Source organism: Electrona antarctica, assembly GCF_951216825.1.
Source record: "Electrona antarctica genome assembly, chromosome: 6".
In the NCBI taxonomy this organism is placed as follows: domain Eukaryota; kingdom Metazoa; phylum Chordata; class Actinopteri; order Myctophiformes; family Myctophidae; genus Electrona; species Electrona antarctica.
This window is the reverse complement of record NC_136811.1, coordinates 53,541,783-53,685,961: the sequence shown is the minus strand read 5'-3', so window position 1 is coordinate 53,685,961 and position 144,179 is coordinate 53,541,783. Positions and strand designations below refer to the sequence as shown.

The 144,179-nt window shown below is 39.9% G+C and overlaps 3 protein-coding genes and 1 long non-coding RNA gene across 6 annotated transcripts; 3 read left to right on the top strand and 1 right to left on the bottom strand.

Moving 5' to 3' along the window:
- Positions 1–60,835: 60,835 nt before the first annotated feature.
- LOC306925453 (uncharacterized protein) lies at positions 60,836–94,139 on the top strand. 2 transcript variants are annotated; one of them, XM_079504279.1, is made up of 22 exons: positions 60,836–60,947; positions 71,039–71,145; positions 71,932–72,165; positions 73,806–74,725; positions 75,177–75,254; positions 75,593–75,740; positions 76,281–76,372; positions 76,810–76,867; positions 77,164–77,317; positions 79,156–80,260; positions 81,099–81,176; positions 82,093–82,252; positions 82,462–82,553; positions 83,398–83,455; positions 85,643–85,796; positions 86,436–88,083; positions 88,290–88,367; positions 90,329–90,476; positions 91,100–91,191; positions 91,404–91,461; positions 91,770–91,923; positions 92,537–94,139. In XM_079504279.1, exons 2-22 carry the CDS (start codon positions 71,043–71,045, stop codon positions 92,661–92,663), a joined length of 5,739 nt encoding a protein of 1,912 aa, XP_079360405.1. In that variant the 5' UTR covers positions 60,836–60,947; positions 71,039–71,042; the 3' UTR covers positions 92,664–94,139. The 2 variants fall into 2 exon arrangements, with proteins under 2 accessions (XP_079360405.1, XP_079360404.1); XM_079504278.1 differs by lacking the exon at positions 60,836–60,947 and adding an exon at positions 69,733–69,792.
- A 2,359-nt stretch (positions 94,140–96,498) lies between these two features.
- On the bottom strand, positions 96,499–104,502 carry LOC306924750 (uncharacterized protein). 2 transcript variants are annotated; one of them, XM_079503381.1, is made up of 4 exons: positions 104,235–104,502; positions 101,405–101,538; positions 100,595–101,260; positions 96,499–98,105 (listed from the first exon to the last, which is right to left on the bottom strand). In XM_079503381.1, exons 2-4 carry the CDS (start codon positions 101,459–101,461, stop codon positions 97,581–97,583), a joined length of 1,248 nt encoding a protein of 415 aa, XP_079359507.1. In that variant the 5' UTR covers positions 101,462–101,538; positions 104,235–104,502; the 3' UTR covers positions 96,499–97,580. The 2 variants fall into 2 exon arrangements, with proteins under 2 accessions (XP_079359507.1, XP_079359508.1); XM_079503382.1 differs by lacking the exon at positions 101,405–101,538.
- A 689-nt stretch (positions 104,503–105,191) lies between these two features.
- Positions 105,192–117,430, top strand: LOC306925153 (uncharacterized protein; the record flags this gene model as incomplete). Its single annotated transcript, XM_079503835.1, has 8 exons — positions 105,192–105,303; positions 107,587–107,723; positions 109,901–110,497; positions 110,985–111,080; positions 111,721–111,792; positions 111,975–112,198; positions 112,322–114,161; positions 116,307–117,430. The coding sequence occupies exons 2-8, from the start codon at positions 107,615–107,617 to the stop codon at positions 117,428–117,430; spliced, it is 4,062 nt and encodes a 1,353-aa protein (XP_079359961.1). The 5' UTR covers positions 105,192–105,303; positions 107,587–107,614.
- A 20,989-nt stretch (positions 117,431–138,419) lies between these two features.
- On the top strand, positions 138,420–139,234 carry LOC306924599. Its single transcript, XR_013790187.1, has 3 exons — positions 138,420–138,453; positions 138,541–138,637; positions 138,723–139,234. It is a non-coding gene; the product is annotated as an uncharacterized lncRNA (long non-coding RNA).
- The last annotated feature ends 4,945 nt before the right edge of the window (positions 139,235–144,179 follow it).

The following is a 144,179-nucleotide window of genomic DNA, read 5'->3' as shown; positions in this document are numbered from 1 at the left end:
GTTTTTTTAGAACACTTGCATTAACATAGCATTTGCCACAAACATTAAGCTTGATTTGTATGAATGTGTGGCAGCTGTGTTTCTTTTTTTTTATTAGTTTGCATAGTTTTTCATGTTCCAGTTACAATGTAAAGTTCTGTTACATACTCCCATGTAACTGGGAGTATGATACATGGGATACAAGTATAATTTTGTTTTAATAAACGTTCAAAGACACTTTCTTGGTGGTTATTTATTTACCACACACACACACGCATTCCAAAAGTGGAACAATACAATCAAAACAACATTTATGTATATTTGAAAGTCAAAGTTGTGTCTCTGATGTCTTGGTACAACGGACAGATGGTTAGGAAATATGAAGTGTAGCTCAGTTTCCACTTCATTTGTGCAGTGGGTGCATACTTAGTATGTCTTCTCTCGGAAGACAGTTCAGCCTTTCTCGATCACAAGATTATGCTCACTGAGTCTGCACCTAAGTTAAGATTTTTCTTTGTTTAGGATCAGTCACAATGTTCAAGTATTCTGTCACAGTTTATTCTCTGTTTAGGGTCAGATAGCATCCTAGTTTACCCTGCTTTTGTGTTGCTTCTTTAAACACACTCACTCACACATTTAACCATAGGTCATACTGTTACAGGTAGATTCGTATGTTTGTAGAGCATTATTCATAGTTGCTGTAGTTTCAATAGGGCTGTTTGTCCATCCAAAATGTGATCATTAACATGAGATATATTGAATGCCACACACACACCCACTGGCCATTGACAAGTTGAACACTGCATATTCAATGTTTTGTTTTGTCAATTTCAATCATCAACCATTATCATTATTCAACCTATTTGTAATTCATCCCTGAGTGCTGCTCATTCCTTCAGAACAATAGAAGCTGCTGTTCTATGGAGGAACAACAGAACACTACACTATGTGCATACACTACTCTTTTTTTTCCTCACACAAATATATACAATTATACTGTATGTTTAAAAAGTCCCTACTCTTTGTCGATGTGTTTTATACACTATTTTAATTGTATCATGTTTACACAATTATACCTTTTAACCTGGGCCATGACACATATCCTGTAGGCTATTATAATAAAAACGATTGCTACACTATGTGAGGAGACTCCAATGAGTTTCACTCATTCTTTCAAAACATGTTCAGAGGAAAACATTACCTTTATTCTCACACAAATGTACACAATTATACTATTTAAAATGCAATTATATTCACCCTTGAACAATGAGGTGCCCTGTTAACATTTGCCTGGTCAGACAAAATAATTCCATAATCCAACTACAGTATTAACCTTGACCAAGCATTCTCTGGTTGGGTGTGTGGTCACAGTCACAACTATAACGTCCAAAATATTGAAAACAAGTCTTTACTACAAGATACAGAATCATAAAACATATGGGACGTGATGTTAAGACCAATATATGGTGTGCACTCGCATGAGATTTGCCTTGATGTTAAGAGTGGCATTGGGAGGTGTATTTCTTATAGGCTATGCTATGATATCAAACTTGGATCTTTACTACAATATACAAATTAACTGATCTAAAGTCAATACATTTTTTATTTACGTCATACGATTTGAAATGTTTTCAGTATTGTATTTCAGATCCTGCCCCTGACACTGCAGTTTCTATATTATAATAAACTTTTTGCCCACATCTCCAATAATAAGGTGATCAAACAGACAGTCGGTAAGATATCAAATTTAAATTCATGAATGGAATTCATTGGTACATATATTAATCACGTCATATGCTCATATGTCTATATATATGTATATGTCTATATGTATGTATATGTAATTTCTGAATTGGTTAGTGGTTTGATGTGTATATCCCTTTAATCCACCCGACACTGAAACATATCATCATTATGTCACCATCGTAAACCAATTATACCCTGGCATTGGTACATATCTACATCACGTCATGGGGTTGTCTGGGTTATGTACGGTAGTCTTATTTTATTTATTTATTTAATCTATAACTATTGTAACTATTTTGCTTTATATTTACAACTGATGTGTTCTTTTTTCTGTGTGACAGAGTCTTTACAACAAAGTCAAAACCAACCCAAGAACATAACCACATTTCTATGTGTGGTAGAATGGATAACATTTTACACTTAACCGTGTATGTGTATTAATAAGTATGTATACATATTTCAGCTTCTTGCCCTCACCGTACTACAGTGTAAAATAAAGCTAGCAAAAAAAAAGATCATAACTACATATCTTGTATATCTGCTATGTTTTCAATGTATTATTATTTTTCTTAAAGTGAAACCTATAGTGGTTATGTCTGTGTCTATCATGTTATAAACCAATGATAAGTATTAACAAGAGCTTGTGACTAAATCATAACTGCATTGCATCCATTGGAACACTTTCGCCTTTTTCCCCTTGAAAGGTAACTGTGTTGGAAATATAGTAAAAGGTTTCCTGGATGTGGAAAAACTCCATTACTCTGGAAATGAAATAAAGGCATCAAGGTACAACATGCAATCAGTCCTTATAATAGTGGTTCTACATTTACAGTAAGAAACAAATTGACCCATACACAGGTCTGTAAACTCTGAGTGTAAAAAATGAACTAAATTGATGTTAATAAAACAGTTTATTTGGAAGAAACATGAACAAAACCAGGGCAAATCACAACAAACTTCTATGATATCAAACTTGGATCTTTACTACAAGATACAAATTAACTGATCTAAAGTCAATACATTTTTTATTTACGTCATACGATTTGAAATGTTTTCAGTATTGTACTTCAGATCCTGCCCCTGACACTGCAGTTTCTATATTATAATAAACTTTTTGCCCACATCTCCAATAATAAGGTGATCAAACAGACAGTCGGTAAGATATCAAATTTAAATTCATGAATGAAATTCATTGGTACATATATTCATCACGTCATATGCTCATATGTCTAAATCACAACAAATTGAGTGCAAATCACAACAATTTGAGTGCAAATCACAGCAAATCCAGTGCAGTGCAAAATATATACAAATAAAAACAAAAATCACAGCAAACATATATATATAACTATATACAAGTGCTTAAGTCCTGGGAGAGATAAAATGCAGTCCTTACTTTGACCACGGCCAATCAGCATTACACATCACTGGACGCTCTGGAAACAGTGATAATTCTTCCGTTGTGGACAGGCTCCAGCAGATTTCCTCTATTTTATCTAGTTCTGCCAAGAATACTTTGTCTGAATGGTACAGCTGCTGGTACTCTGCCATGCTGCGGCCGTGGATCAGCAGGCCTGGAGCATCCGAGGCAACACTTATGAGTGTCTCCCGTCCAGGGGAAGAGATCCGGGGGCCGAGGCAGCATTCTGGCAGGATAGCAGCGTTCTGGGAGAATCGTGCCTCCAGAGGCTCATTGGAATCACCCAGAATCTCCTTCTCTGCATGCTTAGCTGGTGGTCCGTTCAGTCTGATCAGCAGACCTGGATCATCTGCACGTTCTGGGGCAACAGTTAAAGGTGTCTCTTGCTCGGGGGAAGAGATCTGGGGAAAGAGACAGAGGCAGCATTCTGGCTTCTTGAAGGCTCTCAGACGATCTTGATCTTCATCTCTCTTCCCTTTTTGCTTCTTTGTCAATTTAGCCTATACAAAACAAAGATTCAAGGTGAAAACAGGTCAACAACGGATACAAATATTATAATAGAAATATACATTTTTTAATAAGTTAATCCTGATTTATAATGTAAAATGTATGCTCTAATTCAACTCACCATGTTTCCGTTCACCAAAAGCTTAGCTGCTGGTTGCTTTTGGACTGGACGCTCTTCCCACAGTGATAATTCTGCCGTTGTGATTTCCTCTATTTTATCTTGTTCTGCCCAGAATACTTTCTCCATCTCTTGCACGCCACGCCACGCCACGCTCTTCCCACAGTGATAATTCTGCCGTTGTGATTTCCTCTATTTTATCTTGTTCTGCCCAGAATACTTTCTCCATCTCTTGCACGCCACGCCACGCCACGCTCTTCCCACCGTGATAATTCTGCCGTTGTGATTTCCTCTATTTTATCTAGTTCTGCCCAGAATACTTTCTCCATCTCTTGCACGCCACGCCACGCCACGCTCTTCCCACAGTGATAATTCTGCCGTTGTGATTTCCTCTATTTTATCTAGTTCTGCCCAGAATACTTTCTCCATCTCTTGCAGCTCCGGCATGACCGCTGACTTAGCCTTCTCAGCCTGGAGAAGATCCTCACACAAAACCATCACAGAAGATGTTTCCTCAGCAACCTGAATTATGAATAGAACATGGTTAGGTTGTGTGACATTGACATTAGATTAAAATGTAACACATGTAATGTACTACATTACAGAATGTAGTATTATGTAATTATCAACATTATTCCATAACAGAGTATATGTTCAAATGGTACCAAATTGACCCATAAGTGTATATTTGGTTCAGAGTTAAATAAATAAAAAAAATAGACAGAATCAGTGCAATTAAACTCACCCAACGCTTAGCTGGTGGTTGGTCTTCAGGGGCTGATGATGCTGAACGCTTTAGCCTCTGTGATGATGCTCTGGTTGTAGGTTTGCAGGAATCCATTATATCTCTGATGTTCATGATGACAATCTGTGAGATGTTCTCTGTCTGGATAACACACTGTAAGATATTCTCTGTCTGGATAACACACTGTAAGGTGTTCTCTGTGTGGATAACACACTGTAATATGTTCTCTGTCTGGATAACACACTGTAAGATGTCCTCTGGTGCTCTGTCCTCAGGTGTTGTGATACCTTGCAGATTGGTGGTCTACTTATAGCCCCCAATGGGTGGGACTTTTATATCACCCTCTATCAAGGAGCCAATTGGAGAAGATAATCATGCTGTGGCTAAAATGCAAATAGGTCACATGATGATGGCTGATGATTGATTAGACAAAACATACAACAATTCATAGATCACACTTGTTAATGGTCACTGATTGTCTGGCAAACTACCTTACACAAATATCACATGAAGACCAGTATTAGAGAAAATTGCCCTGAAAGTAAACAGGAATCAAATATAACAGTAACTGTACACACACGCATTCCAAAAGTGGAACAATACAATCAAAACAACATTTATGTATATTTGAAAGTCAAAGTTGTGTCTCTGATGTCTTGGTACAACGGACAGATGGTTAGGAAATATGAAGTGTAGCTCAGTTTCCACTTCATTTGTGCAGTGGGTGCATACTTAGTATGTCTTCTCTCGGAAGACAGTTCAGCCTTTCTCGATCACAAGATTATGCTCACTGAGTCTGCACCTAAGTTAAGATTTTTCTTTGTTTAGGATCAGTCACAATGTTCAAGTATTCTGTCACAGTTTATTCTCTGTTTAGGGTCAGATAGCATCCTAGTTTACCCTGCTTTTGTGTTGCTTCTTTAAACACACTCACTCACACATTTAACCATAGGTCATACTGTTACAGGTAGATTCGTATGTTTGTAGAGCATTATTCATAGTTGCTGTAGTTTCAATAGGGCTGTTTGTCCATCCAAAATGTGATCATTAACATGAGATATATTGAATGCCACACACACACCCACTGGCCATTGACAAGTTGAACACTGCATATTCAATGTTTTGTTTTGTCAATTTCAATCATCAACCATTATCATTATTCAACCTATTTGTAATTCATCCCTGAGTGCTGCTCATTCCTTCAGAACAATAGAAGCTGCTGTTCTATGGAGGAACAACAGAACACTACACTATGTGCATACACTACTCTTTTTTTTCCTCACACAAATATATACAATTATACTGTATGTTTAAAAAGTCCCTACTCTTTGTCGATGTGTTTTATACACTATTTTAATTGTATCATGTTTACACAATTATACCTTTTAACCTGGGCCATGACACATATCCTGTAGGCTATTATAATAAAAACGATTGCTACACTATGTGAGGAGACTCCAATGAGTTTCACTCATTCTTTCAAAACATGTTCAGAGGAAAACATTACCTTTATTCTCACACAAATGTACACAATTATACTATTTAAAATGCAATTATATTCACCCTTGAACAATGAGGTGCCCTGTTAACATTTGCCTGGTCAGACAAAATAATTCCATAATCCAACTACAGTATTAACCTTGACCAAGCATTCTCTGGTTGGGTGTGTGGTCACAGTCACAACTATAACGTCCAAAATATTGAAAACAAGTCTTTACTACAAGATACAGAATCATAAAACATATGGGACGTGATGTTAAGACCAATATATGGTGTGCACTCGCATGAGATTTGCCTTGATGTTAAGAGTGGCATTGGGAGGTGTATTTCTTATAGGCTATGCTATGATATCAAACTTGGATCTTTACTACAATATACAAATTAACTGATCTAAAGTCAATACATTTTTTATTTACGTCATACGATTTGAAATGTTTTCAGTATTGTATTTCAGATCCTGCCCCTGACACTGCAGTTTCTATATTATAATAAACTTTTTGCCCACATCTCCAATAATAAGGTGATCAAACAGACAGTCGGTAAGATATCAAATTTAAATTCATGAATGGAATTCATTGGTACATATATTAATCACGTCATATGCTCATATGTCTATATATATGTATATGTCTATATGTATGTATATGTAATTTCTGAATTGGTTAGTGGTTTGATGTGTATATCCCTTTAATCCACCCGACACTGAAACATATCATCATTATGTCACCATCGTAAACCAATTATACCCTGGCATTGGTACATATCTACATCACGTCATGGGGTTGTCTGGGTTATGTACGGTAGTCTTATTTTATTTATTTATTTAATCTATAACTATTGTAACTATTTTGCTTTATATTTACAACTGATGTGTTCTTTTTTCTGTGTGACAGAGTCTTTACAACAAAGTCAAAACCAACCCAAGAACATAACCACATTTCTATGTGTGGTAGAATGGATAACATTTTACACTTAACCGTGTATGTGTATTAATAAGTATGTATACATATTTCAGCTTCTTGCCCTCACCGTACTACAGTGTAAAATAAAGCTAGCAAAAAAAAAGATCATAACTACATATCTTGTATATCTGCTATGTTTTCAATGTATTATTATTTTTCTTAAAGTGAAACCTATAGTGGTTATGTCTGTGTCTATCATGTTATAAACCAATGATAAGTATTAACAAGAGCTTGTGACTAAATCATAACTGCATTGCATCCATTGGAACACTTTCGCCTTTTTCCCCTTGAAAGGTAACTGTGTTGGAAATATAGTAAAAGGTTTCCTGGATGTGGAAAAACTCCATTACTCTGGAAATGAAATAAAGGCATCAAGGTACAACATGCAATCAGTCCTTATAATAGTGGTTCTACATTTACAGTAAGAAACAAATTGACCCATACACAGGTCTGTAAACTCTGAGTGTAAAAAATGAACTAAATTGATGTTAATAAAACAGTTTATTTGGAAGAAACATGAACAAAACCAGGGCAAATCACAACAAACTTCTATGATATCAAACTTGGATCTTTACTACAAGATACAAATTAACTGATCTAAAGTCAATACATTTTTTATTTACGTCATACGATTTGAAATGTTTTCAGTATTGTACTTCAGATCCTGCCCCTGACACTGCAGTTTCTATATTATAATAAACTTTTTGCCCACATCTCCAATAATAAGGTGATCAAACAGACAGTCGGTAAGATATCAAATTTAAATTCATGAATGAAATTCATTGGTACATATATTCATCACGTCATATGCTCATATGTCTAAATCACAACAAATTGAGTGCAAATCACAACAATTTGAGTGCAAATCACAGCAAATCCAGTGCAGTGCAAAATATATACAAATAAAAACAAAAATCACAGCAAACATATATATATAACTATATACAAGTGCTTAAGTCCTGGGAGAGATAAAATGCAGTCCTTACTTTGACCACGGCCAATCAGCATTACACATCACTGGACGCTCTGGAAACAGTGATAATTCTTCCGTTGTGGACAGGCTCCAGCAGATTTCCTCTATTTTATCTAGTTCTGCCAAGAATACTTTGTCTGAATGGTACAGCTGCTGGTACTCTGCCATGCTGCGGCCGTGGATCAGCAGGCCTGGAGCATCCGAGGCAACACTTATGAGTGTCTCCCGTCCAGGGGAAGAGATCCGGGGGCCGAGGCAGCATTCTGGCAGGATAGCAGCGTTCTGGGAGAATCGTGCCTCCAGAGGCTCATTGGAATCACCCAGAATCTCCTTCTCTGCATGCTTAGCTGGTGGTCCGTTCAGTCTGATCAGCAGACCTGGATCATCTGCACGTTCTGGGGCAACAGTTAAAGGTGTCTCTTGCTCGGGGGAAGAGATCTGGGGAAAGAGACAGAGGCAGCATTCTGGCTTCTTGAAGGCTCTCAGACGATCTTGATCTTCATCTCTCTTCCCTTTTTGCTTCTTTGTCAATTTAGCCTATACAAAACAAAGATTCAAGGTGAAAACAGGTCAACAACGGATACAAATATTATAATAGAAATATACATTTTTTAATAAGTTAATCCTGATTTATAATGTAAAATGTATGCTCTAATTCAACTCACCATGTTTCCGTTCACCAAAAGCTTAGCTGCTGGTTGCTTTTGGACTGGACGCTCTTCCCACAGTGATAATTCTGCCGTTGTGATTTCCTCTATTTTATCTTGTTCTGCCCAGAATACTTTCTCCATCTCTTGCACGCCACGCCACGCCACGCTCTTCCCACAGTGATAATTCTGCCGTTGTGATTTCCTCTATTTTATCTTGTTCTGCCCAGAATACTTTCTCCATCTCTTGCACGCCACGCCACGCCACGCTCTTCCCACCGTGATAATTCTGCCGTTGTGATTTCCTCTATTTTATCTAGTTCTGCCCAGAATACTTTCTCCATCTCTTGCACGCCACGCCACGCCACGCCACGCTCTTCCCACAGTGATAATTCTGCCGTTGTGATTTCCTCTATTTTATCTAGTTCTGCCCAGAATACTTTCTCCATCTCTTGCAGCTCCGGCATGACCGCTGACTTAGCCTTCTCAGCCTGGAGAAGATCCTCACACAAAACCATCACAGAAGATGTTTCCTCAGCAACCTGAATTATGAATAGAACATGGTTAGGTTGTGTGACATTGACATTAGATTAAAATGTAACACATGTAATGTACTACATTACAGAATGTAGTATTATGTAATTATCAACATTATTCCATAACAGAGTATATGTTCAAATGGTACCAAATTGACCCATAAGTGTATATTTGGTTCAGAGTTAAATAAATAAAAAAAATAGACAGAATCAGTGCAATTAAACTCACCCAACGCTTAGCTGGTGGTTGGTCTTCAGGGGCTGATGATGCTGAACGCTTTAGCCTCTGTGATGATGCTCTGGTTGTAGGTTTGCAGGAATCCATTATATCTCTGATGTTCATGATGACAATCTGTGAGATGTTCTCTGTCTGGATAACACACTGTAAGATATTCTCTGTCTGGATAACACACTGTAAGGTGTTCTCTGTGTGGATAACACACTGTAATATGTTCTCTGTCTGGATAACACACTGTAAGATGTCCTCTGGTGCTCTGTCCTCAGGTGTTGTGATACCTTGCAGATTGGTGGTCTACTTATAGCCCCCAATGGGTGGGACTTTTATATCACCCTCTATCAAGGAGCCAATTGGAGAAGATAATCATGCTGTGGCTAAAATGCAAATAGGTCACATGATGATGGCTGATGATTGATTAGACAAAACATACAACAATTCATAGATCACACTTGTTAATGGTCACTGATTGTCTGGCAAACTACCTTACACAAATATCACATGAAGACCAGTATTAGAGAAAATTGCCCTGAAAGTAAACAGGAATCAAATATAACAGTAACTGTACAAGGTTAGTGGTGAACCCTCATATGTGTTTTTAAATTACGCGTGTTGACAAAGCCTTTGCCACAAACTGTACAAGTAAATGGCCTTTCACCTGTATGAGTCATCATGTGTAATTCTAGACCACACTGTTGACTACAGCCTTTACCACAAACTGTACAAGTAAAGGGCCATTCCCCTGTATGAGTCATCATGTGTTTTTTTAGAACACTTGCATTAACATAGCATTTGCCACAAACATTAAGCTTGATTTTTATGAATGTGTGGCAGCTGTGTTTCTTTTTTTTTATTAGTTTGCATAGTTTTTCATGTTCCAGTTACAATGTAAAGTTCTGTTACATACTCCCATGTAACTGGGAGTATGATACATGGGATACAAGTATAATTTTGTTTTAATAAACGTTCAAAGACACTTTCTTGGTGGTTATTTATTTACCACACACACACACGCATTCCAAAAGTGGAACAATACAATCAAAACAACATTTATGTATATTTGAAAGTCAAAGTTGTGTCTCTGATGTCTTGGTACAACGGACAGATGGTTAGGAAATATGAAGTGTAGCTCAGTTTCCACTTCATTTGTGCAGTGGGTGCATACTTAGTATGTCTTCTCTCGGAAGACAGTTCAGCCTTTCTCGATCACAAGATTATGCTCACTGAGTCTGCACCTAAGTTAAGATTTTTCTTTGTTTAGGATCAGTCACAATGTTCAAGTATTCTGTCACAGTTTATTCTCTGTTTAGGGTCAGATAGCATCCTAGTTTACCCTGCTTTTGTGTTGCTTCTTTAAACACACTCACTCACACATTTAACCATAGGTCATACTGTTACAGGTAGATTCGTATGTTTGTAGAGCATTATTCATAGTTGCTGTAGTTTCAATAGGGCTGTTTGTCCATCCAAAATGTGATCATTAACATGAGATATATTGAATGCCACACACACACCCACTGGCCATTGACAAGTTGAACACTGCATATTCAATGTTTTGTTTTGTCAATTTCAATCATCAACCATTATCATTATTCAACCTATTTGTAATTCATCCCTGAGTGCTGCTCATTCCTTCAGAACAATAGAAGCTGCTGTTCTATGGAGGAACAACAGAACACTACACTATGTGCATACACTACTCTTTTTTTTCCTCACACAAATATATACAATTATACTGTATGTTTAAAAAGTCCCTACTCTTTGTCGATGTGTTTTATACACTATTTTAATTGTATCATGTTTACACAATTATACCTTTTAACCTGGGCCATGACACATATCCTGTAGGCTATTATAATAAAAACGATTGCTACACTATGTGAGGAGACTCCAATGAGTTTCACTCATTCTTTCAAAACATGTTCAGAGGAAAACATTACCTTTATTCTCACACAAATGTACACAATTATACTATTTAAAATGCAATTATATTCACCCTTGAACAATGAGGTGCCCTGTTAACATTTGCCTGGTCAGACAAAATAATTCCATAATCCAACTACAGTATTAACCTTGACCAAGCATTCTCTGGTTGGGTGTGTGGTCACAGTCACAACTATAACGTCCAAAATATTGAAAACAAGTCTTTACTACAAGATACAGAATCATAAAACATATGGGACGTGATGTTAAGACCAATATATGGTGTGCACTCGCATGAGATTTGCCTTGATGTTAAGAGTGGCATTGGGAGGTGTATTTCTTATAGGCTATGCTATGATATCAAACTTGGATCTTTACTACAATATACAAATTAACTGATCTAAAGTCAATACATTTTTTATTTACGTCATACGATTTGAAATGTTTTCAGTATTGTATTTCAGATCCTGCCCCTGACACTGCAGTTTCTATATTATAATAAACTTTTTGCCCACATCTCCAATAATAAGGTGATCAAACAGACAGTCGGTAAGATATCAAATTTAAATTCATGAATGGAATTCATTGGTACATATATTAATCACGTCATATGCTCATATGTCTATATATATGTATATGTCTATATGTATGTATATGTAATTTCTGAATTGGTTAGTGGTTTGATGTGTATATCCCTTTAATCCACCCGACACTGAAACATATCATCATTATGTCACCATCGTAAACCAATTATACCCTGGCATTGGTACATATCTACATCACGTCATGGGGTTGTCTGGGTTATGTACGGTAGTCTTATTTTATTTATTTATTTAATCTATAACTATTGTAACTATTTTGCTTTATATTTACAACTGATGTGTTCTTTTTTCTGTGTGACAGAGTCTTTACAACAAAGTCAAAACCAACCCAAGAACATAACCACATTTCTATGTGTGGTAGAATGGATAACATTTTACACTTAACCGTGTATGTGTATTAATAAGTATGTATACATATTTCAGCTTCTTGCCCTCACCGTACTACAGTGTAAAATAAAGCTAGCAAAAAAAAAGATCATAACTACATATCTTGTATATCTGCTATGTTTTCAATGTATTCTTATTTTTCTTAAAGTGAAACCTATAGTGGTTATGTCTGTGTCTATCATGTTATAAACCAATGATAAGTATTAACAAGAGCTTGTGACTAAATCATAACTGCATTGCATCCATTGGAACACTTTCGCCTTTTTCCCCTTGAAAGGTAACTGTGTTGGAAATATAGTAAAAGGTTTCCTGGATGTGGAAAAACTCCATTACTCTGGAAATGAAATAAAGGCATCAAGGTACAACATGCAATCAGTCCTTATAATAGTGGTTCTACATTTACAGTAAGAAACAAATTGACCCATACACAGGTCTGTAAACTCTGAGTGTAAAAAATGAACTAAATTGATGTTAATAAAACAGTTTATTTGGAAGAAACATGAACAAAACCAGGGCAAATCACAACAAACTTCTATGATATCAAACTTGGATCTTTACTACAAGATACAAATTAACTGATCTAAAGTCAATACATTTTTTATTTACGTCATACGATTTGAAATGTTTTCAGTATTGTACTTCAGATCCTGCCCCTGACACTGCAGTTTCTATATTATAATAAACTTTTTGCCCACATCTCCAATAATAAGGTGATCAAACAGACAGTCGGTAAGATATCAAATTTAAATTCATGAATGAAATTCATTGGTACATATATTCATCACGTCATATGCTCATATGTCTAAATCACAACAAATTGAGTGCAAATCACAACAATTTGAGTGCAAATCACAGCAAATCCAGTGCAGTGCAAAATATATACAAATAAAAACAAAAATCACAGCAAACAAACTATATACAAGTGCTTAAGTCCTGGGAGAGATAAAATGCAGTCCTTACTTTGACCACGGCCAATCAGCATTACACATCACTGGACGCTCTGGAAACAGTGATAATTCTTCCGTTGTGGACAGGCTCCAGCAGATTTCCTCTATTTTATCTAGTTCTGCCAAGAATACTTTGTCTGAATGGTACAGCTGCTGGTACTCTGCCATGCTGCGGCCGTGGATCAGCAGGCCTGGAGCATCCGAGGCAACACTTATGAGTGTCTCCCGTCCAGGGGAAGAGATCCGGGGGCCGAGGCAGCATTCTGGCAGGATAGCAGCGTTCTGGGAGAATCGTGCCTCCAGAGGCTCATTGGAATCACCCAGAATCTCCTTCTCTGCATGCTTAGCTGGTGGTCCGTTCAGTCTGATCAGCAGACCTGGATCATCTGCACGTTCTGGGGCAACAGTTAAAGGTGTCTCTTGCTCGGGGGAAGAGATCTGGGGAAAGAGACAGAGGCAGCATTCTGGCTTCTTGAAGGCTCTCAGACGATCTTGATCTTCATCTCTCTTCCCTTTTTGCTTCTTTGTCAATTTAGCCTATACAAAACAAAGATTCAAGGTGAAAACAGGTCAACAACGGATACAAATATTATAATAGAAATATACATTTTTTAATAAGTTAATCCTGATTTATAATGTAAAATGTATGCTCTAATTCAACTCACCATGTTTCCGTTCACCAAAAGCTTAGCTGCTGGTTGCTTTTGGACTGGACGCTCTTCCCACAGTGATAATTCTGCCGTTGTGATTTCCTCTATTTTATCTTGTTCTGCCCAGAATACTTTCTCCATCTCTTGCACGCCACGCCACGCCACGCCACGCTCTTCCCACAGTGATAATTCTGCCGTTGTGATTTCCTCTATTTTATCTTGTTCTGCCCAGAATACTTTCTCCATCTCTTGCACGCCACGCCACGCCACGCTCTTCCCACCGTGATAATTCTGCCGTTGTGATTTCCTCTATTTTATCTAGTTCTGCCCAGAATACTTTCTCCATCTCTTGCACGCCACGCCACGCCACGCCACGCTCTTCCCACAGTGATAATTCTGCCGTTGTGATTTCCTCTATTTTATCTAGTTCTGCCCAGAATACTTTCTCCATCTCTTGCAGCTCCGGCATGACCGCTGACTTAGCCTTCTCAGCCTGGAGAAGATCCTCACACAAAACCATCACAGAAGATGTTTCCTCAGCAACCTGAATTATGAATAGAACATGGTTAGGTTGTGTGACATTGACATTAGATTAAAATGTAACACATGTAATGTACTACATTACAGAATGTAGTATTATGTAATTATCAACATTATTCCATAACAGAGTATATGTTCAAATGGTACCAAATTGACCCATAAGTGTATATTTGGTTCAGAGTTAAATAAATAAAAAAAATAGACAGAATCAGTGCAATTAAACTCACCCAACGCTTAGCTGGTGGTTGGTCTTCAGGGGCTGATGATGCTGAACGCTTTAGCCTCTGTGATGATGCTCTGGTTGTAGGTTTGCAGGAATCCATTATATCTCTGATGTTCATGATGACAATCTGTGAGATGTTCTCTGTGTGGATAACACACTGTAAGGTGTTCTCTGTGTGGATAACACACTGTAAGATGTTCTCTGTCTGGATAACACACTGTAAGATGTTCTCTGTCTGGATAACACACTGTAAGATATTCTCTGTCTGGATAACACACTGTAAGGTGTTCTCTGTGTGGATAACACACTGTAATATGTTCTCTGTCTGGATAACACACTGTAAGATGTCCTCTGGTGCTCTGTCCTCAGGTGTTGTGATACCTTGCAGATTGGTGGTCTACTTATAGCCCCCAATGGGTGGGACTTTTATATCACCCTCTATCAAGGAGCCAATTGGAGAAGATAATCATGCTGTGGCTAAAATGCAAATAGGTCACATGATGATGGCTGATGATTGATTAGACAAAACATACAACAATTCATAGATCACACTTGTTAATGGTCACTGATTGTCTGGCAAACTACCTTACACAAATATCACATGAAGACCAGTATTAGAGAAAATTGCCCTGAAAGTAAACAGGAATCAAATATAACAGTAACTGTACAAGGTTAGTGGTGAACCCTCATATGTGTTTTTAAATTACGCGTGTTGACAAAGCCTTTGCCACAAACTGTACAAGTAAATGGCCTTTCACCTGTATGAGTCATCATGTGTAATTCTAGACCACACTGTTGACTACAGCCTTTACCACAAACTGTACAAGTAAAGGGCCATTCCCCTGTATGAGTCATCATGTGTTTTTTTAGAACACTTGCATTAACATAGCATTTGCCACAAACATTAAGCTTGATTTTTATGAATGTGTGGCAGCTGTGTTTCTTTTTTTTATTAGTTTGCATAGTTTTTCATGTTCCAGTTACAATGTAAAGTTCTGTTACATACTCCCATGTAACTGGGAGTATGATACATGGGATACAAGTATAATTTTGTTTTAATAAACGTTCAAAGACACTTTCTTGGTGGTTATTTATTTACCACACACACACACGCATTCCAAAAGTGGAACAATACAATCAAAACAACATTTATGTATATTTGAAAGTCAAAGTTGTGTCTCTGATGTCTTGGTACAACGGACAGATGGTTAGGAAATATGAAGTGTAGCTCAGTTTCCACTTCATTTGTGCAGTGGGTGCATACTTAGTATGTCTTCTCTCGGAAGACAGTTCAGCCTTTCTCGATCACAAGATTATGCTCACTGAGTCTGCACCTAAGTTAAGATTTTTCTTTGTTTAGGATCAGTCACAATGTTCAAGTATTCTGTCACAGTTTATTCTCTGTTTAGGGTCAGATAGCATCCTAGTTTACCCTGCTTTTGTGTTGCTTCTTTAAACACACTCACTCACACATTTAACCATAGGTCATACTGTTACAGGTAGATTCGTATGTTTGTAGAGCATTATTCATAGTTGCTGTAGTTTCAATAGGGCTGTTTGTCCATCCAAAATGTGATCATTAACATGAGATATATTGAATGCCACACACACACCCACTGGCCATTGACAAGTTGAACACTGCATATTCAATGTTTTGTTTTGTCAATTTCAATCATCAACCATTATCATTATTCAACCTATTTGTAATTCATCCCTGAGTGCTGCTCATTCCTTCAGAACAATAGAAGCTGCTGTTCTATGGAGGAACAACAGAACACTACACTATGTGCATACACTACTCTTTTTTTTCCTCACACAAATATATACAATTATACTGTATGTTTAAAAAGTCCCTACTCTTTGTCGATGTGTTTTATACACTATTTTAATTGTATCATGTTTACACAATTATACCTTTTAACCTGGGCCATGACACATATCCTGTAGGCTATTATAATAAAAACGATTGCTACACTATGTGAGGAGACTCCAATGAGTTTCACTCATTCTTTCAAAACATGTTCAGAGGAAAACATTACCTTTATTCTCACACAAATGTACACAATTATACTATTTAAAATGCAATTATATTCACCCTTGAACAATGAGGTGCCCTGTTAACATTTGCCTGGTCAGACAAAATAATTCCATAATCCAACTACAGTATTAACCTTGACCAAGCATTCTCTGGTTGGGTGTGTGGTCACAGTCACAACTATAACGTCCAAAATATTGAAAACAAGTCTTTACTACAAGATACAGAATCATAAAACATATGGGACGTGATGTTAAGACCAATATATGGTGTGCACTCGCATGAGATTTGCCTTGATGTTAAGAGTGGCATTGGGAGGTGTATTTCTTATAGGCTATGCTATGATATCAAACTTGGATCTTTACTACAATATACAAATTAACTGATCTAAAGTCAATACATTTTTTATTTACGTCATACGATTTGAAATGTTTTCAGTATTGTATTTCAGATCCTGCCCCTGACACTGCAGTTTCTATATTATAATAAACTTTTTGCCCACATCTCCAATAATAAGGTGATCAAACAGACAGTCGGTAAGATATCAAATTTAAATTCATGAATGGAATTCATTGGTACATATATTAATCACGTCATATGCTCATATGTCTATATATATGTATATGTCTATATGTATGTATATGTAATTTCTGAATTGGTTAGTGGTTTGATGTGTATATCCCTTTAATCCACCCGACACTGAAACATATCATCATTATGTCACCATCGTAAACCAATTATACCCTGGCATTGGTACATATCTACATCACGTCATGGGGTTGTCTGGGTTATGTACGGTAGTCTTATTTTATTTATTTATTTAATCTATAACTATTGTAACTATTTTGCTTTATATTTACAACTGATGTGTTCTTTTTTCTGTGTGACAGAGTCTTTACAACAAAGTCAAAACCAACCCAAGAACATAACCACATTTCTATGTGTGGTAGAATGGATAACATTTTACACTTAACCGTGTATGTGTATTAATAAGTATGTATACATATTTCAGCTTCTTGCCCTCACCGTACTACAGTGTAAAATAAAGCTAGCAAAAAAAAAGATCATAACTACATATCTTGTATATCTGCTATGTTTTCAATGTATTATTATTTTTCTTAAAGTGAAACCTATAGTGGTTATGTCTGTGTCTATCATGTTATAAACCAATGATAAGTATTAACAAGAGCTTGTGACTAAATCATAACTGCATTGCATCCATTGGAACACTTTCGCCTTTTTCCCCTTGAAAGGTAACTGTGTTGGAAATATAGTAAAAGGTTTCCTGGATGTGGAAAAACTCCATTACTCTGGAAATGAAATAAAGGCATCAAGGTACAACATGCAATCAGTCCTTATAATAGTGGTTCTACATTTACAGTAAGAAACAAATTGACCCATACACAGGTCTGTAAACTCTGAGTGTAAAAAATGAACTAAATTGATGTTAATAAAACAGTTTATTTGGAAGAAACATGAACAAAACCAGGGCAAATCACAACAAACTTCTATGATATCAAACTTGGATCTTTACTACAAGATACAAATTAACTGATCTAAAGTCAATACATTTTTTATTTACGTCATACGATTTGAAATGTTTTCAGTATTGTACTTCAGATCCTGCCCCTGACACTGCAGTTTCTATATTATAATAAACTTTTTGCCCACATCTCCAATAATAAGGTGATCAAACAGACAGTCGGTAAGATATCAAATTTAAATTCATGAATGAAATTCATTGGTACATATATTCATCACGTCATATGCTCATATGTCTAAATCACAACAAATTGAGTGCAAATCACAACAATTTGAGTGCAAATCACAGCAAATCCAGTGCAGTGCAAAATATATACAAATAAAAACAAAAATCACAGCAAACAAACTATATACAAGTGCTTAAGTCCTGGGAGAGATAAAATGCAGTCCTTACTTTGACCACGGCCAATCAGCATTACACATCACTGGACGCTCTGGAAACAGTGATAATTCTTCCGTTGTGGACAGGCTCCAGCAGATTTCCTCTATTTTATCTAGTTCTGCCAAGAATACTTTGTCTGAATGGTACAGCTGCTGGTACTCTGCCATGCTGCGGCCGTGGATCAGCAGGCCTGGAGCATCCGAGGCAACACTTATGAGTGTCTCCCGTCCAGGGGAAGAGATCCGGGGGCCGAGGCAGCATTCTGGCAGGATAGCAGCGTTCTGGGAGAATCGTGCCTCCAGAGGCTCATTGGAATCACCCAGAATCTCCTTCTCTGCATGCTTAGCTGGTGGTCCGTTCAGTCTGATCAGCAGACCTGGATCATCTGCACGTTCTGGGGCAACAGTTAAAGGTGTCTCTTGCTCGGGGGAAGAGATCTGGGGAAAGAGACAGAGGCAGCATTCTGGCTTCTTGAAGGCTCTCAGACGATCTTGATCTTCATCTCTCTTCCCTTTTTGCTTCTTTGTCAATTTAGCCTATACAAAACAAAGATTCAAGGTGAAAACAGGTCAACAACGGATACAAATATTATAATAGAAATATACATTTTTTAATAAGTTAATCCTGATTTATAATGTAAAATGTATGCTCTAATTCAACTCACCATGTTTCCGTTCACCAAAAGCTTAGCTGCTGGTTGCTTTTGGACTGGACGCTCTTCCCACAGTGATAATTCTGCCGTTGTGATTTCCTCTATTTTATCTTGTTCTGCCCAGAATACTTTCTCCATCTCTTGCACGCCACGCCACGCCACGCCACGCTCTTCCCACAGTGATAATTCTGCCGTTGTGATTTCCTCTATTTTATCTTGTTCTGCCCAGAATACTTTCTCCATCTCTTGCACGCCACGCCACGCCACGCCACGCTCTTCCCACCGTGATAATTCTGCCGTTGTGATTTCCTCTATTTTATCTAGTTCTGCCCAGAATACTTTCTCCATCTCTTGCACGCCACGCCACGCCACGCCACGCTCTTCCCACAGTGATAATTCTGCCGTTGTGATTTCCTCTATTTTATCTAGTTCTGCCCAGAATACTTTCTCCATCTCTTGCAGCTCCGGCATGACCGCTGACTTAGCCTTCTCAGCCTGGAGAAGATCCTCACACAAAACCATCACAGAAGATGTTTCCTCAGCAACCTGAATTATGAATAGAACATGGTTAGGTTGTGTGACATTGACATTAGATTAAAATGTAACACATGTAATGTACTACATTACAGAATGTAGTATTATGTAATTATCAACATTATTCCATAACAGAGTATATGTTCAAATGGTACCAAATTGACCCATAAGTGTATATTTGGTTCAGAGTTAAATAAATAAAAAAAATAGACAGAATCAGTGCAATTAAACTCACCCAACGCTTAGCTGGTGGTTGGTCTTCAGGGGCTGATGATGCTGAACGCTTTAGCCTCTGTGATGATGCTCTGGTTGTAGGTTTGCAGGAATCCATTATATCTCTGATGTTCATGATGACAATCTGTGAGATGTTCTCTGTGTGGATAACACACTGTAAGGTGTTCTCTGTGTGGATAACACACTGTAAGATGTTCTCTGTCTGGATAACACACTGTAAGATGTTCTCTGTCTGGATAACACACTGTAAGATGTTCTCTGTCTGGATAACACACTGTAAGATATTCTCTGTCTGGATAACACACTGTAAGGTGTTCTCTGTGTGGATAACACACTGTAATATGTTCTCTGTCTGGATAACACACTGTAAGATGTCCTCTGGTGCTCTGTCCTCAGGTGTTGTGATACCTTGCAGATTGGTGGTCTACTTATAGCCCCCAATGGGTGGGACTTTTATATCACCCTCTATCAAGGAGCCAATTGGAGAAGATAATCATGCTGTGGCTAAAATGCAAATAGGTCACATGATGATGGCTGATGATTGATTAGACAAAACATACAACAATGCATAGATCACACTTGTTAATGGTCACTGATTGTCTGGCAAACTACCTTACACAAATATCACATGAAGACCAGTATTAGAGAAAATTGCCCTGAAAGTAAACAGGAATCAAATATAACAGTAACTGTACAAGGTTAGTGGTGAACCCTCATATGTGTTTTTAAATTACGCGTGTTGACAAAGCCTTTGCCACAAACTGTACAAGTAAATGGCCTTTCACCTGTATGAGTCATCATGTGTAATTCTAGACCACACTGTTGACTACAGCCTTTACCACAAACTGTACAAGTAAAGGGCCATTCCCCTGTATGAGTCATCATGTGTTTTTTTAGAACACTTGCATTAACATAGCATTTGCCACAAACATTAAGCTTGATTTTTATGAATGTGTGGCAGCTGTGTTTCTTTTTTTTATTAGTTTGCATAGTTTTTCATGTTCCAGTTACAATGTAAAGTTCTGTTACATACTCCCATGTAACTGGGAGTATGATACATGGGATACAAGTATAATTTTGTTTTAATAAACGTTCAAAGACACTTTCTTGGTGGTTATTTATTTACCACACACACACACGCATTCCAAAAGTGGAACAATACAATCAAAACAACATTTATGTATATTTGAAAGTCAAAGTTGTGTCTCTGATGTCTTGGTACAACGGACAGATGGTTAGGAAATATGAAGTGTAGCTCAGTTTCCACTTCATTTGTGCAGTGGGTGCATACTTAGTATGTCTTCTCTCGGAAGACAGTTCAGCCTTTCTCGATCACAAGATTATGCTCACTGAGTCTGCACCTAAGTTAAGATTTTTCTTTGTTTAGGATCAGTCACAATGTTCAAGTATTCTGTCACAGTTTATTCTCTGTTTAGGGTCAGATAGCATCCTAGTTTACCCTGCTTTTGTGTTGCTTCTTTAAACACACTCACTCACACATTTAACCATAGGTCATACTGTTACAGGTAGATTCGTATGTTTGTAGAGCATTATTCATAGTTGCTGTAGTTTCAATAGGGCTGTTTGTCCATCCAAAATGTGATCATTAACATGAGATATATTGAATGCCACACACACACCCACTGGCCATTGACAAGTTGAACACTGCATATTCAATGTTTTGTTTTGTCAATTTCAATCATCAACCATTATCATTATTCAACCTATTTGTAATTCATCCCTGAGTGCTGCTCATTCCTTCAGAACAATAGAAGCTGCTGTTCTATGGAGGAACAACAGAACACTACACTATGTGCATACACTACTCTTTTTTTTCCTCACACAAATATATACAATTATACTGTATGTTTAAAAAGTCCCTACTCTTTGTCGATGTGTTTTATACACTATTTTAATTGTATCATGTTTACACAATTATACCTTTTAACCTGGGCCATGACACATATCCTGTAGGCTATTATAATAAAAACGATTGCTACACTATGTGAGGAGACTCCAATGAGTTTCACTCATTCTTTCAAAACATGTTCAGAGGAAAACATTACCTTTATTCTCACACAAATGTACACAATTATACTATTTAAAATGCAATTATATTCACCCTTGAACAATGAGGTGCCCTGTTAACATTTGCCTGGTCAGACAAAATAATTCCATAATCCAACTACAGTATTAACCTTGACCAAGCATTCTCTGGTTGGGTGTGTGGTCACAGTCACAACTATAACGTCCAAAATATTGAAAACAAGTCTTTACTACAAGATACAGAATCATAAAACATATGGGACGTGATGTTAAGACCAATATATGGTGTGCACTCGCATGAGATTTGCCTTGATGTTAAGAGTGGCATTGGGAGGTGTATTTCTTATAGGCTATGCTATGATATCAAACTTGGATCTTTACTACAATATACAAATTAACTGATCTAAAGTCAATACATTTTTTATTTACGTCATACGATTTGAAATGTTTTCAGTATTGTATTTCAGATCCTGCCCCTGACACTGCAGTTTCTATATTATAATAAACTTTTTGCCCACATCTCCAATAATAAGGTGATCAAACAGACAGTCGGTAAGATATCAAATTTAAATTCATGAATGGAATTCATTGGTACATATATTAATCACGTCATATGCTCATATGTCTATATATATGTATATGTCTATATGTATGTATATGTAATTTCTGAATTGGTTAGTGGTTTGATGTGTATATCCCTTTAATCCACCCGACACTGAAACATATCATCATTATGTCACCATCGTAAACCAATTATACCCTGGCATTGGTACATATCTACATCACGTCATGGGGTTGTCTGGGTTATGTACGGTAGTCTTATTTTATTTATTTATTTAATCTATAACTATTGTAACTATTTTGCTTTATATTTACAACTGATGTGTTCTTTTTTCTGTGTGACAGAGTCTTTACAACAAAGTCAAAACCAACCCAAGAACATAACCACATTTCTATGTGTGGTAGAATGGATAACATTTTACACTTAACCGTGTATGTGTATTAATAAGTATGTATACATATTTCAGCTTCTTGCCCTCACCGTACTACAGTGTAAAATAAAGCTAGCAAAAAAAAAGATCATAACTACATATCTTGTATATCTGCTATGTTTTCAATGTATTATTATTTTTCTTAAAGTGAAACCTATAGTGGTTATGTCTGTGTCTATCATGTTATAAACCAATGATAAGTATTAACAAGAGCTTGTGACTAAATCATAACTGCATTGCATCCATTGGAACACTTTCGCCTTTTTCCCCTTGAAAGGTAACTGTGTTGGAAATATAGTAAAAGGTTTCCTGGATGTGGAAAAACTCCATTACTCTGGAAATGAAATAAAGGCATCAAGGTACAACATGCAATCAGTCCTTATAATAGTGGTTCTACATTTACAGTAAGAAACAAATTGACCCATACACAGGTCTGTAAACTCTGAGTGTAAAAAATGAACTAAATTGATGTTAATAAAACAGTTTATTTGGAAGAAACATGAACAAAACCAGGGCAAATCACAACAAACTTCTATGATATCAAACTTGGATCTTTACTACAAGATACAAATTAACTGATCTAAAGTCAATACATTTTTTATTTACGTCATACGATTTGAAATGTTTTCAGTATTGTACTTCAGATCCTGCCCCTGACACTGCAGTTTCTATATTATAATAAACTTTTTGCCCACATCTCCAATAATAAGGTGATCAAACAGACAGTCGGTAAGATATCAAATTTAAATTCATGAATGAAATTCATTGGTACATATATTCATCACGTCATATGCTCATATGTCTAAATCACAACAAATTGAGTGCAAATCACAACAATTTGAGTGCAAATCACAGCAAATCCAGTGCAGTGCAAAATATATACAAATAAAAACAAAAATCACAGCAAACAAACTATATACAAGTGCTTAAGTCCTGGGAGAGATAAAATGCAGTCCTTACTTTGACCACGGCCAATCAGCATTACACATCACTGGACGCTCTGGAAACAGTGATAATTCTTCCGTTGTGGACAGGCTCCAGCAGATTTCCTCTATTTTATCTAGTTCTGCCAAGAATACTTTGTCTGAATGGTACAGCTGCTGGTACTCTGCCATGCTGCGGCCGTGGATCAGCAGGCCTGGAGCATCCGAGGCAACACTTATGGGTGTCTCCCGTCCAGGGGAAGAGATCCGGGGGCCGAGGCAGCATTCTGGCAGGATAGCAGCGTTCTGGGAGAATCGTGCCTCCAGAGGCTCATTGGAATCACCCAGAATCTCCTTCTCTGCATGCTTAGCTGGTGGTCCGTTCAGTCTGATCAGCAGACCTGGATCATCTGCACGTTCTGGGGCAACAGTTAAAGGTGTCTCTTGCTCGGGGGAAGAGATCTGGGGAAAGAGACAGAGGCAGCATTCTGGCTTCTTGAAGGCTCTCAGACGATCTTGATCTTCATCTCTCTTCCCTTTTTGCTTCTTTGTCAATTTAGCCTATACAAAACAAAGATTCAAGGTGAAAACAGGTCAACAACGGATACAAATATTATAATAGAAATATACATTTTTTAATAAGTTAATCCTGATTTATAATGTAAAATGTATGCTCTAATTCAACTCACCATGTTTCCGTTCACCAAAAGCTTAGCTGCTGGTTGCTTTTGGACTGGACGCTCTTCCCACAGTGATAATTCTGCCGTTGTGATTTCCTCTATTTTATCTTGTTCTGCCCAGAATACTTTCTCCATCTCTTGCACGCCACGCCACGCCACGCCACGCTCTTCCCACAGTGATAATTCTGCCGTTGTGATTTCCTCTATTTTATCTTGTTCTGCCCAGAATACTTTCTCCATCTCTTGCACGCCACGCCACGCCACGCCACGCTCTTCCCACCGTGATAATTCTGACGTTGTGATTTCCTCTATTTTATCTAGTTCTGCCCAGAATACTTTCTCCATCTCTTGCACGCCACGCCACGCCACGCCACGCTCTTCCCACAGTGATAATTCTGCCGTTGTGATTTCCTCTATTTTATCTAGTTCTGCCCAGAATACTTTCTCCATCTCTTGCAGCTCCGGCATGACCGCTGACTTAGCCTTCTCAGCCTGGAGAAGATCCTCACACAAAACCATCACAGAAGATGTTTCCTCAGCAACCTGAATTATGAATAGAACATGGTTAGGTTGTGTGACATTGACATTAGATTAAAATGTAACACATGTAATGTACTACATTACAGAATGTAGTATTATGTAATTATCAACATTATTCCATAACAGAGTATATGTTCAAATGGTACCAAATTGACCCATAAGTGTATATTTGGTTCAGAGTTAAAAAAATAAAAAAAATAGACAGAATCAGTGCAATTAAACTCACCCAACGCTTAGCTGGTGGTTGGTCTTCAGGGGCTGATGATGCTGAACGCTTTAGCCTCTGTGATGATGCTCTGGTTGTAGGTTTGCAGGAATCCATTATATCTCTGATGTTCATGATGACAATCTGTGAGATGTTCTCTGTGTGGATAACACACTGTAAGGTGTTCTCTGTGTGGATAACACACTGTAAGATGTTCTCTGTCTGGATAACACACTGTAAGATGTTCTCTGTCTGGATAACACACTGTAAGATGTTCTCTGTCTGGATAACACACTGTAAGATATGCTCTGTCTGGATAACACACTGTAAGGTGTTCTCTGTGTGGATAACACACTGTAATATGTTCTCTGTCTGGATAACACACTGTAAGATGTCCTCTGGTGCTCTGTCCTCAGGTGTTGTGATACCTTGCAGATTGGTGGTCTACTTATAGCCCCCAATGGGTGGGACTTTTATATCACCCTCTATCAAGGAGCCAATTGGAGAAGATAATCATGCTGTGGCTAAAATGCAAATAGGTCACATGATGATGGCTGATGATTGATTAGACAAAACATACAACAATTCATAGATCACACTTGTTAATGGTCACTGATTGTCTGGCAAACTACCTTACACAAATATCACATGAAGACCAGTATTAGAGAAAATTGCCCTGAAAGTAAACAGGAATCAAATATAACAGTAACTGTACAAGGTTAGTGGTGAACCCTCATATGTGTTTTTAAATTACGCGTGTTGACAAAGCCTTTGCCACAAACTGTACAAGTAAATGGCCTTTCACCTGTATGAGTCATCATGTGTAATTCTAGACCACACTGTTGACTACAGCCTTTACCACAAACTGTACAAGTAAAGGGCCATTCCCCTGTATGAGTCATCATGTGTTTTTTTAGAACACTTGCATTAACATAGCATTTGCCACAAACATTAAGCTTGATTTTTATGAATGTGTGGCAGCTGTGTTTCTTTTTTTTATTAGTTTGCATAGTTTTTCATGTTCCAGTTACAATGTAAAGTTCTGTTACATACTCCCATGTAACTGGGAGTATGATACATGGGATACAAGTATAATTTTGTTTTAATAAACGTTCAAAGACACTTTCTTGGTGGTTATTTATTTACCACACACACACACGCATTCCAAAAGTGGAACAATACAATCAAAACAACATTTATGTATATTTGAAAGTCAAAGTTGTGTCTCTGATGTCTTGGTACAACGGACAGATGGTTAGGAAATATGAAGTGTAGCTCAGTTTCCACTTCATTTGTGCAGTGGGTGCATACTTAGTATGTCTTCTCTCGGAAGACAGTTCAGCCTTTCTCGATCACAAGATTATGCTCACTGAGTCTGCACCTAAGTTAAGATTTTTCTTTGTTTAGGATCAGTCACAATGTTCAAGTATTCTGTCACAGTTTATTCTCTGTTTAGGGTCAGATAGCATCCTAGTTTACCCTGCTTTTGTGTTGCTTCTTTAAACACACTCACTCACACATTTAACCATAGGTCATACTGTTACAGGTAGATTCGTATGTTTGTAGAGCATTATTCATAGTTGCTGTAGTTTCAATAGGGCTGTTTGTCCATCCAAAATGTGATCATTAACATGAGATATATTGAATGCCACACACACACCCACTGGCCATTGACAAGTTGAACACTGCATATTCAATGTTTTGTTTTGTCAATTTCAATCATCAACCATTATCATTATTCAACCTATTTGTAATTCATCCCTGAGTGCTGCTCATTCCTTCAGAACAATAGAAGCTGCTGTTCTATGGAGGAACAACAGAACACTACACTATGTGCATACACTACTCTTTTTTTTTCCTCACACAAATATATACAATTATACTGTATGTTTAAAAAGTCCCTACTCTTTGTCGATGTGTTTTATACACTATTTTAATTGTATCATGTTTACACAATTATACCTTTTAACCTGGGCCATGACACATATCCTGTAGGCTATTATAATAAAAACGATTGCTACACTATGTGAGGAGACTCCAATGAGTTTCACTCATTCTTTCAAAACATGTTCAGAGGAAAACATTACCTTTATTCTCACACAAATGTACACAATTATACTATTTAAAATGCAATTATATTCACCCTTGAACAATGAGGTGCCCTGTTAACATTTGCCTGGTCAGACAAAATAATTCCATAATCCAACTACAGTATTAACCTTGACCAAGCATTCTCTGGTTGGGTGTGTGGTCACAGTCACAACTATAACGTCCAAAATATTGAAAACAAGTCTTTACTACAAGATACAGAATCATAAAACATATGGGACGTGATGTTAAGACCAATATATGGTGTGCACTCGCATGAGATTTGCCTTGATGTTAAGAGTGGCATTGGGAGGTGTATTTCTTATAGGCTATGCTATGATATCAAACTTGGATCTTTACTACAATATACAAATTAACTGATCTAAAGTCAATACATTTTTTATTTACGTCATACGATTTGAAATGTTTTCAGTATTGTATTTCAGATCCTGCCCCTGACACTGCAGTTTCTATATTATAATAAACTTTTTGCCCACATCTCCAATAATAAGGTGATCAAACAGACAGTCGGTAAGATATCAAATTTAAATTCATGAATGGAATTCATTGGTACATATATTAATCACGTCATATGCTCATATGTCTATATATATGTATATGTCTATATGTATGTATATGTAATTTCTGAATTGGTTAGTGGTTTGATGTGTATATCCCTTTAATCCACCCGACACTGAAACATATCATCATTATGTCACCATCGTAAACCAATTATACCCTGGCATTGGTACATATCTACATCACGTCATGGGGTTGTCTGGGTTATGTACGGTAGTCTTATTTTATTTATTTATTTAATCTATAACTATTGTAACTATTTTGCTTTATATTTACAACTGATGTGTTCTTTTTTCTGTGTGACAGAGTCTTTACAACAAAGTCAAAACCAACCCAAGAACATAACCACATTTCTATGTGTGGTAGAATGGATAACATTTTACACTTAACCGTGTATGTGTATTAATAAGTATGTATACATATTTCAGCTTCTTGCCCTCACCGTACTACAGTGTAAAATAAAGCTAGCAAAAAAAAAGATCATAACTACATATCTTGTATATCTGCTATGTTTTCAATGTATTATTATTTTTCTTAAAGTGAAACCTATAGTGGTTATGTCTGTGTCTATCATGTTATAAACCAATGATAAGTATTAACAAGAGCTTGTGACTAAATCATAACTGCATTGCATCCATTGGAACACTTTCGCCTTTTTCCCCTTGAAAGGTAACTGTGTTGGAAATATAGTAAAAGGTTTCCTGGATGTGGAAAAACTCCATTACTCTGGAAATGAAATAAAGGCATCAAGGTACAACATGCAATCAGTCCTTATAATAGTGGTTCTACATTTACAGTAAGAAACAAATTGACCCATACACAGGTCTGTAAACTCTGAGTGTAAAAAATGAACTAAATTGATGTTAATAAAACAGTTTATTTGGAAGAAACATGAACAAAACCAGGGCAAATCACAACAAACTTCTATGATATCAAACTTGGATCTTTACTACAAGATACAAATTAACTGATCTAAAGTCAATACATTTTTTATTTACGTCATACGATTTGAAATGTTTTCAGTATTGTACTTCAGATCCTGCCCCTGACACTGCAGTTTCTATATTATAATAAACTTTTTGCCCACATCTCCAATAATAAGGTGATCAAACAGACAGTCGGTAAGATATCAAATTTAAATTCATGAATGAAATTCATTGGTACATATATTCATCACGTCATATGCTCATATGTCTAAATCACAACAAATTGAGTGCAAATCACAACAATTTGAGTGCAAATCACAGCAAATCCAGTGCAGTGCAAAATATATACAAATAAAAACAAAAATCACAGCAAACAAACTATATACAAGTGCTTAAGTCCTGGGAGAGATAAAATGCAGTCCTTACTTTGACCACGGCCAATCAGCATTACACATCACTGGACGCTCTGGAAACAGTGATAATTCTTCCGTTGTGGACAGGCTCCAGCAGATTTCCTCTATTTTATCTAGTTCTGCCAAGAATACTTTGTCTGAATGGTACAGCTGCTGGTACTCTGCCATGCTGCGGCCGTGGATCAGCAGGCCTGGAGCATCCGAGGCAACACTTATGAGTGTCTCCCGTCCAGGGGAAGAGATCCGGGGGCCGAGGCAGCATTCTGGCAGGATAGCAGCGTTCTGGGAGAATCGTGCCTCCAGAGGCTCATTGGAATCACCCAGAATCTCCTTCTCTGCATGCTTAGCTGGTGGTCCGTTCAGTCTGATCAGCAGACCTGGATCATCTGCACGTTCTGGGGCAACAGTTAAAGGTGTCTCTTGCTCGGGGGAAGAGATCTGGGGAAAGAGACAGAGGCAGCATTCTGGCTTCTTGAAGGCTCTCAGACGATCTTGATCTTCATCTCTCTTCCCTTTTTGCTTCTTTGTCAATTTAGCCTATACAAAACAAAGATTCAAGGTGAAAACAGGTCAACAACGGATACAAATATTATAATAGAAATATACATTTTTTAATAAGTTATAATTAAATCCTGATTTATAATGTAAAATGTATGCTCTAATTCAACTCACCATGTTTCCGTTCACCAAAAGCTTAGCTGCTGGTTGCTTTTGGACTGGACGCTCTTCCCACAGTGATAATTCTGCCGTTGTGATTTCCTCTATTTTATCTTGTTCTGCCCAGAATACTTTCTCCATCTCTTGCAGCTCCGGCATGACCGCCGACTTAGCCTTCTCAGCCTGGAGAAGATCCTCACACAAAACCATCACAGAAGATGTTTCCTCAGCAACCTGAATTATGAATAGAACATGGTTAGGTTGTGTGACATTGACATTAGATTAAAATGTAACACATGTAATGTACTACATTACAGAATGTAGTATTATGTAATTCTCAACATTATTCCATAACAGAGTATATGTTCAAATGGTACCAAATTGACCCATAAGTGTATATTTGGTTCAGAGTTAAATAAATAAAAAAAATAGACAGAATCAGTGCAATTAGATGAAAATTGCAAAAAATGATGAAAAAATGATGAAAAACGCGAAAGCCAGCACCAAACAATATGAATGCTACATCATATGCTAGCTAGCTGAAAAAAAGATGAAAAAAGACGAAAAGAAAAAAGATGAAAAAATGATGAAAAAACGCGAAAAGGGCTAGGTCAGCCAGCACCAAACAATATGAATGCTCATCGTATGCTAGCTAGCTGAAAAAAAGATGAAAAAAGACAGGGAAAAAAATGATGAAAAAATTATGAAAAAATGATGAAAAACGCGAAAGGGGCTAGGTCAGCCAGCACCAAACAATATGTATGTTAGCTAGCTGAAAAAATGATGAAAAAACGAGAAAGGGGCTAGGTCAGCCAGCACCAAACAATATGAATGCTACATCGTATGCTAGCGAGCTGAAAAAATGATGAAAAACAAATGATGAAAACAAATGATGAAAACAAATGATGAAAGAAAATGATGAAAAAATGATGAAAAAATGATGAGAAAATGATGAAAAGATTATGAAAAAAATGTGAAAAAACGCGAAAGGGGCTAGGTCAGCCAGCACCAAACAATATGAATGCTACATCGTATGCTAGCTAGCTGAAAAAATGATGAAAAAATGATGAAAAAATGATGAAAAAATGATGAAAAAATGATGAAAAAATGATGAAAAAATGATGAAAAAATGATGAAAAAATGATGAAAAAATGATGAAAAAATGATGAAAAAATGATGAAAAAATGATGAAAAAATGATGAAAAAATGATGAAAAAAGACGGGGGAAAAAATGATGAAAAAATGATGAAAAAACGCGAAAGGGGCTAGGTCAGCCAGCACCAAACAATATGAATGCTACATCGTATGCTAGCTAGCTGAAAAAATGATGAAAAAATGATGAAAAAATGATGAAAAAATGATGAAAAAATGATGAAAAAATGATGAAAAAATGATGAAAAAATGATGAAAAAATGATGAAAAAATGATGAAAAAATGATGAAAAAATGATGAAAAAATGATGAAAAAATGATGAAAAAATGATGAAAAAAGACGGGGGAAAAAATATGAAAAAATGATGAAAAAATGATGAAAAAACGCGAAAGGGGCTAGGTCAGCCAGCACCAAACAATATGAATGCTACATCGTATGCTAGCTAGCTGAAAAAATGATGAAAAAATGATGAAAAAATGATGAAAAAATGATGAAAAAATGATGAAAAAATGATGAAAAAATGATGAAAAAATGATGAAAAAATGATGAAAAAAGGATGAAAAAAGGATGAAAAAAGGATGAAAAAAGGATGAAAAACGCGAAAGCCAGCACCAAACAATATGAATGCTACATCGTATGCTAGCTAGCTAAAAAAAAGATGAAAAAAGACGAAAAGAAAAAAGATGAAAATAATGATGAAAAAATGATGAAAACATGATGAAAAACGCGAAAGGGGCTAGGTCAGCCAGCACCAAACAATATGTATGTTAGCTAGCTGAAAAATGATGAAAAAATGATGAAAAAATGATGAAAAAATGATGAGAAAATGATGAGAAAATGATGAAAAAATGATGAAGAAATGATGAAAAAACGCGAAAGGGGCTAGGTCAACCAGCACCAAACAATATGAATGCTACATCGTATGCTAGCTAGCTGAAAAAAATATGAAAAAATACGAAAAAAAAAAAAAAGATGAAAATAATGATGAAAAAATGATGAAAACATGATGAAAAACGCGAAAGGGGCTAGGTCAGCCAGCACCAAACAATATGTATGTTAGCTAGCTGAAAAATGATGAAAAAATGATGAAAAAATGATGAGAAAATGATGAGAAAATGATGAAAAAATGATGAAGAAATGATGAAAAAACGAGAAAGGGGCTAGGTCAGCCAGCACAAAACAATATGAATGCTACATCGTATGCTAGCTAGCTGAAAAAATGATGAAAAAATGATGAAAAACGCGAAAGCCAGCACCAAACAATATGAATGCTACATCGTATGCTAGCTAGCTGAAAAAAAGATGAAAAAAGACGAAAAGAAAAAAGATGAAAAAATGATGAAAAAACGCGAAAGGGGCTAGGTCAGCCAGCACCAAACAATATGGATGCTACATCGTATGCTAGCTAGCTGAAAAAAAGATGAAAAAAGACGGAGAAAAAATGATGAAAAAATGATGAAAAAATGATGAAAAAATGATGAAAAAATGATGAAAAAATGATGAAAAAATGATGAAAAAATGATGAAAAAATGATGAAAAAAGACGGGGGAAAAAAAGATGAAAAAATGATGAAAAAATGATGAAAAAACGCGAAAGGGGCTAGGTCAGCCAGCACCAAACAATATGAATGCTACATCGTATGCTAGCTAGCTGAAAAAATGATGAAAAAATGATGAAAAAATGATGAAAAAATGATGAAAAAATGATGAAAAAATGATGAAAAAATGATGAAAAAATGATGAAAAAATGATGAAAAAATGATGAAAAAATGATGAAATAATGATGAAAAACGCGAAAGCCAGCACCAAACAATATGAATGCTACATCGTATGCTAGCTAGCTAAAAAAAAGATGAAAAAAGACGAAAAGAAAAAAGATGAAAATAATGATGAAAAAATGATGAAAACATGATGAAAAACGCGAAAGGGGCTAGGTCAGCCAGCACCAAACAATATGTATGTTAGCTAGCTGAAAAATGATGAAAAAATGATGAAAAAATGATGAAAAAATGATGAGAAAATGATGAGAAAATGATGAAAAAATGATGAAGAAATGATGAAAAAACGCGAAAGGGGCTAGGTCAACCAGCACCAAACAATATGAATGCTACATCGTATGCTAGCTAGCTGAAAAAAAAATGAAAAAATACGAAAAAAAAAAAAAGATGAAAATAATGATGAAAAAATGATGAAAACATGATGAAAAACGCGAAAGGGGCTAGGTCAGCCAGCACCAAACAATATGTATGTTAGCTAGCTGAAAAATGATGAAAAAATGATGAGAAAATGATGAGAAAATGATGAGAAAATGATGAAAAAATGATGAAGAAATGATGAAAAAACGAGAAAGGGGCTAGGTCAGCCAGCACCAAACAATATGAATGCTACATCGTATGCTAGCTAGCTGAAAAAATGATGAAAAAATGATGAAAAACGCGAAAGCCAGCACCAAACAATATGAATGCTACATCGTATGCTAGCTAGCTGAAAAAAAGATGAAAAAAGACGAAAAGAAAAAAGATGAAAAAATGATGAAAAAACGCGAAAGGGGCTAGGTCAGCCAGCACCAAACAATATGGATGCTACATCGTATGCTAGCTAGATGAAAAAAAGATGAAAAAAGACGGAGAAAAAAAAGATGAAAAGAAATGATGAAAAAATGATGAAGAAATTATGAAAAACGCGAAAGGGGCTAGGTCAGCCAGCACCAAACAATATGTATGTTAGCTAGCTGAAAAAATGATGAAAAAATGATGAAAAAACGCGAAAGGGGCTAGGTCAGCCAGCACCAAACAATATGAATGCTACATCGTATGCTAGCTAGCTGATAAAATGATGAAAAAATTATGAAAAAACGCGAAAGGGGCTAGGTCAGCCAGCACCAAACAATATGAAAATGATGAAAAAATGATGAAATAATGATGAAAAACGCGAAAGCCAGCACCAAACAATATGAATGCTACATCGTATGCTAGCTAGCTAAAAAAAAGATGAAAAAAGACGAAAAGAAAAAAGATGAAAAAACGCGAAAGGGGCTAGGTCAGCCAGCACCAAACAATATGTATGTTAGCTAGCTGAAAAATGATGAAAAAATGATGAAAAAATGATGAGAAAATGATGAGAAAATGATGAAAAAATGATGAAGAAATGATGAAAAAACGAGAAAGGGGCTAGGTCAGCCAGCACCAAACAATATGAATGCTACATCGTATGCTAGCTAGCTGAAAAAATGATGAAAAAATGATGAAAAACGCGAAAGCCAGCACCAAACAATATGAATGCTACATCGTATGCTAGCTAGCTGAAAAAAAGATGAAAAAAGACGAAAAGAAAAAAGATGAAAAAATGATGAAAAAACGCGAAAGGGGCTAGGTCAGCCAGCACCAAACAATATGGATGCTACATCGTATGCTAGCTAGCTGAAAAAAAGATGAAAAAAGACGGAGAAAAAAAAGATGAAAAGAAATGATGAAAAAATGATGAAGAAATTATGAAAAACGCGAAAGGGGCTAGGTCAGCCAGCACCAAACAATATGTATGTTAGCTAGCTGAAAAAATGATGAAAAAATGATGAAAAAACGCGAAAGGGGCTAGGTCAGCCAGCACCAAACAATATGAATGCTACATCGTATGCTAGCTAGCTGATAAAATGATGAAAAAATTATGAAAAAACGCGAAAGGGGCTAGGTCAGCCAGCACCAAACAATATGAAAATGATGAAAAAATGATGAAATAATGATGAAAAACGCGAAAGCCAGCACCAAACAATATGAATGCTACATCGTATGCTAGCTAGCTAAAAAAAAGATGAAAAAAGACGAAAAGAAAAAAGATGAAAAAACGCGAAAGGGGCTAGGTCAACCAGCACCAAACAATATGAATGCTACATCGTATGCTAGCTAGCTGAAAAAGATATGAAAAAATACGAAAAAAAAAAAAAGATGAAAATAATGATGAAAAAATGATGAAAACATGATGAAAAACGCGAAAGGGGCTAGGTCAGCCAGCACCAAACAATATGTATGTTAGCTAGCTGAAAAATGATGAAAAAATGATGAAAAAATGATGAAAAAATGATGAGAAAATGATGAGAAAATGATGAAAAAATGATGAAGAAATGATGAAAAAACGAGAAAGGGGCTAGGTCAGCCAGCACCAAACAATATGAATGCTACATCGTATGCTAGCTAGCTGAAAAAATGATGAAAAAATGATGAAAAACGCGAAAGCCAGCACCAAACAATATGAATGCTACATCGTATGCTAGCTAGCTGAAAAAAAGATGAAAAAAGACGGAGAAAAAAAAGATGAAAAGAAATGATGAAAAAATGATGAAGAAATTATGAAAAACGCGAAAGGGGCTAGGTCAGCCAGCACCAAACAATATGTATGTTAGCTAGCTGAAAAAATGATGAAAAAATGATGAAAAAACGCGAAAGGGGCTAGGTCAGCCAGCACCAAACAATATGAATGCTACATCGTATGCTAGCTAGCTGATAAAATGATGAAAAAATTATGAAAAAACGCGAAAGGGGCTAGGTCAGCCAGCACCAAACAATATGAAAATGATGAAAAAATGATGAAATAATGATGAAAAACGCGAAAGCCAGCACCAAACAATATGAATGCTACATCGTATGCTAGCTAGCTAAAAAAAAGATGAAAAAAGACGAAAAGAAAAAAGATGAAAAAACGCGAAAGGGGCTAGGTCAGCCAGCACCAAACAATATGTATGTTAGCTAGCTGAAAAATGATGAAAAAATGATGAGAAAATGATGAGAAAATGATGAGAAAATGATGAAAAAATGATGAAGAAATGATGAAAAAACGAGAAAGGGGCTAGGTCAGCCAGCACCAAACAATATGAATGCTACATCGTATGCTAGCTAGCTGAAAAAATGATGAAAAAATGATGAAATAATGATGAAAAACGCGAAAGCCAGCACCAAACAATATGAATGCTACATCGTATGCTAGCTAGCTAAAAAAAAGATGAAAAAAGACGAAAAGAAAAAAGATGAAAAAACGCGAAAGGGGCTAGGTCAACCAGCACCAAACAATATGAATGCTACATCGTATGCTAGCTAGCTGAAAAAGATATGAAAAAATACGAAAAAAAAAAAAAGATGAAAATAATGATGAAAAAATGATGAAAACATGATGAAAAACGCGAAAGGGGCTAGGTCAGCCAGCACCAAACAATATGTATGTTAGCTAGCTGAAAAATGATGAAAAAATGATGAGAAAATGATGAGAAAATGATGAGAAAATGATGAAAAAATGATGAAGAAATGATGAAAAAACGAGAAAGGGGCTAGGTCAGCCAGCACCAAACAATATGAATGCTACATCGTATGCTAGCTAGCTGAAAAAAAGATGAAAAAAGACGAAAAGAAAAAAGATGAAAAAATGATGAAAAAACGCGAAAGGGGCTAGGTCAGCCAGCACCAAACAATATGGATGCTACATCGTATGCTAGCTAGCTGAAAAAAAGATGAAAAAAGACGGAGAAAAAAAAGATGAAAAGAAATGATGAAAAAATGATGAAGAAATTATGAAAAACGCGAAAGGGGCTAGGTCAGCCAGCACCAAACAATATGTATGTTAGCTAGCTGAAAAAATGATGAAAAAATGATGAAAAAACGCGAAAGGGGCTAGGTCAGCCAGCACCAAACAATATGAATGCTACATCGTATGCTAGCTAGCTGATAAAATGATGAAAAAATTATGAAAAAACGCGAAAGGGGCTAGGTCAGCCAGCACCAAACAATATGAAAATGATGAAAAAATGATGAAATAATGATGAAAAACGCGAAAGCCAGCACCAAACAATATGAATGCTACATCGTATGCTAGCTAGCTAAAAAAAAGATGAAAAAAGACGAAAAGAAAAAAGATGAAAAAACGCGAAAGGGGCTAGGTCAACCAGCACCAAACAATATGAATGCTACATCGTATGCTAGCTAGCTGAAAAAGATATGAAAAAATACGAAAAAAAAAAAAAGATGAAAATAATGATGAAAAAATGATGAAAACATGATGAAAAACGCGAAAGGGGCTAGGTCAGCCAGCACCAAACAATATGTATGTTAGCTAGCTGAAAAATGATGAAAAAATGATGAAAAAATGATGAGAAAATGATGAGAAAATGATGAAAAAATGATGAAGAAATGATGAAAAAACGAGAAAGGGGCTAGGTCAGCCAGCACCAAACAATATGAATGCTACATCGTATGCTAGCTAGCTGAAAAAATGATGAAAAAATGATGAAAAACGCGAAAGCCAGCACCAAACAATATGAATGCTACATCGTATGCTAGCTAGCTGAAAAAAAGATGAAAAAAGACGGAGAAAAAAAAGATGAAAAGAAATGATGAAAAAATGATGAAGAAATTATGAAAAACGCGAAAGGGGCTAGGTCAGCCAGCACCAAACAATATGTATGTTAGCTAGCTGAAAAAATGATGAAAAAATGATGAAAAAACGCGAAAGGGGCTAGGTCAGCCAGCACCAAACAATATGAATGCTACATCGTATGCTAGCTAGCTGATAAAATGATGAAAAAATTATGAAAAAACGCGAAAGGGGCTAGGTCAGCCAGCACCAAACAATATGAAAATGATGAAAAAATGATGAAATAATGATGAAAAACGCGAAAGCCAGCACCAAACAATATGAATGCTACATCGTATGCTAGCTAGCTAAAAAAAAGATGAAAAAAGACGAAAAGAAAAAAGATGAAAAAACGCGAAAGGGGCTAGGTCAGCCAGCACCAAACAATATGTATGTTAGCTAGCTAAAAAATGATGAAAAAATGATGAAAAAATGATGAGAAAATGATGAGAAAATGATGAAAAAATGATGAAGAAATGATTAAAAAACGAGAAAGGGGCTAGGTCAGCCAGCACCAAACAATATGAATGCTACATCGTATGCTAGCTAGCTGAAAAAATGATGAAAAAATGATGAAAAACGCGAAAGCCAGCACCAAACAATATGAATGCTACATCGTATGCTAGCTAGCTGAAAAAAAGATGAAAAAAGACGAAAAGAAAAAAGATGAAAAAATGATGAAAAAACGCGAAAGGGGCTAGGTCAGCCAGCACCAAACAATATGGATGCTACATCGTATGCTAGCTAGCTGAAAAAAAGATGAAAAAAGACGGAGAAAAAAAAGATGAAAAGAAATGATGAAAAAATGATGAAGAAATTATGAAAAACGCGAAAGGGGCTAGGTCAGCCAGCACCAAACAATATGTATGTTAGCTAGCTGAAAAAATGATGAAAAAATGATGAAAAAACGCGAAAGGGGCTAGGTCAGCCAGCACCAAACAATATGAATGCTACATCGTATGCTAGCTAGCTGATAAAATGATGAAAAAATTATGAAAAACCGCGAAAGGGGCTAGGTCAGCCAGCACCAAACAATATGAAAATGATGAAAAAATGATGAAATAATGATGAAAAACGCGAAAGCCAGCACCAAACAATATGAATGCTACATCGTATGCTAGCTAGCTAAAAAAAAGATGAAAAAAGACGAAAAGAAAAAAGATGAAAAAACGCGAAAGGGGCTAGGTCAACCAGCACCAAACAATATGAATGCTACATCGTATGCTAGCTAGCTGAAAAAGATATGAAAAAATACGAAAAAAAAAAAAAGATGAAAATAATGATGAAAAAATGATGAAAACATGATGAAAAACGCGAAAGGGGCTAGGTCAGCCAGCACCAAACAATATGTATGTTAGCTAGCTGAAAAATGATGAAAAAATGATGAAAAAATGATGAGAAAATGATGAGAAAATGATGAAAAAATGATGAAGAAATGATGAAAAAACGAGAAAGGGGCTAGGTCAGCCAGCACCAAACAATATGAATGCTACATCGTATGCTAGCTAGCTGAAAAAAAGATGAAAAAAGACGAAAAGAAAAAAGATGAAAAAATGATGAAAAAACGCGAAAGGGGCTAGGTCAGCCAGCACCAAACAATATGGATGCTACATCGTATGCTAGCTAGCTGAAAAAAAGATGAAAAAAGACGGAGAAAAAAAAGATGAAAAGAAATGATGAAAAAATGATGAAGAAATTATGAAAAACGCGAAAGGGGCTAGGTCAGCCAGCACCAAACAATATGTATGTTAGCTAGCTGAAAAAATGATGAAAAAATGATGAAAAAACGCGAAAGGGGCTAGGTCAGCCAGCACCAAACAATATGAATGCTACATCGTATGCTAGCTAGCTGATAAAATGATGAAAAAATTATGAAAAAACGCGAAAGGGGCTAGGTCAGCCAGCACCAAACAATATGAATGCTACATCGTATGCTAGCGAGCTGAAAAAATGATGAAAAAAAATGATGAAAACAAATGATGAAAACAAATGATGAAAGAAAATGATGAAAAAATGATGAAAAAATGATGAGAAAATGATGAAAAGATTATGAAAAAAATGTGAAAACGCGAAAGGGGCTAGGTCAGCCAGCACCAAACAATATGAATGCTACATCGTATGCTAGCTAGCTGAAAAAAAGATGAAAAAAGACGGGGAAAAAAAGATGAAAAAATTATTAAAAAACGCGAAAGGGGCTAGGTCAGCCAGCACCAAACAATATGAATGCTACATCGTATGCTAGCTAGCTGAAAAAAAGATGAAAAAAGACGAAAAAAAAAAAATGATGAAAAAATGATGAAAAGAATGTGAAAAAACGCGAAAGGGGCTAGGTCAGCCAGCACCAAACAATATGAATGCTACATCGTATGCTAGCTAGCTGAAAAAAAGATGAAAAAAAGATGAAAAAAAGATGAAAAAATTGTGAAAAAACGCGAAAGGGGCTAGGTCAGCCAGCACCAAACAATATGAATGCTACATCGTATGCTAGCTAGCTGAAAAAAAGATGAAAAAAAGATGAAAAAATGGTGAAAAAATGATGAAAAAATGATGAAAAAACGCGAAAGGGGCTAGGTCAGCCAGCACCAAACAATGTGAATGCTACATCGTATGCTATCTAGATGAAAAAATGATGAAAAAATGATGAAAAAATGATGATGAACGCGAAAGCCAGCACCAAACAATATGAATGCTACATCGTATGCTAGCTAGCTGAAAAAAAGATGAAAAAAGACGGGGAAAAAAAGATGAAAAAATGATGAAAAAATGATGAAAAAACGCGAAAGGGGCTAGGTCAGCCAGCACCAAACAATATGAATGCTACATCGTATGCTAGCTAGATGAAAAAATGATGAAAAAATGATGAAAAAATGATGAAAAAATGATGAAAAAATGATGAAAAAATGATGAAAAAATGATGAAAAAATGATGAAATAATGATGAAAAACGCGAAAGCCAGCACCAAACAATATGAATGCTACATCGTATGCTAGCTAGCTGAAAAAAAGATGAAAAAAGACGAAAAGAAAAAAGATGAAAAAACGCGAAAGGGGCTAGGTCAACCAGCACCAAACAATATGAATGCTACATCGTATGCTAGCTAGCTGAAAAAAAGATGAAAAAATACGAGAAAAAAAAAAAAGATGAAAATAATGATGAAAAAATGATGAAAACATGATGAAAAACGCGAAAGGGGCTAGGTCAGCCAGCACCAAACAATATGTATGTTAGCTAGCTGAAAAATGATGAAAAAATGATGAGAAAATGATGAAAAAATGATGAAGAAATGATGAAAAAACGAGAAAGGGGCTAGGTCAGCCAGCACCAAACAATATGAATGCTACATCGTATGCTAGCTAGCTGAAAAAATGATGAAAAAATGATGAAAAAATGATGAAAAAATGATGAAAAAATGATAAAAAAATGATGAAAAAATGATGAAAAAATGATGAAAAACGCGAAAGCCAGCACCAAACAATATGAATGCTACATCGTATGCTAGCTAGCTGAAAAAAAGATGAAAAAAGACGAAAAGAAAAAAGATGAAAAAATGATGAAAAAACGCGAAAGGGGCTAGGTCAGCCAGCACCAAACAATATGGATGCTACATCGTATGCTAGCTAGCTGAAAAAAAGATGAAAAAAGACGGAGAAAAAAAAGATGAAAAGAAATGATGAAAAAATGATGAAGAAATGATGAAAAACGCGAAAGGGGCTAGGTCAGCCAGCACCAAACAATATGTATGTTAGCTAGCTGAAAAAATGATGAAAAAAAGATGAAAAAATGATGAAAAAACGCGAAAGGGGCTAGGTCAGCCAGCACCAAACAATATGAATGCTACATCGTATGCTAGCTAGCTGATAAAATGATGAAAAAATTATGAAAAAACGCGAAAGGGGCTAGGTCAGCCAGCACCAAACAATGTGAATGCTACATCGTATGCTATCTAGATGAAAAAATGATGAAAAAATGATGAAAAAATGATATGAAAAAAAATGATTAAAAAATGATTAAAAAATGATTAAAAAATGATTAAAAAATGATTAAAAAATGATTAAAAAATGATTAAAAAATGATTAAAAGATTATGAAAAAATTATGAAAACATTATACAAAAATGCGAAAGGGGCTAGGTCAGCCAGCACCAAACAATATGAATGCTACATCGTATGCTAGCTAGCTGAAAAAATGATGAAAAAATGATGAAAAAATGATGAAAAAATGATGAAAAAATGATGAAAAAATGATGAAAAACGCGAAAGCCAGCACCAAACAATATGAATGCTACATCGTATGCTAGCTTGCTGAAAAAAAGATGAAAAAAGACGAAAAGAAAAAAGATGAAAAAATGATGAAAAAACGCGAAAGGGGCTAGGTCAGCCAGCACCAAACAATATGGATGCTACATCGTATGCTAGCTAGCTGAAAAAAAGATGAAAAAAGACGGGAAAAAAAAGATGAAAAGAAATGATGAAAAAATGATGAAAAAACGCGAAAGGGGCTAGGTCAGCCAGCACCAAACAATATGAATGCTACATCGTATGCTAGCTAGCTGATAAAATGATGAAAAAATTATGAAAAAACGCGAAAGGGGCTAGGTCAGCCAGCACCAAACAATGTGAATGCTACATCGTATGCTATCTAGATGAAAAAATGATGAAAAAATGATGAAAAAATGATGAAAGAATGATGAAAAAATGATGAAAAAATGATGAAAAAATGATGAAAAAATGATGAAAAAATGATGAAAAAATGATGAAAAAATGATGAAAAAATGATTAAAAGATTATGAAAAAATTATGAAAACATTATGAAAAAATGCGAAAGGGGCTAGGTCAGCCAGCACCAAACAATATGAATGCTACATCGTATGCTAGCTAGCTGAAAAAATGATGAAAAAATGATGAAAAAATGATGAAAAAATGATGAAAAAATGACGAAAAAATGATGAAAAAATGATGAAAAAATGATTAAAAGATTATGAAAAAAAGATGAAAAAATTGTGAAAAAACGCGAAAGGGGCTAGGTCAGCCAGCACCAAACAATATGAATGCTACATCGTATGCTAGCTAGCTGAAAAAAAGATGAAAAAAAGATGAAAAAATGGTGAAAAAATGATGAAAAAATTATGAAAAAACGCGAAAGGGGCTAGGTCAGCCAGCACCAAACAATGTGAATGCTACATCGTATGCTATCTAGATGAAAAAATGATGAAAAAATGATTAAAAAATGATTAAAAAATGATTAAAAGATTATGAAAAAATTATGAAAACATTATGAAAAAATGCGAAAGGGGCTAGGTCAGCCAGCACCAAACAATATGAATGCTACATCGTATGCTAGCTAGCTGAAAAAATGATGAAAAAATGATGAAAAAATGATGAAAAAATGATGAAAAAATGATGAAAAAATGATGAAAAAATGATGAAAAAATGATGAAAAACGCGAAAGCCAGCACCAAACAATATGAATGCTACATCGTATGCTAGCTTGCTGAAAAAAAGATGAAAAAAGACGAAAAGAAAAAAGATGAAAAAATGATGAAAAAACGCGAAAGGGGCTAGGTCAGCCAGCACCAAACAATATGGATGCTACATCGTATGCTAGCTAGCTGAAAAAAAGATGAAAAAAGACGGGAAAAAAAAGATGAAAAGAAATGATGAAAAAATGATGAAAAAACGCGAAAGGGGCTAGGTCAGCCAGCACCAAACAATATGAATGCTACATCGTATGCTAGCTAGCTGATAAAATGATGAAAAAATTATGAAAAAACGCGAAAGGGGCTAGGTCAGCCAGCACCAAACAATGTGAATGCTACATCGTATGCTATCTAGATGAAAAAATGATGAAAAAATGATGAAAAAATGATGAAAAAATGATGAAAAAATGATGAAAAAATGATGAAAAAATGATGAAAAAATGATATTAAAAAGAAATGATGAAAGAAAATGATGAAAAAATGATGAAAAAATGATGAAAAAATGATGAAAAAATGATGAAAAAATGATATTAATTTTTTTTTTTTAAATGATTAAAAAATGATTAAAAAATGATTAAAAAATGATTAAAAAATGATTAAGAAATGATTAAAAAATGATTAAAAAATGATTAAAAAATGATTAAAAGATTATGAAAAAATTATGAAAACATTATGAAAAAATGCGAAAGGGGCTAGGTCAGCCAGCACCAAACAATATGAATGCTACATCGTATGCTAGCTAGCTGAAAAAATGATGAAAAAATGATGAAAAAATGATGAAAAAATGATGAAAAAATGATGAAAAACGCGAAAGCCAGCACCAAACAATATGAATGCTACATCGTATGCTAGCTAGCTGAAAAAAAGATGAAAAAAGACGAAAAGAAAAAAGATGAAAAAATGATGAAAAAACGCGAAAGGGGCTAGGTCAGCCAGCACCAAACAATATGGATGCTACATCGTATGCTAGCTAGATGAAAAAAAGATGAAAAAAGACGGAGAAAAAAAAGATGAAAAGAAATGATGAAAAAATGATGAAGAAATTATGAAAAACGCGAAAGGGGCTAGGTCAGCCAGCACCAAACAATATGTATGTTAGCTAGCTGAAAAAATGATGAAAAAATGATGAAAAAACGCGAAAGGGGCTAGGTCAGCCAGCACCAAACAATATGAATGCTACATCGTATGCTAGCTAGCTGATAAAATGATGAAAAAATTATGAAAAAACGCGAAAGGGGCTAGGTCAGCCAGCACCAAACAATATGAAAATGATGAAAAAATGATGAAATAATGATGAAAAACGCGAAAGCCAGCACCAAACAATATGAATGCTACATCGTATGCTAGCTAGCTAAAAAAAAGATGAAAAAAGACGAAAAGAAAAAAGATGAAAAAACGCGAAAGGGGCTAGGTCAGCCAGCACCAAACAATATGTATGTTAGCTAGCTGAAAAATGATGAAAAAATGATGAAAAAATGATGAGAAAATGATGAGAAAATGATGAAAAAATGATGAAGAAATGATGAAAAAACGAGAAAGGGGCTAGGTCAGCCAGCACCAAACAATATGAATGCTACATCGTATGCTAGCTAGCTGAAAAAATGATGAAAAAATGATGAAAAACGCGAAAGCCAGCACCAAACAATATGAATGCTACATCGTATGCTAGCTAGCTGAAAAAAAGATGAAAAAAGACGAAAAGAAAAAAGATGAAAAAATGATGAAAAAACGCGAAAGGGGCTAGGTCAGCCAGCACCAAACAATATGGATGCTACATCGTATGCTAGCTAGCTGAAAAAAAGATGAAAAAAGACGGAGAAAAAAAAGATGAAAAGAAATGATGAAAAAATGATGAAGAAATTATGAAAAACGCGAAAGGGGCTAGGTCAGCCAGCACCAAACAATATGTATGTTAGCTAGCTGAAAAAATGATGAAAAAATGATGAAAAAACGCGAAAGGGGCTAGGTCAGCCAGCACCAAACAATATGAATGCTACATCGTATGCTAGCTAGCTGATAAAATGATGAAAAAATTATGAAAAAACGCGAAAGGGGCTAGGTCAGCCAGCACCAAACAATATGAAAATGATGAAAAAATGATGAAATAATGATGAAAAACGCGAAAGCCAGCACCAAACAATATGAATGCTACATCGTATGCTAGCTAGCTAAAAAAAAGATGAAAAAAGACGAAAAGAAAAAAGATGAAAAAACGCGAAAGGGGCTAGGTCAACCAGCACCAAACAATATGAATGCTACATCGTATGCTAGCTAGCTGAAAAAGATATGAAAAAATACGAAAAAAAAAAAAAGATGAAAATAATGATGAAAAAATGATGAAAACATGATGAAAAACGCGAAAGGGGCTAGGTCAGCCAGCACCAAACAATATGTATGTTAGCTAGCTGAAAAATGATGAAAAAATGATGAAAAAATGATGAAAAAATGATGAGAAAATGATGAGAAAATGATGAAAAAATGATGAAGAAATGATGAAAAAACGAGAAAGGGGCTAGGTCAGCCAGCACCAAACAATATGAATGCTACATCGTATGCTAGCTAGCTGAAAAAATGATGAAAAAATGATGAAAAACGCGAAAGCCAGCACCAAACAATATGAATGCTACATCGTATGCTAGCTAGCTGAAAAAAAGATGAAAAAAGACGGAGAAAAAAAAGATGAAAAGAAATGATGAAAAAATGATGAAGAAATTATGAAAAACGCGAAAGGGGCTAGGTCAGCCAGCACCAAACAATATGTATGTTAGCTAGCTGAAAAAATGATGAAAAAATGATGAAAAAATGATGAAAAAACGCGAAAGGGGCTAGGTCAGCCAGCACCAAACAATATGAATGCTACATCGTATGCTAGCTAGCTGATAAAATGATGAAAAAATTATGAAAAAACGCGAAAGGGGCTAGGTCAGCCAGCACCAAACAATATGAAAATGATGAAAAAATGATGAAATAATGATGAAAAACGCGAAAGCCAGCACCAAACAATATGAATGCTACATCGTATGCTAGCTAGCTAAAAAAAAGATGAAAAAAGACGAAAAGAAAAAAGATGAAAAAACGCGAAAGGGGCTAGGTCAGCCAGCACCAAACAATATGTATGTTAGCTAGCTGAAAAATGATGAAAAAATGATGAGAAAATGATGAGAAAATGATGAGAAAATGATGAAAAAATGATGAAGAAATGATGAAAAAACGAGAAAGGGGCTAGGTCAGCCAGCACCAAACAATATGAATGCTACATCGTATGCTAGCTAGCTGAAAAAATGATGAAAAAATGATGAAAAACGCGAAAGCCAGCACCAAACAATATGAATGCTACATCGTATGCTAGCTAGCTGAAAAAAAGATGAAAAAAGACGAAAAGAAAAAAGATGAAAAAATGATGAAAAAACGCGAAAGGGGCTAGGTCAGCCAGCACCAAACAATATGGATGCTACATCGTATGCTAGCTAGCTGAAAAAAAGATGAAAAAAGACGGAGAAAAAAAAGATGAAAAGAAATGATGAAAAAATGATGAAGAAATTATGAAAAACGCGAAAGGGGCTAGGTCAGCCAGCACCAAACAATATGTATGTTAGCTAGCTGAAAAAATGATGAAAAAATGATGAAAAAACGCGAAAGGGGCTAGGTCAGCCAGCACCAAACAATATGAATGCTACATCGTATGCTAGCTAGCTGATAAAATGATGAAAAAATTATGAAAAAACGCGAAAGGGGCTAGGTCAGCCAGCACCAAACAATATGAAAATGATGAAAAAATGATGAAATAATGATGAAAAACGCGAAAGCCAGCACCAAACAATATGAATGCTACATCGTATGCTAGCTAGCTAAAAAAAAGATGAAAAAAGACGAAAAGAAAAAAGATGAAAAAACGCGAAAGGGGCTAGGTCAACCAGCACCAAACAATATGAATGCTACATCGTATGCTAGCTAGCTGAAAAAGATATGAAAAAATACGAAAAAAAAAAAAAGATGAAAATAATGATGAAAAAATGATGAAAACATGATGAAAAACGCGAAAGGGGCTAGGTCAGCCAGCACCAAACAATATGTATGTTAGCTAGCTGAAAAATGATGAAAAAATGATGAGAAAATGATGAGAAAATGATGAGAAAATGATGAAAAAATGATGAAGAAATGATGAAAAAACGAGAAAGGGGCTAGGTCAGCCAGCACCAAACAATATGAATGCTACATCGTATGCTAGCTAGCTGAAAAAAAGATGAAAAAAGACGAAAAGAAAAAAGATGAAAAAATGATGAAAAAACGCGAAAGGGGCTAGGTCAGCCAGCACCAAACAATATGGATGCTACATCGTATGCTAGCTAGCTGAAAAAAAGATGAAAAAAGACGGAGAAAAAAAAGATGAAAAGAAATGATGAAAAAATGATGAAGAAATTATGAAAAACGCGAAAGGGGCTAGGTCAGCCAGCACCAAACAATATGTATGTTAGCTAGCTGAAAAAATGATGAAAAAATGATGAAAAAACGCGAAAGGGGCTAGGTCAGCCAGCACCAAACAATATGAATGCTACATCGTATGCTAGCTAGCTGATAAAATGATGAAAAAATTATGAAAAAACGCGAAAGGGGCTAGGTCAGCCAGCACCAAACAATATGAAAATGATGAAAAAATGATGAAATAATGATGAAAAACGCGAAAGCCAGCACCAAACAATATGAATGCTACATCGTATGCTAGCTAGCTAAAAAAAAGATGAAAAAAGACGAAAAGAAAAAAGATGAAAAAACGCGAAAGGGGCTAGGTCAACCAGCACCAAACAATATGAATGCTACATCGTATGCTAGCTAGCTGAAAAAGATATGAAAAAATACGAAAAAAAAAAAAAGATGAAAATAATGATGAAAAAATGATGAAAACATGATGAAAAACGCGAAAGGGGCTAGGTCAGCCAGCACCAAACAATATGTATGTTAGCTAGCTGAAAAATGATGAAAAAATGATGAAAAAATGATGAGAAAATGATGAGAAAATGATGAAAAAATGATGAAGAAATGATGAAAAAACGAGAAAGGGGCTAGGTCAGCCAGCACCAAACAATATGAATGCTACATCGTATGCTAGCTAGCTGAAAAAATGATGAAAAAATGATGAAAAACGCGAAAGCCAGCACCAAACAATATGAATGCTACATCGTATGCTAGCTAGCTGAAAAAAAGATGAAAAAAGACGGAGAAAAAAAAGATGAAAAGAAATGATGAAAAAATGATGAAGAAATTATGAAAAACGCGAAAGGGGCTAGGTCAGCCAGCACCAAACAATATGTATGTTAGCTAGCTGAAAAAATGATGAAAAAATGATGAAAAAACGCGAAAGGGGCTAGGTCAGCCAGCACCAAACAATATGAATGCTACATCGTATGCTAGCTAGCTGATAAAATGATGAAAAAATTATGAAAAAACGCGAAAGGGGCTAGGTCAGCCAGCACCAAACAATATGAAAATGATGAAAAAATGATGAAATAATGATGAAAAACGCGAAAGCCAGCACCAAACAATATGAATGCTACATCGTATGCTAGCTAGCTAAAAAAAAGATGAAAAAAGACGAAAAGAAAAAAGATGAAAAAACGCGAAAGGGGCTAGGTCAGCCAGCACCAAACAATATGTATGTTAGCTAGCTAAAAAATGATGAAAAAATGATGAAAAAATGATGAGAAAATGATGAGAAAATGATGAAAAAATGATGAAGAAATGATTAAAAAACGAGAAAGGGGCTAGGTCAGCCAGCACCAAACAATATGAATGCTACATCGTATGCTAGCTAGCTGAAAAAATGATGAAAAAATGATGAAAAACGCGAAAGCCAGCACCAAACAATATGAATGCTACATCGTATGCTAGCTAGCTGAAAAAAAGATGAAAAAAGACGAAAAGAAAAAAGATGAAAAAATGATGAAAAAACGCGAAAGGGGCTAGGTCAGCCAGCACCAAACAATATGGATGCTACATCGTATGCTAGCTAGCTGAAAAAAAGATGAAAAAAGACGGAGAAAAAAAAGATGAAAAGAAATGATGAAAAAATGATGAAGAAATTATGAAAAACGCGAAAGGGGCTAGGTCAGCCAGCACCAAACAATATGTATGTTAGCTAGCTGAAAAAATGATGAAAAAATGATGAAAAAACGCGAAAGGGGCTAGGTCAGCCAGCACCAAACAATATGAATGCTACATCGTATGCTAGCTAGCTGATAAAATGATGAAAAAATTATGAAAAAACGCGAAAGGGGCTAGGTCAGCCAGCACCAAACAATATGAAAATGATGAAAAAATGATGAAATAATGATGAAAAACGCGAAAGCCAGCACCAAACAATATGAATGCTACATCGTATGCTAGCTAGCTAAAAAAAAGATGAAAAAAGACGAAAAGAAAAAAGATGAAAAAACGCGAAAGGGGCTAGGTCAACCAGCACCAAACAATATGAATGCTACATCGTATGCTAGCTAGCTGAAAAAGATATGAAAAAATACGAAAAAAAAAAAAAGATGAAAATAATGATGAAAAAATGATGAAAACATGATGAAAAACGCGAAAGGGGCTAGGTCAGCCAGCACCAAACAATATGTATGTTAGCTAGCTGAAAAATGATGAAAAAATGATGAGAAAATGATGAGAAAATGATGAAAAAATGATGAAGAAATGATGAAAAAACGAGAAAGGGGCTAGGTCAGCCAGCACCAAACAATATGAATGCTACATCGTATGCTAGCTAGCTGAAAAAAAGATGAAAAAAGACGAAAAGAAAAAAGATGAAAAAATGATGAAAAAACGCGAAAGGGGCTAGGTCAGCCAGCACCAAACAATATGGATGCTACATCGTATGCTAGCTAGCTGAAAAAAAGATGAAAAAAGACGGAGAAAAAAAAGATGAAAAGAAATGATGAAAAAATGATGAAGAAATTATGAAAAACGCGAAAGGGGCTAGGTCAGCCAGCACCAAACAATATGTATGTTAGCTAGCTGAAAAAATGATGAAAAAATGATGAAAAAACGCGAAAGGGGCTAGGTCAGCCAGCACCAAACAATATGAATGCTACATCGTATGCTAGCTAGCTGATAAAATGATGAAAAAATTATGAAAAAACGCGAAAGGGGCTAGGTCAGCCAGCACCAAACAATATGAATGCTACATCGTATGCTAGCGAGCTGAAAAAATGATGAAAAAAAATGATGAAAACAAATGATGAAAACAAATGATGAAAGAAAATGATGAAAAAATGATGAAAAAATGATGAGAAAATGATGAAAAGATTATGAAAAAAATGTGAAAACGCGAAAGGGGCTAGGTCAGCCAGCACCAAACAATATGAATGCTACATCGTATGCTAGCTAGCTGAAAAAAAGATGAAAAAAGACGGGGAAAAAAAGATGAAAAAATTATTAAAAAACGCGAAAGGGGCTAGGTCAGCCAGCACCAAACAATATGAATGCTACATCGTATGCTAGCTAGCTGAAAAAAAGATGAAAAAAGACGAAAAAAAAAAAATGATGAAAAAATGATGAAAAGAATGTGAAAAAACGCGAAAGGGGCTAGGTCAGCCAGCACCAAACAATATGAATGCTACATCGTATGCTAGCTAGCTGAAAAAAAGATGAAAAAAAGATGAAAAAAAGATGAAAAAATTGTGAAAAAACGCGAAAGGGGCTAGGTCAGCCAGCACCAAACAATATGAATGCTACATCGTATGCTAGCTAGCTGAAAAAAAGATGAAAAAAAGATGAAAAAATGGTGAAAAAATGATGAAAAAATGATGAAAAAACGCGAAAGGGGCTAGGTCAGCCAGCACCAAACAATGTGAATGCTACATCGTATGCTATCTAGATGAAAAAATGATGAAAAAATGATGAAAAAATGATGATGAACGCGAAAGCCAGCACCAAACAATATGAATGCTACATCGTATGCTAGCTAGCTGAAAAAAAGATGAAAAAAGACGGGGAAAAAAAGATGAAAAAATGATGAAAAAATGATGAAAAAACGCGAAAGGGGCTAGGTCAGCCAGCACCAAACAATATGAATGCTACATCGTATGCTAGCTAGATGAAAAAATGATGAAAAAATGATGAAAAAATGATGAAAAAATGATGAAAAAATGATGAAAAAATGATGAAAAAATGATGAAAAAATGATGAAAAAATGATGAAAAAATGATGAAATAATGATGAAAAACGCGAAAGCCAGCACCAAACAATATGAATGCTACATCGTATGCTAGCTAGCTGAAAAAAAGATGAAAAAAGACGAAAAGAAAAAAGATGAAAAAACGCGAAAGGGGCTAGGTCAACCAGCACCAAACAATATGAATGCTACATCGTATGCTAGCTAGCTGAAAAAAAGATGAAAAAATACGAGAAAAAAAAAAAAGATGAAAATAATGATGAAAAAATGATGAAAACATGATGAAAAACGCGAAAGGGGCTAGGTCAGCCAGCACCAAACAATATGTATGTTAGCTAGCTGAAAAATGATGAAAAAATGATGAGAAAATGATGAAAAAATGATGAAGAAATGATGAAAAAACGAGAAAGGGGCTAGGTCAGCCAGCACCAAACAATATGAATGCTACATCGTATGCTAGCTAGCTGAAAAAATGATGAAAAAATGATGAAAAAATGATGAAAAAATGATGAAAAAATGATAAAAAAATGATGAAAAAATGATGAAAAAATGATGAAAAACGCGAAAGCCAGCACCAAACAATATGAATGCTACATCGTATGCTAGCTAGCTGAAAAAAAGATGAAAAAAGACGAAAAGAAAAAAGATGAAAAAATGATGAAAAAACGCGAAAGGGGCTAGGTCAGCCAGCACCAAACAATATGGATGCTACATCGTATGCTAGCTAGCTGAAAAAAAGATGAAAAAAGACGGAGAAAAAAAAGATGAAAAGAAATGATGAAAAAATGATGAAGAAATGATGAAAAACGCGAAAGGGGCTAGGTCAGCCAGCACCAAACAATATGTATGTTAGCTAGCTGAAAAAATGATGAAAAAAAGATGAAAAAATGATGAAAAAACGCGAAAGGGGCTAGGTCAGCCAGCACCAAACAATATGAATGCTACATCGTATGCTAGCTAGCTGATAAAATGATGAAAAAATTATGAAAAAACGCGAAAGGGGCTAGGTCAGCCAGCACCAAACAATGTGAATGCTACATCGTATGCTATCTAGATGAAAAAATGATGAAAAAATGATGAAAAAATGATATGAAAAAAAATGATTAAAAAATGATTAAAAAATGATTAAAAAATGATTAAAAAATGATTAAAAAATGATTAAAAGATTATGAAAAAATTATGAAAACATTATACAAAAATGCGAAAGGGGCTAGGTCAGCCAGCACCAAACAATATGAATGCTACATCGTATGCTAGCTAGCTGAAAAAATGATGAAAAAATGATGAAAAAATGATGAAAAAATGATGAAAAAATGATGAAAAAATGATGAAAAAATGATGAAAAACGCGAAAGCCAGCACCAAACAATATGAATGCTACATCGTATGCTAGCTTGCTGAAAAAAAGATGAAAAAAGACGAAAAGAAAAAAGATGAAAAAATGATGAAAAAACGCGAAAGGGGCTAGGTCAGCCAGCACCAAACAATATGGATGCTACATCGTATGCTAGCTAGCTGAAAAAAAGATGAAAAAAGACGGGAAAAAAAAGATGAAAAGAAATGATGAAAAAATGATGAAAAAACGCGAAAGGGGCTAGGTCAGCCAGCACCAAACAATATGAATGCTACATCGTATGCTAGCTAGCTGATAAAATGATGAAAAAATTATGAAAAAACGCGAAAGGGGCTAGGTCAGCCAGCACCAAACAATGTGAATGCTACATCGTATGCTATCTAGATGAAAAAATGATGAAAAAATGATGAAAAAATGATGAAAAAATGATGAAAAAATGATGAAAAAATGATGAAAAAATGATGAAAAAATGATGAAAAAATGATTAAAAGATTATGAAAAAATTATGAAAACATTATGAAAAAATGCGAAAGGGGCTAGGTCAGCCAGCACCAAACAATATGAATGCTACATCGTATGCTAGCTAGCTGAAAAAATGATGAAAAAATGATGAAAAAATGATGAAAAAATGATGAAAAAATGATGAAAAAATGACGAAAAAATGATGAAAAAATGATGAAAAAATGATGAAAAAATGATTAAAAGATTATGAAAAAAAGATGAAAAAATTGTGAAAAAACGCGAAAGGGGCTAGGTCAGCCAGCACCAAACAATATGAATGCTACATCGTATGCTAGCTAGCTGAAAAAAAGATGAAAAAAAGATGAAAAAATGGTGAAAAAATGATGAAAAAATTATGAAAAAACGCGAAAGGGGCTAGGTCAGCCAGCACCAAACAATGTGAATGCTACATCGTATGCTATCTAGATGAAAAAATGATGAAAAAATGATTAAAAAATGATTAAAAAATGATTAAAAAATGATTAAAAGATTATGAAAAAATTATGAAAACATTATGAAAAAATGCGAAAGGGGCTAGGTCAGCCAGCACCAAACAATATGAATGCTACATCGTATGCTAGCTAGCTGAAAAAATGATGAAAAAATGATGAAAAAATGATGAAAAAATGATGAAAAAATGATGAAAAAATGATGAAAAAATGATGAAAAAATGATGAAAAAATGATGAAAAAATGATGAAAAACGCGAAAGCCAGCACCAAACAATATGAATGCTACATCGTATGCTAGCTTGCTGAAAAAAAGATGAAAAAAGACGAAAAGAAAAAAGATGAAAAAATGATGAAAAAACGCGAAAGGGGCTAGGTCAGCCAGCACCAAACAATATGGATGCTACATCGTATGCTAGCTAGCTGAAAAAAAGATGAAAAAAGACGGGAAAAAAAAGATGAAAAGAAATGATGAAAAAATGATGAAAAAACGCGAAAGGGGCTAGGTCAGCCAGCACCAAACAATATGAATGCTACATCGTATGCTAGCTAGCTGATAAAATGATGAAAAAATTATGAAAAAACGCGAAAGGGGCTAGGTCAGCCAGCACCAAACAATGTGAATGCTACATCGTATGCTATCTAGATGAAAAAATGATGAAAAAATGATGAAAAAATGATGAAAAAATGATGAAAAAATGATGAAAAAATGATATTAAAAAGAAATGATGAAAGAAAATGATGAAAAAATGATGAAAAAATGATGAAAAAATGATGAAAAAATGATGAAAAAATGATGAAAAAATGATATTAATTTTTTTTTTTTAAATGATTAAAAAATGATTAAAAAATGATTAAAAAATGATTAAAAAATGATTAAGAAATGATTAAAAAATGATTAAAAAATGATTAAAAAATGATTAAAAGATTATGAAAAAATTATGAAAACATTATGAAAAAATGCGAAAGGGGCTAGGTCAGCCAGCACCAAACAATATGAATGCTACATCGTATGCTAGCTAGCTGAAAAAATGATGAAAAAATGATGAAAAAATGATGAAAAAATGATGAAAAAATGATGAAAAAATGATGAAAAAATGATGAAAAAATGATGAAAAAATGATGAAAAAATGATGAAAAAATGATGAAAAAATGATGAAAAACGCGAAAGCCAGCACCAAACAATATGAATGCTACATCGTATGCTAGCTTGCTGAAAAAAAGATGAAAAAAGACGAAAAGAAAAAAGATGAAAAAATGATGAAAAAACGCGAAAGGGGCTAGGTCAGCCAGCACCAAACAATATGGATGCTACATCGTATGCTAGCTAGCTGAAAAAAAGATGAAAAAATTATGAAAAAATTATGAAAAAATTATGAAAAAATTATGAAAAAATTATGAAAAAATTATGAAAAAATTATGAAAAAATTATGAAAAAATTGTGAAAAAATTGTGAAAAAATTATGAAAAAATTATGAAAAAATTATGAAAAACGCGAAAGGGGCTAGGTCAGCCGGCACTAAACAATATGTATGTTAGCTAGCTGAAAAAATGATGAAAAAATGATGAGAAAATGATGAAAAAAAAATGATGAAAAAATGATGAAAAAACGCGAAAGGGGCTAGGTCAGCCAGCACCAAACAATATGAATGCTACATCGTATGCTAGCTAGCTGATAAAATTATGAAAAAATGATGAAAAAACGCGAAAGGGGCTAGGTCAGCCAGCACCAAACAATGTGAATGCTACATCGTATGCTATCTAGATGAAAAAATGATGAAAAAATGATGAAAAAATGATGAAAAAATGATGAAAAAATGATATTAAAAAAAAAAAGATGAATAAATGATGAAAAAAAATGATGAAAAACGCGAAAGGGGCTAGGTCAGCCAGCACCAAACAATATGAATGCTACATCGTATGCTAGCTAGCTGAAAAAATAATGAAAAAATGATGACTCATACAGGTGAAAAGCCATTTACTTGTACGGTTTGTGGCAAGGGTTTTTAATCAAATGTGTAATCTAAAAGCACACATGATAACTCATATAGGTGAAAAGCCATTTACTTGTACAGTTTGTGGCAAGGGCTGTTATCAAAGTAGTATTCTAAAAAGACATGACTCATACAGGTGAAAAGCCATTTACTTGTACGGTTTGTGGCAAAGGTTTTAATCAAATGTGTAATCTAAAAGCACACATGATAACTCATACAGGTGAAAAGCCATTTACTTGTACAGTTTGTGGCAAAGGCTATATTCGACAGTCTGATCTAAAAACACACATGAGGACTCATACAAATGTATGACCATTATTTGTCCAGGATGGCAATGAAAAGTCTTATATACAAATATAATCTTAGCTATTCCAGCTTAGAGCTGTTACTCTTGGCACACAGTCTGCACTGTTATGATGCATTAACATGAAGGTAATTCTGTGTTCAGCAAAAGTAAACACTCCTAGGCTTGTGATGGGGGGGTTACACAGGGGAAAAGCCCTAACCCTGTATAGTTTGTGTCATACAGTGGCATGGGTACATTCAACAGGACATTCAACAGGATGGAATATAAAATGATTGGTTTCCTTCTTTATTGATTGAATTTTACTATTTCCTGCAGGTAAAAGGTTACTGGTAAAACGATATGCAGCTGTTCACGTTCGCCATGTTAAAAAAAGGTATGCTCATTGTTATAGCCATTAATGTGTATGCAACACTGGTGAAATAAAGTGTGTAACATGTTTGGGGTGTTTTGACGTGTGTGTCTGTGTGTGTGTTCTGACTGTACCTTTTGGCCTACACCTCCAACACCACAGGTGCCAACACTTAAGGGTGAATCCTATTTGAGTTTGACTCTGCCCTAATATATATATAATGTATATATTATGAGTGTTCTTCAGTACTGTAGTACCACCTGGTATGGATGCTTGTCTGCAGCCCTAAAGTCACAACTGCTGCTGAACATTTTTTCAGAAACTTTATACATCCACGTATGATAACAGCATCCTAAGGTTAGCAAGGAATATCACCTCTAATACTAAGCATGTGTTGTATGGAGAATATAGGTTGCTACCTTCAGGAAGGAGATATGGTGTACCATACAATAAGGTCAGATTAAAGAGGTCCTTTGTCCACCAGTCGACCTTGAGGCTTAATCAGGAGTTGTAGTAGCCACAGGATAAACTAAGCGGTGGATATTGCTCTTGTCTTCATGTCTTTATGTATGTAAATTGTCTTGTTCTTTGTGTTATGTCAAATGTGTGTATATGTGTTCTGCATACTTGGCTGCTGTGTCGCAAGACACATTTCAGTGTGAACTGACAATAAAGTACTATATATATACATTTCTTCTTTTTTTCTTGGTACTTGGACTATAATTGACAATTTGTACTATTATTTCTTTCACCAGAATAAAAAACAATTAACCTGACAATGTTTTGCTATAGCATATGCCTGATATACTATTATTATATTGCAGAATAGCTTTGATGCCAGGGATATCAAAAACACATCGTGTGGCATCCACAATTTTCACCACTTGGCACTGCCATGCATCAGAATATAAATCAGTCATGTAGTGGACAAATAGAGGCTGAACACTGAACAGTAAATGTGCTGTCAGGGACACAGGGGCTTATTAGCCAGGCTAAGGGCGTTCCACATTTTGGTGGAATAGGAGGGAAAATAATGCAGTAGCCTACCTTGTTTGTTGCCGAAATGCCTACCCCCTCCCAGTGAGCTGTGGTGTTCCACAAGGAAGCATACTGTTCCTGATGTAAACGACATGACATCAGCTTGTGATTGCAATTTGTTTCTGGTTCGCAGATGACTCAGCACTGCTGGTCTCGGACAGGAACAAACTGCAGATTGAAAAGGCCCTCAGCTCCGATCTCGGTAGAATCTGCACCTGTCAAGTGGGTGACAATATTATCACACAAAACCAACTTACCTACCTAGGTTACATCCTGGAGGCAAATCTTTCCGGTGATAAAATGGCCACCAACAAAATCAAAAAAGTCAACCAAAGAACAAGATTCCTCTAAAGGATCTCCTCACTGGTCAACAAAAACACCTTGAAGACCGTAACAGGAGCCCTCGTACAAGGTTTCTTCGAAACCTTGGTCAGGCTACTCCCCGAACCGGGGATCTTGCAATGGGTCTGGTCCACAAGATTCGCTACACCACAAAGATACCCATGTACCTGTCTAAATCACAGTCCACTCTCAGACCCCCTTTCCATCGGTTGGTCCCCAATGGGAACCGGTTCAGTTCTTTTAGGTTCTTAGTCCATGAGCCAGAGCTCCAAAATTGCATATTTTCATACATAATGCCTCATTTGCATATTTAAAAATCACACCCGTGTGAACTGAGTGGTGCAGTGACGTCACACACTAACCATAGCAACCATGCTCGTTTTTTTGGTACGAACAAACACGGGTACACAGGTACAAAGCCAGTTGTTGGAGTGGTTTGCACCACTCAAAAATGTAAAATGTGTAATACAATAAATCATTGTCTTCGTGTAAGTACTCAATTGGGGAAGTTTCATGGTGATAACAATCTAATATAGGTATGGTTTTGCCCACTCAATTCATAATTAACGTTCCAATTTTGGAGCTCTGGCTCATGGACTAAGAACCAAAAAGAACTGAACCGGTTCCCATCGGGAACCAATCAGTGGAAAAGGGGCCACAGTTAACAGTTTTGGTCTCCACCAGGCCGAAGGCATGGGGAGAGAGTATGTTTTGCACTCCGTCCGTGTGTCTGTCCGTCTGTCCGTCTGCTACCAGCTAATCTCCGGCACCGCTAACCCGGTCGATGCCACATTTTGCACACACACTCCCTGGATGCCAATGATGAACCACAGCCTGTTATAGCGCCACCAGGAGGCCGACTTTTGTAAAACACATTTTTGGATATTACTTAAAATCCCGCAAATCGTTTCACACTATCTCTATAGAGATACATATTCCATCCTGATTGGCTATCATTGGCTTTTAAAATTTGCAGGATTGGCCCGTTTTGAACAAAAAGCCTCAAATCATGAACGCAGCATACAATTTACGTGAAATCTTTCCTACTAGGCTGAGGAATATATCCCACCCTTTTCACATTGGCCTGTTATAGCGCCATCAACAGGTGGATTTTTGCACAACACATTTTTGGAACAAAATCCCTTTTCACTTTGGCTTATTATAGCGCCACTAGGAGGCCACAACCTGACCTGCCCTGGTGCAGACCTGTGCCCCGAGGGGCACTTTTTCAATCAATAAATCAATCAATCAATCAATCAATCAGCACATGGTTTGTTGAACTCCCTCTGGTGTAGCCTACATGGTACATGGGTATCAGTGGTGTATCAAATCTTATGGACCAGACCAACTGCAAGATGCTGTACTCTGTCTACCCTATAAAAGCCTATCAAAGTGAGCAGGGGTGAGGTGGGTTCCGGGAGTGATCAGTAGTAGCTTGACCAGTTTGTTTTGGGAAGTCTGGACATGTTTTAAGGGCCTTTGAGGTGCATGCATAGTCAAAGAAAACGTGTACGTGTTAAGGTCTTCAGGGTGTTTTTGTTGACCAGTGAGGAGATCCTGTATATGAATCTTGTTCTTTGGTTGACTTTTTTTTTTATTACGTTGGTGGCCATTTTATCACCGGAAAGATTTGTCTCCAGGATGGAACCTTCAACATGGTAGGTAATTTAATTTTTACTTGTGATAATATTGTCACCCACACTAACAAAGAAGTCATCTGCCTTGCTGTCTTGTCCAAAGAGAATGGATTCAGAAGCTAAATAATACACTATTAAAATAAGTCTTATTCACTGTAAAAGTGCTACTTGTTGGGTTATTTTGATTGACTTGTACACATATGTGAAACAATCACACCCGACCTGTGTGAAGTGTGCTTTTCATGCATCATCTCATTCCGGCCAATCACAATTTGCGTCCTCACTTTTGTCTATAATGTTTGTGTTTACACACTTGTGTCTTCTATGTTTGTGTTTAGTTACACAAGTAAGACGCGTAAACGCGGGAAGCGAACAAAGATGTTGTGGCAGTCTGACACACACTGTGACACACACACACATACACACACACACACACACACACACACACACACACACACACTGTATCGTTCCAATTTCAGTTGCCCTCTGCTGGCGGGCGGGTGGTGTTACAGCGTGACACACACAGACTGATACACACAAGACAGACAGACAGTTTTGTCAGCTTCTATAGTTAGTGCTCACTTCGTTCGCAATCACTTAGTTCGCAACAATGTCTTGTCTGTTTACACAAACTGGGCATAGGATCGGAAGTGCTCATTCTGCTCAATGTTAAACCCCAGCTGCACGGGATTTCCTCATGGTAAATAAACGGGCCCACCTGCATTCTCAGCTCCGACCAGTAGGGCTCAGCGCTTCAACGCTGGCCAGCCTTTCTGTGGGCTTGCCTAGATCCCGCCTTCCAGCACTAAAAAAACGGACGTCACGTGTGTTCGACCAATAAAGGCAGAAGTCGGACGATGTCTCATTTGCATGGCTCCCTCCTAGTGTTGCCATGTTCACTTACTATAAGCTACTTTGGGCTTGTTTTTCTGTGAAGTTGCTTGTAAATATTAGTTGCACTTCGCTTTTCCCCCTCCTTTTTTAACTTGCTTCTGTGTAGTTATTTGCTTTATTTAGGCTTGTTTCCCAATGGTATTTAAACCAGCGGGTCTGTGTCTGTGTTTTTAAAAACACACGCACACACACACACACACACACACACACAAGGTGCTGCCACACGGTCAAAAGAGCTGCGCACGTTCTCGGCTGCGCGCTGCTTAAAGCTTGAGTTTTTAGACAGCTGGTGGATGGAAATTAAGCTCCACCTCCGCTGAATTCTTGCGCGACGGCCAGATTCCCGGAAACGCTCTCCTCCGCTCAAGTCTTCCGCGGAGGTGGAGCTTCTTTTCCATCCACCAGCTGTCTAAAAACTCAGAATTTAAGCTGCGCGCAGCTTAAGAAGTGCGCAGCTTAAGAATGTTTTGCGCTATGGTGTGGAGACGGTGACACACTTTTCACATGAGTTTTTTGAAAATAGCAGATATACAAGCTCACGTGTCGCTTCGAAACACGTTGTAAGCTTAATTGTATATCGGCTATATTCAATTTCAAATGGTGCATTGGAATATATAAAATATCTCATTTGTGGAGTGGCTTCTTCTTTCGGGCTTTACGTCATAGACCTGGTCGCTTATCTCTGTCGCAAAATGTGGCAACACTGCTCCCTCCGTTCACTGATAGAGTATGGGGGGGTTCACCGGGGTTCACAGTACAGTCACACACGGAACAAGTCGAGAGCAGAGGAACAACTAATAACTATGCATTCATTGGCGGCAAATAAAAACACGGTAAGTCGTTTTATTTACATGTATTTGTGTGTTTACCAGCAGTATTGTATACTGTGAGGACAGTGGTGCAATGGATGCTTCTTTTTAACTTGGGATATTGTATTTATTTTATTTATCTAAATGAGAAATGAAAAAGACGAGAGAGAGTAGCCTCGGTTCTAGCTCTGATCCATAGCTAATGCGTTGCATTTAGAGGGCACTGTTTTTCTAGCAAATCTAAGCTAGCAAATATAAGACTTCCGGGGGACGATCTCTTCAAAATAAGAGTACCCTCTAGAGTATTGAAAAAAAGATTAATTTGCACATTAAAACTATAAATTAAGCATTTATAGGACATGCTATAGGACACACATTATGTTTCTGTGTAAAAATAAGTAATAAGTAATGTTTCTGTGTAAAGATAAGTAATTAAAAAGTTATCTAAATGGATAAATGCTATTCACTGGAGTGCATGGACTTTATAAAGTGGACACTGGACAAAAATCCCTGCTATGTATCGACTAGTGTGACATATGCACATGTCCGGGGAGACCTCTACAACACCACACTGTCCGCTAAGCAGCAGAGGTGTAAAACAAAAATTGGCACACCATACAGCGAGGTGAAAGGTAAAAAAAGATCCCATTTCCAGACTAAAGTGAACTAAAGTGGACACTGGACAAAAATCCCTGCTATGTATCGACTAGTGTGACATACGCACATGTCCAGGGAGACCTCCTCTACAACACCACACTGTCCGCTAAGCAGCAGAGGTGTAAAACAAAAATTGGCACGCCATACAGCGAGGTGAAAGAAAAAAATAACCCATTTCCAGACTAAAGTGAACTAAAGTGGACACTGGACAAAAATCCCTGCTATGTATCGACTAGTGTGACATACGCACATGTCCGGGGAGACCTCCTCTACAACACCACACTGTCCGCTAAGCAGCAGAGGTGTAAAACAAAAATTGGCATGCCATACAGCGAGGTGAAAGAAAAAAAATAACCCATTTCCAGACTAAAGTGGACACTGGACAAAAATCCCTGCTATGTATCGACTAGTGTGACATATGCACATGTCCGGGGAGACCTCCTCTACAACACCACACTGTCCGCTAAGCAGCAGAGGTGTAAAACAAAAATTGGCATGCCATACAGCGAGGTGAAAGAAAAAAAAGAACCCATTTCCAGACTAAAGTGAACTAAAGTGGACACTGGACAAAACTCCCTGCTATGTATCGACTAGTGTGACATATACACATGTCCGGGGAGACCTCCTCTACAACACCACACTGTCTGCTAAGCAGCAGAGGTGTAAAACAAAAATTGGCACGCCATACAGCGAGGTGAAAGATAAAAAAAACATCCCATTTCCAGACTAAAGTGGACACTGGACAAAAATCCCTGCCATGTATCGACTAGTGTGACATATGCACATGTCCGGGGAGTGTGGTGTTGTAGAGGAGGTCTTCCCGGACATGTGCGTATGTCACACTAGTCGATACATAGCAGGGATTTTTGTCCAGTGTCCACTTTAGTTCACTTTAGTCTGGAAATGGGATATTTTTTTATCTTTCACCTCGCTGTATGGCGTGCCAATTTTTGTTTTACACGTCTGCTGCTTAGCGGACAGTGTGGTGTTGTAGAGGAGGTCTCCCCGGACATGTGCGTATGTCACACTAGTCGATACATAGCAGGGATTTTTGTCCAGTGTCCACTTTAGTTCACTTTAGTCTGGAAATGGGATATTTTTTTATCTTTCACCTCGCTGTATGGCGTGCCAATTTTTGTTTTACACCTCTGCTGCTTAGCGGACAGTGTGGTGTTGTAGAGGAGGTCTCCCCGGACATGTGCATATGTCACACTAGTCGATACATAGCAGGGATTTTTGTCCAGTGTCCACTTTAGTTCACTTTAGTCTGGAAATGGGTTATTTTTTTCTTTCACCTGGCTGTATGGCGTGCCAATTTTTGTTTTACACCTCTGCTGCTTAGCGGACAGTGTGGTGTTGTAGAGGAGGTCTCCCCGGACATGTGCGTATGTCACACTAGTCGATACATAGCAGGGATTTTTGTCCAGTGTCCACTTTAGTTCACTTTATTCTGGAAATGGGATATTTTTTATCTTTCACCTCGCTGTATGGCGTGCCAATTTTTGTTTTACACGTCTGCTGCTTAGCGGACAGTGTGGTGTTGTAGAGGAGGTCTCCCCGGACATGTGCGTATGTCACACTAGTCGATACATAGCAGGGATTTTTGTCCAGTGTCCACTTTAGTTCACTTTAGTCTGGAAATGGGATGGTTTTTGACCTTTCACCTCGCTGTATGGTGTGCCAATTTTTGTTTTACACCTCTGCTGCTTAGCGGACAGTGTGGTGTTGTAGAGGAGGTCTCCCCGGACATGTGCATATGTCACACTAGTCGATACATAGCAGGGATTTTTGTCCAGTGTCCACTTTATAAAGTCCATGCACTCCAGTGAATAGAATTTATCCATTTAGATACCTTTTTAATTACTTATCTTTACACAGAAACATTACTTATTACTTATTTTTACACAGAAACATAATGTGTGTCCTATAGCATCGTTTAAATGCTTAATTTATAGTTTTAATGTGCAAATTAATATTTTTTTCAATACTCTAGAGGGTACTCTTATTTTGAAGAGATCGTCCACCGGAAGTGTTATATTTGCTAGCTTAGATTTGCCAAAAAAACAGTGCCTCTCTAAATGCATTAGAGCTATGGACCAGAGCTAGCTCTGATCCATAGCTAATGCGTTGCATTTAGATGCATTAGAGCAGGGGTGCCCACACATTTATGACGTGAGATCTACTTTCAAAATGACCAGCTCAACAAGATCTACCCACTGAAAAAATAAGTGTACCATTGCTGAAAATAGTTTAAATATATAATGTACCTGGGGGGGCTTTGGAATAGGGAGGGGGGAGAAATTATGACAGGCAGATATTGGCACTCATATATGTTGCTATGACAATCCATGTCAGAGTCACTACAAAGTAAAGAAGACACTACATAGATTTACATTTCCGCCTATTGTAGGTATGTGTTCAAATGTCTATATCTCATATTTATATTGACATTATTATTTTTCTAGAATGTAGAGGGATGTCCTGGCTTCAAGTATGCCAAGTTGTAAACCTCTCAGAGCTTCCATTGTGACTCTACATGAGTGTATATGCCTTAATCCCCAGACGGACAGGCTGTATTTTTACTTTGGGGTGTATAACTTTAAATATCAATTTCACCACTTTTGCAGTAAAATATTTGTATACAATAATCCATTTCATGTATGGGAGGCCTATGTTAATTGTGTTTGGTCCTAAGCCCGGTAGGGCTAAAACTAAAGCACTTTTTGACTGTTTGTCACAGGACTATAAGGGATAATGTCTGGCTAGGTGGTCGTGGTAGGGAGATAATTCACCTCCTTTATGTAAGGGATAATGTCTGGCTAGGTGGTCATTGTAGGGAGATAATTCACCTCCTTTATGTAAGGGATAATATCTGGCTAGGTGGTCGTTGTAGGGAGATAATTCACCGCCTTTGTTTTGGTGAGTAGCAAAAACGTTATTTTTATTTACGCTAAAGACGTGAGGCTGGTCTGCATTCATGCGAGCGGCGGAAGTCGAGAGTAACATATCTCTAAATGCATTAGAGCTATGGACCAGAGCTAGCTCTGATCCATAGCTAATGCGTTGCATTTAGATGCATTAGAGCAGGGGTGCCCACACATTTATGACGTGAGATCTACTTTCAAAATTACCAGCTCAACAAGATCTACCCACTGAAAAAATAAGTGTACCATTGCTGAAAATAGTTTAAATATATAATGTACCTGGGGGGGGCTTTGGAATAGGGAGGGGGGAGAAATTATGACAGGCAGATATTGGCACGTCAAAAAAGCACTTTCACCTAGAAACTCCATTCACACTTTTTATAATTCAGCTTACTGTGGAGACACATGCTGGAACTTTTTACTTTGAAATGATTTGTAGTTTCTGAGTTATTTAACTTAAACGCCCAATGCATTCTCAATGGCAGGGGTGCCCACACTTTTTTGACTTGAGAGCGGTGCTGGCGTTACATAGGCTACAGTAAGACAAACACACTTGGAATGGGAAATAGAAGGAAAATGGAATTGGTAGGGTTTTTCTTTCTACCGACAGTGTGTACTGTAATATTTTGTATGTGGAGAGTAAACTACCTCGACTCACCCAAGGTCTCCTGTCTTGCTGTTTCCTTACTCCACAGTATATAACTTTGTAATGCTACTGACGTTTGTGCACAACAATCTTGAAAACAAAGTAATACATTGTGGGTTTGAGCTGACAGGCCCTTCTAAATGTCAATCAAGTCACCTTAATTCAAGTGGCAACATTTAAATTACATATATATTTTTAGGGGCATGTAATGTGATCTACCTGCACAGCCCTTGTGATCTACTGGTAGATCGCGATCTACCTTTTGGGCACCCCTGCATTAGAGCTATGGACCAGAGTTACCTCGGTTCCAGGCTTACTCATCTGCGAAGAGGGATTTGGCGTGATTTTAGCCTGTTACGCTGTTGGGTATAAGGTTTTCAAAAAGCTGTGCAAACGTGTTGGGCGCGCCCCCTAGTGGTCTGTTTGCACAGACTCATATTAACCAGAAAGGCATTGTTTTCAAGATGGCGTCCACGTTGTCTAAAATGAGCTAACGTGACTATAAACTGGGATTTAATATGTAAAATATCATAACAATTATGCACTTGGTAACATGGGTATAGGACTAGGTTATTACCATCGCAAACTAATTTGGGCTGATTGATTTATTAACAGTTTGCAGAATTACAGTACATTTCAAGTACTCAATACAAAAACTGTTAAGTGTTAACTGTGAGTGGACGACACCATAAAGCATTACACTTGTTTACAATAGGGAGGAGAACTCAGAACGGGTTATTCTGGTTGCCATTTTTCTGCCTACCATAGGCTATTAGGCTATAGTAGTAGGCTGCTAGGCTATATTTTCCAGCCTCACTGTGGAGACATATACCATTGTAGATATAACATTAAACTAGAAAAAGTGCCCCTCAGGGCACAGGTCTCCACCAGGGCAGGTCAGGTTGTGGCCTATGGTGGCACTATAATAGGCCAATGTGAAAAAGGTGCCATTTCTTCATACGCCTTTGATGGCAATTGGATGATTTGAGGCATTTTGTTCCAAAAATGTGTTTTGCAAAAATCAACCTGTTGGTGGCGCTACAACAGGCCAATGTGAAAAGGGTGGGATATATTCCTCAGCCTAGTAAGAAAATGTGTGAAAGATGTCACGTAAATTGCATGCTGCGTTCTTGATTTGAGGCTTTTGTTCAAAACGGGGCAATCTTGCAAACTGGGAAAGCCAATTATAGCCAATTAGGATGGAATATGAAATCTCGGACAGATCCGACTTGAGCACATGACCATAGATATACTGTGTAACGATTTGTGAGATTTTTGGACAGAATCTGGAGGAGTAATATCAAAAAATGTGTTTTACAAAAGTCGGCCTCCTGGTGGCGCTATAAAAGGCAGATGCGGAAAATGCAGGTCAAAGGTTTGTCCTTGACCTCTAGGGAGTGTGCATGCAACGTTTCACGCAGATCGGTGCAGTTTTAGGTAAAATATGTGAAAAGCTGCCTCATGGTGGCGCTATAACAGGCCGTTCTGGAAAATGTGGGGCAGAGGTTCATCGTTGGCATCCAGGGAGTGTGTGTGCAAAGTTTGGCATCGACCGGGTTAACGGTGCCGGAGATTAGCTGGTAACGGACGGACGGAAGGAAGGACGGACACACACACGGACGGACGGAGTGCAAAACATACTCACTCCCCATGCCTTCGGCCTGGTGGAGACAATAAACACTGTATGGTTTGGGTTAGCCCCTCTTGGGACCCCGGTTGAGCTCTTTTCCTCGTCACCCGGAGGGTCCCTTCCCATCGGTGTCGTGCTAAATGTAAATTATAGAATGCAGACTGACTTACCGTCACATATGCCTTTGCTGCGCTGTGTGTGTGATAGTGACATGTTCCAAAAGAAGCATAGTATATCTGCTATAGGAGACAACGGAAACATCAATGAAACTTTCCTTTGGCGCAAGTATTTTTAATTTGTGTGACCGTTTTGGCAGCTCTGAAATTCTCTCTTCCTTCCTTCCTTGACTTCCTTATTGACATCCCATTGTACCGCCTCCAGCGCCGGAACTGGCTATCTGCGCGTCAGGGTCAGTCCCTACGTTCCTGCCTCTGATCTGCTCTGTCGAAGAGTCAAGGGATTTGCATGTCTTAATGACTGTTGGTAGGGTGTTCCACATTTTGGTGGCATAGGAGCGAAAATAATTTAGTCCCTTGTTTGTGCCGAATCTGGGTTGCACATGGTTTGTTGAACTCCCTCTTGTGTTGTCGTCAACCCTAAGCCATTCCAGCCTGTCAAAGTGGGCAGGGGTGAGGTGGGTTCGGGGAGTGAGGCCAAATAGTAGCCCGACAAGTTTGTTTTGGGAAGTCTTCTGTTATGGTCTTCAAGGTGTTTTTGTTGACCAGTGAGGAGATCCTGTATAGCAATCTGGTTCTTTGGTTGACTTTTTTGATTACGTTGGTGGTCATTTTATCACCGGAAAGATTTGTCTCCAGGATGGAACCTAGGTAGGTAATTTCATCTTTCCGTGTGATAACATTGTCACCCACTCTAACCAAGAAGCCATCTGCCTTGCTGAGATTACTATTTCATCCAAATAGAATGGATTCAATTTTTCCCAGGTGTAAAGATAGTTTGTTATCAGCGAACCAGGTGCAGATTCTACAGAGTTCAGAGCTGAGGGCCTTTTCAACCTGCAGTTTGTTCCTGTCCGAGACCAGCAGTGCTGAGTCATCTGCGAACAGGAACAAATTGCAGTCACAGGCTGATACATATATTAGGAACAGTAAAGACCCTAGTATGCTTCCTTGTGGAACGCCACAACTCACTGGGAGGAGTGGGGGGACAGTGTCTGTTCACGTCCTCCATCTGTTCTCTCCCCTCCAGGTAGGATTGCATCCAGCTCACTGATGTGCTATCAAAACCAATTGCTTTTAGCTTGTTAGCCAGTATGGAGTGGTTCACAGTGTCGAAAGCCTTTTGGAGGTCCAGCATGACCATGCCGCAGTATTTGCCAGCATCCACCTTGTGTTTGATGTGGTGGGGGGTTACATTGAAATCTTGGGGACATGTCCCTGTTTGATGGAGAGGTTTATTATGTGGGTGATGATTGGAGCTATAGAGATGGCCGAGTCTTTGAGAAATTTGGAAGGAATTTTGTCATGGCCAGTGGCCTTGTGGGGTTGATGGGCACACATTACAGTACCTCCTCAGTTGTTACCATTGTCAGCTTAAAATCATCTTTACAAACACCTAGGTTTTTGTAGAAGGCTTTGATGTGCTCTACACCAAAGCGCCCAGAGTGGGAGGGCTGTTTGTTAACCAGCGTTGTTGCTATGTTTCTAAAGAAGATGTTTAAATAGTTGGCTACATCAAGTTTGTCAGTGATGAGGGTGTCGTCAAATCTGGGGGTGTCATCAAATCTGTGGCTCAAATGCCAAATAAATAATGGACTTTGATATGAAAAGGGTTGAAAACCACTGCTTTACACAATGACGACCTAGCCATACATTATCCTGCTTATTACACGGTTACTTAGGCTACATGTATAAATACTTAAATTGACCCAAAACACCAAAAACAAAAGTATTTCCTTGCTTACGGTAATTAAAGAATTTCAAGTTGGCCCTGCAGAGCGCAACGAGTCGCCTCAGAAACAAGGAAGTGAGTGTTTGATTGATTGATTGAAGAATTTATTAACAGTTTGCAGAATTACAGTACATTTCAAGCACAAACTCAATACAAAGGCTGTTAACTGTGAGTGGACGACCCAATTAAGCATTACACTTGTTTCCAATAGGGTCCACCATGTTCAAATCATCAAAACATTTAGAGACGTACAAATAGACACTTCTATAGACAGAACAGGAATTCATCATAAATATAATGTTGATCAAATGGAATCCAATTTTGGGTATTTCATCGCCTATTTCTCGCTTCAAATGTTTTCAAAAACATTCTTGAGAGCAATGTTTAGTTAAAGGGGCATTCCACTCATTTTCAGCATTTTACTACGTCATTAACATACCTTAGAGCTGTTGTGTGGAAATAATAAAAAAGTTCTGTGTTTCCTAGTATGAAAAGTATGAAAAAAATCATTAACATGGTGAAACACATCTTGATGACATCATCAAGATGTGTTTCACCATGTTAATGATTTTTGTCATACTTTGAAAACAGCTCGACTAAGGTATGTTAATGACATAGTAAAATGTTGAAAATGAGTGGAATGCCCCTTTAAATAACTGTGTGTGTGTGTGTGTGTGTGTGTGTGTGTGTGTGTGTGTGTGTGTGTGTGTGTGTGTGTGTGTGTGTGTGTGTGTGTGTGTGTGTGTGTGTGTGTGTGTGTGTGTGTGTGTGTGTGTGTGTGTGTGTGTCTACATGGCTGTTGTGATACTTTCACAAAGTTTGAAATAGCTTTTATTTTTTTTGGAAATGTGAATGCATTTTGGTTAAAAGTATTGTCTAGTACGTTTATTATTTTTATTATTCAAATGGTCACAAGCCAAAAGATATCGGTAGATTACTGTAGTTCACTAGGTTGAGGAACGGAACCTTTCTGTCGCGGTAGTTGTTTCTTGACGCTCCTTCTTAAGGTTACGGTACTGCCCCCTCCCCCCTCAGAGGAGAAATGGAAGCGAAAGAGAATAGTTCTGTGTCTTCATTCCTGTGAATGTTTACTCGGTTTTTCAGGTTAGTACAACGTGAAAACAATATTAACTTATCCTTTAAGGTTCGAGTGCTTATGTGAAGATACTGTGAGACTTTTGATGACGGATTTGAGTGATTTAGAGTGAGTTTAAAGACGGTAAAAACTCCGGTTTTGGAGGGTTGTTGTAGCATGCTGTTGCATAATGGCGTCGCCCTGTTGTTACATAACCACTGTGAAGATGTCGTCTGCCTCGTGTACTCAACACAGAAAGATGTTGTTTATATTTATCCACAACATTACTAATGCTGGTCACCTGATTACTTGACAGATATATTTATTGGGTAAAAGGTTTTGTGAACTTTGAACAGCTAATGTTTTATTTCATTACCTAGTGGTGAAGAACAGTTATGTGCATTTATACTATTTTTATATTTCTACTCTACATTTTCGGAGTATTTGTGTGCTTAATGGTTTATTGATTACTGGGTTTATTGCAAAGGTGCCTTTAGTGAGGTTATTGTGATTGGAGTGTATTTGATATGCTCACCCTTTTTCTATTATTCCCTTGTGATGATGTCAGTATGTGAAAAGTTATAACTGTACACACAGATTTCTTAGTCGCCTTGACATTGAACCTGACAAAGGACTTAACAGAAATATGCATTATTGGGAAATGTATTGAATGTTTTATTGTGAATTATAGTTGATTCATTGTAAATTGAGAGGAGAAATGGAAGCGAAAGAGAATAGTTCGGTGTCTTCATTCCTGTGAATGTTTACTCTGTTTTTCAGAGACCACTATCAGTGAGACATAGAACCCAACATTTCAATACTGTAAATGTGGTACCCAGCCTGGCTTGGGACCCGTTACACTGTCATGTTGGATACAGCATAAAATCCAAGCAGCGCAGCAGGTGCTCTGAGGGTTTGATTATAGATTATAGAGCGGTCATTATCAAGAAATAACACACCGCTGAATTGAGCGATTGACCAATCAGAATCGAGCATTCAACGTGTAATAATGCTTGCTAATGCACCTAAAAAATAAAGTGTGTGTGCGCGCGTGTGTGCGCGCACATGCGTGCGTGACTGTACATGCAATTGGGAATTGGCACAATGACTAAATTAGGAGAAATAAAATCCAACCATGTGAAGTGAGGAGCACTCTTATCATCATACATCATCTCATTCCGGCCAATCACAGTTTGCATCGTCAATAGTGTGTGTGTGTGTGTGTGTGTGTGTGTGTGTGTGTGTGTGTGTGTGTGTGTGTGTGTGTGTGTGTAGCAATATGGACACTGAGTTTTTCATGGAGTGTGAGGAAGAGGAGTTGGAGCCATGGCAGCAGGTTGATCGTGATGTGGAGGGAGATGACAACAACAACGACCACTCTGGTGAGTACGCAGACCATCGTTATGCATACGACTTGAATACCTGTTAATGGTGACATTGTGGATGGATAATAACATGCCTGTTGAAAGTAATGCCTGGCCAGGGCCCGATTAACCATTTTTTTATCATCTTGTTGACCTAAATTTAACATAATCAATGGCCAATGAAGGGCCCCAGGAGCTCTTGTCAGGGCCTCAAACCCAGTACTGCGTGGCCCAGTTATCCAAAGGGCCCAAGGGTCCCTGCCTGGGCCACAGCCCCATTGGCTAATTTGGCCCTGTGTCTTGTCTGGCTTTGTCCTTAAAGACGAGGCTGAGAAACGGACAATACAATACAATTATAGACGTATATATTTTTGAGTGGTGCAACCACTCCAAGGAACAGCAATGTCCGTGTTAACCTATGTTTGTGTGTGACTGATGTTGCACTGATGTTGCACTGGGAGGGAGTTGCACCACTCAGTTCACACGGGTGTGATTTTTTTAATTCTCTGGGTTACTTTCACTGTAAAGTGCTACTTGTTGGGGTCATTTTGATTGACTTGCAGACATGACAACTCAAACGGATGAACTTTCGACTAAATTAAATGATCCCAACAAGATGCATCTACTGAATTAAATGGACAAGTCCGTGTTACGGTGGTAATTGTGACAAAGGAAAAATCCCCAAAGGGATGCACCTTTTGAGTTAAGAAACAGTTATATATATATATTTTTTTTGTCTGAAGCATGATTTTGTTAATCTGGAAAAACAACTTGATGAATATTATTCACTTTTTTTCATACCAGAGAGGTGGGAGGTTGCTCATTCTTCTGAAACACATGCCAGCATGGAGCCTGTGAACGAGTTGGTTAAGAAAACCATGCCATCACTCAGTAGTCATAAAATGGGTGCACTCCTGGCCAGATTAGAGGCATTAGGAGTTACATCTGTGGATGACCTTATCAACGTGAATGCCTCAGACCTTGAGAACACTCTGACAATCATTCAGTGCAGAAGACTCATCAAAGCTTTCGAAGACGGTAAGTTTTTTCTCCTACAAAATCAACTATATTGTATATTTATGATATTAACAGTCAGGTAAATTAAAATCATTCGTAAAAATCTGGAAAAGACAACTAGTGCAGAGGCCAACACTAAATATTTTCATGAATTGGTACTGTTTTTTTTTCGTATGTCTCTTTTTCGTGCAAAAATGAAGGCTTGGAATTCAGAATCGTGAAACCCCCCTTGTTTGACATGTTGCATGCCTGAAGGAAAGCTGTGGTACCGGTCCTGCCAGCCTTGAATCCAAATATATCAAACTTGCTACTCACATTCTAATGCATCCCCTTGCTGACTTATTTAACCTGTCTGTCAACCTGCTCATTTCCATCATTATGGAAATGTGCTAAAGTCACCCCCATCTTCAAAAGTGGGGACACATCAGATCCTAATAACTATCACCCCATTTCAATTATCTGTATCGCTGCAATAATCTTTGAAAAAGTCAGAGCTCTCACAATTAGTCTCTACAACATCTTGTCCCCAGTCCAATCAGATTTTAGACCACACTTTTCCACCACTACAGCCTTGCTAAAATTCACCAATGATGTACTCTTATCCTCTTGTAAATGTATTTATTGATTTGTTGAGCACTATCTGCTTCTTGACAAGCTCTATGCCATTGGGTTACAGCAAAATGCCACTCTGGATTAATGCTTATCTCCATAATAGGCGCCAGTGTGTTGTCTCACAAGGCACCCAATCTGATTACCCGATAATTGAGAAAGGAGTCCTAGGTTCCACCTTATTATATCTGATGTGATGAACTGTCAGAATCAGCTTTTGTTGCGTTCTACTGAACGTGTCAAACTGATATATTGAGCTTATTGCACAGTGTGGCTTCCCCCCAGTAGGCTACATTCACATTCAGTAGATCATGTGATCTTTTGTGGCCAGATGTAATTTATTGGGGTCTAGTAGGACTATAGTAGATAATAAAACAACATTTTGTAAAACAAATAAATCACACCCGTGTGAACTGAGTGGTGTAAGGTCTTATATAGACTGATCAGCTGTGGTCTAACGTAATGTCTGACGTAATCAAATCACACCTGTGTGAACTGGGTGACCATAGCAACCATGCTCATTTTTGAGTGGTGTAAACCACTCCTACAACTGGCTTTGTTAGTCTGTGCGCAAAAAATGAGCATGGTTGCTACGGTCACCCAGTTCACCCGGGTGTGATTTCATTACGTCAGAGCTGATTTTTGAGTGGTGTAAACCACTCCTACAACTGGCTTTGTTAGTCTGTGCGCAAAAAATGAGCATGGTTGCTACGGTCACCCAGTTCGAACAGACACGGGTACAAAGCCAGTTGTTGGAGTGGTTTACATTAATCAAAAAAAAATAAAAAAAATACATATTTAGCCCCATGCTCGAATGTCCCCGCCCCCTGTCAAAAACAGCTAAGATCCCTAAAACGAAAGAAAGCAGCAAATGAATAAAAAAAGATAACACTCAACTTTTACTTTCTCTAATAACAAACTAAAACATGAACCCTTGGTTGAAAAAAAAACTAAAGTTGTCCTCCTGACCCTTTGTGCCCCTGGTGGTCCCCAACTGGACTCTGTGAACCAGCATATTAATAGTAACATTGATGAGGATATGTTATCCGTAGGTTCACAAGCTGCAACACCCTCCACAAGCCCTGGCCCAACACCTGCACCTCTGCCACAGAGAGACCTGCCAGTCCTGCCCCCAACACCACCTGAGACAACACCACCTGCATATCTGTTGGAGCGACCTGTCTGCAATGGGAGGAGGAAGTCATGCAGGGGTGCTGAAGGCATGCTGCGTCACTGCCACTCAAGTGACTACTGGCCAAACACAGCACGTCTTTTCCGGGACTTCCGTTTACATTGCCAAAGCAAGTGCCGCTGGGAAAGAGGGAGACGCGCCTCTGATTGGCCTACCGAACATCCCCTTCCGTTTGCTTCCAAGGAATCTCGGGAAAGCTTGCCTCCATGTTGCCTTCACTCGAGATACAGACGCCCCAGAGCCGGAAGAGGCCTTTATAGGTCTATGCCTGAGATAACACCACCTAAGACAGCAGGCCCCACAATTGGTCAGACGACGTATTCTGTGCCATGGCACAAAATGCCCTCAGCAATCATGGACTCCTTCACTGCAAAGAAATGGATCCCGGCGAGCAAAAGAGCGGGCATGATTCGGATGGTTGTGGAAGATCACATCAGTAAACACCGTGGGCAGAGACCTACTAGAGCACAGCTGCGGGAAGTCGCCCAGAAGATTGTCGATCAATATCCTCTCTCCTTCCAAGAGACGGAGCCCTTTGGAAATAAACCGTTTGCGTCAAACGGTTGTTCAGTTCTCCTTCAACAGCTAGAAAACAGAGTTGAAAATCTGAAGAGGGATTCAAAGGGTGTCTGTCCAAGAAGGAAAAGGTCCAGATATTCAGATCGTTACGGATGTGTGGCATGGCAGCCTGCTGTTGAGGGACCTGAGTGTAGAGCAGCACTGCAGTCTAAACAAGAGGAATTGAAATGTGCCTTCAAAACCCATGATCACCACCACCAGGTAAGGCTGCAACCATCCATTATTTTCATGGTGATTATTGTGTGAGTATGGACTACTTTTTGGTTAATAGAGTAATTGATTTAGAGTGTGTGTGTGTGTGTGTGTGTGTGTGTGTGTGTGTGTGTGTGTGTGTGTGTGTGTGTGTGTGTGTGTGTGTGTGTGTGTGTGTGTGTGTGTGTGTGTGTGTGTGTGTGTGTGTGTGTGTGTGTGTGTGTGTGTGTGTGTGTGTGTGTGTGTGTGTGTGTGTGTGTGTGTGTGTGTGTGTGTGTGTGTGTGTGTGTGTCTTTCCAAAAAATAGACAAGTTGGTTTATTTCCATAATTTCATTCAAAAAGTTTAACTTTCATAGATTATAGATTCACTGCACACAACGTATATGAGTCTGTTAGTCAGCATATATGTTTTTATTCTCCCCAAAAATCTGATTTTATTTGTATTTCTTCTATCTTTAGGAGTCATCTGTTAGACAAATGATGATTGAAACTTATCCCATCCAGCGCGAAGCCATCAACGATGGAACAAGTGTCAAGGTAGGGGTGGGCAATATGGTGATAAATATTGTATCGTTGTGATGCAGTATCGTAATACGATATTTACAGATGTCATATGTCCTGATAACAGTGAATGCCCATTCTATGATTTGCAGTTCTATACCTTAATTTATACTTAGAACGACGGTTTTGTTGGCCAAATGTAATTAGTATTAGTATGTTGGTCTAAATGTTCAGTTATTCCTTTTTCTTTTAGTTTCTGTTACCTTGTAGGTGGTTGTACTGTTAAGTAACTGGAACAATAACCCTAAAAACAGCATGAATCGAAACAATATTGTGATAATATATTTTTCCATATCGCCCACCACTATGTCAAGGTCATGAAGGAAGAGTGGCCATTCCTATTTGAAGCTGCTCACCTCTTTGATCACACATCTCGACTCCTTGGCTTCCTCGTACTCAACAAGCTGGCAGAGGAACTTTCCAGCAAAGAATCGGGCATCAACAACTTCCTTGACTCCATAGGTAAATTACTTTACAGTAAAAGCGGGTGACCGTGTTGACCGGGGTGCAGTACTTAGTTTAGACAGTTTTTGGTTTAGACTAGTCATTGGTTAGACCAGTCATTAGTCCTACAACTACAACCTATCTCAAACCCTCACCCTAAACCTAACCTCCCACGGGGCAGCACACCTAAACCTAACCTTAACCCAAGTCTAACCAATGACTAGTCTAAACTAAGTATGCACCCCGACCGTGTTATCACAAGGAAAATTACCTACCTGGGTTGAATTTTATTGAGCAATTTTACAGTGAAAAAATGGCAACAAAAGTAATCAAGAAGGTCAACGTTTTGTGGTTGAACCACCCTCCCTCCCATATACATTTATTACTACTAGTGTTGAAGATGTAGAGTGCCGCACTGCCGCATGAGCTTGTAGAATTTAAATAATTATTTTAAATATTTAGACATTTGTAGAATCGGGATCCTCGGGTCTTAATGCTTGTATAATTCTACCACTGTACTATTTACGAGATGTTAATAAAGTATACAATCAATCATAGGGATGAAGCTGGGTAACGGTCCGGTGCCGCTGATCAGTGGTATTGCGAGATACTTAAAGGAAAACCCTGATCGCCTCTTCTACCAAAATGAGGTAAGTGTTAGGGATTTTAAACACCCAGGAAATGATCTCAACATACTTATCTATATCCAGTGGTTGCAGAAATACTCAACCACAAGTGTAACCTGTTTAGACCGAGAACCAGACTTTCAATCCAGGAACCCATTTTGGGGTTGTTGTTGTCACTATGTACAGTATAGCAACATAATTATGTTGTGTGTGTGTGTGTGTGTGTGTATATATATATATATATATATATATATATATATATATATATATATATATATATATATATATATATGTATATATATATATGTATATATATATATATATATATATTTAGTGAGAATCCCTGTAACATTATTGTCTATGCTTAGTCGTTACGTCTGATACAGACACTGTTTGTGTACATTGGAAACATAAGATCATCACATTCATATGTGTATCTTTGTTTTATCTTTCTAAAACAGGACTCCATGGATGTTGATCTTGGCAACCTCCCATGTACCCCATGCATCCTACTCAGAGGTTAGTAGTTATCCCAGCCAGCTTGGTATAATTATGTTATGTATTTGTTTTTAGTTTTACTGATAAGACAATTTGTTGTGATGAAAAGGTATATAGAGATTAGGGCAACGTCTTTAAATGTAAGTACAATCACGTCTGAGAAACAAAATGCTGAATACCGTTTCAAAGTATATTTGGCTTGTTCTTAACTTCTAACAAAAACTACTAATTAGCAGAAATCACAGCTGTGTGTGTGTGTGTGTGTGTGTGTGTGTGTTCTTTTAAATCACTTTTTTTTTTGTGATAATCTGTTTAAGGTGACCAGCAATTCAAAATCGCTGTGGATCAGGTCATTGTAAATGACCACTTCACCTCCCCCACTGCGGCCCTCGCCTATGCCTTCGCCCTGTTCTATGTCTGTAACATAGAGTACCCGAAGGAGATGGCTTTGACGCTGGAGTTCATGCAAAGGTAAGCAACACATGGTTTGGTAATGTATATACCTGGGCTATTCAAATTCTGAGAGTCTTGTCTGTCACAATGCGTCACAGCACAACACAACGTGAGCTTGTAGATCTGCACTATTTTCGGCATGCAGCCAAATCTATCTATAAATGCACCAAGTCTCTGTATATACGTACGTATGTCTGTGTCCGCGAGACATGGCCAAAGCATTTACGGGAGTCCCCAGCCAAAAACGTTGAGAACCCCTGCTCTATACAGCCGGGCACACCGGTCTAGTATACTGTATAAATCTGGCATTACGACGCAGTAAAGGCCCCAGCGAAATACACTACAAATACTGTACAAATGTTCAGGGGTGTGTACAGAAACAGGGCATGGGCTCCTGACATGGCTCTGCAAGGCTTACTTATGCCGAGTTCCAGCTGATTACAAACATAACCTACCAAAAACATTCTAAGTCCATGTTCAACAGGTCAAGATATTTATCTACATGATTCAAATGGTAAATGGTGCATTTATATAGCGGTTTTATCTTTTATATAGCGCTTTTATCCAAATCGCTTTACATTGTGCATTACATTGACCCATTCACACACAGATGGTGGAGGTAACCATGCAAGGCACCAACCTGCTCATCTGGAGCAATTAGGGGTTCAGAGTCTTGCTCAAGGACACTTCAACACTAACTCTGGTGGAGCCCGGGATCGAACTGGGAACAAATGTAATGTCCCAAATTAAACAAATAAAGTTGCCCTTCCCTACCCACATCTATATGGAGCATTCTAGCTTTGCCTCTTGCCTTGAAGACGACTGTGTCCGCCATATGACTTCAGCCTATATAGACTGGTATAACCTCACTTTCAATTGCACCTCTTTCTTCTGTATCCTCTGAGGTCTCCTGATCAAACGCATACAGTACCATAATAATACTAAAGTGCTAGGCAGGGGCAGTCCACAAACACACCATATCAATGATGGCTATTGAACTCCAGAGTGTACTCTAGAGTGTTGTGATTAATGTGATATTTCTTTCATTCGTGTCGCCGATCTACAAGCTCACAGCGGGTTTGTCTCACTAGAATAGATCTACAAGCTCACAGCGGGTTTGTCTCACTAGAATAGAGGGTTTAAGTGGTTAGGGTGCTTCCAGATGGTTCTCACTGCACTGTTCAACAAACTGCTTAAAGGACCACTTCACCACTTTTCAACACATCTTCATATCCATATCCTCACTCATGTTCATGATAAGCACTTTTTTTCCCTACTCAGTCCGTGTCTCATAGGAGGGCAACCCATCTACCAGTGACATCATCGATGGGTTATCCAAGCTAATTCAAATGTTAACTTCCTGAAAAGTTGCAATGCAAAAATGGAAGCCATCATACTCATGATAGTACGAATATATATTGTAATCTTGTTAAAAAAAATTCTATCTAACGATGATGTCACTGGTGGACGGTTTCTGTACATCCCTCCTATGAGACACAGATTGAGTAGGGAAGAGTTGTGAGTGAAGTGGTCCTTTTAATGACTAAGAGTTTATAGTGTGATTATTACATTTGTGTTTTCTTTTGACAATGTTTTAGCAATTGTTTGCACTTTACACTTGAAAGGATCCTACTCAGGTTTAACCCAGTAAGACCTGAGGCCGATTTGACAATTGTCTTCTAAAAATCAATGGTACTCAAACGTTTTGTGCCAAGGACCCCCATCAACTAACTAAAGTTTAAATTCTGAATACATTTTACTTGAGTTTGGTAATCCATGAATGGAAGTACAATTAGTTAAAGTTTAGATTTTGAAAACTTAACCTTTTTTATAAAATATTTCATCTGTTTCCTTAGAGTTTTCTTTGGAATCAATCCAGACAGAGGGTCCAAGGTAGAACAGCAGGGGCAAAAACAGCACCACATTCCGGCAAAACTGGCAAAGTTTGTGTCTCAACTGAAGGATTTCCAATCAGGGGTTGACACTAAGGTTCCCCGAAAAGTCAATTGTCAGGACCTGCCGGTCGTGCTCCCAACACCACCTGAGACCACACCACCTGAGACGGCGCCACCTGAGACAGCGCCACCTGAGACAACGCCACCTGAGACAGCGCCACCTGAGACTGCGCCACTTGAGACAACACCACTTGAGACAACGCCACCTGAGACAACACCACCTGAGACAACCTTCTACCTTTATATGGATATGCCTGAGACCACACCATCTGAGACAACGCCACCTGAGACAACCTTCTACCTTTATTTGGATATGCCTGAGACAGCACCACCTGAGACCACGCCACCTGAGACCGCGCCACCTGAGACCGCGCCACCTGAGACTGCGCCACCTGAGACTGCGCCACCTGAGACTGCGCCACCTGAGACCGCGCCACCTGAGACAGCGCCACCTAAGACAGCACCACCTAAGACAGCACCACCTAAGACAGCGCCACCTGAGACAACAGGCTCCCCATCCTGTCTGACGTATTCTGTGCCATGGCACAAAATGCCCTCAGAAATCATGGATTCCTTCACTGCAAAGAAATGGATACCAGCGAACAAAAGAGGAGACATGATTCGGATGGTTGTCGACGATCACACCAGTAAACACCATGGACAGAGACCTAGTAGATCACAGCTGCGGGAAGTCGCCCAGAAGATTATCGATCGATATCCTCTCTCCTTCCAAGAGACAGAGCCCTTTGGAAATAAACCGTTTGCATCAAACGGTTGTTCAGTTCTCTTTCAACAGCTACAAAGCAGAGTTGAAAATCAGAAGAGAGATAATGAAAGAAAGAGGCCAGCAGAGGGTGACGTTTCAAGAAGGAAAAGGGCCAGATATTCAGATCGTTACGGATGTGTGGCATGGCAGCCTGCTGTTGAGGGACCTAAGTGTAGAGCAGCACTGGAGTCTAAACAAGAGGAATTGAAAAGTGCCTTTAAAACCCATGATCACCACCAGGTAAGGCTGCAACCATAGATATTATAAGAAATAGATGCCTCATTTGCTGCTGCAGTTCATTGGAGCGACGTGTATCCCAATGAAGGCGGAACTGCAGTGCTGAAGGCTTTTTTTATTTATTTTTATTTTAACAAATCTTTATAACAGTCATGACAATATACATTACAATACAAAACAAGACAAACAAACAAACACAAACAACAAAGTTATTAACAATACAACATCAGAGCCAGGGGGGATTAGATTACTAACAGAAAACATTAAAGAGTGAACACAAAGCAACAGTTCTCCGCAGCTTTCTTATTTAGAAGTGCTGAAGGCATTTGCTGAAGGCGACTGTCGCTGCCCAAGTGACGTCACTCATGCGACTCCTCCACGTCTCTCGCTGTCACTCAAGTGACTACTGGCCAATCACAGCGCGTCTTTTCCGGGACTTATGTTACGCACGCGGGAGCTTGTCAAGCTTCCGCTTTGCTTCCGCTAATGCTTTGCAAGGAATGTCGGGAAAATTGTGCCTTCAATGGTGACACGCGCCTCAGAGCCGGAAAGGGCGTCTATGTATATATGTCTGTGGCTGCAACCATCCATTACACATTCTGTCCTGGTTTTTTTCTTGCTTTAACCCCTGTGGCCATAAAATGTTTGTATTCCTACAGTACATGTCTCTAGTTTATATTTTGGTATGATAACTCTTCCAGTTCAGTAGCTTAATGCCAGTTATCGCCCAGTTATACTGTATGTGACCACACCATAGACAAGTGTGTGTGTGTGGCGTTTTTATTCGCTCCAAACATTGGATTATTTGTATTTCTATGTATTGTATTTCTTCTATCTTTAGGAGTCGTCTGTTAGAAAATGGATGACTGAAACGTATCCCATCCAGCGCGAAGCCATCAACGACGGGACATGTGTCAAGGTAGGGGTGGGCGATATGGTGATATGTATTGTGAGGGTTTGGGACATGTGTCAAGGTAGGGGTGGGCGATATGGTGATATGTATTGTGAGGGTTTGGGACATGTGTCAAGGTAGGGGTGGGCGATATGGTGATATGTATTGTGAGGGTTTGGGACATGTGTCAAGGTAGGGGTGGGCGATATGGTGATATGTATTGTGAGGGTTAGGGACATGTGTCAAGGTAGGGGTGGGCGATATGGTGATATGTATTGTGAGGGTTAGGGACATGTGTCAAGGTAGGGGTGGGCGATATGGTGATATGTATTGTGAGGGTTTGGGACATGTGTCAAGGTAGGGGTGGGCGATATGGTGATATGTATTGTGAGGGTTAGGGACATGTGTCAAGGTAGGGGTGGGCGATATGGTGATATGTATTGTGAGGGTTTGGGACATGTGTCAAGGTAGGGGTGGGCGATATGGTGATATGTATTGTGAGGGTTTGGGACATGTGTCAAGGTAGGGGTGGGCGATATGGTGATATGTATTGTGAGGGTTTGGGACATGTGTCAAGGTAGGGGTGGGCGATATGGTGATATGTATTGTGAGGGTTAGGGTAATACAATATTCACAGATATCGTATATATATCCTGTTAACAGTGAATGCACATTCTGTGATTTGCAGTTCTATACCTTAATTTATACTAATTTATACTACTTAATTTATACATTAGCCAAATGTACTAGCCAAAATTATTTTGGTCTAAATGTTCAGTTACTCGTTTTTCTTTTAGTTTCTGTTACCTTGTAGGTGGTTGTACTGTTAAGTAACTTGAACAATATCCCTAAAAAAATGCATTAAATAATATTGTGATATTATCGTGTATCGTGATACTGCTTGAAACAATATTGTGATATTATATTTTTCCATATTGCCCAGCACTATGTCAAGGTCATAAAGGAAGAGTGGCCATTCCTATTTGAAGCTGTTCACCTCTTTGATCACGCATCTCGACTCCTTGGCTTTCTGGTACTCGACAAGCTGGCAGAGGAACTTTCCAGCAAAGAATCGGGCATCAACAATTTCCTTGACTCCAAAGGTAAATTACTTTACAGTAAAAGCGCGTGACGGTGTTATCACAAGGAAAATTACCTACCTGGGTTAAATATTTTTGGGCAATCTTTACAGTGGGAAAAAATGGCAACAAGAAGGTCAACATTTGTAGATTCGGATTAATAGGTTCACGTTCTTGTATAATTCTTCCACTACTATTTACGAGCCGTTAATAAAGTATTCAATCAATCATAGGGATGAAGCTGGGTGACGGTCCAGTGCAGCTGATCAATGGCATTGCGTTACACTTTAAGGAAAACCCTGATCGCCTCTTCTACCAAAATAAGGTAAGTGTTATGGATTAAAACGCCCAGGAAATGATCTCAACATAATTATCTATATCCAGTGGTGGTAGAAATACTCAACCACAGTACTCGGGGCTTAAAGTTCTCCGTCCTGGGGACGGATTTCCGTCTTGAGGACTTCATATGGGCCATTTATGAGATCAGAAAAAAATAAAAATAAGGTGGGTGTAGCCATGGCCACGGTGTGAATGACATTAAGTCATCCAAACGCAGCATATACTTGCTACTAGTCAAGAGATCTCTCCAAAGTGCAAACTACCAAGCATCCATTCCCACTCAAATAATATTTACATCGATCAGCTGCTCGGAATGCACCACGCGCTACTGAATGTAACCCCACACAGCGATACCGAAGTGTTGGCATGCCGGTGTCTTCTGCACTGCTGCGCAGACAGTAAATGGCAGATCTGCAAGCTCACAGCATGTCACGAATCTATGCGCTGTGAGCTTGCCTTGTATATCTGCTTACTGCACGCAACACCAGTGCGCAACTAAGTCTGTTGTGCTCGATTAGATTTCCCCCTGCTATTCTGACTTAAAAGTAGCACAGATTTAATTTACCACTCTTCCGCCTGATTTTTTATTTTTTAGCTTTAACCCCTGAGTACTTTAGTCAACTTATAGATACTCACGTCAAACAATGATAGTTGACCCACTTTGCACTGCTAGTACTCTAAGTCTAACCCATTTAGACAGAGAACCATAGCTTTCAATACGGGAACCCATTTTGGGGTACCCACAGACACCGTTTGTGTACATTGGAAACATAAAATCACCACATTCATAATTAGCCTATGTGTATCGTTGTTTTGTCTTTCCAAAACAGGACTCCACGGATGTTGATCTTGGCAACCTCCCATGTACCCCATGCATCCTACTCAGAGGTTAGTAGTTATCACAGCCAGCTTGCTATAATTATGTTCTCCATTTTGTTTTTAGTTTTACTGATAAGACCACTTGTTGTGATGAAAAGGTATATGGAGATTAGGGCAACATCTTTTAAATAGAAGTACAATCAAGTCTGAGAAACAAAATGCTGAATACCGTTTCAAAGTTTTTACCAGCTGCTATGCAATTGACGATATTCAGACCGCTGCCATCTTGCCGGCAAGGTGCTAACAAGGTGCAACTTCCCATAGACTGCCCAAAACGCCAAACTCACCAGCATTGCAGCTGTGCGGAAAGCTTGAATTATCCTCTTTCAATCTGTAAAGTTTCTGTTTCATAAAAATCCACCAAAGACATGTTATGAGCTACTTCCTGTGAAGAAATTCTGTGCAGGTTATTTTTTCCAAAGGGTCAGAGTTTGGGAGTGCTTGTTGGATATCACTCAACAGCCCTGCGTACCACCTGTTTTGAATTTGCACATAATGCAGGAGGCAGCAGGAGGTTGCTTTACTAAAAACGAGTGCTTCCAAACTCCTACTTGGGGAAAAAAACACCTGCAAGGAATGTCTTGACAGGAAGTAGCTCATAACAAATCTACGGTGGATTTTTATGAAACAAACACTTTGCAGATAGAAAGAGGATAATTCAAGCTTTTTGCACAGCTGCAATGTTGCTGAGTTTGACGTTGTTTAATACAATCAGATAAACTAACTAAACTACTGCACTGAAACTGACACAGAGGCACTTAAGGTTCATTCATAGTCTGGATTTTCGGAGGTGAGGTGACCACCGCTCCGGCGGTGAGGTGACCACCGCTCCGGCGGTGAGGTGACCACCGCTCCGGCGGTGAGGTGACCACCGCTCCGGCGGTGAGGTGACCACCGCTCCGGCGGTGAGGTGACCACCGCTCCGGCGGTGAGGTGACCACCGCTCCGGCGGTGAGGTGACCACCGCTCCGGCGGTGAGGTGACCACCGCTCTGGCGGTGAGGTGACCACCGCTCTGGCGGTGAGGTGACCACCGCTCCGGCGGTGAGGTGACCACCGCTCTGGCGGTGAGGTGACCACCGCTCTGGCGGTGAGGTGACCACCGCTCCGGCGGTGAGGTGACCACCGCTCTGGCGGTGAGGTGACCACCGCTCCGGCGGTGAGGTGACCACCGCTCCGGCGGTGAGGTGACCACCGCTCCGGCGGTGAGGTGACCACCGCTCTGGCGGTGAGGTGACCACCGCTCTGGCGGTGAGGTGACCACCGCTCCGGCGGTGAGGTGACCACCGCTCTGGCGGTGAGGTGACCACCGCTCTGGCGGTGAGGTGACCACCGCTCCGGCGGTGAGGTGACCACCGCTCCGGCGGTGAGGTGACCACCGCTCCGGCGGTGAGGTGACCACCGCTCTGGCGGTGAGGTGACCACCGCTCCGGCGGTGAGGTGACCACCGCTCTGGCGGTGAGGTGACCACCGCTCTGGCGGTGAGGTGACCACCGCTCCGGCGGTGAGGTGACCACCGCTCCGGCGGTGAGGTGACCACCGCTCTGGCGGTGAGGTGACCACCGCTCTGGCGGTGAGGTGACCACCGCTCTGGCGGTGAGGTGACCACCGCTCTGGCGGTGAGGTGACCACCGCTCTGGCGGTGAGGTGACCACCGCTCCGGCGGTGAGGTGACCACCGCTCCGGCGGTGAGGTGACCACCGGAGCTGAAATAACATTGAGCGGTGGTGAGTAAAAACAGAAGGGCTGGGGCGGTGGCGGTGGTTTGCTCTTCACCGCGGCTCGTGACGTCATGTTGTAGTTTGGTGGTCACCTAACCACCGAAAATCCAGACTATGTATGAGCCTTAAGCCTATAGCGGACCCCCTGTGTGTGTGTGTGTGTGTGTGTGTGTGTGTGTGTGTGTGTGTGTGTGTGTGTGTGTGTGTGTGTGTGTGTGTGTGTGTGTGTGTGTGTGTGTGTGTGTGTGTGTGTGTGTGTGTGTGTGTGTGTGTGTGTGTGTGTGTGTGTGTGTGTGTGTGTGTGTGTGTGTGTGTGTGTGTGTGTGTGTCATTAGTCTCATATCATCTGGTTCACAGTTGTGACTTTTTGGTTTCTCATTCTCTGCGTCCTAATATACATAATCAGCACTTTGGCTATTGGTGTGTGCGGCCGCTCTTTTGTCTTTTTAAGACTTTACTTTTTGAATCTGTTTAAGGTGACCAGCAATTCAAAATCGCTGTGGATCAGGTCATTGTAAATGACCACATCACATCCCCCATTGCGGCCCTCGCCTATGCCTTCGCCCTGTTCTATGTCTGTAACATGGAGTACCCAAAGGAGATGGCTTTGACGCTGGAGTTCATGCAAAGGTAAGCAACTTCTGCTTACCTTACCTTCAAATTCTGAGAGTCTTGTCTGTCACAATGAGTCACAGCAACAGACATGTGAGCTTGTAGATCTGCTATTTTCGGCATACAGCCGAATCTTATATCTGTAAATGCACCAAGTCTCTACGTACGTATATGTATGTAATCCACGTAGCTTGAGAACCGTTCACCCCCCACGACTTCAATTTCGACATGTGCACACCCCCACAGGGAGTGCAGTGCCCATTGTTGAGTCTGTCGGACCCACGGTTGTCCAGAACCGCCATAAAAGGCCTCTGCCCAGGCTCTGGACCTGACATAGCTGCATATATGGACTATGGAGCTGGCCTGTCCAGGCCTGCCTGACACAGAACTCCATATATAGGATATAAGTTCTGAATACATCTTACTTGAGTTTGGTAATCCATGAATTGAAGTACAATTAGTTTTGAGTTTGATAACCTTTGATGTAAATGATTCCCTAACTTAACTTTTGATGTAAATGATTCCCTCAAAGGTTTTGTTTACTTATTCTGGTTTACAGTGTAATGTGGCTCTGGATGAATGGAGCCAGTCTGTTACTCTTTAGTTCAGTTTCATCCATTTAATTGTATAGCTAAGATATTTAATCTGTTTCCTTAGAATTTTCTTTGGAATCAATCCAGACAGAGGGTCCAAGGCAGAACAGCAGGGGAAAAAACAGCACCACATTCCGGCAAGATTGGCAAAGTTTGTGTCTCAACTGAAGGATTTCGAATCGGGGGTTGACACTAAGGTCTCAGAGGTACATGCCCGTCGGGCACGGGATGGCGGTCCAAAGAAGAAAAGGTCCACATATTCAGATCGTTACGGATGTGTGGAGTGGCGGCCTGCTGTCAAGGGAACGGAGTGTAGAGCAGCACTGCAGTCTAAACAAAAGGAATTGAAAAGTGCCTTTAAAACCCATGATCACCATGGCCGTCGGGCAAGTACAGGTCGTGTTCTACTTGCCCAAAGGTCATGCATACCTGCCCGAGAAGTCAATTGTCAGGACCTGCCGGTCCTGCCCCCACCACCACCTGAGACAAACTTCTACCTTTATATGTCTATGCCTGAGACAATACCACCTGAGACAATACCACCTGAGACATCGCCGCCTGAGACATCACCGCCTGAGACAACGGCACCTGAGACAACAGGCTCCCCATCCTGTCAGACGTATTCTGTGCCATGGCACAAAATGCCCTCAACAATCATGGATTTCTTCACTGCAAAGAAATGGATACCGGCGAAAAAAAGAGGATACATGATTCGGATGGTTGTTGATGATCACATCAGTAAACACCATGGACAGAAACCTACTAGAGCACAGCTGCGGAAAGTCGCCCAGAAGATTGTCGATCAATATCCTCTCTCCTTCCAAGAGACGGAGCCCTTTGGAAATAAACAGGTTGTGTCAAACGGTTGTTCAGTTCTCTTGCAACAGCTAGAAAACAGAGTTGAAAATTTGAGGTGGGATGACAAGTTGATGTCTCAACTGAAGGATTTCCAATCAGGGCTTGACACTAAGGTCTCAGAGGCAAATGTCCGTCGAGCAAGTACAGGTCATGTTCTACTTGCCCTAAGGCCATGCAGTGTCAGACTTACCCGAACAGTCAATTGTCAGGACTTGCCGGTCCTGCCCCCGACTCCACCTGAGACAACGCCACCTGAGACGACGCCACCTGACACGACGCCACCTGAGACAACGCCACCTGAGACGACGCCACCTGAGACAACGCCACCTGAGACAACGCCACCTGAGACAACAGGCTCCCCATCCTGTCAGACGTATTCTGTGCCATGGCACAAAATGTCCTCAACAATCATGGATTCCTTCACTGCAAAGAAATGGATACCGGCGAACAAAAGAGCAGACATGATTCGGATGGTTGTCGACGATCTCATCTGTAAACACCATGGACAGAAACCTAGTAGAGCACAGCTGCGGGAAGTCGCCCAGAAGATTGTCGATCAATATCCTCTCTCCTTCCAAGAGACGGAGCCCTTTGGAAATAAACCATTTGTGTCAAATGGCTGTTCAGTTCTCTTTCAACAGCTCGAAAGCAGAATTGAAAATATGAAGAGGGATGGCAACTTCAATAAGAGGCCAGCAGAGGGTGACGGTCCAGGAAGGAAAAAGTCCAGATTTTCTGATCGTTACGGATGTGTATTGTGGCAGCCTGCTGTTGAGGGACCTGAGTGTAGAGCAGCACTGGAGTCTAAACGAGAGGAATTGAAAAGTGCCTTTAAAACCCATGATCACCACCAGGTACGTCTGCAAACCACCCAGTATTTTCTTGGTGATTATTGCGCAAGTATGGATTACTTTTTGGTTAATAGAGTAATCGAGAAGTAATTTATGAGTTCACAATGGGACGCGTGAGCTTATAAATTGTATGTATGTATGTATGCATGTATGCTCCCCCAAATTCTGATTATTTGTATTTCTATGTATTGTATTTCTTCTTTCTTTAGGAGTCATCTGTTAGAATACTGATGACTGAAACGTATCCCATCCAGCGCGAAGCCATCAACGATGGAACATGTGTCAAGGTAGGGGTATGGTGATAAATATCGTATCGTGATACAGTTTCATGATACGATATTCACAGATATCCTGATAACAGTGAATGCACATTCTATGATTTGTAGTTCTATATACAGTATACCTTAATTCAGGGCTTGACATTAAGGCTTGTCCGGATGTCCGGGACACAGAGTACAAACTGTTCATGTACTACTAACCAAGTAAATTCCCAAGATTGAAGTCAGATCTAGTTTACAATTTACAATTTAGGCATTTAGCAGACGCTCTTAATCCAGAGCGATTTACATTAGGCAAGAACAAAAGTAAGGGAATACATCACATATATAAAATGCATTTATCAAGAAACATGCGTAAGCTAAGAACGTAACTAGAACATATCTATATAATGACACTGTACGGACGGAAGGACGGAAGGAAGGAAGGAAGGACGGACACACACACACGGACGGAGTGCAAAACATACTCTCTCCCCATGCCTTCGTCCTGGTGGAGACAATAATGACACTATGCATATTAACTATACATATATACTATACTATGCTATACATATGTACTATGATGTGCTATGACTACATACAATGCAATTATTGTGCTGTCTACATGACATGCTACAAGTCTGTTTCAAATGCTATCTAAGTCTAAAAAGTGCTATCTAAGGGGGTAGGGTAAGTGCTATGGGCCATGATGGAGTCTGAAAAGGTGGGTCTTCAGACTACGGCGGAAGATTGGGAGTGATGCTGCAGTTCTGATTGCAACGGGGAGTGCATTCCACAGTTTTGGGGCCAGAAGGGAGAAGAGTTTGGGACGTGTGGAGCGTTGTCCCGGCGTTTTTAGTGAGGGTACTTCCAGTTTCATATCCATTTGAAAGTTCTGGCAGAAAACGCGTGTTAACCCATTTAGGCCTGACCTCAACATTTAAAAAAAATCTTCCTAAATCCTCCAGTTTTCTGAAATGTATATTTTCACGATTTTTCAAAAATAGCAGACCTACAAGCTCGTAGCGCGCCACTCGGTGGCGCGCTATGCGCTTGTAGATCTGCTATTTTTCAATAGCTAAATTATAACAATGTTTAAAACACCAAAAGGGGTTAAGTAAAATATCGCCACTTTTCCACGAGGAAAAGCTGGACTGGGAACAGTTGATGTTTGGGAAGCACAAACGTATGAGGAACACAATTGACAGGTGTGTTGCGATTGGGGTGGGGTAATCGATCACACCACCTATTTTGTGAGCCCCATATATTTGTGCTTCCTAAAACGTGTTCAGTCCTGCACTCATTCCGGGCCCCTCGCCGGAGAGAATGTCCTCCGTGTACAGCTTGTAGAAAAGTGGAGATATTTTTTTGTAAATACACGTTCTCTGCTAGAACTATCAAATGAATATGAAACTAGTCCCCCAAATTACTCCCAAGTCTTAGAAATGAATTATTGGGTGAGTGCACACACAGTACTACAAGTTTATCTATGCGCGGATCGCCGGATGGGACCGATCTATGGCTGTGTATTTGGAATACATGAAATGTATTTAAGATCACAGAAATTCTAGGGTTACAGTATTAACTTATAAACTGAGAATATTCATATAATATTCAAACATGTAAACCAATTTACAGTTAGTTGATTTAAAATGTATTTGTCTGTGCTTACATGTGCTCCGGACAAGTGACTTTTGTTCCCGGACAAGTGAATGGGAAGTGCCTCAAAAAGTTGATGTCAAGCCCTGCTTAATTTATACTTATGTAGAACGACTGTTTCATTAGCCAAATTTAATTAGTATTTTGGTCTAAATTATCTTTTTTTTTCTTTTAGTTTCTGCTATCTTGTAGGTGGTTGTACTGTTAAGTAACTTGAACAATAACCCTAAATACCGCATGAAATAATATTGTGATATTATCGTGTATCGTGATACTGCTTGAAACAATATTGTGATAATATATTGTTCCATATCCCCCACCACTATGTCAAGGTCATGAAGGAAGAGTGGCCATTCCTATTTGAAGCTGTTCACCTCTTTGATCACGCATCTCGACTCCTTGGCTTTCTGGTACTCAACAAGCTGGCAGAGGAACTTTCCAGCAAAGAATCGGGCATCAACAACTTCCTTGACTGCAAAGGTAAATCACTTTGCAGTAAAAGTGTGTGACGGTGTTATACCTGGGTTGAATTGTATTGGGCAATCTTTACAGTGAAAAAATGGCAACAAAAGTAATCAAGGAGGTCAACCTTTTTTGGTTTGGCTCAAGGACGCTTCGACACTAACTCTGGGGCAGCCCGGATTCGAACTGGGCACCTTGCGGTTCCTATCCGGCCACTAGTCTGAGCCACCACCGCATGTTAAGGACCACCAAAATTATATGTAGTTTAGACTAGTCATTGGTTAGACCAGTCATTAGTCCTACAACCTATCTCAATCCCTCACCCTAACCCTAACCTCCCACAGGGCAGCACACCTAAACCTAACCTTAACCCTCTCCCAACCCTTAACGCACCCCTCACCAACCTTAATCCAGTCGTTTTAACACACCCCTCACCAACCTTAATCCAGTCGTTTTAACGCACCCCTCACCAACCTTAATCCAGTCGGACCAATGCTATGTCTAACCAAAGTATGCCTCCCGAACCCCATCTCAAAATACGTTGTTCTAGGGGCAGAAGCAAAGATATTAGTTAACATTCTTGTATAATTCTACCACTGTACCATTTACGAGTTGTTAATAAAGTATTCAATCAATCATAGGGAGGAAGCTGGGTGACGGTCCAGTGCAGCTGATCAGTGGCATTGCGAGATACTTAAAGGAAAACCCTGATCGCCTCTTCTACCAAAATGAGGTAAGTGTTATAGATTTTAAACCCCGGGAACCCATTCTGGGGTTTTTGTCACTATGTACAGTATAGCAACATAATTATTATGTCATATTTGAATCCCTGTAACATTATTGTCTATGCTTAGTCGTTAACTCTGATACAGACACTGCTTGTGTACATTGGAAACATACAATCGTCACATTCGTATGTGTATCTTTTTTGTTTTTCCAAAACAGGACTCCACGGATGTTGATCTTGGCAACCTCCCATGTACCCCATGCATCCTACTCGGAGGTTAGTAGTTATCACAGCCAGCTTGCTATAATTATGTTCACCATTTGTTTTTAGTTTTACTGAAAAGACCACTTGTTGTGATGAAAAGGCATATGGAGATTAGGGGCAACGTCTTTAATTGTAAGTACAATGCATTTATGTATAAGTCAGAGAAACAAAATGCTGAATATCGTTTCCAAATATTCTTTGCTTGTTCTTACCCCAAACTACTAATTAGCAGAAATCACAGCAATTGTTCTATTAATTCATTTGTGTGTGTGTGTGTTTCTTTTTAAATTTATTTCGTTTTTTGTGATAATCTGTTTAAGGTGACCACCATTTTAAAATCGCTGTGGATCAGGTCATTGTAAATGACCACATCACCTCCCCCATTGCGGCCCTCGCCTATGCCTTCGCCCTGTTCTATGTCTGTAACATAGAGTACCCGAAGGAGATGGCTTTGACGCTGGAGTTCATGCAAAGGTAAGCAACACATGGTTTGGTAATGTGAGAGTCTTGTCTGTCACAATATGTCACTCACAGCACAATGTGAGCTTGTAGATCCGCTATTTTCAGCATGCAGCCAAATACTGGCATTATGACGCCATAAAGGCCCCACCAAAATGCATTACAAATACTGTACACATGTTCAGGGGTGTGTACAGAAACAGGAGATAGGCTTCTGCCCTATGGTCCTCATGGCTCTGCAAGGCTTATTTATGCCGAGTTTCCAGCTGATTACAAACCTAACCTGCCAAAACATTCTAAGTCCATGTTGAACAGGTCAAGATATTTATCTACATGATGAAAATGGTAAATGGTGCATTTATATAGCGCTTTTATCCAAATCGCTTTACATTGTGCATTACATTAACCCATTCACACACACACACACACACACACACACACACACTTTTACATAGATTGTGCATTCCCATTCACACACCGATGGCGGAGAAAACCATGCAAGGCATGGTGTTGGTGAGGTCGGATGTAGATTTGCTGGCCGAGTATCTCAACTGTGTCTATTACTCTTTAGTTCAGTTTCATCCATTTCATGTTATGTGTAGCTAAGATATTTAATCTGTTTCCTTAGAGTTTTCTTTGGAATCAATCCAGAAAGAGGGACCAAGGCAGAACCACAGGGGAAAAGACAGCACCGCATTGGGGCAAGAATGGAAAAGTTTGTGTCTCAACTGAAGGATTTCCAATCGTTCATTTGAGGCTTTTGGACTATGTACACACACGCATACAAGCGTGCGCACACACACACACACACACACAGACTTACATCTTACATCTGCCTCAGACTCTTAGTCTGGCGTAGCGAGTGAACATTCTCAAGGTGAGAAATGCAAGATTGTCAAAGTTTGGGACTGAATGCACCCGCTTTGAATGTTATCAGCCTATAATCAAGAACACATTAGGGAGCACAAGCTTTTTCTGACCAACCATGACGGGGGCGCGGCCACCAGAGCCGCCTCGGCGCCGTTCGAGTTGCGTACCGGTTGCCCCTGGCATGTCTGCACCGTCCTGCGGGGAACACAGCCGTCGCTGAAAACAACGTCAGTATGGCCATATTGGGGTTGATAACGTGTATTTAATGCAGATAACATATGAATCCGTTGCTCAATGAATGACTTTGAATGGAGCATGTGAGGTTTTTGGACTGCATGTACACACATGCACACCCACACACCCACATAACCACACACACACGCACACACTACCTCTTGTCTGACTCAGACTGCGAGTTTGACGTAACGATGTTTTGTGAACATCCTCAAGCTGAGAAATGCAACAACATGTCTTAAAAATGTGTATGACACTATGGGGACAAAGGGGTGAAGTACCTGCCTGGGGGCGAAGACTTGAATAACACACTGATACGGGCAGTGCACCCCCCGCGCCTCCGCCTCCCATCTTCCACGTGTGTGTGTGTGTATAGTGTCAACACACGCAGAGATGACAGATCAGAATCACACACACACACACACGCACGCACGTGACAGAGTTTTGGTATGGAATGAACATAATATAGTAATTAGGCCTGCATCGCTTTGCCTAAAACACTGAATTATGAAAAGGAGCAGGTACTTCACCCCTATACACACACAGAACCTACCTCTTATCTGTCGCATCTGTTGAGATGTCTGTCTGATGTTCTGTGAGTATTCTGAGGCCTCATACACACTTAAAGAACAAATGTTCTGGGCTCTGTCTGTGATTAATGGCTGCCACAATGCAATTCCAATGGTTTGACCGAACATTTGTGTTTGATTGCGGATTGCTGCCTCATCAAACAGCAATGCCACATTCGGCCACCATGTCTTTTTCACTTCAGTGTTTCCTCTCAGTGATGTCTCTTGTGTGTATATATTCTAAGTTTCCACATCCTCCTGGAGGGGACTCCTCATTCCCCACTGACGGGTTGAAACGGCAGTGGCAAATGGGGACAATCCCTGTAAAAAATAAAAGTTTTAAGAGAAATGTGCATTACAGTTGAAATGTATTTTTGTTTTTATTTTATGCAAATGTCTAAAAGTTGTTTTATATGATGGAAATGTCCGTAAAAACTATGTTTGCATATGGTGCTAATAATTGGCATGACTACAAATTTGGAGTGCTGGGGGTACATTTTAAAAAACACAATACAGAAAAAAGTGTTTCATTGCACTGTTCAATTGTTTGAAGCTGAAAAGAAATACAAATAAACATTGTTATATTTGTATATTTGTGGTTTAATCAGATTGATGGATGAAAGTGGACGTAAATTGTACAGAGAATATCCGATATAAATCTACATTTTCCATATTAGGATTGACGGAAGTGTCTGTAAAAGGAACAGACCAAGTATCATAAAAGTATTATTAGTATTGACGGACGTGTCCTTGTACAGTTAGTGGTTAAGTTATCTAAAAAGACACACAATGACTCATCCAGGGGAATACCGTATTACTTGCACAGTTTGTGGGAAAGTAACACGAGCAACTTGAAAATACACATGATGACCCTTTACTTGTACAGTTTGAGGTAAGTGCTGTAGTCAAAGTAATAATCTAAAAAGACACATGACTCAAACGGGGAACAAATCCTAACCTAAACTAGATATCTAATAATAATGGTGGGCTTTTGTTTAAAAATAAAGGTTTTATGAGCCAATGAAGATTGCAGTTTTAAAAAAAATCTTCTTCTGCCCCTAGTACATACGCATGATTCTAAACTACATCCGCCTATAGGCAAAGACCCACCCATGGTAACGCCCCGCCTGCCTCTGGTCTTCATCAGAGACCTGATACATTTTGCACAAAGTTCTTAATTTGTCACTGCTGTTTGATCTGTATCACGGATTAATGTAATTTATTTGTATGTGTAAACTTGAAAGACCTTTTCCCAGTATTGTACTGGAAAAAGGTCTCCTTTCCCTTCATCTGTATCCTTTAGTATAATCATTGTATTAGTTTACTATAATTAGATTAATACACAGTAATCAACACAAACACTTTATTTAGAACACACCCAAATCCAATCATATTACAGCGTACAAAAATAATATTCTGGATCGTCATCTGTCGTGTGTGCCAAGCTGTCATTCTCTGTCCCTTGTATTGTACCTTGTATAAGTTGCATTTCCCACCAAGGAGTATGGACTAAATACAGCTTTTGTCCCCACACGTCTCAAGATTTGCCAGTGACAATGAACGGAGAAATTAAACGCCATTGACATTGAAGGGAAAATCTACATCATATGTAAACTAGCAAATCGGCTAAACAATCACAGGCAACCGGCATTCTGATTGGCCAGTATGATGATGCATGATAAGAGTTGATAATTCCGCTAAATATGACGTAAATTAAACATCGAAACATTAAACGCCATTCACATTGAAGGGAAAAATTACGTCATGTAAACGAGCAAATCGGCTAACCAATCACATGTTGGTCCGCTAACATAAATTGATGTACAATGACCTAATTTCACAAAGGTGTGATTTGAGCCTATATACAGCTTTTGTCCCCACAAAATGTCTGAAACACAAATTAAATGCCAGCGACAATGAAAGGAAAATTAGGTCAAATGTCTGCCAAATGTGGCGTAAATTTGTGGCAACGGGCATTCTTATTGGGCAGTATGAGATGATACGATAAGAGCGCCCCTCACTTCACCTGGGTGTGATTTTTAGTTTACTAACCAGTAAGATGCCGGACGGCGAGGTCGCGTGCACGCATCCACCTAGGGGACAGCAGACGGCTGGGCGAGTGCTGGCACTTTGGCATGGGGGGGTAAGATCAACATATGGAATGAATTCTGTACTGGCCATATATGGAGCGTGTATTGAGTGTACAGGGTTTGATGTGGTCAGATGAACATGGAATGTCAGAACAGGTCAGCTCCATATATGGAGATCCGAGGATGGCAACGGGGAAAGTGTCTTGAGTGTACAGGCTGTGATGAGGGCCCAGTTAGGGCCAGGCCTTAATTTCAGGCAGGATGAGAACTCAACTGTGGCAGCGTGGCCGTGGGCAGTGTCTTGAGTGTACAGGGTTTGATGAGGGCCCAGGTAAGACCGGGCCTTACTTTTTGGGCCTGTTGAGAACAATAGTTTTCACTGGCTGCCAGGCATGCAGGCTGCACTAATAACTTTGGGGCAGGCCCTCTGGAGTTTAAATGGACAGGTATCAGTCAAAAGGGAGACATCGAAGAGGAAGGATGGATGGGGAAGGATCAACATATGGAACGTCATAACAGGTCAGCTCCATATATGGAGATCTAAGGGTTTGGGGTCAGATGTACAGTTGCTGACCGACATTGATGGCATCAGGACATGCCCATGTATGGGCTTAATATTTAATAATTAAATGCATCTCCATCAAGGCAAGGCATGACCATATATGATCATGCAACTGACTGACGGTAAATGCACAATTTCATAGTAAATGCGACATGTGGTCGCAATAAAAAATGAACACACACAGTAAGTAGACTTGCTTTTACTTGAACTAATTTATTTTAAATAGCAAGATTCAAAGAGTAAAGTTTCAACAACAACCACATCATCACATCAGCATTACATGAACTGCCAGCATGATAAGAATTAAGAAGACAACTGCATTACAACCAGTGGTGTCATGGTCGTAGAACGCAGTACCATGCCGTGGTACCCAACTAATTGTGACGTGCTTGCGCAGGTACAGAACGGTACACTACACGCTCATGCATGCTAGAACATGTCCCCCGAGATTTAAAGCACCACTTCACCACTTTTCAACATCTCTTCATATAATAGGTCCTCACTAATGTTCATGATAAAACACCACCATTTTTTCCTACTCAGTCTGTCTCATAGGAGGGCTTTGGGCAGTTCGGACACCCATCCACCAGTGACATCATCATTAGGCAGATTTGTTTTTTAAACAACATTTGTTTTAAAATATATTTAGATTTGTATTATCGTGAGAACGATGGCTTCAACTTTTGCATTGCAACTTTTCAGGAAAAGAAAGCCTGCCGTTTCTATTAGCTTGGATTCACCATCGATGATGTCACTGGTGGACAGGTTTCTGAACTGCCCACAGCCTTCCTATGAGATACAGACTGAGTAGGAAAAAATGGTGGTATTTTATCATGAACATTAGTTAGGACCAATTATAGGAAGAGAAGTTGAAAAGTGGTGAAGTGGTCCTTTAAGAGAATACACACATAACATCGGGTTTCCAAAAGTGGTCTAGGCTTACTGGCGGTGGGTCCCCTATTTCTGCACCGTGTCAAGTACCGTGCCCAATTCAAATGGCTACTACTTTGCGATTACAACAGGTTTAACTGTTAACCTGAGCGCACATTCTCATACACGGTAAGCAACATAGCAGTCTACTGCTTCTGTGGCGTTCTACATGCAACAAGATCAAGAATGCCTCCTCCATCAAAGAAGTTAGTTTGTTACTACGCCACAGTAAAGATGTTTCTGATTATTTTAAGTCTACTTTTGTGTTTGTGTGTCTAAAGAAAAAAAAACATTACATCAAAACAGTTGAAAGGCTGTACATGAATCTTTCATGGTTGTATTGAAATTTCCAAGTTTTCACATATTCTGTTAACTTGATTTTACGGTAGTGGCTAAATCTATAGTTCGTTTAGACTACTAACATTTATTTTGGCGAGCCTTGATTGATTCGATGTATTGGCAGATTTTACACTTGGTTGCATGCTGAGAATAGCTGATCAAGCCGCACACTGCGTAGTATGCGTTACACATGGCTTTCTGAAGTTGATCGTCTTTTGGATAATTGTTTGGATTGTCTTGTATGTGTTGTGCAGCAATGTGACCCTCTGACCGTTTGTGTTTCAGTATTTTGTTCCTCAGATTTGCCAATATTGCTCTCTTGTCTTTTCCTCTGTCTGTGATCGTGTAAAAACGCCAATCATGTTCAGATAGTGTTTTTCGCTCTAGTTCGTTGAAGGCAGAGAAATCCATAATGGTCGAGCAGATTTTGCACCCCAGCTTCCAATCCTTACAGTCGATCCAGGGGTGTGTCTCCTTTTTGCTGGCCCACATCTTCTCTGTCCATACAGCGAATGGTGAGCTTACCTCCCATGAGTCAGGAATCGTAGTGGAGGATGATGCTCGAGGAATTCTCATTTCGGTTGGGCAGCTATCATCTCTCCGCTGAAACAAAAAATGAGATACCATTAGAAACTTCACGTCAATTTAGACTCTGTAGAGTGAGTATTAGGGTTTAATCCCGGGATCCGGGCTTCCCGGGTACAGCACACGTAATTTCCCGCCGGGGAAATGGCTTCGGGACCCGTCGTCCCGGAGGTTTTTTTTTTTTTCTTGTTAGAATTTACACTAATTACTAGAAAGGCCTACTACAGCACGGAGGCAATTACCAATTAGGCTGCTTGCCACATTATCCTTGCCACACATGCAAGCATGGCATCTGTTTTCAGCACTGTGGACGGATTTTACGAAAATAAATGATAAAGCTAAATTCAAGACCTGTAAAAAAATATTAAAATCCACAGGAGGGTCAACTAGCGGTTTGAAGCAAACTAAACTAACGTCGTTCTTCGCTGCAAAGAAACCACTCAAGGCGATTCTGGCCGCGCTTGCCGCGCTAGATGAGTTTCATTCAATGCCATTGCAAAGGAATTTGCCCTCTTCGAAGCAACCAAAGTGCCTCTACTTGCCTCTACTTGGCTCTTGGGACCATTCAGCCAACTTTAGTGGAAGCTGAGCGAGCCTTTTCAGTGTGCGGGACGTTCGTTACCAAACTGAGAAACAGACTGAGCGACAAATCAATAAATGCACTTTGCTTCCTTAAATCCCACTTCCTCAAATCCCAATGGTATGGTAATCAAGTGAGCAGGTAGCCTGTTTAATTGCCTCATTTATTTTTAGTTATATACAGTAGGAGGCCAAGAATGTTACTGCGACGTGTTGTGAGCTTGTAGATCGGCTATTTTCATTGTTAATTATCTTTCTATTTATTATTTTTTTTTAAAACATGTTTTTCATTCTAGAAAAAGCTCAAAGGACATTCAATGTTCTGAGAATGTATTTTGTTCAAGAAAAAGCTTAATAAAGTTCAGTGTTCATTCAGTCTACATATTAATTAGGGGTGCAGCAGCTTATGGTTTTAAACCGAACCATCCGGTACGCCCTGCACGGTTCAATACGGCTTTACGGACCGCAATTTTTCGGTTTTGAGGAGGAAAAAAAAGCATTACTGCACAGTTCCCTTTGACCCGTGAGTGAATCCACCTGGTGTGTTGTTTGACCCGTGAGTGAATCCACCTGGGGCCCGTTCCACGAAACTTGGATTAGAGATTAAACCGGGATTTAACAGATATCCTGGCTTAATATTTCCTGGATCAGCGATTAACCGGTTTCATGAAAGCTGGTTAATCTTGCCAGATTAATTTAACCAGTTAACCTGGATATGTTGAGGCTTGATTCGGTTTCATGAAAGTGATGCTACATTAGTTGCCATGGAAACTAATGCTTTGGATTTAGCCTGCTCCGGACCAGGCTAACAGCCAGGTTTAACCTAATCCTGATGTCTTTACTGTTCATTAAGCAGTCAATCTGATCACAAACCAATGACTTTTGCCACACTTTAATTATTATGGGTTTATGTTGCCTTGTTGGAATCGGTCTGCATTAAAGGACTAATTTTAGCACTATATACAAAATCAAAGAACCAAAATATATAGGCTGCACAACCTCATCATAACAGCTTGTGAGCTTGTAGATCAGCTGCTTTTGGTGAATGTTCCCCCAGAATAGGTTTGCTGTCTTGCAAGTGGTAAAGAAAAAATATTATATTATACAATTATTATTTTTATTTTTGTAAAGGTGAAAACATTACTATAAATTACCATTACTCATTGTTTTACAACATATTACCATTGTAACATTTCACCCACTATTGGCCCCTGTCTGGGCAACAACCCCCTTCCCCAAAGGTAGCTCCCTCAGAGGAGGGAGTTATGGCCAAATATCACGATGCTTCAATATCATTATGCTTACAATATTAAGAATTCTATTACATTTATTATGACGTTTCATTATGAAGTTTTAAGTTAAGAGTAGTGGTAGTTAATCATTCAGTCTATCCACTATTGAGAGCGTTTTCTCTCTTTAATTACAGCAGCAGTATTTCTTTTAGAAGCTTAAGTCCTTGTATCAGTAAGTCTGGAATAGATTAGTAAAGATACTGACACAGAAGGGGGCAGTAATGCAACTATTAAGGATGCCAACTGCCATAATACCCCACGAAGAAGAAGGATCTGTAAATCTGTGTTCCACCAAATGGGTCTAGAGAGGAAAAGCCAGGCTCTGCATTCAGCCAGGCTTTATGATCCTGGCTCGATAAATCCACCCATTCTAAGCCTCGCTTGGCTTTAGTGGAATGGAATAAACCAGGCTGTACAGACCAGGATTTAACAAGCCTGGTTTTGTCTTAAATCCTGGATTAGTTAATCCAAGTTTAGTGAAACCCTGGTGTGTTGTTTGGCAACAGTTGATCCACAAGCGTGAAAATGAACGGGGAATTCTTTTTCGGGCCTCTACTCATAATGCTTTACAGACACGGGCTTCATAGGAAGTGTTACCAAACAACTTAACTATAGTACTATGTAGTGTTTACTTGCCTCTGTGCTGCTGCTGACCGTTTCCTCATACAGATGAAGGACTGATGTTATTTTTCTCTTTCTGGTTTTGTTGTCATACTCATTTCTGTCCTCCTGTTGTGGTAGCAGATATTCCACTGGCAGGGATACTGGCGGTCTAATTAAGCTAGGCTTGCTTTGGACAAACGTCTTGATTGATTCGATGCATTGGCAGATTTTACACTTGGCTGCATGCTGAGAATAGGGGACCAAGCCATACTGGTACGCGTTACACATGGCCTTCTGAAGTAGATCGTCTTTTGGGTAATTTTTTGGATCGTCTTGTACGTTTTGTGCAGCAATGTGACCCTCTGACCGTTTGTGTTTCATTATTTTTGACCTGAGATATGTCAACATTGCTCTCTTGTCTTTTCCTTTGGCAGTGATGGTGTAAAAACGCCAGTCATGTTCCGATAGTGTTTTTCGCTCTAGTTCGTTGAAGGCAGAGAAATCCATAATAGATGAGCAGACTATGCACCCCAGTTTCCCATCCTTACATTCGATCCAGGGGTATGTCTCCTTTTTCCTGTCCCACATCTCCTCTGTCCATACAGAGAATGGTGAGCTTCCCTCCCATGAGTCAGGACACATAGTGGAGGATGAGTCTAGAGGAGTGCTCATTTCAGGTGTGCAGCTACCATCTCTTTGCTGAAACAGGAAAAAAAAAGAAAAAACATAAGATTAGAAACGTCACTTTACATCACGTCACATGTCGATAGACTCTGTAATAGAGTGAGTATATGTCAGTGTTTTTATGTCAAGTGGCGAGTGCTCTAAATAGAGAGTACGCACATGCATGATTTTCCCATCAGGACAAGCCCCCCTCATCTTGACTGAGTGGCAAAACATTGAGCAGCATGGAGTGTTGGAGTTTGGAAGCGCTCGTTGGAAATCACTCAACCGTCCTGGCTGCGTACCACCTGTTTCTAAATGTCACATAATGCAGGAGACAGCAAAATGTGTTATTGAAAACAAGCACTTCCAAACTGACACTGACACAAATAATCAAATGCAGGGCATTTCTTGACAGGAAGTAGCTCATAACGTTTCTATGGTGGATTTTTGAGTGATGCAACCACTCCCTTACGGAGCTATGTGTGTGGGTGGGTGGCTGGGTGTCTGGGTATGAGGCTATGAGCACACCTGTGTGCAACCTAACGCACACACGCACATATTAACTGTATATATGATGCTTTCGGGGGTGCCAGTACATTACAGTGATAGTACAGTACAGTAGAAGGTACAGTAGAGGGACCCCCACATGGTAACATGTAATTTCTCTACCGTTTCGGACGCGGGGCGGCTCACCGGAACCGGGCCGGCACCCTGGGTGCGTTCCTATGGGTCTGGAGCCCATAGGAACCCCCACATGGAGTTGCACCACTCACTTCACATGGATGTGATTTTATTAAACAAAAACTTTGCAGATAGAAAGAGGATAATTCAAGCTTTTCGTACAGCTGCAATGTTTATGAGTTTAACATTGTTTAATGCAATCAGACAGGACTTTTCTGTTTGGATAAATGGGCTGCCAAGGCCAGAAAGTAGTTTATTGCCACTCAGTGGGTGTTCCCGCATAACTTCCAGGTACGATGATGTCACGCGCATACCCTCTATAAAGGAGACAAATAGCACTACATGTACAGTATGCAGAACACTTTTATGTATAATAATGTATTGTACAACAATGAGAATTATTGCGACCGCAGGTCAGTCACCAAAACCAAAGTGCAGGAAATAATAGCCTGTCATTTTGGGATACACAATTACCTCAAGAACATATTTACAACTAGAAAAAGTGCCCTTCTGGGCACAGGTCTCCACCAGGATAGGATTGTGTGTGATGTTTGGCCAAATGTTTAGGAGTAATATAAACATGTGTGTGTGTGTGTGTGTGTGTGTGTGTGTGTGTGTGTGTGTGTGTGTGTGTGTGTGTGTGTGTGTGTGTGACGCGACGCGACTTGGCCTGTTGTAGCGCCACCATGAGGCTGGCATTTCTTCCTCAGCCTAGTAGTGGGAATAGGCATGCACAGTTTCACCGCAATCGGACGCTGCGTTGCGGAGTTGTGGCAATTTGTACAAAACGGGCTACTCCTGAAAACTTTAGAAGCCAATCGTAGCCAATCAAGATGGATAATTATGAGAAATCAAACAAATCACATGATCACATGACTATGGAGAGCATGTGTACCGATTTGCGTGAAATTTGGATAAAATCTGAAAGAGTAATATTAGAAAATGTGTTTTACATATGTCGGCCTCCTGGTGGCGCTATAAAGAGCAGATGTGAAAAATTCCAGGCAAAGGTTTTTCCTTGGCCACTAGGGAGTGTGCATACATGGTTTTACACAGATCGGTGCCGTTATAGGTAAAAACACAAATCGGCCAGTTATAGCGCCACCATGAGGCCGAGTTGAAAATAGTGGGAATGTGCGTGCAAAATTGCATGGAAATCACACCATGTGTTCATGATTTGCAGCATTTTGTTTGAAACGGAGCACTCCTGCGAACTTTGGAAGCCAATCTTAGCCAATCAGGATGGAGTCTGAAAGACCCGTTTCGTAGGATGGCTCTAGAGAGACTGTGTACCAATTTGCATAATGTTTGGACAAAATCTGTAGGTGTACTGTCAAAACATTTGTTTTGCACAAAGCGGCCTCCTGGTGGCGCTATAACAGGCCAATGTGAAAACTTTGGGGCAGAGGTTCAGCTCTGGCATTCAGGGAGTGTGTGTGCAGAGTATGGCTGCGATCAAGCCAACAGTGCCAGAGATTAGCTGTTCACAGACGGACACACGGACGGACGGACGGACGGAGTGCAAAACATACTCTCTCCCCATGCCTTCGGCCTGGTGGAGACAATTAGTGTAATATTTGAAGATACCGTCTTTGGCTGACCAGTTGAAACCTTTATTGGCCATTTCCCCCCCATACTTACTGCACTTTGGCTTTGTAGGGCAGTATAGGCAAGATGAGAAACATGCTAATTCCATTATTATTGAACTGACTAGAGGTTAAGCCAGCGAGATAATGGTAAGAATGACTGTTATAGACACCATCAAGTTACCTGCCATAAATAAAATAAAAATCAGATTTCTTCTGGTGTTATTTAATTCCCCCTCCCAGCTGTGTTTTACTGAACCCAGAACATCAGCAGTAGTATTAGTGAACCTTGCTGCTGCTTTGTGACATTTCTCACAGAGATGCCGTTTGCTTGTTGCTGTTCTGAATAAACTTTTAAGATATGCATTCACCTCAGGCCCAGCGCCACAGTAAGATCAGAGGGTGCCTTGCAGTTGCACCTTCAGTTGCAAATTCTTCCCACTCAGTTTAAGTTTTATAATGTAGGCCTACATATTGTTGTACCATATAACATGAGGTTCGCCCACATCCTTCCGGATGGATTTGTATCATTTCTATAACCATTTTAAATGCAAAAAGTCACACTCTTTGGGGGCATGTTATGATGTTTGTTGATGTTCTCATGTCCGTGAAAAATGAAATAAATGTGCGGCCCTCAAACAAGGGGAAGGGGTTCAGTTCAAAGTAGGCTACTCAAAGTCTGCCAGCTTGATGATGTATTGTTACATTTGTTTGACATTAGAATGTCAATGAAGTGTTACCTTTTTTCCGCGTCAGTGAAAAAGTCCAAGCCCCAGCCCAAACAGAATACAGAGTGATGTGTTATTGTTCTCCCACAGACAGTATAATCGAAACGGTCAATAATTCGCGGTTATGCCGTGTTGTTAAACATAATGGGAGCGTTGCTGAATTAGACACTTCAAATGTATAAATGTTTTTAAACACGTTGATAATAAAACACGCAGAAAAACAGATCTTGAAGTGTGCTCTCTCCCATGGCTCTCTCCCAGCCCGCCTCCTCGCCGTCCAGTTCGCAGAGCCGTAGAAGGAGAGAGTGGCGACATGCTTTGATCTCGCCGCAAAGCGGGGTGCTATACGCTATAGTTCCAAAATTGGAACTATCCCATTGAGATAGACTGAGCACTTCCGCATTCCATTGTTACAAGTGTCGAGTGTCGTCACTCTCATGCTAGATTACGCTGCTAGTTCCCGCACTACGATAGCCAATAGGAACGGTGCTACCAAAAACCGGACTCGACGTGCATTCGGTTTCGACCAATACACGCAGAGATGCGGACGGCGATGAGATGTCCCCGCCCTCTTCCAGTCAGTACAGTACACTGTTGCCATGTCCGCTTATTATAAGGGACTTTGGGCTTGTTTTTTCGTGAAGTTGCTTATTGTAGTTGCGGGCCGGTTGTCTCATAGATATATATACAGAGAATATAAGAAACAGCAGTTTATGACGGGTTAAATGAAAGAAAAACATGTATTTACTCTTTATCCACACGGGTTAAAAATGTTTTGTGCCAGGGACCCCCATTAGGTGTACCTGATTTATTATTATTATGATTATATTATTATTATTGTTGTACTATTTTCAAAATGCTGATGAATATTATATTTAAATATGCTCATTTGTGGAGTGGCTTTCTTTGGGGCTTATTTTGCTTATTTCTCTCACACACTCTGGCAACAATGTATTGTGTACAGTGCATTTTCATTCCATGGCTCATTCCCTCCGGGCCTCCGTCCGTTCACACACAATAGCAACACAGTCGAGAGCAGAAGAACCAGTCGTTCATCGGCCGGAGGGCAAATAAAAACACGGTAAGTCGTTTTTTATTTACATTTACATCGAACCAATGTTTTCGTTTTGACGTGTTGCGGTCGCAGCGACGGTCCGCGTGCATGTGCGCGCCCACAGAAAGCAGCAGAACGCACGCGCGGGCTATGTAGTCCGTAGGCCTAGTGCAGTGGAGCAGGACTTTTTTTTTTTTTTTTTTTTTACTATGGTTTGTTGTTGTATAATGTGGACATTCCTGACTGTTTAGTATACATGTATATATTCGTGTGTTAACCAGCGGTGTTGTATATTGTGAGGAGCTGAGGACAGTGGTGCGATTGACCTGGCCGGATATTATTGATGTATTTATATATGGGGGTCCTGGGGGAAAAAAACGAGAAAAGAAAGGGATATGCTAGTTCATAGTGGGCGTCACTATCATGACATTAACGTGTGACTATTGGCTCTTTGGGCACGTCAATCAAACCTCACCACCAGGCGCGTAGCGTGGATCAAATGATTGACTGGAAAAATTAGGGGGGGGGGGGGGGGGGCGGGGTTCTATACTAAACAGAAGTTTGCATGCACACGGGCTGCCAAAAAAACTCTCAAAGGGCACCTACGGACGGCTGCAATTTGAAACTGGCCCCCGTAAAATCTGAATCCCCCCCTTTTCCCCTCACTGTATATGTTTATTTTCCATTTTTACCTCCTTTATGATTAATTCCTGTTCTGTTCTTTGACTATATAGTAGTGTCTATCTGTACGTCTCTAAATGTTTTGATGAATTGAACAAGGTGGACCCTCTTGTAGCCCCTCTCGGAACCCTCGTAAAAGGTTTCTGACATTTGGATGTTTACCTTTTACGGAGGGTCCCTTCTCAGTTGTCGCCCGCAACATGGCGATTCTGGGATACACACGGACTTGGCCTCGCATATGTTCTTGCTGCGCTATTTGAGTGGTGGTTATATGTCTCTAAAGAAGCATATAAGAGCTATAGGAGACAACGGAGACAACCGAACCCCCCGCGAACGGTGCAGAAGCCGTTAAGTATTTTTAATCTTTGTCAGACCGTTTTGGCAGCTCTGAAATTCTTTCTTTCTCACTTCCCATGTCCCGCCTCCCGAGCGGTGGCTGGCTAGCTGTTACTGCCTCTGATTGGCCGACCGCATACATGCAGGATGTTTTTCAGAGCTGCCAAAACGGTCTGACAACGATTAAAAATACTTAACGGCTTCTGCACCGTTCGCGGGGGGTTCGGTTGTCTCCGTTGTCTCCTATAGCTCTCATATGCTTCTTTAGAGACAAATAACCACCACTCAAATAGCGCAGCAAGAACATATGCGAGGCCAAGTCCGTGTGTATCCCAGAATCGCCATGTTGCGGGCGACAACTGAGAAGGGACCCTCCGTAAAAGGTAAACATCCAAATGTCAGAAACCTTTTACGAGGGTTCCGAGAGGGGCTAACCCTCTTGTAAACAAGTGTAATGCTTAATTGGCTCGTCCACTCACAGTTAACAGTCTTTGTATTGAGTTTGTGCTTGAAATGTACTGTAATTCTGCAAACTGTTAATAAATATTTCAATCAATCAAAGTAGGCTATCTTTTGTTGTTTTTCTGGGTTTTTTCGCCCCCTCTCTTTGAAGTTAGACTGGGCCAGCTCTAAACTGACCCAAACTGTCCCAATGGACCCTACGCCGGTGCTCACCACGACGATAGGAAGTTATACGTTATTAGTTGCAGTGTTGCCAATGTCTGCTTATTATAAGTGCCTCTGGGCTTGTTTTTCAGTAAAGTTGATTGAAAAATAATGGTAGTTGCGTTTTTTTGGGACTCGTTTCTTAAGTGTAATTTCTTATTTAGGCTTGTTTCCTAATGTTTAAACCTGTGATTCTCCAACATTTTCATAAAGGACCCCCATGTATTTGAGCACACGGACCCCCATCTGAAAAATGCTGTGTGCCATCTATATACTATAACACTCATGTTGTGAGCTTATGGATCTGCTTTTCTCGAATGTCTGCTGATGCATATTAAATTTAAGTTGCTAATTTCTGGAGTGGTAGCCCTAGGCCTAGAATGTCTCTGATGTTATTTAATGTATTGCACAAAATAATTGTATCAATATGGAAATGATTGAGGATTATGCAAAAACAATTTGTGATTATATAATAATTGTGACAGGCCTATAGGCACGTGTAATCGTGTATGCAATTGGGAATTGCCACGATGACTAAATTGGGAGAAAAAAGGAGGAAAACACAAAACGATCTGCTTATCAAGATGTAATGTCACCATCTGTGTTTTACATGTTTTGTCCGTGCAGCACTGCGTGCAGCGCTCCGTGCAGCAACATGGCCACTAACTCTGAGTTCATCATGGAGTGTGAGGAAGAGGAGTTGGAGCCATGGCAGCGTGTTGCTCGTAATGTGGAGGAAGATAACAACAACAAAGGCCACTCTGGTGAGTACGCAGACCATCGTTATGGATACGACTTGATTACCATGATTACACAATGTGACCTTAACGGTCACATTGTGGATGGATAATAACATCCCTGTCAGTGGCGTACGGACCTGGCGATAGGCCCCAGTGCATTTTTTTGACTTGACTGTACCTTCCTTGAACTGTTCCTAAGCGATCTAGACTGTTAATGAAGGATCGGATAATTAAAGTAAATGTTATGCCTGTAAGATTGAAGGGCAATCAGAAATGACTTTGGACAGATGGAAAAAACTTTTGTTAAACTTGCACAGTGACGGATTACTTTACCTGGGTTACATCTTCTGATGTACTTGAATGTTGACATGACATATCCCATCCCTTCTAGTGTTTCATTGGCGCCAACAAAATAGGCTACAGCTGAGCATGCTGCTGATCATGACACACCCGTTGAAACAAGTCTACGGTACTATAGATACCAAGAAGGACTGGGCAGTGATGTCACCGTTATGTAACACAGAAGTAGTACAGACTTGAAGCTGTTTATAAACCAGTCAGCCAGTGACTTCACTGACAAATCCTTGGTGTTACCCCTCATGCGACCGAGTATCCTCGATGCCCCGGGTTTCTTGTCACCGACGCCTTGACCCCCTGCCGTCTAGGCCCCGCACCAGTGATATTTACGCGTCTGATCCCTGTTGAAAGCTCTGTCTGTCTGTCTGTCTGTCTGTCTGTCTACGTCCTTAAATAAAAGGGCAGGCTGAGAAGCTAAAATGGATACATCTTTGTGATTCTCTGGGTTACTTTCACTGTAAATCAGTACGCGCTACTTGTTGGGGTCATTTTGATTGACTTGCAGACATGACAACTCAAATATATTAATTTGTGTTAAAACAGAAGAACCAGCCCCATCAAGAAGCATTTACTGTATTTAAAGGACAAGTCAGTGTTAAGGTGGTAACATTTAAAAGTGTATTCACACTTAAAACGACACAGCTAAAATATTGTATGGACTAAAGGGTGACAGAATAAAACTAAGGACATTGACTTTAGTTAGATCTTGTAGTAAACAACCATTATTTGGGAAGTTTTAGTTGACTGACCACACACAAGCAGATAATGCTTGGTCAAGGTTATTATAGTAGAAAAAACACACTTTTTTTACAGCAAATTAAGGCTTTTAACATCTTCATAAGGACCTATAGGGGTTTAATTGATTTAGTTGCTTTGATGTCCGGACCATCCTTTCAACACATACAGTATATGTATGCTGGATCACTTTCCAACTATGGGAAACAAGTGACGTGTGAGACACGTTATTGTCAGGTATAAAAAGCCCCCCCGCCCCCAGTGTGCTTGTGGGGAGACGGTAAAGTGGAGTCTATATCATTGAGCGAGTAAAGGGCCTTTCAAACGTGAAGCGATATAACGCGCCTATAGTACATTTTCAATGAGACCTGCGTTTTTGCGCGGAGCAGTCGCGGTGCGACAACGCAAGTGAGCGCGGTCCCGTGAATTGGTTGCGCGCGTGCTCGTTTCGTTTTTTACGCTTGCGGTGTCGCGCCCCTCTTCAACAGACCTGTAGCAGACCTCTGTTGATCCAGACCCTCTTCAACAGACCTGTAGCAGACCTGTGTTGATCCAGGCAACAACGTGTGCGTTCCTCGCCTCCCGTTTGAAAGGCCCTTAACCCATTTAGGCCTGACCTCGAAATTTAAAAAAAATCTTCTAAATCCTCCAGTTTTCTGAAATAAATATTGTCACGATTTTTCAAAAATAGCAGACCTACAAGCTCGTAGCGCGCCACTCGGTGGTGCGCTATGAGCTTGTATATCTGCTATTTTTCAATAGCTAAATTATAGTTGTTGAGTTGTTGAGCGAGTAATTTAGCATTTAGACTGTCAGATTAGTTTAATTTTGAAGTAGAATCAGTTAGTTAGTTAGTATTAGATTAGTTAGTTGAGACACACACACACACACACACACACACACACACACACACACACACACACACACACACACACACACACATCTAGTAGGTAGGGTCAGATCGAGATTTGTAAGGCATTTAGTTCAGATGTAGTTTTTTTTGTTTCTGTGTGTTACTAGTTTGTAGCATATTGGACCAATTTTGTTTTGTTTGTGCGGATTTTTGTGTCTGTTACCTGTAGTGTAGTTCATCTTTGTGTTTGTGGCAGCCATGCCTTCTAAAAGAAAGGTACGAGGAACGCCGGTACGTAGGAGAGTGAGGGGCTCCACCGTTCCGGCTCCCCAGGCCCAGTCTGGACGTCGCACTGTTCAGTCAACCATGGACGGGTATCTGAGTGCGTTACTCGTCGGTAGAAGGCGCGACAGCGAGACCGAGTCAGAACCAGAGAGGGAGGGAGAGGAGCCTCCGATCGACGAGGTGAAGGAGCAGGTCAAGGAAAAGAAGGCGAAGGAGAGAGCTTCTCCTCCGGCAGTCAAGCCGCAGCCCCTGGCCGCCGAGGCTACCCAGCCACTTGAACCCCGCCCTGAGTCCCCACTACCTGGGCCCAGCTCAGTGCCAGTCCGCCACCCTGAGTCCCCACAACCTGGGCCCGGTTCATCGCCAGTCCGCCGCCCTGAGTCTCCAGAACCTGGGCCTTCAGCACATCTCCGCAGGAGTAACCGTGTCCGAACCACGCGTCCCGCTCAGGTGTACGAGTCCGACTCCGACCCGATCGACAGTCCCTCCCCCCCGGTGTCGGAGGATATGGGGGTCGAGTGGGATCCGACCCGGGAAGAAAGCGTGGACGTCCGATACCTGTCCATTGGTAAGTAACCAACTTCCATTTCCTTTAGCCTGGCGACAAATGTTTATTATGTCCAATTATATGTCCATTGTGTTGGCGCTGATCACTCAAAGTAAACTGGCTACAAAAGAAGCCATGTAACTTACATACATGGCTTCCAACTTACTTATTTGTATTGTCTGAGCTAATGCGCTTTTATCCATAGCGCTTTACATATGACAATGTTGATGATTTATTTTGTCACTTGCTAACTAAGTTCTCTAGACTCGCTGGGGAAATTTGTGTGCTTTTCATGGTGTTTTCATGGTTTCATGTTTTTGTATTGACTTGTGCTTTCGTTTTGAAATGTACTGTGAATTGTTTCAATTGCAATATGGCAAAGCAGTCTAGTTTGTGTATCTGTGTTGGTTTTAGTGTCTGTCTGTTACTGTAGTTCATCTTTTGTTTTATATAGGCTACTATGCTATGATGATGATGCTGATTTTATGTTCACATTATATTTATATAGATGATTGTATAGATGCTGAAGAGGAGGAGAGGGCTATCCCTGCACCTGCTGAAGAGGAGGAGAGGGCTATCCCTGCACCTGTGTCCAGTCATGGAGGTAAGGAAGAACAGCATGGTTTATCTGCATTGAGCTAAAACTAAATGCTGTGTGTGGCCTTGCAACCTGGTCTGTGATGTGTGCACGTTGTGAGCTTGTAGATCAGCTATTTTTGAGGGCCCTCCAGATGATGTATGATGATAAGAGCGCCCCTCACTTTACACAAGTGTGATTTATGTATTTGTTTACTGAGAAAATAGCCTATTCTGTGATAGAGCAAGAGAGTTGAGTGAGTGTGTAGCCTGTCTCCCTGTTCTGTGATGTGTGCGCGTTGTGAGCTTGTAGATCAACTCACTCTCTATCACAGAATAGGCTATTTTCTCAGTAAAAAAATAATAATACATAAATCACATTTGTGTGAAGTGAGGGGAGCTTTTATCATCATAAATCATCACATTCCATGCCACATACACGTATACACAAAGCTGTGCATAGGAGGGCCCTCAAAAATAGAACAGGGGATGCGCACACATCACAGAACAGGGAGCCAGGCTACACACTCACTCATCTCTCTCTCTCTCTCTCCCCTATTCTATGTATTTATTTTTGATTGATTATAATGTTTACTATGACAGTATATGCAAGCTGCATTTGGCACTGGATACAAGCTACATTGATTGAAATGGTTGTCTATTTACAGATGGTGATCAGCCTATCAGCTCCTCTGCTGCTGCTGCTGCTGCTGATGATGATCCGGTTGCCATGGAAATGGGTAAGAAATAAGTCACAATCACATGTTTATAAAATTGATATCAGAGGTTACAGTAAATAAAATAAAAAGTGTGTGAAATTAGTTTTCTAAACATGGTTACTGTACTGAGAGGGTACAAAATGTAGCAGCAGATGTATACTACACAAGTAAAATCAATGTATTTGTGTATTTCTGTAATTTAGATGGTGACCAGCCAGCTGCAAGTCCTGAGGACGGGTGGTTTGCTGCTGGGTCGTGGGAGCCCAACCAGATCCCCTTCACTGGAGTGCCGGGGCCTACTCCTGCGACTGATGCGCTGGGTGCAGGCAGCGATCCAGTCGCTTTCTTCCAGCTCTTCCTCTCGGATGAGCTGCTCCAGCACATCGTGACAGAAACCAACCGGTATGCGGAGCAGGTCATCAGTCAGGTGTGTGTATTTTTTTTTGTGCATAGTCCATGTTTTTTTTTGTTTTTTGTATTCACATTTACAACACTGTTGTAATTTTATGACTGCTAATAAAACTATCTATATCTATGTCCATCCATCTAGGCCAGGAGCCGGCTCCCTCCACACTCAAGAAAGCTGAAGTGGACAGAGACCCACATCACCGAGATGAAAAACTTCTTAGGCCTGTTCTTCCTGACTGGTGTGGTGGTCAAACCAAGACTGGACATGTACTGGTCTAGCCGTCAGTCATTGGAAACGCCCCATTTCCCCCGCACCATGTCACGTAACAGGTTCCAGCTGCTGCTCAGGTTCCTCCACTTTGCAGACAACGAGACAGCTGACAAGACAGACACCCTATATAAAGTCAGACCTATCCTAGACTCCCTTCTGGCGCAGTTCAATAAGGTCTACATGCCGGGCAAGAACATCAGCATTGATGAGGGGGTGATGGAGGGTGGTGATGGAGGGGGTAGGCTTTCCTTCAAAGTGTACAAGCCTAATCGCTGGGGCCTGAGAAGTTATTGTCTCTGTGAGAGCCAGACGGGGTACTGTTATGCTATGGCGCCCTACTGCGGTGAACGCACTGCCCTTGATGTGACTGTTCCGTTCCTCCTCGGGGACTTGAGAGACAAGGGCCATCACCTCTACATGGACAATTTCTATAATAGTGTGTCCAGGGCGACACTGTTGAAGGGGTTGGGGACTCAGTGTTGTGGCACCATCAGACGGTACAGAGGTGAACCAGAGGCCCTCAAGAAAACCAGCCATGCAGTCAACCACCTGAAAAGGGGGCAACGGATTGTGCGCCATAACGGTGAGGGCGCCATGGTTCTTGTCTGGCGCGACAAGAAGCTTGTACGGATGGTGAGCACAATCCACCAGGACAGGATGCATACAGCGGAGGAGAGAGTGAAGGGCAGCAGCAAGAAGGTCACTTACGTCAGGCCAGAGTGTGTAGTCGACTACAAAAAATTCACGAATGGCGTTGATAAAATGGACCAAAGAATGAGCTATAACCCGTTTCCCAGGAAGACGCACAGATGGAATTTTAAATTCATAATGTATATGTTCCAGCTGTCTTTTGCAAACGCCCTAACTGTGTACAAAGCGAAGGGGGGGAGGCAGGGAATGACACTACTCAAGTTTATCTTGAGTGTCGTCGAGTCGTGGACTGCATTGCGGACGCCGGGGTGTGGTGAACCAGAAGCCGAGGAGGAAGTCTCTGGTGACGAGGAAGTCTCTAGTGACGAGGAGGAGGCAGTAGGTGTTGCCGAGGGGGCAGTCGGTGGTGCTGAGGGGGCAGTCGGTGGTGCTGAGGGTGCAGTTGGTGGTGCTGAGATGGAGGAGGAGGTGGAGGTGGTGCCGGTGGTGATACCTGTTGCCCCGAGCTATGACCCAGAGGTCAGGAAGAACTGCAGGTTGTATGGCCATGACCTACGCAAGTTCCCTGTAGGGATAAGGGGGAAAAAGTTGCCAGCCAAGAAATGCAGGTTGTGTTTTGTGAAAACGGGTGCACGCCGTGAGACACGCTACTACTGCAAGGAGTGCAGCTACCAGCCCCTCTGTGTAGATTGCTTTTTTGTGTACCATAACCATAAGGGGGAAGGCTCTGGTGACGAGGAGGGGGCAGTCGGTGGTGCAGAGGGGGCAGTCGGTGGTGCTGAGGGGACAGTCGGTGGTGCTGAGGGGGCAGTCGGTGGTGCTGAGGGGGCAGTCGGTGGTGCTGAGGTGGGGGGGAGGGAGGAGGAGGAGGAGGAGGAGGTGGTGCCGGTGGTCATACCTGCTGCCCCGGGCTGTGACCCAGAGGCCAGGAAGAAGTGCAGGTTGAATGGCCACGACCTACGCAAGTTCCCTGTAGGGATAGGGGGGAAAAGGTTGCCAGTCAAGAAATGCAGGTGGTGTTTTGTGAAAACGCATGCACGCCGTGAGACACGCTACTTCTGTAAGGAGTGCTGTTACCAGCCCCTCTGTGTAGAGTGCTTTTTTGAGTACCATAACCATTAATAAACTATAAGCACGGTTAGGGCTTAGCATGGAATGTGATGATGTATGATGATTAGAGCGCCCCTCACTTCACACAAGTGTGATTTTCATATTATTTCATTGGCTGAGCATGGGATGTGATGATGTATGATGATTAGAGCGCCCCTCAGTTCACACAAGTGTGATTTTGTTTTTGTTTTTCTTTCATTGGCTGAGCACGGAATGTGATGTATGATTATTAGAGTGCCGCTCACTTCACACAAGTGTGATTTTTTTTTTTTTATTATTTAATTTGGCTGAGCACGGAATGTAATTATGTATGATGATTAGAGCGCCCCTCACTTCACACATGTGTGATTTCATTATTATCCTATATACAAGTTCAATGTTTGTTTAATAAACGCCATTGACGATGAAGGGAAAACTTACGTAATTTTGTAACTCATATCATGTCATATTGTCTCTTTATTATTAATGGAATTTAATGTTTGTGTTGGCACCGTTTGTTTTACATTACATCAACCATTACATCTCCTAATCAACATGAGTTAGACTTCAATATATTAGCGCTCCTCACTTCACACCACGGTTTCGGTAAAGTTAAAAAAAAATAGCGGTGTGTGGCTAACACCCGACAGACTAGTGCTACACTTCGACAGAGTGCTAGACTTCTTAGTAGGACTGTGTGTGTGACCGATAAGAGTGCTAGACTTCTAAGTAGGATGGTGTGATCGAGAAATACATTCTCTGCAGCTGTAAGAAATTAATTAATTTCAAACCGAAAGACCACGGTTCATTTGGGCATATTGAACCGTGTATGCTGTACCGAACGGTTCGGTTTAAACCTGTAAACCATTGCACCACTATTTCACGCCGGTGTGATTATTTTTTTTGTCTTTCATTGGCTGAGCATGGAATGTGATGATGTATGATAAGAGTGCCCCTCACTTCACACAAGTGTAATTTACTATTTTTGAGTGGTGTAAACCACTCCAACCACTGGCTTTGTACCCATGTCTGTTCGTACCAAAAAAATCACACCCGTGTGAACTGAGTGGTGTAAGGTCTTATATAGCCTGTCTGACGTAATTAAATCTTGTCTGACGTAATGAAATCACACCCGGTGAACTGGGTGAACATGGCAACCATGCTCATTTTTGAGTGGTGTACACCACTCCTACAACTGGCTTTGTGTGTGCAGAAAAAATTAGCATGGTTGCTATGTTCACCCTGTTCACCCGGGTGTGATTTCATTACGTCAGACAGGCTATATAAGACCTTACACCACTCAGTTCACACGGGTGTGATTTTTTGTTCTGCACAGACTAACAAAGCCAGTTGTAGGAGTGGTTTACACCACTCAAAAATGAGCATGGTTGCTATGGTCACCCAGTTCACACGGGTGTGATTTCATTACGTCAGACATTATGTCAGACCACAGCTGATCAGTCTATATAAGACCTTACACCACTCAGTTCACACGGGTGTGATTCTGTTACTGAGAAAAGAGCATATTCTGTGTTTAATGAGACTGTCTCTCTGCATTGAGCTAAAACTATGCACTTTGTGACATGACAATGTAGAACTGTTTTATTTTTTTGAACCATAAGCTCCTGTTTACACACTTGCACTTGATGACATGACAATATTGCACTATGACTTGACTGTGTGTGTGTGTGTGTGTGTGTGTGTGTGTGTGTGTGTGTGTGTGTGTGTGTGTGTGTGTGTGTGTGTGTGTGTGTGTGTGTGTGTGTGTGTGTGTGTGTGTGTGTGTGTGTGTTACACGTGTGTGTGTGTGTGTGTGTGTGTGTGTGTGTGTGTCATATCTCAGTAAGACACCTTAAGGTGCGAGAAGCGACCGCAGGCCGTGGGGAAACAACAGACTTAAAAAAAATAGTATGTAGATCTGGCAATGTACACATACACACAGACTAGGGCTTAAACATAAATACAGACAGCCGTGCATATGAGACATTTCAATCATTAAATGACGAAGGTTTGTGTGCATTTGAGCATAATTGAGAATCATGGAGAAGAGTAGAAAGAACAAATGAGAATAATGTAGGTATTTGACAACACAAATGCGTGTCGTTTATGCACTCAGGCGCGGAAAGTCCTCCGCCGGAGGAGAATATGAACGAGCGGCGGCGCCGTCAAGCAAGGGAACGGAAGCACCGCCAGCGTCTCCGTGACAGCGCTGCTGCCGCCCAGCAGCGGCGCATGGACACAGACCAGCACCAGCGCACTGGCGCGGAAAGTCCTCCGCCGGAGGAGTCTGCTGACGAACGCCGCCGCCGTCAAGCAAGGCAACGGAAGCACCGCCAGCGTCTCCGTGACAGCGCTGCCGCCCAGCAGTGGCGCATGGACACAGACCAGCACCAGCACTCAGGCGTGGAAAGTTTACCGCCGGAGGAGACTGCTGACGAGCGGCGCCGCCGTCTATCAAGGCAACGGAGCCAGCGCCACCGCCAGCGTCTCCGTGACAACACTGCCGCCCAGCAGCAGCGCATAGCCCAGCAGCAGCACATGGACACAGAACAGCACCAGTGCTCTGGCTTGGAAAGTCCTCCGCCGGAGGAGACTATGAACGAGCGGCGCCGCCGTCTATCAAGGCAACGGGTGCAGCGCCACCGCCAGCGTCTCCAGCAGCAGCGCACGGACACAGAACAACACCAGTGCTCTGGCGCGGAAAGTCCTCCGCCGGAGGAGACTGCTGACGAGCGGCGCCGCCGTAAAGCAAGGGGACGGGTGCAGCTCCACCGCCAGTGTCTCAGTGACAGCACTGGCGCCCAGCAGCGGCGCATGGCCCAGCAGCGGCGCATGGCCCAGCAGCGGCGCATGGACACAGACCAGCGCTCTGGCGCGGAAAGTCCTCCGCCGGAGGAGACTGCTAACGAGCGGCGCCGCCGTAAAGCAAGGGGACGGATGCAGCGCCACCGCCAGCGTCTCCGTCACAACACTGCCGCCCAGCAGCGACGTATGGACACAGACCATCGCTCTGGTGCGGAAAGTCCTCCGCCGGAGGAGACTGCTACCGAGCGGCACCGCCGTCAAGCGAGGGAATGCATGCAGCGCCACCGTGACAGCACTGCCGCGCAAGACTCCAGAGCGCCATGTCAACGGCCACATCTTGCCACGCCTCAGCAGAAGTTCTTAGATTTCGTTCAGAAATCTTACACTTCAAGTGTGTGCCTGCTGCCACCGCCAACACCTCCAACTCAAGGTTAAAAGTGCCGAACTCTACGACATCTGCCACCGTGACAAGCAGGAGCCCAAGAAGTTGAGCGCCGGGATACAGCCAGACGCCAAGGTGCCCGAAATATCGTGTGTGTGTGTGTGTGTGTGTGTGTGTGTGTGTGTGTGTGTGTGTGTGTGTGTGTGTGTGTGTGTGTGTGTGTGTGTGTGTGTGTGTGTGTGTGTGTGTGTGTGTGTGTGTGTGTGTGTGTGTGTGTGTGTGTGTGTGGCATTACATGAAGCGTGACAGGCTTTCATAAGAATCATGGAGCAGAGTAGAAGGAACAGAGACGCCTGTAACGCAACCTCCAGATATTTAAAAAAGGAGGGGTTTTTTTTAGGGTCACGGTGGCACAGTCGGTAGTGCTGTCTCCTCACAGCTACACCTGGGTTCGATTCTCGCTGTGGGCGTGTTCCCCCCTTCGCGTCATCAGTGCCCATACCCGAGGCGGGGTTGGCGAAAGGGCCTTTCTGTGTGGAGTTTGCATGTTCTCCCCGTGTCCCCTAGGGTAGGTACCTTCACAAAAACATGCCGTAATCCTGGTCTCTAAACTACCTCCCCCTGGCCAGCCGGGGCGCCTGATGGAGGGGAAAGGAACTGGTCTCTAAACTACCTCCCCCTGGCCAGCCGGGGCGCCTGATGGAGGGGAAAGGAACTGGTCGGAGTTACGTCTCCCTTCCACGCACTACGTCCGGCCGGGGAAACTCCCCTGTCAGGTGAAAAAGAAGCAGCTTGGACTCCTCATGCATAGAAGGTTACATTAGATAATTGACACTGGGTGAAAAAAATGGGTTACAAAATTGTGGGATAAAAAAAAGTTGTTTGAATTGGGACTCTCAGAGTTCTACAGAAGCCTGTGGGAAGTGAATGACTCAGAGTTCTACAGAAGCCTGTGGGAAGTGAATGACTCTCAGAGTTCTACAGAAGCCTGTGGGAAGTGAATGACTCTCAGAGTTCTACAGAAGCCTGTGGGAAGTGAATGACTCTCAGAGTTCTACAGAAGCCTGTGGGAAGTGAATGGTAAGTCCCTGGCAATCAAAATATTATGATGAGAAGTGTTATTATTGCCCCTCGGGTCAAGTAATTGAAGTACACACCCTATGAATGATTTTATTTTAATTAGTTTATCAAATAAAGGTGATCTTGTGATTGTCCACACAAAAGCCTGTGTGGACAATCACACACACACACACACACACAATATTTTGGGCACCATGGCGTCTGGCTGTATCCCGTTGGCGGCGCTCCACTTCTTGGGCTCCTGCTTTTCTCGTGTCTGCCTCTCTGAAGTTACTTGCATGGGGATTTTGGTTACAAGAGTGAATACTGAATTCAGGTCTCTCAACCTGTAATTGAGAGTGGCGTAGTCTTGACTATATTGGTTATCATTCCAAACGTATTATCAGTGTCCATCTGGTCACATTTGGCAGGCTTGAGCGTGACAGGCTTCAATTAATTATCGTAAAAGTTGACGATAAGTGTGGCTAAAATAAAAATGGCTGTGCTGTCAGTTCAAATATCAGTTATGCCTGTTTGTCATTCTGTTCACTCTATTCCCAGGTTTTTCGTCAGACTAAGTGCTATTCAAGTGCAGATATCTTCGTAATGGAAGATGATAGAAACTTCACTTTTTGGGGGGGATGAAAGTCCATGGATGCACGTCGCATCAAGTAGGATTGACTTTAAATTGTCATTATGAAAGTTTCTTGAATTTTGGCGGAGCAGATTAATGTAGGCTACATTGTAGAGCAAGGGAGGAGAACACTGACGGACGGTGTACAGCGCGCGCAGCACGCGTACACACACACACACACACACACAGTGTGTTATGTATGAAGTCGCCGTCGGCAAATCTGTAGAGGAGTTTGAAAATAATGTTTGTTTGGTCCTTGTCCCTTACCGAGAATCCGAAATAGTTCCATACCACTGACGTACAGTTCTTTTTGAGAACTAGCACTTCCTCAACCTCCACTCGCTCGACATCTGAGTATAATTGGCCGTCCATTTATTTCGTCTTCTTTACATATTATTCTGTGCAGAGCGCAGTGAGTGACTGCGTTCAGACAAACTCCTGTTTCCCTCTCTGCCCAGAAGAAATGGGGCGGGGACTTTGGGAATGCTCCCAAAGTTGCATAAACCTCACAATGCAATTTTATGATTGGGTCGTGCTTTGCACGTCATGGCATGACGGCTGATTCCTCCCCCGAGGCGATAAAATCCAGTCCATGCCAGGTCGCTCCATTCCTGCTTTTCTTCTGCCATTGAACACAGTACGTTAAGACTACCACTGTTGCCGCTCTTGAATATAACATACCACCAGGACAAGTCTAGCACTTGTACCGCGGATTTTCACAGCCCCTGGTAGTTGTCTCACGACATTCTTCAAGAACTCACGTAAGTCGGTTTACCGCTTACTTGTTAGCATTATGGTTGAAATAACCTTTTTGATCCAAGCTAACTCTAGTCGAATCACAAGACCTTCTTCAGGCGCCTTTAGCTGCTACCACTAACAACATATCTTAGCTAGCTTCAGCTTCTCGGCTATTTTCCGCTAGCCTTTAGCTTCCGGCCAGTGTCGCAAGACCATAGCCTTAGCTTCGGCAGTCGCTAGCTGGAAAGTCTAGCTTAGTACTTAAGGCCTATTCATAGTTCAGTTTTAGGTGATAAGGTGACCACCAATTTCTATATATACGATACGATACAACTTTATTGTCAGCTTACACTGAAATTTGTTTTGCGTCCATGACGTCACCGTTCAAGATACAGACAAGACAGACATGATACATTACAGGACACAAATCACAAACAGACGGTAACAAGAACATATCCTCTGGTTTACCGATTTTGGTTTAAAAGCAGAACAGACTGATGTACAAAATAGTTCTTTAGTCTGTTTTTCTTATATTTAGGTACTCTAAACCGCCTCATGGAGGGCAACCGTTGATATTAATCATTTAAAACATGTAAGGGGTCAGAGGAGATACTCTGACCCCTTACATGTTTTAAATGATGAATATCAACTGTTGCCCTCCATGAGGCATATCTTGTTACTCGTCTTATCAATTAAAACCGTTTGTTGCTTTAGACGAGTATGGGCTTAAGGCTTTTTCTATCGATATAAGAAGACCTCGTTTTCCATTTTTAGAATCGGCCCAGGTGCTAGGCCCAGTTGCTAGGGCCCCGCCCGCCCTGTTTCGGTCAACTTAGTATCTCTATTAGAGATTCACAATATGTATATTATGAGTATGACGAATATAACACTACACATGTCCCAGAATCTTCTCCCTTCTGACTCCAAAACTATGGAATGCACTTCCCATTGCAATCAGAACTGCAGACTCACTCCCAATCTTCCGCCTTAGTCTGAAAACTCTCCTGTTCAGACTCCATCTTGGCCCATATCACTTGCCATAGCACTTGCACTTTATTTATAATTTAGCATTCTATTTGAATTACAATTTAGCATTTTATGTAGACCTCTATAATGTATACTCATCACTTCACTGTACAGAAAATCTACTGTTATTAGGTTCTCAGCTGGTTTATGATGATGACTTGATGACTTTTTCTATGTATTTGATGTATTACCTTGGGGTGTTCTTACTTACTGTAAATCACTCTTTAATAAAGGTGAGCATTGTTTGAGAGACTTCAAATGCCATGACAGAAGTGGTTTACTAAATTATAATGGTTGAATCCGATAACAAATAGGGTGGCCTATCCATAAACAAGGATAGTGTTAGGATTTCAAAATTGAACAATGATGTATCGTGTTATTTTAAACTGGAATAGCATTGGTATGTGACGCTCACAGTAGAAACCTTTAAAAAAGGACAGATGTGGTTCAAAGTCAAATCATACCATTTGTAGTACTATCACAAACGTTACAGCAGTGAAAATTGTTATTCGCATTTGACCCATCCTTGGAGAGGTGAGCCGCAGCCGTGCAAAGTATTTCGGGAATCATTTGTAGTTTGCCAAGCAATTGGTTCCCATTTTACAGTCTTTGGTATGACCCGGCCAGAGTCGAACCCCCCACCTCCAAGTTTCAGGGTGGACACTCTAACCACAAGGACACTGTCTGGTGTTCAAAAAGAATAGGTTCCTCCAAATAACAGTTACAAAACAGAGTTAACAATTTATAGACCGATGTATATTTCAAACATTTAATGTGTTTTCCTCATTTTGTCTTTTGCCTAGACATCACACACCTCAATTTGAGTAAAGAGAGGATTTACCCTGCACAGCATATGAACTCCAGTCTGGTCCAGGAGGAACCACAGCCTCCACATGTTAAAGAGGAACTAGAGGAGCTACTTCTAAGACCAGAGGAGGGGTTGACATTACTAGTAGTGAAAAATGAATATGATGGTGAAAACAGAGAGAAAGGTGCCGTAACCATCACCTCAGCTGAACACTCGAAAACACAAACTGAGGACTGTGAAACACCACAACAACAACTCCTCTCTTCACACTGTTCTGAATCTGACACTGAAAACAAGTGGGAGGAGACCACAGAATATCATCCAGCTTTAAACACATTGAAATCACACACAGCGCAAACTATGGATGAGTGTAGTCAACAGGGTGTTCTAAAAACACACATGATGTTTCATACAGGGGAATTAACTTGCACAGTTTGTGGCAAAGGTTGTAGTGACATGAGTAGTCTAAAAGTACATATGAGGAGTCATAAAGGGGATAAGCCCTTTACTTGTACAGTTTGTGAAAAGGGGTTTAGTACATCATGGAATCTAAAAACACACATGAGGACTCATACAGGGGGAAATCCCTTTACTTGTACAGTTTGTGGCAAATGTTGTTTTTCAACAAGTGATCTAAAAAGACACATGATGACTCATACAGGGGAATACCTTTTAACTTGCACAGTTTGTGGGAAAGGCTGTAGTGACACAAGTAATTTAAAAATACACATGATGACTCATACAGGGGAAAGGCCATTTACTTGTACAGTTTGTGGCAAAGGTTTTATTAAAACATGTAATCTAAAAGCACACATGATGACCCATACAGGGGAAAAACCCTTTACGTGTGCACTTTGTGGCAAAGGCTTTGTTAACACAAGTAATTTAAAAACACACATGAGGACTCATATGGGGGGGAAATCGTTTACAGTTTGTGGTGATAGCCACAACTCCAGTCTGGTTCAGGAGGAACCACCGCCTCCACATGTTAAAGAGGAACTAGAGGAGCTACTTCTAAGACCAGAGGAGGGGTTGACATTAATAGTAGTGAAACATGAATATGATGGTGAAAACGGAGAGACAGGTGCCGTAACCATCACCTCAGCTGAACACTCGAAAACACAAACTGAGGACTGTGAAACACCACAACAAACTAGTGATGACCAACTCCTCTCTTCACACTGTTCTGAATCTGACACTGAAAACAAGTGGGAGAAGACCACAGAATATCATCCAGCTTTAAACACATTGAAATCACACACAGCGCAAACTATGGATGAGTGTAGTCAACAGGGTGTTCTAAAAACACACATGATGTTTCATACTGGGGAATTTACTTGCACAGTTTGTGGCAATGGCTGTAGTGACATGATTAGTCTAAAAGTACATATGACGAGTCATAAAGGGGATAAGCCCTTTACTTGTACAGTTTGTGAAAAGGGGTTTAGTACATCATGGAATCTAAAAACGCACACAAGGACCCATACAGGGGTAAATCCCTTTACTTGTACAGTTTGTGGCAAATGTTGTTTTTCAACAAGTGATCTAAAAAGACACATGATGACTCATACAGGGGAATACCTTTTAACTTGCACAATTTGTGGGAAAGGCTGTAGTGACGCAAGTAATTTAAAAATACACATGATGACTCATACAGGGGAAAGGCCATTTACTTGTACAGTTTGTGGCAAAGGTTTTATTAAAACATGTAATCTAAAAGTACACATGATGACCCATACAGGGGAAAAACCCTTTATGTGTGCACTTTGTGGCAAAGGCTTTGTTAACACAAGTAATTTAAAAACACACATGAGAACTCATACAGTTTGTGGTGATAGCCAGCCAAAGCATTAGTCTAGAATCACATAAGACAAGTCAAATGTTTATTTATACAGATTTCAATGTATGACCATCATTTCTAGTCCAGGATAGATTTGAATAGAATATTACTGGTATATACAGGGGGAAAGCCATTTATGTAAATGTGTCCATGCAAGTTATCTAAAAAATAATTCATACATACACTCATACCATTTTACTTGCACAGTTTGTGACATGAGTAGTCTAAAAATACACACAAGGACTCATACAGGGGAAAAACCTTTGCCACAGTTTGTGGCAAAGGTTTTATTAAAACATGTAATCTGAAAACACACATGATGACTCTTACAGGTGAAAATCCATTTACTCGTACGGTTTGTGACAATGGCTGTAGTCAAAGTAGTACTATGAAACTGGCTGTAGTCAAAGTAGTACTATGAAACTATTGTTTTCCTTTTTTATTGATTTTAATTTCCTGCAGCTAATATGTTACTGGGCAAACAATATGCAGCAGTATCTGTTCACGTTTGCCATGTTAAAAAGTTGTAAAATAAAGTTTGTAACATGATTGCGTTGTGTTAACATATACGGCCTTTGCGGTGGCCATATATCAGTTCAGCTCTAACTCTGTAGTTATTTTTATATCCCTGCTTAAAAGTTATTTGTCTCCTTGACCTTTAGTGCCAACTGAGGTACCTGTGTGTGTTAGGGGTGCAACGGTACAGTTAGCCCACGGTTAGCCCACGGTTAGCCCACGGTTATCACTATTTAATGTGCCTCATTATACGCAAGGGGGAAAAAATGCACCTATGTGCTCACACGTGCAGACTGAGCGCATGCAGGGAAGAGAGGAGAGGAGAGTGGCTACCGGGAGGGGAGGGATTCACACAGCAGAGTGTGTCCGTGTCGCACAGAAAAATACTAAAGTTTACAATAAAGATCTCTGCATGAGGATTTAAGGATATTATGCTTATATTATTACAAGAAGGGTTTCTATCTACAGTCATGGCGTACTATTTGTTGGGACTTTTCAGCCGGAAATTTATTTTCCTGCTACGAGTTCTCTCCCTCTCAACGGTGTCTGTAGCACTCAAGTCAATAGCGAGTGCAGAAGCAGATCTGAACAAACTTACAAAGACGGTGCTTAGAAGCCTGTTGACGCGAGGTTACTCCGCTGTGTGTGTCTCTGTGTATGATGATCAATCATTATTCCACAGTGGTCTTTTCAAGAAAGACGTTTAAAGACTAGGGCTGGGTTCTCCTCATGCCGTCTCTCTCTGTGCTGTGCTGTGTGTGTGTCTGTGGGGGGGAGAGGGGGTGGGCCGACAGTGCTACATTTCTGTGACCGAAAGAGTGCTAGACTTGTTAGTAGGACGGTGTGTGACCGAGAAATACATTCTCCGCAGCTGGAAGAAATTAATTAATTTCAAACCGAAAGACTGCGGTACATTATGGCGTATTGAACCGTGTATGCTGTACGGAACGGTTCGGTTTTCAACCATAAACCGTTGCACCCCTAGTGTGTGTGTGTGTACACGCGGGAGATAGAGGCTGAGTGAGAATGAGGTGTGAAAACCTTGGGTGGGTGAAGTCACAATGCTACTGAAGATATGTAATGCATTCCCTTGTTCCTCCTTGATATTGTTCACGGGATTGAAGTATCAAGAATGTATGTATGCACTCAATCACCAAATAAAGAATAATTATTAAAAAAGACAATGAATGGATAATTTACGTCATATGCGTCTGAACAAATCGACTTTTTGTGGCAAGACAAACATTAAATGCCATTGTCAATGAAAGGAGAATTTGCGTCATATGTGGACGAGCAAATCGGCAAATTTGTCTTAACGCAAACATTAAATGCCACAAATGCAGTTGTCATCTTACATGATCAGGGTGAAAAGATATTTTTAAGATCATAACATCATGGTTAAAGGATAATAACATAAGTTGACAAATTAATTCACGAAGAAGTATATTCATTTTTATTGGATGTACGACGACAAGAGCGCCCCTCACTTCACACGGGTGTGACTTTTGAGGTGCGCTATACATCCTTTGTCCACACACGTCTCATAGACAATGAAAGGAGAAATTAGGTCAATTGTCCGCCAAATATGACGTACATTTGTGGCAACACAAACATTAAATGCCATTGACAATGAAGGGAAAATGTACGTCATGTAGACGAGCAAATCGGCTAACCAATCACATTAATTCAGTTGTTCATGAGATGATGTATAATGATAAGAGCGCCCCTCACTTTGTTTAAGGGGCGCTAGCCCCTTCTATAAACAGTCCCCACACGTGTCAAGATTTGCCATTGACAATGAGCGGAGAAATTAGGTCAAAATTCCGCTAAATATCGGCTATTTTCGTCCTACACAAAGTCAATTCCCATTGACAGTGAATAGAGAATTTACGTCATAATTATGTGTCTGAGCAAATCAACATGTTACATCACTTCACACGGGTGTGATTTTTGTCCTACACAAAGTAAATTCCCATTTACAATGAATGGACAATTTTACATCATAGTGTCTGAGAAAATTGGCATAGTGTTTATTTTACGTCATGATGGTGTACGATGATAAGAGTGCCCCTCACTTCACACGGTGTGATTTTTTTTTAAATTACAAATAGGCTAAATGCAATAATGTGGAGCTGTGTCACATGTGTGCATGTATGGCCCAGCCACTCCTGGCCAGGTGCACCCAAAACCTCAGTTCTGTCTTCGCCACTGATGGCATGGCAACCCAAATCGTCACTGATAGTGAAAACTTAACACTGGAGTCAACACAGCCATATATCATCTACAGTGTTGTAACTAACGCCCTTACATCACGTTACGTTACCTAACGGCGCTACTTTTTGCAGTAACTTGTAACGGAGGCTTTACATTTCCCTATTCCATAACGGCCTTAGTTATTGTCCGAGCGTTACCCGCGTTATAGCGTTATTATGTCAACGTATGATCCAAGTGAAAAGTTTCCCCATACAGCGCCGTGAGTCTGTCATACAGGCTCTGTGCTGACTGCTGCTGAGAGAGCGCGCCGCTCTCTGTGTTGTACTGTGTTGACAGTTTCGTTTGTGCTCTCATACTAGCCTCTGAGCCCACATGGCTACGCACCCTAACTGAACAAAGCATGTCGCAGAAGAGGTCATTGATTGGCTAACGTAGGGCCAGATTTCAGGGTAAGCCAATCAGAGACAGTCTGACAGAGTAGGGCGGGTCTTACTCATATGTACTCATATGTAAACACAGACAGACACACAAACCCTTGTAACGCATACACAGAAAAGGCCGGTTGAACGAACATTATTACCACACGCTACGACAGCGAGATCGGATGCTTTGTGGGTTGGTTTTAACATGCCATGGAGTGTCCCTGCTGTGTGTGATTCCCCGCACTTCCTTTATTATTATTGCTGCTGCTGCAGTGCATCTGCATCCCTCCAGGAGGGACCCTCCTGCGCTAGCCAGCATTAGCTAGTGGGCGCCGCAGCACAGTGCCTGACGTTAGCCGTGCGTTAGCCTTGCACACCGTTGCATGCTAACGGATCCCCGCGGGACCGTGGCCACCTCCCCGGGCACAGATATATAAACTATCTATGGGCACAGTGATAGGGCTGCCCTCTCCCCCCTTCCCCCCCAGAAAAACATCGAGGTGAAAATGCTAATTATGTGGCGGACAGAAAGCATTGTCCACAGCCAAGAAGAGCAATGCAAATCTAAGAAAGCATCTTAAATCAGTCCATGAGCTAGGCTGCCTCATATCACCAAAACAGACAAAGATCGATTTTAAATCGCCACAGAGGCATGTCACCAAGAGTCAACTTGACAAAATGATTGCCAGGTATTTTGTTGAGGAAATGCTTCCCCTCTCAACGGTGGTCTGTTCCTTTCAGAGCACTGGTCAGCAAAATACCAGTGAAAGCAGGGCCAATGTGCAGAAATACATTTTCCAAATACCTGAACAGTGAATATTCTAAAATGGAAGATGAGCTCAAAAATACATTTGATGAATTAGAAGAATATCTCTCTACCACTGCAGATATATGGACTAATTTTTTATTTGATTATTATTCTTTTTTTCATATTGCAAATTTGTTTTGAAGGCAAGTTGAGGCTACAATAAAGATGCCTGTCAAAATTTCTGAACATGTTTTATTGTTCCACTAAATTTCATAATGTTAGGAGGGAGTTGTCTTTTCTCTTACTGTGCGACAGAACAAAAAACCTTCTTTTAAATCGTTTTATTTTTTAAAGTAAAGTAAAGTAACTTTAAAAGTTACTTTCATAAAGTAAAGTAAAGTAAAGTAACTTATCTAAAAAAAGTTACTTTTTTAGATAAGTAACTATAACTATAACTCTTTACTTTTTAAAAGTAACTTGAACAACACTGATCATCTATATGTTGACAGGCTTTATGGAGATGGTATTCATGTGCTTAACTGACCAGACAACTGGCCTGACCTGAACCCCCCCCCAGGAAGGCATGAGACATAAGACAATACAAATTATTTCATGGCTGTTATCAAAGCAAACCTGAGCTTCTGTAACACCTCAACAGTGCCACAGCTTGACCACCTCCATGTCACGCCCCTATGATGAAATAATGTGTTCAAAAGTATCCCAGACCAAGTATTAACCGCATTTTTACTTTTCATACATTTCTGTATTAAGACATATTTTTTCGTGGCCGTGTGAAATATTCTAATATTTTGAGATAGGATTTTTTTTTTCATGGAATTTTCATTCCATAATCATCAAGATTAAAACAAAAATTTGTTTTAAATACTTATCTGTATGCACAACGAAACGAGAATATATGGAAGTTTCACTTTTTAAATTATATTACGGAAGAAAATGAACATTTGCAAGGTATTCAGAAGGAGCTGTATTCCTTCCAATAGGGTTGAGATTGTGTTTCATGTCAAGGCCTTTTGAATGTAATGTCTAGAAACACATTATTCCACCAGGTTACAATGCACATAGGTTAACCAATGATGATCACCTGTTAATGGTCACATACTGGATGGATAAGAACATCCCTGTTCAAAGTAATTTCTGTCTGTGTCTGTCATTATAGACAAGGCTGATAAGCTAAATGGAAGTTATATAGGCCTACTTATTGGTGTTCGTTTAGGTGAGCTAAATGGAAGTTATATACGTATTTGTGTTAGTTTAGGTGAGATGATGAACAATACTAACTATTATGTATCCCTATATTTTATAGTGGAATAGCACTGGTAAGTGAGCTCACAAAGACAGCTACAACATTGCATGGACAAATGTATATTTCAAGCATTTAATGTGTTTTTCTCATTTTGTCTTTTGTCTAGACATCATGCACCTCTCTTTGTGTAAAGAGGGTGGTCTGGTCCAGGAGGGACCATGCCCACATTTTAAAGAGGATCAAGAAGAGCTACTTCGACCAGAGGAGGGGTTGACATTATTAGCAGTGAAAAAAGAATATGATGGTGAAACCAGAGAGACAGAGGCTGTAACCATCCCCTCAGCTGAGCACTCGAAAACACAAGCTGACCTGGAGGACTGTGGAACACCACAACAAACTAGTGATGACAAGCTCCACTCTTCACACTGTTCTGAGTCTGACACTGAAGACAGTGATGTGTGGGAGGATCAGTCAGGTTTAAAGACACTGAAATCAGGGCAACGATTGTCTTTGGGCAAGAACCTGACACAGGGCCTGAAATCAACAAAACAAATGAAGTGTCACACAAAGAAAAAAGACTTTAGTTGCAAAGACTGTGGCAAAATATTTCATTCGAAGGGGATTTTGAAGATTCATACAAGGATTCATACAGGTGAAAGGCCCTTTACTTGTACAGTTTGTGGCAAGGGCTGTAGTCAAAGTAGTATTCTAAAAGCACACATGACGACTCATACAGGTGAAAAGCCATTTACTTGTACCGTTTGTGGCAAGAGCTGTAGTCAAAGTAGTAATCTAAAAACACACATGATGACTCATACAGGGGAAAGACCCTTTACCTGTGCACTTTGTGGCAAAGGCTTTGTTAACACAAGTAATTTAAAAATACACATGAGGACTCATACAGGGGGGAAATCCTTTACAGTTTGTAGTGATAGCCACAACTCCAGTCTGGTTCAGGAGGAACCACAGCCTCCACAGATTAAAGAGGAGCTACTTCTAAGACCAGAGGAGGGGTTGACATTACTAGCAGTGAAAAATGAATATGATGGTGAAAGCATAGAGACAGAAGCTGTAACCATCACCTCAGCTGAACACTTGAAACCACAAACTGAGGACTGTAGAACACCACAACAAACTAGTGATGACGAGCTCTCTTCACACTCTCCTGACGTTGACGCTGAAGACAGTGATGAGTGTGAGGAGACCAAAGAATATCAGTCAGGTTTAAACACGCTGAAATCACACACAGCGCAAACTATGGAAGGGTGTAGCCAACAGGGTGTTCTAAAAAAGCACATGGTGACTCGTACAAAGGAACATCCCTATGCTTGTACAGTTTGTGGCAAATGTTATGTTCGCCCATGTGATCTAAAAAGACACATAATGACTCATACAGGGGAATACCTTTTTACTTGCACAGTCTGTGGGAAAGGCTGTAGTGATCTAAAAAGACACATGATGACTCATACAGGGGAATACCTTTTTACCTGCACCATTTGTGGGAAAGGCTGTAGTGACACAAGTAATTTAAAAATACACATGATGACTCATACAGGGGAAAGGCCCTTTACTTGTACAGTTTGTGGCAAAGGTTTTATTAAAACATGTAATCTAAAGACACACATGGTGACTCACACAGGTGAAAAGCCATTTACTTGTACAGTTTGTGGCAAGTGTTATACGCAAAGTCGTATTCTAAAAGCACACATGATTACTCATACAGGTGAAAAGCCATTTACTTGTGCACTTTGTGGCAAAGGCTTTGTTAAACCATGTCTTTTAAAAACACACGTGAGGACTCATAGAGGGGGAAAGCCCTTTACAGTTCGTGGTGATAGCCAGAACTCCAGTCTGGTCCAGGAGGAACCACAGCCGCCACAAATTATAGAGAAACAAGAGGAGCTACTTCTAAGACCAGAGGAGGGGTTGACATTACTAGCAGTGAAACATGAATATGATGGTGAAAGCAGAGAGACAGAGGCTGTAACCATCACCTCAGCTGAACACTCAAAAACAAAAGCTGAAGACTGTAGAACACCACAACAAACTAGTGATGACCAGCTCCTCTCTTCACACTGTTCTGAATCTGACACTGAAGACGGTGATGAGTGGGAGACCAAAGAATATCAGTCAGGTTTAAACACACTGAAATCACACACCACACAAACTATGGAAGGTTGTAGTCAACAGAGTGTTCTAAAAAAACATCATACAGGGGAAAAGCCTGTTGCTTGTACAGTTTGTGGCAAATGTTGTGTTTGCCCAAGTTATGTAAAGAGGGAATACCTTCTTACGTGCACAGTTTGTGGGAAAGGATTTAGTGATCTAAAGAGACATATGATGATTCATACAGGGGAATACATTTATACTTGCACAGTTTGTGGGAAAGGCTGTAGTGACACAAGTAATTTAAAAATACACATGATGACTCATACAGGGGAAAGGCCCTTTACTTGTACAGTTTGTGGCAAAGGTTTTATTAAAACTTGTAATCTAAAAACACACATGACGACTCATACAGGTGAAAAGCCATTTACTTGTACAGTCTGTGGCAAGTGCTGTAGTCAACAGGGCGCTCTAAATAGTCACATGAGGACTCATACTGGTGAAAAGCCATTTACTTGTACAGTTTGTGGCAAAGATTTTATTAGAACATGTAATCTAAAAACACACATGATGACTCATACAGGGGAAAGACCCTTTCTCTGTGCGCTTTGTGGCAAAGGCTTTGTTAACACAAGTAATTTAAAGGCACACATGAGGACTCATACAGGGTGAAAGACACCCTGTACAGTTTGTGGTGATAGCCAGGCAAAGGATTAGTCTAAAATCACATAAGAGGAGTCAAATGTGTATTTTACAGAATGCAGTTTTGAATGAAAGTATTCAAAATTATGTACGAAGTTTCTAGTCCAGGATAGATTAGAATATAATATGAAATAGAATTGTATTACATCTTAGAGCTGTCATTTACTGTACAGTTTGTAACAAGGGCTGTAGTCAAAGTAGTAATCTAAAAACACACATGATGACTCATACAGGGAACAAACCCTAACCCTGTATTGGCATTAGGTTAGTGAAAAAACCCTTACAGTGGAATGAGTACATTCACCAGGATGGACTATAGCATGATTGTTCATTGATTTTACAACAATATGCAGCAGTAACTGTTCACGTTTGCCATGTTAAAAAATAAAAATATGTTTTCATTTTTATATCCATTCATATTGCAATAATTGTGAAATAAAGTTTGTAACATATCTGTGGTGTGTTAACATGCATTTCATTTTTGGGCTGTCAATAATAATACTGAGTTAACTGAGTTAATTCATTTGTGTGATGAATCAGAATAAAAAATGTAAATGCAAATAATCCATGCTTGGATGACCCACCCCAAAATCCCCTACACTCTGCACTATCTAGCCCTATCTGGATGGGGGGGGGGGGGGGGGAACACAAGTTGATCGGTTATTTCCATAAACACCTGCACAATGTACATAGGCAACAGCTCAAATCACATTGCATGACATTGGGGTGAGAGACATCATACCACACTGGATTTGATGAATAAAACATACACGTATATGTTTGGTCACATTGTGGATGGATAATGACAACTTTGTTGAAAGTAATTTGTCTGCCTGCCTGTCTGTCTCTAGAACAATTGAAATATAAGAAGCATCTACTGAATTTAAAGGACAAGTCAGTGTTAGAATGGTAATTGTGGCAAAAGATATATAACCTCACAGAACCAAGACAACTCCAAGGGGATGCACCTTTGAGTTAAAGACAAGTATACTGTATAATATAGGTTTAGTCAGAAACATGATTAAAAAAGGTCAGACATATAACATTTGTATTCACAGTTAAAATGGCACAGCTAACATAAATGGTCAAAGAATAAAACTTTACTTTAGTTAGATCTTGTAGTGAATATGTTATTTGGTTAACTGTGACCAAACACAAGAAGAGAATGCTTGGTCAAGGTCATTATAGTAGGAATATGGTTGTCCATTTTATCTGACCAGACGAATGCTAACAATGCACCTCGTTGTTCATGGGTGTAAATATACAGTATAATTGTGTACATTTGTGAGAGAACTGAGAAGAAAAAGATTTGACTTCTCCGGTGTATTTTAGGGACACTGCATCCATGTGTCCTTGTGACTAAAGGTCATGTTTACCTCAGTACCTGTTTTGAATTATAAAATAATTAATGGAGCTCATTGAAGAGTCTCCTCACATAGTGCAGCAAGCTGTTGTTCCTCCATAGAACACCAGCTTCTATTGTTCTGAAGGAATGAGCAGCACTCAGGTGTGGAATTCCTTCCAATAGGGTTGTGATTGTGTTTCATTTCAAGGCCTTTCGAATGTAAATGGCGAAGAAACCCATTATTTCACTAGCAGATTAAAATGCACATAGGTTAAACGATATTCAACGCTATTCAAAGTAATTTCACTCACATTTGCAGTGTTGCACATTCGTTCACAACAATAGAAGCTTCTGTCTGTCTCTCTGCTTTGGTGCATGTCTGTCTGTCTGTCTGTCTGTCTGTCTGTCTGTCTGTCTGTCTGTCTGTCTGTCTGTCTGTCTGTCTGTTGACACCATGGTCCAGGAGATGGCTACCAGGTTCCACAACATCCACAATCATCTGCTCCGTGAGGCAGCAGCGTTGGACCCCAGGTTCAATAAGTTCTTCCAGCATCAGGACGAGGAGGCCGATCAGACCTATCAACACCTCAGCCGCGCTGCAGCCGAGGTCCCATGCCTCCATCATCAGCAGGCTACAGCAGAAGAGGGAGAAGCACGAGAAGAGAACCCTACACGGTACAACCGTTACCTGGTAGAGATGTTGGAAGAATTTAGTGCTTTGACGTATTCCAACCCAACGACTGATGCCATGTCCGAGGTCAGTGCATTCGTGGAGGAGGAGACTTACTTGGACATACAGTCAGACCCACTGGCGTGGTGGAAGGCTCGGTGCCGGGCCTATCCCAGACTGTGCACGCTCATGAAGAAGAGGCTCTGCATTGCAGCCACGTCGGTTCCATCAGAGAGTCTCTTTGGCAACTCAGAGGAGCTGATTTTAGAGATTTCAGAGAGATTGGATCGGATGAATCCAAGAAAAGTCAGTCAGCTTGTGTTCCTAAATGCACACACGCAGTTAAATTGATTTTTTTAAACTGTTCTTTATCCAATTAAGGACAGTAACCCCTTTTGTAACTATACCTTGCAGGATGGGAACCCCTTTTGGGGTAGTTGTTGCTATGTACAGTATATAGCAACATTTTTGTCATTTTTAATACATACTTGAAGGTTTTCAGAAAACCTGTCAGGATTTAAAAGGCATTTTTAGAATTGGCCTCAGTCCTAAATGGGTTATTTTGTACATGTCCTTATCGTTTAGCCTACATAAAATAATTCAGTGCAACCTTTTTTTGTGCACATTTTTTTTTATTTGTCCTTATTTAGGCTATTATTAGATTTTTTTATATGCTTCATGTTTTGCTTTTTGAAGTTACAATCATACTACATGCTAGTTACATATATACTAATCATAATGTTATTTTCACAGTTTTTAGTGTATAAACGTCTCCTTTTGGACATAGCATTGAGATCACCGAATATTTGGTTGTACTTGGACTGTAATTGATGCATTGTATTATTTCTTGTTTTTACTTACCCACAATAAAAAACTATTAACCTGACACGTGTTATTTATTGCTGTTATTGCTACATTTATTGCAATTCAATGTAACTTAGATATACTGTATGTAGCTTTGATGCCAGGGTTCCAAAACAAAAAAAGTGTGATTTCTTTCCCCATTTCTTGTTCATTGCTTTGTGTGTTCCGCTCGTACTATAGACGAATAACAGTTTAAGTCCACACTAATTATCCATAATGTATAAATGATGGATAAGGGGTCAGGACAACGAGGCCTTTCCGTGGAGGGGTCAGAATAAAATTTGGACTTTTGAACTATTATAGTACTCAAATAGTCACCATAAAAACAATTAAACATATTAATTAAGGTTAAGTTCAAGGTAAACTTTATTGTCCACAAGGGAAATTTGTCTTGGGCTTTCACCCCAGCTACAGCCACACATAAAACATCAATGACAAAACAAAAATACATAGGAGACACAACAGTACACAATTGCACACATGATGTGGATAATCTAGCCATACAGTTACTGCCGTTTCAGAGCCTCGTTCAACATCTTAGTTGATGCTGGTACACGATTTTTTAAATATGATGTACTTCCTCTTTGGTTCTTTATCTTCTCCCAGAGGGCAGAAGTACAAACTTGCCATTTAAAACATGGGTAACATCACTGACAATTATTTGTAGCCTGTTTTAGTGTAGCCTTCTCATAAATAGCCTGCAGAGAGGGGAGTTGTCTTACCCCTATGATCTTCCCTGCAGTCTGCACCAATCTGAACAATTTGGAGAGATTACCGAACCAAACTGTGATGCCAAACCTGACCAGGCTTTCCAAGACTGCTCGACACTAACATACATTTTTGGTCAACACCATGAACCCTGAGACGTTGAAGAAAGTGCAGTCTTTGCTGTAATTTACTACAGAGGCTGTCAACATGTGTATTCCAAGTTAGTGAGTTGTCAATACAGATACCCAAGTATTTATATGAGGAGACCTGTGAGATGGTCGAGTCATGAATGACCACATGCCTGTGATCACCAATACTCTTGGGGTCAAACACCATCTCCTGTTTCTTCTTAATGTTAAGAATAAGGTGGTTGTCATCACACCACTTTACAAAGCTCGATCTGTAGGCCTAAAAGTAGTTAGCTAAATCACTATACTTGTCCAGAAGGGCTAAGATGGCAGTATCATCCGAGAATTGAATGATGTAATTGTTCGGGTTGCCACTTCTACACTAATTTGTATACAGAGTAAAAAGGACAGGTGAGCTAACGCAGCCCTGAGGTGCTCCAGTACTCAGGGTTCTGCGCTCTGACATAATGCCATTCGCTGACCCTTTGTGTATGTTTAGTTAAAATGAATAGTACCATCTAATAATAAGAGGATGGACATTAAGGTCCCTCAACCGCTTTATTAAGAGATGTGGCTGTATTGTGCTAAATGCTGAGCTGAAATCTACAAGAAGAAGGCGTGCATAGGCTTTGTTATTGTCCAAGTGTTTCAAAAGAAAATAGTCCAAGGCCAAGACTGCGTCCTCTATACCCCTGTTAGTCCTTTAAGCAAACTAAAAATCATCCAATGAACAGCCTACCACTGTCTTCAGCAGACTGATAATGATTTTCTCAAAACACTTCATGACTACTGAAGTCAAAGCGACTGGGCGGTAATCATTATTTTCCTTGCAGCCTGCCTTTTTGGGAACAGGAATTATAATGGAGTCTTTCCAGATGGACGGAACAGTACATGAGTCCAGTGTTTTTTGGCACCAAGCCTCCGCTAGCTTCTGACTGCATGAATGCAGCAGCCGGCCACATATCCCGTCTGGACCTGAAGCCTTCCGGGGACATGTGTGCGAAAACATTCTCTGGACTTCACGTTGATCCACAGTAATTCCCAGATCACTGTGTATGGATACAGACTCTAAGGGCAGCATTTTGTTCATGCAAGAAGTCAGCTGTTTCAAACCTTGCATAAAAGTTGTTTAATTCGTTGGCCATTTCCTTTTCCTTTGAAACACAAAGGCCCTTCTTAGCTGGAGCCATGTTAGTCATGGCCTTCATAGATTCCCACATTTTTTTTATTAGAAGAGGAGCAGTAGACCTCGAACTTCTCCTTCTCCTTCTGTTTAGCCTCCCTTATGTTATGGTTAATCTCCTTCTGAATATTCTTCATAGTTACAAGGTCCCCGCTCTTGAATGCCCTTTGTTTCTTAACTATGCATTCTTTAATTTCCCTTGAAATGAATTGGGGTTTATTATTGGGGTAAATAGCTATAGTCTTTTTAGTCAACACATTATATTTACAGAATTTAATATAGGCCTACTCTGTTCATAGTATCTGTAGTCTCCTCCAGGTCTAAGCTATGGAAGAGGCTCCAGTCAGTGCAACAAAAACATCCCTTCAACGTTTTGATGCCATCGTTGTTCCACACATAAATAGTTTTAACCTGTGGTTTACTGCTCTTAAGCAGTGACTTATATGTGGGAATTAAATGAACAACATTATGATCTGCATTGGCCAAGGGAGGTTTAGCCTTGGCTCTATAGGCGTTCTTAATATTGCCATAGCATTTATCTAAGATGATATTACCCTACCTGATGTTATTAAGGTACAGCAATTGCAGTACAGATAATATAGGACATGGCAAAATAAGGACAGTATACATGGCATTGAAGATTAAGGTATACACACACACATAGTTAAAACATAAGTATAAAATCACACCTGTGTGAAGCGAGTACTTTTACTTCTACTCCACTATATCTCAGAGGCAAATAGGCCTATTGTACTTTTACTCCACTACATTTATTTGATAACTTTTGATACTAGTTACATGATGATTATTATTACAAAACATATACATGTATCACTTCAGCCCTATATACATTTTGTCCATTTGAAAATAGAAAAGTACATGAAGTTAAATGTCCTTGTTCAATTGTGCTATTGATGGAGACTGGAGTCCACATGTTCCTTTTAGTAATAACATGGTTACAAAACAAATTATTCATATTAGACAGCCTTATTTCTTTCCCCCCTATTAGAGGTAGTGATTGTTCTCTTTAGAATAGAATAGAATAGAATAGAATAGAATAGAATAGAATAGACTTTTATTTGTCATTGCACACCAAGCATACACTGAGCATACAACGAAATTCCAAGGGAGCTCCCACATAACCGTAGTACATAAACACATAACATAACACGTAACATACAACACAAAGTAAAGTGCATGGTGATATTTTAAAGTGCATGATGGATGAAAAAGGGAACCAATAAATTATCTTTGGTGACATTTAACTGCATTATGAGATTCCACTTTTGATCATCCAGGATGCAAATGCAGAACCAGCCCATCAACACCTAAGATGTATTGAAATGCAAAGTCTGACCAGGTCTAAGTCTCCAGTAGGAGTCCCAATGGAGAGTGTTTTGGAAGAAAATTAGTTATTTTTGTTATGAACTATACTACTTTAAGGTTTTTAAGGTTTATTTTAATGTACCACATATCTGGAACAAAGTCTCAGAAAACACTTTAAAGACTGTTCTGTTTCCCACTGCCTTTGATTATTTCCACTTTCTTTCTCATCTGCAATTGTTTTTGTTATATTTAAAATGTAACTTATGTTATGTTTATATTGAATTGCCTTGTTGAAATTTACTATCTGTAATCAGTGGGACTGAGAACCAATACGTTTCATAGCACCACAGCTCAGCATATAGGGTAGCTGGCCAGGCATAGAGAATAGGCGGTGTTTTACCCAGGTTGTTTCCTGTTCCAGGCAGGCTGTTGGGTGGTGTTTCGTTTGTGCTCGTAGCATCGAGGTAAGCTCTTGGTTTTACTAATATAGGGTTACCTGTCTCTAGGTTGATTTATGTCAACAACCTCCAGTTTATGTATGCTTTATTCTTTTTCTTCGTCAGAAACTGTGGAGCTCTGATCTAGTATACAGCCCTGTCAGCGTGTGTGTGTGTGTGTGTACACAGTTCAGAGAAACCAAGGTAGGCTTGCCTCATACTGCAACAGCACAAAAGAGCCTTTAAATGGTCTCCCAGTTATTTATGCAAATGCTTGTCTCGTAGCCGGCTAATGTGTGCGTCCGTGTGTGTGTTTGTGTACACACCAGAGTCTTGAGGTAGGCTTCCGTCCGTATTGTGACAGGCAGTATACAAGTTTGTGTTTGATGAATGACGTGAGTCCTCATGATACGCTTGTTACACAGACGGTGTTTCTACCCAGTAATAGGCTACACTGACAAGAGCCTGGCTAACGTGGTGTCCGTTGTGCATGTGTGTAAGCCTACACACCAGAGTTTAGAGGTAGGCTTGCGTCCATACTGCGACAGCATAGCAGTCTTTGCTACAAGTCAAATGCAAGTCCTCATGACATGTTTATATTACACAGACGGTGTCCCGACCGAGCAAACACTGACTGTTTTACCAACAACCTGGATGCCCTGATCACCTTAACAGGATTGGACCTCATACTGTGAACCGCTGTTCTTTTTATCTTTTTTGTTTTGAATTCAAGTCTATGCTGCTATAGTTTTTATATTTGTTTTGTACTAGATCACGCCCAAGTGGTGTTTTATAATGGTCCTCACTTTTACTGCTCTAACCAAAGTGTTAACTAGTTAACCGCCAAAGACGGATATATTGGTTTAAGGATTATATTGCAGAGTTGCACTCAAGGACTACTGTCCCTTTTTACAGTGTGGTGTTCTTTTTGGCTTTTAGCCTTTTAGTATTATTTTGCAGTGTTGAATGCCAACCATATTTGGCTCTGAGTGATATTGTGTTTCTTTGCAGTGCTTAACTGTGTGTCTATGGACATAGGAACTGAGTGCATCCTAGTGCAATTGATTCAAATCCCTTTTATCTGTGTAGTGGAAGACTTGATAACCTTTTATTGGTAACTCTGTGAATAGTGAATTGATTGATTGATTGATTGATTGAAGAATTTATTAACAGTTTGCAGAATTACAGTACATTTCAAGCACAAACTCAATACAAAGGCTGTTAACTGTGAGTGGACGACCCAATTAAGCATTACACTTGTTTCCAATAGGGTCCACCATGTTCAAATCATCAAAACATTTAGAGACGTACAAATAGACACTTCTATAGACAGAACAGGAATTCATCATAAAGGAGGTAAAAAGGGAAAAGAAACATATACAGTGAGGGGAAAAAAAGGGGTGGGGGGGATTCACGTTCAGCTCCGTTAATTTGTTTGTTTTCCTTGGAGGAGCTGCGTTGGGTCCCCAAGTCGGCTCCGTGGCCGTACCTTGAGTTGGCTGTGTGGCCGTGACCGTCTCTTGTGTTGTCCTTGCGATGGGTCCCCAAGTCGGCTCAGTGGCCATACCTTGAGTTGGCTGTGTGGCCGCGACCGTCTCTTGTGTTGTATATGTTTTAAAGGAAATGTCAATACAAAGTTATATTCCCATGAAGCAACCGACAATTATTGTTCACTCAACTGAACACTTACCTTCATATGTATTCCGGGTCTCCCACCCTGTAATTGGGAGTGGCGTAGTATCACTGTGACATTAGGAGTACGTAGCGACTCCATCTGGTGACATATCAAATAATTATGATATTAAATAATCACGTTTCATTATTTTTTTATTTTAGATTTATGCTCACTCCTGCTTTGAATGTAGTCAAGTTCTCAGACTAATAGGATGTACGTATGTCCATACATCAATGTATCATAATTTGGATATAGTTAGATTCATTAAACATGAATTGTACAAAGAAATCTCACAGTTAGCAGTTAATCTCTAGAATGTTGCATAGAACATGACCTGGGGGAGGAGCTAGAGAGGGGTGGTGCACATGCAGCAGTTTGTTCCGTTGTGCTTGGTTCTATTGGTTCTATTGTTCTCCTCTTTGGCCAATCAATACCAAGCAGTTAATGTTTCCAACTCAGGCTCTTTAGTATAAGAAGAGTTTGTAGTTGTCAGTTCTCCACAACTCTTCCAGGATATCAACCATTTCTGATCACATCTGACTGTAGACTCCAGGCTTCAGGTGAAGATGAACTCTCTTGACACCAGGAACAATTCTGCTCAACAGGGAGGACCCAATGATCACCAAGACCTCTGTAAGTTACTTACTGTGTCTATATGGTGTTTTATCTAGTCATGTGCATTTGTTTTTGATTTAATATTAGCATTGATTTAAAAGACAACCTTGTTTTTGTATAGTTTTCTAAAATGCACAACAATGTCGATTGTAGAAACAAATTATAAATATCTGGTAAAATATGAATTGTGATAATTAGCTAGTTTTGCTATTTTAAGTCTATGAAGTAGTGCCTACCTCTAAACAATATTTCCTTTGTCTTTGTTTCCAATTCAGTGTTGGATGTGAATGAACAAAGAAGCTTGGCTAAGCAAAAATGCCACTTCTGTGATCAGTGTGGTAAACACTTCCCTACAATGTCCAAACTTAAAAGACACCAGATAATTCACACTGGGGAGAAAGCCTATGGATGTGATCAGTGTGGTAAACACTTCTCTCACATGCACAACCTTAAAACACACCAGAGAATTCACACTGGAGAGAAGCCCTATGGATGTGATCAGTGTGGACAACACTTCTCTGATTCGTCCAGCCTTCAAAAACACAAGATAATCCACACTGGAGAGAAACCCTATGGATGTGATCAGTGTGGACAACACTTCTCTCGCATGAACAGCCTTAAAACACACAAGATAATTCACACTGGAGAAAAACCCTATGGATGTGATCAGTGTGGTAAACACTTCTCTCAAATGGCACACCTTAAAAGCCACCAAAAAATTCACACTGGCGAGAAAGCCTATGGATGTGATCAGTGTGGTAAACACTTCTCTCACATGCACAACCTTAAAACACACCAGAGAATTCACACTGGAGAAAAACCCTATGGATGTGATCAGTGTGGTAAACACTTCTCTCACATGCACAACCTTAAAACACACCAGAGAATTCACACTGGAGAGAAACCTAAGTAATTGTGTAATGTGTCTATCATGATGATCCATATGGTATTTTAAAGCAATTGTTTATTAAGATGTATTATTGTTTTAAACACATTACATGTATATGAGCATGCTGATTTTAGATTAAGAGAATGGCGATGAAACAGATGTGGTGATTTTGTGTACATTTAGGCTATTATTAGATGCATTTTTTTTTTAGGCTTCATGTTCTGCTTTTTGAAGTTACAATCATACTACATGCTAGTTACATATATATTAATCATAATGTTATTTTCACAGTTTTGAGTGTATAAACGTCTCCTTTTGGACATAGCATTGAGATCACAGAATCTTTGGTCGCTGGGTCAGCCACTCTGCCCAAATATGTTCTTATTGTTTACTTGGACTGTAATTGATGTCTGGTTTTTACTTACCCACAATAAAAAACTATTAACCTGACATGTGTTATGTATTGCTATTATTGCTACATTTATTGCAATACAATGTATCCATTTCCATTTATTGTTGTCTGTGTTTTCTTTTTTGACACCTGGCTTTGTGTGTTCCGCTCGTACTATAGACGAATAACAGTTTAAGTCCACACTAATTATCCATAATGTATAAATGATGAAAGAGGGGTCAGACGGATTAACCCCCCTAGGCCGGTACATTTTTTTGCCATACACAGTTACTGCTGGGGCGACTGTGGCTCAGGAGGTAGAGCAGGTTGTCCAATGATCCATGGAACGGCGGTTCGAATCCCGGCTCCTCCTGTCTACGTGTCCTTGGGCAAGACACTGAACCCCAAATTGCTCCCGATGTGCTGGTTGGTACCTTGCATGGCTTCCGCCGCGATCAGTGTATGAATGTGTGTGTGAATGCGTGAATGTAATGCACAATCTATGTAAAGCGCCTTGGATAAAGGTGCTATATAAATGCACCATTTACTGCTGTTTCAGAGCCTCGTTCAACATCTTAGTTGATGCTGGTACACGATTTTTTAAATATGACGTACTTCCACTTTGGTTCTTTGTACCTTCTCCCAGAGGGCAGAAGTACAAACTCGCCATTTAAAACATGGGTAACATCACTGACAATTTTGTTTAGCCTGTTTTAGTGTAGCCTTCTCATAAATAGCCTGCAGAGAGGGGAGTTGTCTTACCCCTATGATCTTCCCTGCAGTCTGCACCAATCTGAACAATTTGGACCTCAGTTGCACTGAGAGATTACCGAACCAAACTGTGATGCCAAACCTGACCAGGCTTTCCAAGACTGCTCAATAGAACACTAACATCAATTATTATTTCACAATATTATATGCTGGAAATCATGCACTTCTAGCTGAGCCTCAATAAGGCCCTGCTCCAAATATAGTGATGACACAGAGTCAATGGTGACAACAATATATGAGTCCACATACATTATTATAGATCATAAACATAGTGTAACACTGGCACACATGTGGTATTACGTCATAGGCAGTATAATACCAGTTTTCGTATCAACACCTTCTTAGGCCATGTTAGTCATGGCCTTCATAGATTCCCACATTGTTTTGGAATTAGAAGAGGAGCAGTAGACCTCAAACGTCTACTTCTCCTTCTGTTTAGCCTCCCTTATTTTATGGTTAATCTCCTTCTGAATATTCTTCATAGTTACAAGGTCCCCGCTCTTGAATGCCCTTTGTTTCTTAACTATGCATTATTTAATTTCCCTTGAAATGAATTGGGGTTTATTATTGGGGTACATAGCTATAGTCTTTTTAGTCAACAGAACACATTATCTTTACAGAATTTAATATACTCTGTCATAGTATCTGTAGTCTCCTCCAGGTCTAAGCTATGGAAGAGGCTCCAGTCAGTGCAACAAAAACATCCCTTCAACGTTTCGATGCCATCGTTGTTCCACACATAAATAGTTTTAACCTGTGGACTTATATGTGGGAATTAAAGGCGTTCTTAATATTGCCATAGCATTTATCTAAGATGTTATACCTGATGTTATTAAGGTACAGCAATTGCAGTACAGATAATATAGGACATGTCAAAATAAGTACAGTATACATGGCATTGAAGATTAAGGTATACACACACACACACACACATAGTTAAAACACAAGTATAAAATCACACCTGTGTGGGGCGGCGGTGGCTCAGGGGTAGAGTGTCTGGATGGCAACCGTTGCCAGTTCGAACCTGGGCTCCCCCAGAGTTAGTGTCGAAGTGTCCTTGAGCAAGACACTGAACCCCAAATTGCTCCTGATGTGCTGGTTGGTGCCTTGCATGGTTTCTGCCGCCATCGGTGTATGAATGTGTGTGTGAATGGGTGAATGTAAAGCGCCTTGGATAAAGGCGCTATATAAATGCACCATTTACCATTTACCATTTAAGTGAGTACTTTTACTTCTACTCCACTACATCTCAGAGGCAAATAGGCCTATGGCTTGCCATACTATGGTACTTTTACTCCACTACATTTTTTTGATAACTTTTGTTACTAGTTACATGATGATTATTATTACAAAACAAACACATGTATCACTTCAGCCCTATATACATTTTGGCCATTTGAAAATAGGAAAGTACATGAAGTTAAATGTCCTTGTTCAATTGTGCTATTGATGGAGACTCTGGAGTAATAACATGGTTACAAAACAAATGATTAATATTAGACAGCCTTATTTCCCCCCCTATTAGAGGTAGTGATTGTTCTCTTTGGTGACATTTAACAGCATTATGAGATTCCACTTTTGATCATCCAGGATGAAAATGCAGAACCAGCCCATCGACACCTAAGATGTATTGAAATGCAAAGTCTGACCAGGTCTAAGTCGCCAGTAGGAGTCCCAATGGAGAGTGTTTTGGAAGAAAATTAGTTATTTTTGTTATGAACTA

Bases quoted from the DNA above. Each gene is read 5' to 3' on its own strand.
- LOC306924750 (XM_079503381.1), bottom strand. From the start codon at position 101,461: ATGTTTTGCCACTCAGTCAAGATGAGGGGGGCTTGTCCTGATGGGAAA. The intron at 101,261-101,404 runs GTGCGTACTCTC...TTCCTGTTTCAG, and splicing joins CTGATGGGAAAATCATGCAT to CAAAGAGATGGTAGCTGCAC. The intron at 98,106-100,594 runs GCAAGTAAACAC...TTTTTGTTTCAG, and splicing joins CGGTCAGCAGCAGCACAGAG to CGGAGAGATGATAGCTGCCC.
- LOC306925453 (XM_079504278.1), top strand. From the start codon at position 69,773: ATGTTTACTCGGTTTTTCAG. The intron at 69,793-71,038 runs GTTAGTACAACG...GTGTGTGTGTAG, and splicing joins ATGTTTACTCGGTTTTTCAG to CAATATGGACACTGAGTTTT. The intron at 76,868-77,163 runs GTTAGTAGTTAT...AATCTGTTTAAG, and splicing joins CCCATGCATCCTACTCAGAG to GTGACCAGCAATTCAAAATC.